This window comes from Stenella coeruleoalba (assembly GCF_951394435.1).
Source record: "Stenella coeruleoalba genome assembly, chromosome: 3".
NCBI classification, from domain to species: domain Eukaryota; kingdom Metazoa; phylum Chordata; class Mammalia; order Artiodactyla; family Delphinidae; genus Stenella; species Stenella coeruleoalba.
The window spans coordinates 56612419-56756597 of NC_137148.1; the positions used below are offsets into that span (position 1 = coordinate 56612419).

The 144179-nt window shown below is 39.6% G+C and overlaps 1 long non-coding RNA gene across 1 annotated transcript; it reads right to left on the bottom strand.

The window, feature by feature from the left end:
* Nucleotides 1-4110: 4110 nt before the first annotated feature.
* On the bottom strand, nt 4111-112103 carry LOC307184095. The gene is made up of 4 exons (XR_013827655.1): nt 111907-112103; nt 47996-48174; nt 17788-17900; nt 4111-4370 (listed from the first exon to the last, which is right to left on the bottom strand). It is a non-coding gene; the product is annotated as an uncharacterized lncRNA (long non-coding RNA).
* Between the last annotated feature and the right edge of the window lie 32076 nt (nt 112104-144179).

The window sequence follows — 144179 nt, forward strand, 5'->3', positions numbered from 1 at the left end:
TCGCCACTTCTTTTTCTTTAATTGTTAAGAGCAACCGTCCTGGTCAGGACTCCAGTGGTAGAATCCAACATTGAGGAAGATGGAACATGGCTGTTTGTGAATACTGATCTACATGTACATATGATTTTGGAGATTGGGAACAGACTTTTGAGACGAAGTCATACAAAGAATAGGTGATTTGGCAGAAGAAATAGCATATAGAGGAACTGATGTTGCATAATAAATTAAGAGGAAATTCTACCGCGTGCACAAGCACTTCAACCAGGAAAAAATTAAGCTCTGTCTGACTCCCTCCTGAGGGATCATGTTCTCAAGCCAGGCAGTACCTGCTGCAATCTGATCAAGCATACCTTCCATCCCTTTTGAGCAAGACAGCGATGACTTTACTGATAGTGTATTTTCTGCATGAATTCTCTACCCTAAATTTCAGGGCTTTTGTGTTCATGGTTCAATCAGCTTACTATGCCATGAATTCCACACACCCCCCATCCCCACATAGAGAAAGTACATTATTCAGTTACAAAATCTGAATAAGTCTGCATAAAGCTAGCTATATCCTAAATCATAGTCAAATCTTCATAAGCAAGTCCCATAGTCAATAGCATTTCTCAGGATCTAATGTTCATGGACAACCAAATCATCCCCACTGTGGGCAACGCAACTAAACTCAAAGACAGTCATTGTGCACAGCAAGTTACCATTGGATGATGTTGTCTGACCTTCTGAGTTTCCATATTTTTAACTGTAAGTTGGCAAGTGTGAAAAAAAAACTGGAAAAAAAAAAAGCCATGCTAGCTTCTAACAATCAGGTCAATTCTAATTTGATTGTAAAAATATTAGGTACAAATTATGACACATAATCTGGAGACAGCTCTGGGATGGAAGTCTGATTTTGCCCTCAAATTTCAGGGTTATGCATATTTTTCCAGGTAGCCTGAGGAATTCAACTGAATGGAATTTTCAGAGCAAACCCAATAAGTGCTTGTCCAAGAAACATCGACATCCACAGTCCCTCCAGTTTTTCTACATAGAGACATGTGGATGTCCCCTGAAAATATACACAGTGATACCATTAAAGGGGCAGGGATGGGAAAGGAGTATAATGAATGATTTCCGTAAATCAGACTCACTACCAACATTGTCTTCTCTCTAAGTGTGAATTTATGATTTCTGGTTAGCCTAATGCAATATATATTTACAGAGTGACTGCCTGTTGAATAATAGTTTTAATGGTTAGTTTTGAATGACTGGACTCTCCCAGAGAGTGCTGAACACAGAACAAGTTTGCATGTCAATGAAAATGCAGGACAAGAGGGCACAGAAGGACTAGTTAGGAGAAGCGCTTAGAATTAGCATCACTCAGGATGCCGGCAGGAAACAGAAGTGCGCTACATGAGGATGATCCAAGGAAGGACTATTTATGGGAGCAGACAGGACACAGGAAACCATAAGGGGTAGTGCGGAACCCCTGGGCAAGGAATAGTGGAGCTGCTACCACTCCTAGAGCTGAAGGAGAGAGGGGAAGGAGCAATTACTGGAACCCAAAATGAGAAGTGCTGAGGAGAAGCATAATGTAAGAGAAGTGACTTTTAGTCCAGAGAAACAGCCAGCCTGAGGTGACCCCATAGGGAGAAGACAGGGAGTAATACCCCAATCTCCATCTCCTTCCTCTCCCTAATCTACTCTCTCCCTCTCTCATTGGAAATGAGACCAAATGAAGCCCCCTTATGTGGTCCAAGGAGGTCAGCCTACTGGCTAGAGAGCAGGTAGAATAAGAAATCCTGAAGGGGCAAAGGAGGATACACCCCATTCCAAAAAATGGAAGATACCCACGATACAATGCATCAAGACTTGAGCGTGAGCATCTTTTTTTTTTCCCCTTTCATTCTAACCTCTGTTAAAAATTTTAAAAGCATGGGATAAAATAAATTGAGAAAATCTTCGTGGAAGTAAGTCTTAAGCTACATTTTAAGAAAGAAGGGGGCATGGCTAGAGGATATTCAAGAAAATCATAGGAAGAGATTATTGATGGAAGAGATTATTGGTGTTGCTATCATCTTCATCTGCCCTATCAAATACAGCACAAATACATCACCTGCTATATCAAACAGAGTAAAAACTATGTGCTATCATCTTCCACGTGGGTTTTGCTGTATTTGAAAGCAAGCACCCCAATGACAGTGAGGCCAAAAAGAAGAGATGAGGTAGATCCACATTTCAGGGAGTTGCTTTTCCTGAGCTCTAATAATGCTGTGTCCAGAACCATGGCTATCTGAAAGCAATCTGTTGATCTTCTAGAGAACAGAGGATGGGAAAATGCTGCTTCACCACTTGTAGGACCAACCATTTTCCTAAAGTCCTGGCTCTAGAATCACATGGATCTAGCTGGGTCTGCATCCTGGCCCTGCCACCTAATAGCTGGGTGATCTTGGGTCAAATTCTATAATCTCGCTAAGCCTTAATGTCCTTATTTGATCATTGGCGATACGCTATCTCCTCCTAGTGTTGTAGTGAGAATGAAAGAAAATAACGTATCTGTATTAGGAAAAGTTCTTTCACTGCAAATATGATTCTGATTTACATCTGATTCTGGCTAGGAAGGAAGGAGGGAAGAAGAAAAAGAAAGAGAAAAAGAAGTAAAGTATTGAAATAGTGGGGTACCTCGGTGTTCAAGGAAGAAGGGAAGACAGAGTGGGTTAAAACACTCATATCACATACGGACCTCCCCATAGTTCTTATGGTTTCGAGCTTGGTAAATCTCTGACAGAGGAAGAACTAGTACCATTCCGGGATCCCAGCAGCAGCAGTGGTGCCCATTCTTTCTGGAACATGTGGATATGCGGCTCAGTTTCAACGGTTACAGTCCCTGGCCTCTTCATTGCCCATGTAAATTCCAGGGAGAGAGAATTTCATTGGGTCAGCTTGGATCAAGTCAATCAGCTGGGTAAACCAACCATGGGACGAGGAGAGGCCCCAACAGTCATGCAGGGCACATGACACTGCAAGTCCACCTTTGTGTATCTAGAGGGAGGTCCTGGGGAAGGAGGAATCTGGATGAACCGTGCAGTGTCCTCTATATATAGAAAAGCCATAGTATATGGGGTCCATCACATAGAAGTCCTCATGAGGTATTAGCTATTTTTATTTCAATGATTATGATAGAGGTAGCATTTAGAAATTTAAATTTCTCTTCCCTGTAGATCTGTGGCACACCATTAGCTGTTACTGTTAATATCTATAATTTTAAAATTTTGGATGTATCCTATATCTCTTATTAGATTATAAATCCACGGAGAGAAGAGACCATTATATTTCCCACTTTCTCTCTATATCCTTATTATTTAATGCTTTAAAAACAGTAGATGCCCAAATAAATGTGACCTACTCCCTAAAGCTCACTAACCTATATTGATATTAGAACTACTGTAAGCAAAATATGCCCCCATTTGCCTTTCTTTAAAACCTAAGACATAAAAGCAATGTCCACTCAATGAACTGGAAGTTTAGAGTACAATACTTAAAGAAAACTCAAAGAAAAAATCAACTTATAATATTCAACTCTGCCCAACATTTTCAGTTATTGAAAGTGGCTTGCAATAAATATATGTCTGCTGCCAATTCTGATCCAGTGGCAGGAACTGCCTGGCATTGTGCTGAAAAGGTATATGAGAAAGAGCCTGAGACAGAGAAAATGCCATAATCAACTATTAATGTCTGGCATGGACGCAGGATTGTGCAGTGGTGGCATGTATGTTAAGTATTTGGCATTCCTGGACCATATTCAGAAATCGAAGTAAATATGAAAATTCAGAATTTACATAGAGAAAACTAAGACCAATTTGAAGCAGGAATGAGATACAGTACTGTAAGTTTGTCCTCAATTTTTAGATAACTTGAGGTTTAAGGTAGATTATGTCAAGGCAAGATTTATTTACATAAATATTATCTTACTATTAGACATTATCATCATCATTGTGATTATTTAAATGATCCTAGAACAAGAGATGATTATCAAGAGTACAGTTAAGTAATTTGTTACTTACCCTTTAAAGTCCTGACTTCCAAATCTAGCATGTAAGTGGTGATTGTGTATAGTTACATTGTATATAATTTAGGCTTGGGTTCAACTATACAAACAGAAAACTCAACTCAAGAAAATTTGAATGAGATAGAGACTTACTGAATTTTTCTCGCCCATAGACGTCCCAAGCCAGGCAATCCAAGGCTGATATGGAGCCTCCATAGTCATCAGTAACCTGGTTGTCTTCTATCTTTGTGTTCTACCTTCCTTAGCAAAAGCTCCCATTCTCAAAGCTGCCTCATTGGCCAAGATAGCTGCTGGATCTCCAACCATCATATCTGTGTTCTAACTGGGAAGAAAAAGGAAGAAGAAAATTGCAAATGGAAGTGTTTTCCAACAGAGCCAGCCCCGTTTTAAGCAGATTTCCCAGAAGCCTAACTCAATGACTTTCAATTACATTGCAGTGACCATCTCAAGCAGTAAGGGAATATGGGAACTTCCATCTTTTCAGCAGAACAAATTCCCATCTGGGAGATGGGGAGAATGGATATTTTGGTAGGCAACTAATGATCTCTGACACAATTTGCTTATTAGAAACACGCTGTCCTAAGTACCTAGTGATTCCACTAGACCATACACTCCATAGGAGCAGGGACTTGGTCTATTTAGTTCACTATAGACCCCCATCCCACTCTACCCCACCCCCCAGTGCCCAGAACATTGCATGAAATATCGAGTTATTAATTGGCCCACAGTTAATCAATGAATAAGAGGCCGAGTCAGAATTAGAACCCTTACCTGCCCCCAAAGCCCAAACTCCCCCCAAAACGTCCATGTTTTGAGGCCTGTACAAAGAGGTAAATGGTAGAGCTTTGAGAGAAGCTAGAGAGGTAGATTAAAGGCTAAGTAGTGACAGTCCTGAATGCCTTTTCACTAGAGCTTTTAAACACAGATCCCACAGGGGACCAGGGACCATGTAAAGAGAGCAAGAAATGTAAGAGACTCAGTAGAATAGTGCACAAATCCAGGTTAATGCTGCTTGGCCTGAACGAAGACTTTGTCGGTAGAAACAGAGGACTGGGATGTATTTGAGAGACAGCTTTCAGGAGCCACAGGACAATGGCTGTAGGGAAAGGAGGTAGAAGGGATCATAGGCTTCTAATTTATGAGGCAGTGTGGATTAAAATTACATCCAGAGTAACTGATAGGAGATGCTGTCGATTTCTAAATGCAGATGCTAAGAGTATTTTTGCACAGAAAAACCACGAAACGATAGCCAAGGAGCCCAGTAAAATAAGCTAATTCAGCCAACGGACTGGAGGAATGAGATTGTTTTTAACCTCTTGTAGTTACCATGTGCATAATCCTCAGTTGGTTTGGAAAGGTTTTCATTTTTTGTTTTCTGTTGTTGTTGTTTTCTAACAGGTGAGCTACTAGAAAAGAAGAATTCGTGTGAACAAACCACGGAGGACAAGCTCACTGTTCTCTGAATTCCCACTAAAGGGGGAGCCAGCCAGCATTAGCAGCAGCTCTGTAACTATTACAGGCTGAGGGATCGCCCTAGAACATGTCTTCTTTGAAAATGAAAGTCAATATAACACTTCTAAACGTGGCTTTTTAAAACCTGAGAGCTTAAAAGTTTCTACTTCTCCCTTCCGGTCATGATTATCAGGTTTTTTCCCTGGAGCGCAACAAAGCTGCAGAGAAGCACTGCACAGTCAGCCCTCTGCATCCATGGGCTCCACATCTGCGGATATGCAGGGCTGACCCTCCGACACCATTTTATATAAGGGACTTGAGCGTCGGCGAACGTTGTTATCCATGGGGGATCCTGGAACCAGTACCCCACAGACACCAAGAGACAACTGTACTTAGGATAGAACATGCTGGTTGTCTACTTAATCCAGAAGTCGTGCAAAGTTAAAGATGGGCAAAGCATTTGGAAATATTATAGGTCTGAATTGTTCCACTTAAATCTGATGTCCTTGTGGCCAAAGCACTGCCTCCCAGCTCTCTGGAATTATCTGATCAATTTGACATTCACTAGATTTCATTTTGCTAACAATGTTTTGGCCAGCATTTTCTTTCCAATTATTGCTTTATAGACGTTTTGCAAGGTTCTTGAAATAGGAACAAATTTGATTTATGTAGTGGAACGTAACATCAGCAGTTGATTTAATTATGGGGCAGAAATGCATATGGAAATGTTTAAAAGAAATTTCCATTGTCAATTAGCTTTTGAAAACAAAGAAAATTCAAATTTTTAAATATAAAAAGATTCACAGTAAACTATGAAAGGTATTTTAGGACCAACAATATGTAATTTATTTCTTTGTTTACTGGTACTCCCTCCCACACCCCCTAATAAAACATTGTTATTAAAATATGTCAAAAATATTTTATTGTCTATTTATTTCCCAAATTGAATTATAACCTGATGGATTAGTTTCATTAAAAAGTTACAAAGAATCGAGAAAAAATCCAATAATATTGGAAAAAAATATACAGACCCAAATAAAATAATAAAAAAGTGAAAAAGGAAGCAAAATACCCAGAATACCATAATTTACTTTCCTCTTAATGTCCCTAATTTGAGTGATTCATAACCAATTGCTAGAATAGTGTTTGTATCTTCAATTAACTCATTACAAACTAACTTTTGGTTTCTTTTAGTTTCCTTAGAATTGATGGGTCAAATGTTCAAACATAGCAATTCCTGGTTTCTGTCTTTGCAGTTTAAGATACCAATACTTAGCATTGTTTTCTCTAAAGAAGTCTTAAAGACTTGATAATATAATTGTCTGTACTTTAATTAATTTCCTAATGAGGAAAGTATTATTCTAAATATATTGAGGTTTCTAGGTACTTTTTTGTTTAAGCAGTTCCAATTATGCCCATTCCCAACCCAACCTCCAGGGCATGAGAATTCTGGCAGAAATGGTTTTAGATGCCATTATTAATATTTGTCAGGTCATGCAATCCATGCATTTTAGAGTTTGAAGGAAACTGATAGGTTTGAAGATCTATTTGGTATTCTGAGATCTCTAGTCTGATTCTCTTTGATGTTTCTCTGGGTGTCACGGAATACTTAATCCTATTCATTGCCTGGACCATATCATCTCATAAACTTTCCAAATGAATAATCTCTGATCTACCCAATGTGACATTTTACTTCACCTTTTGAAAGGTGGATTTATGAGAGAGAAATATACACTGTTTTAGAAAATTTGGTCCAAATTTCCCACCACACTTTTAAGCACTTCAAGGTTATGGTCCAAATATGACCAAACGCCTTTTTTTCCCCATGAAACCCTAGAAGCATCCAAAACTCCATTGCTACACTAACGAACTACCTTTAGCATTCACCCAGGAAACCAAATCTAGATCATCATAATTTCCTAGGCTGACAGAAAATGACATTTAAGTCAATATTACTCTAAAGAATTTCTGCTCTCTTACTGCTTATGAACATATTTTCGAAACATAGGAGTAAGTTATAACCTACTGTGAGCTCCCGCTGAAGGCATAGATATAATTTTCAGCAAACCTCTCACTTAGACTGAAAGCCAGATTTGTCACAATAGTGCTATTCTAATTCAAACCACAAATCCTTCTCTAAAATAAAATCTTATATCTTATATCTGCAGGAGAAGAAAGTGCATTCTGTACAGGTTTAAAACCCATTGATTTCTGAGCATCTGCCAGCTCTATTCGCTTTCAAACACCTACCAAAACCCCAGCCCCTCCACAAATGCTCCCATATCTTGGCAGCAGTGAGGTCCAAGTCCATGGCCACCAATCCAGAGAGGCCAACACCACACTGCACATAATAACCCACTGAAAGGAAAAACTATTGTTTTGCATGCTTAATTATTTATCTTATTTTTGTTCCGTGAGAACTTACCTTGACTCTGTAGCACACAGCATATAAAGATACTGTTTTTATTTTACTTTCTTTAGACTGGGTTCTGTGTTCCTCACTAATGACAGCAGTTCGAATTCTTAAAGGACCCAAAGCATTACTTTATGAGGTTTCTCACATAGAAGGGTATTTTAAAAGACTGAATTTTAATCTCCTCATTCTTTAACTTGGGAAAATCAAAGCAAATTGATAAATGTCCACAAATAAGCACCGCTGATTAGCTTACAACTCCTTGGCCCTCTACAATTCTCTAGATGAATCAAACATAACTGACAGGGAAGGATCAGGGCCCTTAATGAGAGTGGACTGTTGCTTATAGATTATTTCAATAATCTGTGATCAAGAAATAAAAGAATATGACATACATGCTCCACTGGAAGGATATATTTACTTATTTAATTTGGCAAGGAATCTTGATGACTGTGTCTCTAGTACCTGGCAAAGAGCTCAGGTTCTCGAGTCTAACTGTCTGAACTCAGATCTTAGCTCCACCCCTTCCATGAGGGATATTTATCTTCTCTGACCTGGGTTTTCTGATTGGTGAAATTGGTACCATCATAATAACATAACTTGTGGGGGCTATAGTTAGGATAAATGAGAGAAGATGACAGTTTGGGCAGGGGAGGTGGAAGAAGGGGGTGGGCAGAGACCTCTCTCCAGTTGCTTCCTTTGTTCACGCTCTGGCTCCTGAGTATCTCTCGTTCGTGTTGTTTTCCTGCTGCTCTCTTAATTCAGGGACTAACTGCAAACATCACGGAGCAGAGAATTGCTCGGTAGTATGAACATTGACTCCATGTACAGTCAGAGGGCCATGCGGTGAACTCATGTGATTTGGCAAGTCCCATTTATTTCATCCGAAGCTTGAAATTTTTTTGTAAAATATAGGGTTCCACATGGGCCTGGGCTCTCACTGGATGAGGCCTTCCAAGCCTCCATGTTTGAGTCTCACCTAGTTTTATATTTCTAGCTCAAGGTTGTTGACAATCATATTCACGCCCACAACTTTACAGAAAACTTAGAATTCTGGCTACCATTACTAGGGGCCTACTATGTGCCAGACACTCCATTTGTCACTTACCTTACATTATACGACAGTATGGGCATCTGTTTCACTTCTTTTTAACTTAGTGGGGAACTGAGACTTGGGAACTTAAGTAACTTGCCCAAGACAACACAGCTAGGAATGGGCCAAGCTGAGTCTGAGTACAAAGAGCCTACTATTCTCACGATGCCAGAGAAGGCGGGTAGATTCCAATTCACGTGCCCAGTGTGATGCACTGGTGGTGGGTGAGTGCTGTGTTAAGAAGCATTTTGGGGCTGGGCCTAGGCTCAGGGAAGAGAGTGCTGTTGACAACGGATAACTGAGCCAGCACCTCTGGTGGGGAAAAAGACAGAGGGTGGTAGGTGCCATGCTGCCTCCTGAATATCAGGCAACACAACTGCCTGGTTTCTACACACCAGAGGAAAGGCGTTAATTTGCCTCCTTGGAACACCTTCCAGTGCTTTTCTGTCCCTTTTCATCAAAGGAAAACATCTCCTTTTTGAAGCTTTTAAGCCCCACAAAATAGTCTTTCCAGCAACTCCCTTTGTTTAGTGCAGATTTTTCATCTCCTGGGCTGCAGGGAGACCAGGAGCAGCTTGATTTCACAATCTCTTCTCAACCACCGTACCTTCCCTCCCCCCTGAGCATTTTGCTGTCTAATTTCTGACGAGCCTACTTCTGATTGCTTAATCTCTCTGCAATGTAGTTTCCTTACGTATCTTTTTAAAAAGTGTGTGTGTGTGTGCATGTGTGTGGTGGTGCGGGGGGGGGGGGATGGGTACAGGACGTGCACAGTGATTCTCAGCCCTACTTGCACGTTAGAGTTACCTGAGCAGTTTTATAAACATGCCCATGCCTGGACCCCAGTCCAGATCGGTTGCGTCATCTCTGGAGCTGGGGCCCAGAGATCAGTTTATTAAAAGCTGCCAATTGATTCTAATATGCATCCATCCAGGGTAGAGAATCACTCAACTACTACTAAATACTAATATGCATGGTATCAAATAATATCATTTGTTAAATAAACTGGCTAGGTTTAGGTTCACTTTTATGCCTCTTGTAGAAGCTAACTAGCCCCTTTAAACACTTACCTGCAAATTTTTGAAAACACACATTTCAGACAACTTTTAAATATCTTGCCTTTCTTATGGAACTGTTATATAACTATATTGTTGGATTTATTAGTCTTCCTCCTTTGCAATGTGTAGTGCTCTAATTTGATTTATAACTTACTGTGTTTGCTAAATCAAGTGTTTCTCAAAGTGCAGTCTGTGGACCATCTATATCAGAACCACCTGATGTGATTCTTTAAGAAAAATGATGAGACCCAGAGCTACAGGCTCTGCTCTGGAGGTGATGCCTGGGAGTCAGTGTTTTTAAGAAGCACCTGCAGCAATTGGTTAGCATGCTAAAGTGTAAGAGAAGGACTCCCTTCACCTTAGACTGATGTGTATGACAGGTACCATAGCACCACAGTACTAGACACACATGGGAGTTTAATAAACACTGTCTGATAATTATTGTGAAGCATACAAAATACTGACTGTAGCATTTACACATAGGCCTTATGCTGCCATTTTTTTTTAAAAAAAGTGTACTCTTCCACTTATACTTAAGTCTCTGCTAAGCAAACTACTCTTTAGTTGAGGATAGCTGCTAGGTTTGTGTTTTTATTTGGTTTTGAATATTCCCCTCCTTTCTTTTTTTTAATTTTTATTTATTTGTTTATTTGGCTGCATTGGGTCCCAGATGCAGGTGCAGTCTTCCCTCTAGTTGCGGCATGCAGGTGTGTGGGGTCCAGAGCACGCGGGCTCAGCAGCTGTGGCACACAGGCTCACTAGTTGCGGCAGGTGGGCTTAGTTGCCCCAAGGCATGTGGGATCTTAGTTCCCTGACCAGAGATCGAACCTGTGTCCCCTGCATTGGAAGGTGGATTCTTAACCACTGGAGCACCAGGGAAGTCCCTCTTCTCCTCCTTTTTAATCATCTCTGCTGAATTCATATAGACCTTGAAATCAGGAACAACAGTTGTTCTTTGTTGAGCTTCTTTGTAAACAGGTTTAACCTCAAGGACTTCTTCCCTGCTGCAGAAACCAATTACCTAGGTATTGGGTGGGAAAATCATGAGGCCCCAGAAACCAGGTTTGAAAACAGAAGTCTCAATCTGATGCGCAACTCTCCACTGATGTACTCAGAGCCTAGCCCTGGTCCCTGGATTCCTTGGTGCTTATTTTTTCTTCGAAAAATCATCTAGTACCTGGTTCATAAAGCCCAGTCATCATTAATGAGTCAATGGATATAAAATCTTTTTAATATCTGATGTAAAAGCCCCATTTCATGTACAAAACAACCCTCTTATTGCATTAGTACTTGAGTGATTTGTTTTGGTAAATCTAGAATTCAATTATGATGTTTTCTAACAGATAGATTTCACTTTAGAGGCTTTTAAGAAATGGAAATGCATGTGTAGCTGAACTAAGTGGTGAGCAGACATAGTTTTCATAAAGCATGTTTCCTTCAAGGAGGAAAGTTTTCCTCCTTGAGTTTTATGGTCATTCTAAATTAGGTAGGGTTTGTAATGATGTCAAAGGCTGGCTTTCTCTAGAAGATGACTAGCCACCCCTAGCTGACTCCATAAAGTTGTATTTTTCTGTTCCTAGTGATTCCCGGGATGATTCTGAGTCACTTTTGTAGCCTTGAACAAAACATAATTTTCTGAATTACCATTTTTACTTTATATTATGTAAAGCAAAGAGACTATATCTTTAACATTATGGTCTACATGTACATCCAAACACACTACCATTAGACGCCAGATTCACCTACTCAGAGCCCCCTTGGTTTCAGTTCATGTGCACTTGAGACAAATAGAATCTGGTTTAGGACAAAATGAGCTCATTCCCCTGGACAGAGGAAAAACTCAGCATGCCAGTTTTGACTCTAATTTCACTCGTGTACTGTTATGATTCTTCAGCACAACCATGAAATCTTGATTGATCTACTTTAGAATTCAAATGTAACTCTGGAATGCTAATTTCATAGTCATCCTTCCTAGAAAAAGCTGGTGAGACCATCCGTCATCTGTAATGCAAACAATAGCAAACATTTTGTGGCACTCTGTACCAGGCATTTTGTAAGTGCTTCATGTGCATTATTTCATTCCAGTCCCTACAGCAAGTCCTAGAGTCAGTACTCTTTGTGATCCCATTTTATAGAAGAAACTGAAGCACACAGGTGTGCCACACGTAGCCACAGTCAGAGGTGCAGTTTAAAAAGGTCTGTCTGATGCCACAGCCTGTGCTCTTACTACAAGATGGGTTACCATTGTTTCTGTGGTAAAATAATAGCACTGTAACAACTAATATTAATTGATTGCTAGCTATGTGCCAGATGAGTTAGATGCACTTTACATGTAATTGTTCATTTTTTCAGGTAACTATTATTATCACCAGGGCTTCCCTGGTGGTGCAGTGGTTGAGAGTCCGCTTGCCGATACAGGGGACACGGACGGGTTCGTGCCCCGGTCCGGGAAGATCCCACATGCCGCGGAGCGGCTGGGCCCGTGAGCCATGGCCACTGAGCCTGCGCGTCCGGAGCCTGTGCTCCGCCGCAGGAGAGGCCACAACAGTGAGAGGCCCGTGTATCACAAACAAAAAAAAAACCAAAAAAACCAAAAAAACTATTATTATCACAATTTTGCAGATGAGGAAACTGAAGCTGAGAGAGGTTAAGTAAATTGACCAAAGTCTCAAAATCAGGAGGTGGCAGAACTAGGTTCATAGGGTGGGCCTGCGTTGACCGGTCAGTGTCCATTTGCACCAAAGCTGCAGTGCAGGGACCTGAGGAATGGGCAAAGGGTCAAATGTAAGGGTGGATGCAACAAAGAATTGTGGGAACAATGGACAGACTCAAAGTGGTTGGGCAGAGAGGAACCACGGGATCCAAGGCAAAAGAACTTCAACTGAGCAGCATTAACAGAAGAGGCAGTTTGGGAAGACAGCCATAGGTGCGACCCTGAGGCCTGGGAGAGTGGCAGCAGAATCCACACATGATTTGGAGGAAGGTGGTCAGAAAGCCAGTGGAATGAGGGGGAGGGATGAAATCCTGCCAGTGACCTCAGCAGAGTCCTGATAAACTGAGTTAACTCATCCTTAACTAAATAAAAATCACGATGACCATGGACTTTATTTGTAATGTCTTCCCTATAGAGATCAACAAAGAAGTCTCTCGTCCTCCCTCACAGAGCTTGCTAACATTCCCCTTTCCCATTTACCCAATTTACTTTGACTAGAACAGCCATCCACTGAATTCATTAAACGTTTTTGTTGTGAAAGTGTCTTGACTCTGGATAGTGTCTTCAATAAAACATGTCTCACTTTGTTCTCTCTCAGTCAGTCTCCCTGGACACCCCACATAATCATCCTTTTGTAAACAATGCAGGCTTTGAAGCCACTAGGAGCTCTGCAAGGCTGAGAGAGATGAGAATGAGCTACAGGCTCCCTGGTGGAAACCAGAGACTGGAAATCTTTCGTAACCTTCACTGTTTTTCCTGATTATGAAAGTGGTGAGTGTTCATTATAGAAAATACATGAAAGCACCAAGAAAAAACTATTATCCAATGGAGATAAGCAAACATAACATCTGGTTTAGAGTATTTTGGTTTTAGAGATTATATATATATGTAAAATGTTTTTAGTTTTTAAGCATTAAATTATGTGGAAATTTTATTTCCTTTTTTTTCTTTCACTTGATGCAGATCAAAAGTATCTCCCCATGTCAAATCAATATTCAGCGTACGGATTTTTAGTGACAACATATTAGCCCATCCTATTGAATTTCTGGTACTTTATAGTTCAGGATTCCTTTTTTGCCTTTTCATATTAGGCTGTTATGTTTGCTCTGTGGTTATATATTCAAATCCTGCCTTATTTGTTTCCTCTTCATGCTTTCTGAAATTTAAGACACTGGTTCTGAAACCCAGAAAACCCTGCTAAATAAGCATTGGAAAATAGAAATTCTGTTCTGTCTTGAGTTCTGCCATCAATTCCCTAAACAGCTGTGGCCAAATCCCTCTTCTCTGTGTGTCATATTCCACATCTGTCATGTTGCACTGTCTAATTTAAACATACTGTACTTTGGTAAATGAGAGGATTCCACCTGGCCAGCCATGGCACTGAGCTACAGAAGAGTTGGCGTTTCCTACAGAGAAACGATCATAATGGCGTGGGCCAGACATTGTGCTAAGCACAGCACACACCTTATTCATTTGATTCTCCCAACATCCCAGTGAGGTAAGAACTATTATTCACATGCGGTAGAAGAAGAAAATGAGGCTCAAGGAGGTTAGGTAACTTGGCAGACACCTAGCAAGTAACAAGTTGGGGTTCAAGCCCAGCTTTCACTCGTAGCCCCTGGCAATGGCTATTGCTTTTAATGGAGTAAAGCACTCCTCTGGAAAGATTCCAAACTCTGTAACCACGTCCTGTGAGGGAGCATAATGACCAATTGCTTTTCAAACACGTCTGCATCTTTTAGAAGCCAGTGGGCGACTGTACATGAGACAGATTTTCTTAAATGTTCAAATGAAGTAGGAAGTACTGAAAACAGATGTGTGATACAGGAAAGAAAAATGGCTCTTCAGACACAACTCTGGAAAATTGAGACAACTCTAGGATCCAATTTAAAAGAGAGTCCCAGATCCTGACATTTCCGAGGGCCCTGGTCTTCATTATCCTTCCTGAGTATTTTAATCACAGAAGTATGTAGCTCTTTAATATCTCCTTCGTCCTGCTCCTCCCTTGCACAAGGAAATGGTATTTTGAGTTTTTGAAACCAGCCCACAGATACAGGTCTATTTTTGTGAATCCAGACACATCCCTCCATATTCCCTCACCATCCCATCCTCCACTGTGTCTGTCCCTCCCTCCCTCCCACCCTCACACGCACAAAGGCCCTCAAGGAGACCTCAGAATAGAGAGGACCTCGCCCACCATGCCTGCCAGCCTCCCTGCCCCATGATGACTCACACATTTCACAGAGCCACCAAGACAGAAGAGAACTGATCACAGAACAAGCCATTGCCACCCTTCAGTCTGAGCTTTCTGCAGCTAAGCCTCCGCCTGCCGGCTCTGGTACTATCTCAGTGCAGCATCCAAGTGACACCCACATTTTTCTGGAAGAGGAAGAAAATGGGGAAGAGACGGAGGACAGCTTTGGCCTGCTAGGACTAAAGCTATGCTGTCCAGTTCAGCAGCCGCTAGTCTCATGTGGCTAGTGAGTACTTGAAATGTGGCTAGTCCAAAGTGAGACGTGCTGCAACTGTAAAATACACACCAGATTTCAAAGATAATATACGAAGAAAAGAACGTAGACTATCTCAGTAATGACTTTTTAATTGACTATGTGTTGAAATGATACGTTGGGTAGATTGGAGTAAATAAAATATATTATTAAAATCAACTTCAGGGAATTCCCTGGCAGTCCAGTGGTTAAGACTTCACCTTTCAATGCAGGGGGTGCAGGTTGGATCCCTGGTGGGGGAGCTAAGATCCCACATGCCTCGCAGCCAAAAAACCAAAACATAAAACAGAAGTAACATCGTAACAGATTCAATAAAGACTTTAAAAACCACATCAAAAACATCTTTAAAAAAAAAATCAAAAAAAATCAAGTTCACCTCTTTTCTTTTTACTTTTGTAATCTGGCTACTAGAAAAATTTTAAATTGCATATATGACTCATATTCCATCTCCACTGTATTTCTATCGGGCTGCACTGGAGTTGTAGCATTTCTGCTGGCTCAGGTAGGTAAGACAGGACTTGAGTTTGCTGCCTCTGCCTTGGCAGCCATGGAACTGATCAGATCTCACCTCAACTCAGCTCCTGTCACAGTGGGTCTGTTCTTAGGTTCATCTGGATGTGTTTGAAAGGAGCCTACCCCAGCATGTGGCAAATCCAGGGCATGGGTCTTTTTCAAATGTCTTAGAAATCCAAACCCTCTCTGCCCTCCGCTGAAGGTGAGCGGTTAGAAGACGAAGGTCACTAGCTCCCCTTTCAGAAACTTCCTTCTTCAGGAAGGACAAATCACTCCCATATGGCCCAACCTATCCCTGGCTCCTTCCGCTGCACTCCCTTTCTCTCTTTTCCTCCCAAGATAGAAGGCCACCTCCCAGGGAAGGATCTGTAGCAGAAAGAGGCCTGCCCTGAAGAGACCTGGAGGAAAAGCCTTTATGTGACAGCTTTGGGTACCCTACACAGGCATCCTTCAGCCAAGTCTCATCATCTTCTGGTCTTCAGGAAGAGCCGAGAGGATGGTAATACCCGGGAAATTATTGCAGAGCAAACTTCCCTCTGGCCATATTCTGCAAACTCCTCAAAGAAGCCTATCTCCAGAGGCATACTGCTTCAGGAGCTTCAGCAGTGGCTTGAGAAATTTAATGGTCATCGAGTACACAGTGCAATAGCCAACATCAGCTTTCTTAGAAATGCAGGTACACGGGCTCTGCTGCAAATTTTCTGAGCTAGTATCTTCAAATGCGTGCCCCAGGAATCGATGTCTAAGAAGATTCCCAGGTGACTTGTATGCACGGTAGAATCTGAGTGATACTGCTAGAATTCACAACTGCTGTTTTTGCCTGATCAGCACCCACTTACTCTTCTTTCAATTACACCCCCTGATGTGCCTTAAGAAACCCCTTCTCCCGGTCTCAGGATGTACAGCAGGGACTAGACTGTTCCTTTAATTCCAAAAAGTACATGAGAATTAGGCCTGGCCAGTTAGAGCCTTGGGAGCACCTGGAATCTGCTGCAGGTCACCCCTGGGGTGGACTGAGGGGATATATTCAGGTAGCCCACTAGCACCTGCTACAGCCTCCCTGTAAGACTCTGGATAGTTCCTTCTGCTAAAGACACATTTGAAAATCACAGGTCTCAGTGATCTCCAAGGTCTCTTCCAGCCCTGCGGCTCCATGGTCCAGTGCCTCACAAGCTTCCTCATGGACACACCTCTGAGGGAGCAGGCATAGGAGGTGCTGCTGTGTCCTTGGAAAGGCAGAGAGGGCATCACTCTCTGAGAGAATGCGGTGTTCTCTTCAAACTACTCTCTGTCTAGTGGGGGAAGATTTCTGATGTGGGTAGATTTACCTCAGCTCTAATCCCTTTAGATGTGACATGGTGAACAGGCAGCTGAGATAACCCCTTCCATGATTGTTCCTCCTGAAGTCCAGTACTCAAAATACAGCTTCAAATAATACCAAAGGGCTAACTGATGCCCAGTTTCTGGGGCTCCCTTTATAAACAATGTGAATCCTGGGGTCTTGCGTGTTATGGCTGACCACCCCCCCAAGCATCTCACCAGTGCTGGGGCATGGCGGGGTTGACGGTGGGTAGGGGGAAGACACTTCACAAAAGACCCGCAGGGACTGGCGATAGGTGAGCAATCCGGAGGGTCTGGGCTGCTTGTGGGAGGTTTTACGTTTCCTGACCTGGCTTCTCTCAGGACAGGTCAGACATGTCCAGGTCCAGAAAAGCCAATCAAGGAGAAAATGGAAGACATATCCACAAAGAGAAAAGATCATTTAGGTTTACAGATTTGAGGTCTCAGAAGAGAACTATTACCTGGGGGACCAGCAGAGAGGATGTTTGCTCAGCTCAAGAGACTAGCTAAATGGAACCTAATAATATGAATTTTCTCTGTGAAGGGGGAATCTTTTAAGAACTTAATTAACTGCAGAGATTTTAAGAAGAGTCATCTCTTAAACTGACCAAAGCCTCATTTTCCATTTCCTGCATGCACCTGTTATTACCTGCTTGCATGGTGTAGGTCCTTACGATGGCCTCATTCAGACTGAAGCTTGTGTTTATCATGCTGGAGACAACTCGCCTGAGACTGTCTGTATTCCTAACTTCAGAGGAGGCTCTGTAGGACAGAGGAAAGAAACTTTGAGGTTACACTGCTGGATCTGCTCTTTCTTAATGCTGTGGCCTAGGGCAAGTCATTCACATGTCTAGCTTGATTAAAACTTCAATACAATGGCTTGAACCAGATGATCTCTAGGGCCCCTTCCAGCTCTAACAGGATTCTAAATATAAACCCTGAGGAGGGGCTAGTCTGTGCAGCCATAGGGAGTCCTCGCCATCCCAACCCAAAGAACACAGCCTCCGGGATGCACACCTCTGGGACCAGGCCTGTTTCACTTAGCCCATAGGGGAGTGACAGCTAGAAACTCCCTGACTGCAGAGTGGAGACAAAAAGCACCAGGGCTTCCCTTGTGGGCTCTCTGCACAAAAATATTGGACCCTGAGCTGGCTTCCACTGCCTTCTGCTGCACCCTCATCTCCCTGGAGCCAGTCGCAGCCTGGCACTTGCAGCTCAGAGCCTTAGAGGGGACAGCCCCTGCCAGAGAGATGAGGCATCATCACCTTGTGCTGAGAGCTACCTTTCTGCCCCCAGGACTAGGCCCCTTTAAGGGACATGGAAACATCCTACAGCCCTCCACCCTCTCCCAGAAGAGGGAGGGGAACATATGGTCTCTGTAAAGGACATCTGCCATGCATCTAGCCCTAAACAGCACGGCTGGAGCAAGTCACACTTCTATCCAGCTTGCCCTGAGAGCTCAGATGGTGTGCATTTGGGCTGTGGTGACAGGCTGAGCCTTTCTTTCCACAGCTAAGGAGACAGGAAAATCTCTTTCAAGACTCTTGATTCCTGTCTGGGGTCTTTGGAGCAGAGCTGGAAGTAGTTGGCTGTTATGGCTTGGATCTAGAACTTCCCATCCAGACTCATGTCTTTATGAGAGCAAATTCCAAATACTGTCCAGCTGAACGCAAGACCTAAGACAAGGACCCAACAGTGGTGCCACTGAAGAGTTCATGAGGGATTTAGACATGGCAGCTCCAGATTCTTTTCTAGCCCCACAAGGATTGCCTGCTGCCCCACATTTGGGGCTTAGAAATTGCTTTGGGAACTGCTTAGTATGGATGCAGATTCCTTTCCTCCCTCGGCTCGGCTGTTACACTGCCTTTACGGCTTTTTTAAGAGGTCATCTGTGAAGTTTTACTTTTGTGTGTGTGTGTGTAGTTTTTTCCTTCTTTTCCCTCTACTGTGGTCACTGGACATAAGAAACAATGGCCTATACACCCAAAAGAATTGAAAGCAGGATCTCAAAGAGATATTTACACACCTATGTTCATAACCACATTTTTCACAGTAGCCAAGAGTTAGAAGGAACCCGAGTGTTCATGTACAGATGAATGGATAAACAAAATGTGGTGTGTGCATACAATGGAATACTATTCACCCTTAAAAAGAAAGGAAATTCTGACAAATGCTACCACATGGATGAACCTTGAGGACATTATGCTAAGTGAAGTAAGCCCATCAGGAGAAGATAAATATTGTATGATTCCATTTATCTGAGGTTTCTAAAGCAGTCAAAGTCATAGAGACAGAAAATAGAATGGTGGTTGCCAGGGGCTGGGGGAATCAAGAATAAGGAATAGTGTAATGGGTATAGAGTTTCAGTTTTGCAAAATGAAGCGGGTTCTGGAGATTGGTTACACAACAATATGAATGTACTTAACACTGCTAAACTCTAGACTTAAAATGGCTAAGGTGGTCAATTTTATTTTATACGTATTTTACAACAATTAAAAATTTTTAAAAGAAAGAAACAACAAGTGGCAGTAGATGAGGCACATGGGAAAGCAAGGCCCGTGTGGATTCCATATTCTTGTGTCCCAACTACTCTGGTGGCAAGGCCACGGTACAACAAGAGTACTTGACACTCAGTGTGTCTCAAGCTGAGCCCTTATAAAGACAGGGCCCAGTTCTGCTCTACAGCCCAGTGCTGCACTCAGTGTTGGTCAGAAAAATTTAGCCTACCTCCCTCTTAGAATTCACCTGGGTCACTGAAGCCTTCTCTGCACAAGAAACCTGAGCACACACCTGAAGGACCCATTGCCACACAAGATGTGAATGCCTAGTGGTGTGTTACACACTGAATTGACAGAAAAGAGATAGCTCCTGCTTCCACTCTGACTGTTTCAGACCTATAGTCTGAAACACACTACCAAGGAAGCAGCGGATGGACTCTCAAAGCCATGATCGTTGCAGAAAACTTTTTTTTCTAACTACCCTCCATACTGGCCCCCAAGAAATAGCATAGCTGTAGAGCAGTTCAAAATGTCTGCTAAAGGGATAGCAGTTTGCCTGAATCTGACCTTGGCTCTGCCTTTTTCTCATTGTTTTGATATGAGCATATTATTTAACTTTTCTAACTTTCATCTTTAAAATAAGGATAATGATATAGGTGCTTGTTTGGGTTTGGGAGGGTTAAATGAATGCTGCTTGGGGAGCCCTTACCCCAGAGCCTGCACACAGTAAGTACTTGATAAGTGAGGACTTGTTACTATTTTCTCCATCCAGCCAAATCCTACCCATGTTCCAAGAACCAGCTCAAGCCCCTTTTCTTCCAGAAAGTACTCCAAGAGCCCACCATGAACCAAAAGCCCACTCTGAACTCTCCCATAACACATTATTTGAACGCTTCATCTTTGTGGCAACTCTGAAGGGATCAGGGCTCATCAGGTCTCTCCACAAGGCAGGGTGGAGAGGGTTAAGAGGTGTCATTCTTAGAACTCCCAAATGTATAGGAATTGTAAGCGATACCCCATGGATTGCACATAATAACTGATAAAACAAGAATTCAAAACGTGGCCCTGTTCATTCTTGCAGCTGGGACTAACCTTATTTGTATTCTATGATTTGAGACGTACCAGAAAAGACTGTCACCCTCAAATCTCTCCACACCAGTGCAGAGGGCCTTTTTTGGGTTCAATTGTCTCCCTACCCCTCTTCTTTCAAGTGTAAAATATTTGTTAAGAGGGATTTTACACCCATCTTACCTGTGTGAGTTCCTTGATTTTTCTGATACTGTATTTTTAGTTATAAATTTACAATGTTTGGGGGCAAGGATTCAGAAACAAGAGAGATGGATCCTAGAGAAAACCTGATCTACTTTATAATTAAGCCACCTGTTCATTCTGCCCATTTCCACACTCATTCAGTAAATATTTCCTGAACAGCCACCATATGGCAGGCACTGTTTGCCCCTGCAAGGGTGACTCTGCTGGGAAAGCCCTCTTCAAGACTCTGAGAAGGGAATTCTCCAGTCTTTCCAATGCTGTTTTCACAGTCAGTGTATTCAATATCTCCGCTTGGTGATATGGGAAACATAAAGCCATTCAATGGAACAACTTTAGTTCTAGCGCAGTGACTTAATTATCTCTTATCCTGAGTACCTCATATGTTTCCAGGCATATAGGTTAGTAAGGTTGGATGGATGAATGGATGAATGGATGGATGGATGGACAGATGGATGGATGACAGATGTTGTAGATAACATGAGACTCAGTCTGAGTTCCCTAGCAGATACCAACACAAAGATTTGAATGCAAGTCATTTACTTGGGAGATAATCCCAGGGAGCTGATAAGGAAGAAGGGAAGTGAGACAAGTAAGAGAAGGAAGCCAATAAATGGTGTGTTATAAAGCAGGTTACCGCTCTGACAAGCATCTGGTTACTTACCAGGCATTGAATACTGAATGTCTCCCCTGCCTTCCCACCCTACCTAACTGAATGGTTATGGAATGCAGATGTTCTAAATGAGAATGTGAATGCACAAATATTTTATGTGATGTTACTTGCCTTCAAGTAACATCAAGTTACTTCAAGTTCTTTTTACCATCCCTTAAGACCAGGGGCTTCCTAGAGATTGCCCAAGATCTTGGGTGAATTCAGTATGTCCTTGGGCAAACTTAAGTAAAGTTTCTAGAAAATATACTTCCTTTTTGATATGTAAGGAAATAGCTTTGTTTAAAGTCACTCATCTATCTCAGGACACGATAGTTTACTTTTAAGACTAGCTGAGTTTATATCCCCTCATCACTTCTTAGCTATGTGACCTTGGGCAGGCTACTTAAACTCCCTTTCCCCATCTGCAAAATGGCGATAATAATAGCATCTATCTTGTAGGAATGCTGAGGTTATTAAATGAGACTGTTGGTTAAGCGTTTATCAGTGACTGACAAAGAGTAAGTACTCAATAAATACAAGGTATTCTTATTATTGCCTGGAATGAGTAAAAATGTGTGCTAGATGAATTTAAAAATTCTAGTTCCACTAACGTTATTAAAAGTACAACCATAATTGTGGTATGCAGATAGATAAAACAATCTGGACTTCTCATAAAAGTTTGGAGCTTTTGTGAATACTCTACTAAGAAAAAAAGATGAATTGGGCTTACCATCTAATACCAACAAAGATGAAATAAAACGCTTAGGGGACTTCCCTGGTGGTCCAGTGGTTCAGACTTTGCACTCCCAATGCAGGGGGCCCAGGTTCGATCCTAGTCAGGGAACTAGATCCCACATGCCGCAACTAAGAGTTTGCATGCCGTAACTAAAGGTCCAACATGCCACAACTAAAGGTCCCGCATGCCACAACTAAAGTTCCCACATGCTGCAACTAAAAGATCCTGCATGCGGCAACAAAGGTCCCATGTACCGCAACTAAGACCTAGTGCAGCCAAATAGATAAATTAATTAATTAAAAAAAAATCCTTAGTTCTGTGAATTTAATTCTCTGATGTCAAATCTTAGAGGGACCAGGATTTAAGGGTACAGGTAACCTCCACTTTTCCAAAGTTCACTTTATGCTAATTCGCTTTCACAAAAGAACTATATTAGTACCTGTTTTCACTAACTGAAAGAAATCCGAAGAGGATTTTAGCTTTTACAAAGAAAGGCTGAAAATGAAAATAGTTTTCAACATTTGTTTTGCAGGAGTCATGGAGACAGTGCACACCCCAAGCAGAGAAGTGACAGTGGCACCACCAAGCTCGTTCCCCAGGATCTACACTTAGCATCTCAGCATCAAGCCGCCATAGCTCTGAAAAACATCTGCGAGCATATGTGCTTTATCTCGATTTATTTTGTGCATCCGTTAGCAACATATGTCCTAACTGCTTCTTCGATTGATGCCATTTCAGCTTAGGAAACGTTTCTCTACTTTCAGATTGCGGGGGAAACCTGTATATCGAGCATCATTCTTATGGAGGACATAGGAGGAGAAGGCAGGCCTAGTCAGCTTCTCTTGTTATATACGGGGAAAGACTGACTGTCTTGTGTTTAAATATTAAGCTCTTATTTGTTAGATTTCTATGACCTTCACTCTTGACGTTTAGGGGAAAACATTAGATCTGTTTCTGCACTGTGCTCCACATCTGTTAGATAGATCAACCAGAAATTGTATTTGGCGGCTAGTAACTGAGACTTAAAATATTGACTTAAATCCGGCAGAGATTTCTTTTTCCCTTATGAAATAAGAATTCTAGAGTCTGGTGACTCCAAAATGTCATGAGGGACCTAGGCTCCTTCCAGCTCTAGGTTTCACCATCCCTAGGCTATAGCCCTTGTCCTCATGCTGTCAGGGGACAGCCTCATGTAACAGCAGGTGAAGGCACTGAGCCCACTGAGGGCCTCCATCAAAGGGAAATGACCCAGTCTTCACCAGGAAGGAGCAGAGCAGCCACAGCACAAGCAGGTCAGCCGGGCAGCATCCTGCCCTCCTCACCTCTCAGCCAGCACCACCTGCCCCAGACTGCAGGCCCCAGCCAGCAAAGCCAGTGCCACTGCCCTGCTGGGCACAAGGGAATGATCTAGATGGATTATCTAATTCCTTCCTATTTTACAGGTAAAGACAATGTGTTCCCACAGAAGTTTAATGTCTTGCCCAAGGTCACATAGCTCAAAGAAAGGAAAGTGGAGATAAGAATCAGATGTATCAACTTCAAATCTGGTGTTAAATAGGACCCCAAGTTCCCACCAGCACCAACCTTTCAAGAAATCAGCCCAGAAGCATGATTAAGACAAACTGTGAGCTGCTCAAGATACTCTTCCACCAACCGGGCCAACATGTTCCACGTCCTTGGCGCTCAGGCTAGCATTTCTGGTTGGGGGTGCACAGTCGGGTTGCAAGCAGATTCCGTAGCACTGAGGGGAGGGGAGGCATTCATAACAAGCGTGGGAGCAGGGGAAAGGCATCCCCTAAACTGCAGCCCCTCCATGCAGTAGCTCTAGGAGCAAACAGCTTAGCTCCAGCCCCACGAATGGCAGATGCGAGCAGTAGTAGGTGAGCAACCATCCTGGTTTACCCAGGACTTTCCTGCTTTAGCAAGGAAAGTCCTGCAACCTGAGAAATCGCTCAAACTCTGGCAAAGAAGGGCAGTTGGCCACCATGGCATAGTTCTGTTGTCTCTTGTGGGCCATATGTATAAAGACTTTCAGTGGAAACTGGGAGAAGTGGGGAAGAGGACAGAATGAAAGGTGGCTGGTCCACCACTTTGGACCCAACCCAGCAGAGTCATTTGTTGAGTGCCAAACTGATGAGCGGCACGGTGCCAGGTCATGCCTGGACATGCACAATCATGGTTAATGTTTCCTGGGCACTCATCAGTGCCAGGCAGCAGGGCTTCTTGTAGATGAATGCAGTAGTCCTCACAACACCCCTAGAAGGCAGATCCTATCGCTCTGCCACTCACAGAGAGGAATATGAGGCACAGGATGGTTAAGGAATGTGCCCGAAGTTAAACAGCAGGATGGCGGGAGAGGCAGGGTTGGACCAGGCAGAGGGACTCCAGAGCCCATGTGCTCCCTTCTTCACCGCACTGCCTCGCAGAGGAGAGATGGAGGCTGCTCCTCACTCAGGAAGCTGATAGGCTGACATGCAGGACAAGGTGAAGGCTCAAATCTCTGAGGAGTAACAACAGGGACACCTTGGCTCGCCATGGGCCCAGCCTCTGCTCAGCCTCTAGGTAAAATGTCTAATTTAAATCCTCATCACCATGAGTGTGGTACTACTATCTCCATTTTACAGAGGATCAGAGCGTGGCTGAGAGAAGTCAAGAATCTTAACCAAAGTCACCCTGGGGGGTGGGGCTGGGATGCAGATGCAGGAATCTCATTCCGAGACAGGGCAGAACTGTGCAGTGGTCAGGAGCTGGGGCTGTTACCCAGGGGCAGGCTAGGTAAGGGCCGGACAATACTATGGGGTTGGCCAAAGAGGTCGTTTGCGCTTTGCCGTAACATCCTACGGAATGGAAAACCCGAACGGACTTTTTGGCCGAGCCCATACAAACCGGGCGCCCTGGGCACTTCGCCATCCCTGCGTGTTTGTTTCCTCGTGCTGAGTACAGGACTCCAGTCCTGAGCCCTGGGCTGTGTGCAGCCAGCAGCGCCGGAGCTGGTGGTGGCTGCCGCTGTCCTGCAAGAGCCACCCTGGGAGCGTCGCAGAGCAGCACGAAACCTTCAATCCTGCCACCCCGGCCTTTTCGTTAAGGATAAGCGCCACAGCATGGCGCTATTCTGGGAAGCGGCTTTCCACACGCACCCCCATGCTGCCCCTCAGTTGTAGCCGTTTGCTTCCTGCTCCAGAGAAGGGCCGAAGACACCTTATCTCCCTACACACAACTGCGGCAGGGAGGAGGCCCCGTCAGGCCCCGTCCTGTCGCGGAGCTGCAGGCTCGGGGTATAATCACCGCATAACCAAAAGGCATTATTAGTATAGACGTGTTCCAGAAGAGACTTGTTTAACCATCATTCAAGGGGGCAAATGTTTGAAAGACGTGCTGCCGTTAGGCTCACAGAGCCCTCTTTGGCAGCAGCAAGTCCTGGGCGCTCTGACCTCCCATTGGAGAAACGCACGCGGGCCTGCAGGGCACAGGAAAGCTTTCTGAGAGAATCCCTACTACTTTAACATCTGTACTGAGTGAGAGCATAGTGGAGGCTCCTAGACAGTGGAGTTACCTGTAAGAGGGGCCACACCATCCGGCTGACAAGATGGGACAAGACTGGGGGTGATGAGTGGGCTCTTTAGAAAATACAACAAACCCTACTGCTTCTCCCACAATCGAAAGGGAAAGTGAGCCCCAGAACAGAGAGGGAGAGTCACCTCTCCACAAAGAAATAAAGCCACCTTCCTAGGTGCTAAGGCCAGGAAGGACCCTAAACTAGTGTGTATTGGAGCTAGACAATCTGGTGGAAAATCAGCGATAACGGCCCTAATCAAGCCACAGACCCTGGGGCTCATGTGTAATGATGATAATGATTAAAAACAATAATCATCATTATTTACCATATGCCAGCACTGATCTAATCACTTCATACACGGGCTCAACATCTGTGACAACTCTATGGGGTAAGGAGTATTATCATCTCTGTTTTACAGATATGGAAAGCAAGGCGTAGAGAGGTTAAGTTGCTTACCCTGGATCGCAAAGTTGGAAAACGGCAGAGCTAGGATTTCAGTGCAGGACGTCCAGGGAAGACCATGGGGAGCGTGTGTATGGGATGGCATTAGGGGTGACTACTCTGAAGCTATGAAGTGCTGTGCGGTTCTGGGTGCTTACTTGCCTATTGCAGAATATGAACGTTGATTTTCCTTTCTTGTAACAAAGCTGTCTTCTGGGTCCTGTATGCAGGTGCCCGCAGGCCCAAAGGACAGCTCAGTGGAGAGAATTCCGCAGGTTTCTAGCTAGGAACTGGAACAACAAAAGTGTGTCGTCTCTAACGTAAAAACGTCTGACACCAGCTCACCTGTAAACGCACTATGTCACCCCGCTTCGTGAGCTGGATCAAACAACTCTCTTTTATGTCCCCAAACCAAAGGGTTTCTTCAGCTGTGAGAAGGAGGTGAAAGAGCATGAGTCACCTGACGAGGCTGAATTTGAAGAGTCCTAACTGCAGCCCTCAAAAGGATCCGTTTTTTTCTGTTTGTTTCTCCTATGACCCTGTACCTTCTCCTCACCGGCCACTGCCCAAATCAGGTCCAGATTTGCCTGGGCACTTCTTCAGAGACTGGCTAGTTATTTCCTGGATGGTCAACCTGAATTACATCCCCTGCCTAGTAAGAGGTCCATTTGCCTGAAGAAAAAACCCCCAAATCAGAAGCAATGTTCATGATATATCGCTAAATTTAAAAACCAGGTTACAAAATAATATGGAAGTTATGATAGTATTTTGGGGAGAAAAGAATAGCGATAATAATAATAATAGCTAATGTTTGTTGAGTGCCCACTGTGTGCCAGGCACTGTGCTATCTCTTTCATTAATCCTCAGAGCGATAGAATGGGGTAGGTATGAGCACCCCGAGACTGAAAAGATTAAAGAAATCACCCAAGGTATAAGTGGTGGAGTCAGGAATTAAACCCAGGCTGACTGATCACATACCCTGTTCACATCACCACCCACCTTCCGGCCTCTATATACACCAAGATGTTAGCTGTGGGAACCTCTGGGGTCAGATTCTTCTTTTTACTTGTCTGTATTTCCCAAATTTTACTCGCTAAGCATCACTGTTTTTGTGTTTAGTGGGTAAATGTTAAGGGTGTGTCCAACCCCCTCCCCACCACCACTGAGATCTTCACAGCCTTAGGAAGCCTCTCCTCCTGCCCATTTTTGGCCTGCCCTCCTCACTCCTCACGACCAGCGTAGACTTCTGCAGCTCCACAGCCCCTTGGGGAGCAAGCCCCCCCAATCAGACTGGAGAAGCAAGCCCATCTTTGCCCCCTTTAAAGAAGATCCCAGCTGAGTCCTCCAGGATGTGGGTGCCTATTAATAGGACCAGTGTGAACAGATTTTCCAGGTGGTCATATTTTGGAAAGAGTTTGTCTGGACTTTGGGCCAGAATACTAGAAAGTAACCTGAAATCATCTTGAAAATGCTAACACTTCACAATTGTCAGCCCTGAGGAGACCTAGTAGAGTTGCCTTCTGAACTCTGAAGAAAAAGCAATCCTTCAATTCCTACACTGTCCTTAGCATTGTCAATCAACTCTGTGCTCTTCTGTGAGAGATATATACACACGCAGGGAATTTACAGGCCAGCTGAAGAGGCAAGACAGGCATCAGGTAGGTAGAAAGGAGCATGCCTCTTTCAGCACCGCCTATATAGCACATTTATCTCAAATAGTTTCCATTAATTCACTCTGGTGCTGAATTGTGCGTTAGTATGTAATTCTGCCACAGCTAGCCAGTCCGTGCAGTGAACAGCATGCTACTGTGTGTTCTCAGTGCTGGGAGACAATTTTCTGTGGGTTTCCCATGTTTGCACATGTCCTACAAGTCAGGCACTGACTGCCCTTTGTTCCTGACCATCTTTTCAAGAATGTTTGTGTAATGAAACACCTTGGAAGATAGAGCTAGTGTCTCCCTCCAGAGCAAAGGGTAGCCTTGCTGACTGCCCATTGCAAAAGATCTGGTTCTTTAAACCCACGGCTCTCTGTAATGCAACACTCTACCTGTGCAGGCATCATCTGGCCCTAGTAGTATCATACTATGAGAACTGGGGCTCAGGGAACCCACTCAATATTGCTAATACTCTAGAGCTCTGAGTTATAAACTGTTCTTTATCTCTAACCTAGGAGTCCCATGTCCTCTATCAGCATCCATGAAACTGTGGCAGGCTAACTTGTTACGTAGCAAGGAGGGTAAAATTTCAGACCCTTCACAGTTTGTGACACATAGCTGGTGGGTTCTAACATGATGTAATCTAATGTTCTCAAACTGAGGGGCACCATCTACTCCATTCACTCAGATGACGTCTGTCCTCCAGCCATTATTTTCTTTTCTGTGGATAGTTTTGATGACTAATTACTGAAGAAACGGTATACAAGTGACCACGCTTGATCTGCTGAAAATAAATGAAGGGACAATCACACTGGCCATAAAATGTAGGAATAATGGTAGCTCAAGTCTCCTTCAAGAAAATGGTTTGAAAATCAAGGGTATAGATCAACAGGAAATAAGGGATTGATTGAAATTCTTTGATACCAAAAGAGCATTAAAACACCACTGTAGTTAGGGAGGGTTGATCAACAGTTGCAGAAAGAACTGAAGAGAATGGAAGAACAATGACCTACATATGCCACTGAGAATGCATCCTCTCTGGGATGTGCCAGGAAGACCAAATAGCACTGATTTCCTTTCTATCCCCAGGAAAGCATTTTCTAAGTAGGATAAGCCTTAATTCCATCATATGGCACAGATGAGTATCACAGAAATTTGTAAACTAAGTCCATTTCTGATTCTAGCCCTGCCATAGGATAAGAGAGCATGTATAAATGTGGCCATATTGAGATTTTTGTCCTAAAACACTACTGGAGAAAAAGTTAATTATTAGGTTTAGTAGAAAACATTTCACACAATTATTCCCTTTAATTTTGTTTTCAGCTATGGGAAGTCATGACCATGTCACGAATAATAAGCTCTTAAAGTATAGCATTCAAGGAAAGAATTTAGTCATCAAAATGCACGATAAAATCAATCTGACTCAGATTTTCCAGTATAAACAATCATTGTGCTACCTGGTAACCAGGCATAAACAAATCATGTAAATGAATATAATTAGTATTACTTTGATACAAAATCCAAGCATTTGCAAATCTTTCCTTTTTTCTTATTGTCAGGATCCTTTACTCTAACCTCATGCATCAAGGACACTGAAGGACACACAGTGGGGCACCCATATTACAGGGCCAAGCTTTTAACGACTAGGAAAAGGAGACACAAATTAAAGTTCCTTCTTTCAGCTGCTTCCCTTTGTAATGGAGAACTGGGAGCATACTTCTGAAGCCCGCATTTTGCCCTCAAGGAGTAAGACTGTTAGAAGGAGCACAATCCTGGGATTGAGGAACAGTGAGGCTCATATATGTTCAGCTCAATTTAGCAAAGTAGAGGAACAGAAGCCAAAACTGGGAATAAAGAGTCTGCATGACGATTGTTCTTGATGCTCATAGAGGAACTCTCAGCAGAGGCAGATACTTGAAAGATAGAAGTCCAGGGTAGGAGAGGTGAGAGACTCTTAGTCCTGGTTTGATCAGGACTAATAATTTTCCCACTTACCATTTTTACGCAGTCAAATTATCTACCTACTTTCCTCCTCCCTTTCTTCCTCTTCCTCCTCCTTCCCTCCTCCGCCTCTTCCTCTTCTTCTGCCTACTCTCCTCCCCATTACACATTCCTACTTTCATTCTTATTAAAACACATAGGCCCGGAATCTATCTCTGGCCCCAATCTCCATGCACATACATTTCATGACTGTCAATATCTGCTTCAGAAGGTCAGTAAACACTTTTCAAGGGGACCATCTATTTTACACAGTCCACTCAGTTCCCTGAGAACTCAGAAAGAAGCTTTGCCTCACTAGATTGAAACACACATGTAGGGAACTCCCTGGCGGTCCAGTGGTTAGGACCTGGGTTCAATCCCTGGTTGGGGAACTAAGATCCCACAAACTGTGCAACCAAAACAAACAAACAAAACAAAAAACACATCTCCATTCGTCCTATTTAAAGATTGCCCACCTGGCCATCTCATTTTTAGAGGCTTATAATTCACGTACCAAACAGTTCACCCATTAAAGGTACAATTAAGTGTTTTTTGGATTATTTAAAGAGTTGTGCAACCATCACTACAATCAATTTTAGAACATTTTAATCACCCTAAAAAGGAACCTTTAGCAGTCACTCCCAATTCTCCTCCAAATCTCCACCCACTCCCCGCCCCCATCACAGCTCTTGGCAACCATCAATCTACTTTCTATCTCTATGGATTTGCCTATTCTGTACATTTGCATAAATGAAATCAAACAATACGTGATGTTTTATAAACTAGTTCCTTTCACTTAGCATAATATTTTCAGGGTCCATCCATATTGTTGCATATATCAGTACTTCATTACTTTTTGTTGATGAGTAATGTTCCATTGTACGGATATACCACATTTTTTTATCTACTCATCAGTTGACGAACATTTGGGTTGTTTCCACTTTTTGGCTATTATGAACAATGCTGCTATGAATATTCATGTACAAGTTTTTGTGAGGACGTATGTTTTCATTTCTCATGGGTATACCTAGGAGTGTAACTACTGGGTCATATGGTAAGTCTATGTTTAACCTTTTAAGAAACTGTCAGCCTGTTCTTCCAAGTAGCCATACTATTTTACATTCTTAGCAGCAATGTCTGAGGGCTCCAGTTTCTCCACATCCTTGTCAATATCTGTTACTATTTTTTTTATTATACCTATTCTAATGAATGTGAAGTGGTATCTCAATGTGATTTTGATTTGCATTTCCCTGACAACTAATGATGTTGAACATCTTGTCACGTACTCATTCACCATTTTTTTTAATCTTCTTTGGAGATACGTCTATTAAGATATTTGCCCATTTTTTAATCAGGTTTTTTTAATTAAGTTGTAAGAGTTCTTTATATATTCCAGATACAAATCCTTCATCAGATACATGATTTGCAAATATTTTCTCTCCTTTTATGAGCTGTCTTTTCATTTTCTTGATAATGTGTCATTTGAAGCAAAAGAAAACTTACTAATTTTGATGAAGTTCAATTTACCTATTTTTTTCTGTTGTGACTTGTACTTTTAATATCATGTTGAAAAAAAAACGACAACATTGTCTTGTCCAAAGCCACAAAGATTTATGCCTGTCTTCTAAGAGTGTTATAGTTTTAGCTCTTACCTTTATGTCCTTGACCCATTTTAAATTAAGTTTGTGTACTGTGTGAAGTAAGGGTTTATATTCATTCTTTGCAAGTGGATATCTTTAGTTGTCCCAGCATTATCTGTTGAATGATTTTTGCTTTTTAATAAACTTCCCCCAAGAGATCGCTATGAATTTACTAGTACCTCAACTCTGTTTCCAAAGAAATTTGTTTTAGGGTGGCTTCTTCTGGTGATGGAGCTGGTGTTACATATGGCAGTTGGGAGGAGTTTGCCAGTGTCTATCCACATTCCAGATTACTCCCCATTTCACCCCATATCTTCTTTAGTGGGTTTCTTCAGCTTAACCAAAGTGGCATCACTGAAATCAAGTCCTTTGTAAAGCATGGGAGTAGATGTGCTACCTGGATTTTCAGGTAACCAAAGTTACTCATGAAATTGAAACCTTTTTAATTTGGGAAAAAAGATTATGAGGATGGAATGTAGGAGGCTTATGACTACAGCACTTTCTCTTTATAAAGAAGATTACAGTAGATATCACTGGGCTGGGCCCGGGGATAACTATTTTCCTGCTGGGTATTTGCCACTTCCCTGAGATCTGGCTTCTCCATCAGCAGCCTGTATGCAAAGCTGGTGTTCAAGGAGGCCAGGACCGAGCCATAGACAGAAGCAGTACAGCAAGCTGGAAAGGGGCTCTTGACTTCAGAAGTCCAGAAAGATCTTCTATTTTTCCAGGTATCATTTTCAAGTTAGATGATAAGGATATTCCACTGGATAGAGAAGTTGTTACCCAAATGAGTTTCCTGGGTTCCTTTGCTTACCCTGGGATAAGCAGTTAGGACTGTTTTCAGTTATTTCCATAACCAATGCCTCTCTTTTAAACTTTACTTAGGATCAGAATCACCTGGGGTGCTTATTAATAATCTATCTTCCTTGGTCTCACTCCAGAATAGAAATTGCATTTTTAATGAGTAGCCCAGATGATTCTGATGTAGGCCATTCCTGGACCCACTTTGGCAACATGGCACTGAAGATTATCTAAGGACTCTGAGTTATATTTAGCTCTGCTCTTTAGTGTGGCTTTCTCATGACCATGGTGTCACCCAAGACTAGGGAGAGGGTGTGAGGGTACTAGAGGCTGGGGAAGGGAAGAGTAGAATGTCAGTACATGTGAGATTGGAAGAAAAAGTTTGGCAAAGAACAGCCTGGAAACCTTTTGAAGATGTTCAGACAGTTAAGACAGAAGGTGGAGAAAATGTGTCATATATGAATATCCCCCATATTATTATTATTTAACTAATATATTTTTCTTTATATCAATGCATCTGATATTGCCACCTCCTTAAGACTTGTCCTGAAAAATTGTATCCAAGTTAATTTTTTTGAAATTACAAAAAATATACACATTACAAAAAATATATAATTACTGTCATTTAAAAAAGTGTCTATGTACTACTTAAAGTCTCTACAGGACTACCAGCAACGAAAACACCGTCCTTGGGAAAACATCTCTTTACTATGTAAGCTTCCAGAGTGCAATTTGTTCCCTCCCTTGGCAATTCTTTGAGATGCTCTAGGATCAAGAAAGTTTTAAAAGATAAATCTGTTTTCTAGAGTCAAGATTAACCTCTTGTCTGCCTTCTAAATAGGTCATAACTTATGAGGTTGAGGGTTTTGAACAGTTTGATCTCCAGATTATGCACGTATTTGATTTCCACTGTAAAGTATAAATGCCTGCAATTTAAAAGTTAATGCAATCTTCCCAGAGGGTGTTAGAATTACTATTACTGCTGTACTCTTTATTTCTTTCCTTTAACAGTTCAGTCTTTTAGGAAAGGCTTTGGAATGTTATATATTCAGCTACATAAACTAAAAAATTTAAAGGAAGTTTCTTTGAAATGGAAAAAAAAAAGGTCAAATGTAATCTTCTTGCACATTTAAATTCTGTTAAACACATACAAAAGAATGTGTTCAGATGAATTTCAAATATATCTTTATCAGTGGCTATTTCCCCTCTTCCAACACTCCTGAATAAAGGAGGCTTTAAGGAAGCTGCCTGTATATGCAAGTCTCTATATGTAAGTTCATATGCCAGTCTGCTAGGAACATAATGCAATCATAGTTTGCAAATGCAAATTTAGGGTAGACACCAGACTCCGTAAATAGAGATCTATGAGATTGTCTCTTTAATATTTCTTAGAAACCCGGTATTGCACAAAAAGGGTGAAATGAAATTCTGTATAGCATTCTGAGCATCCTATTCATAATGAGATATGTAAATTTTGCAAATTGGGGAGAATATAATAATGTTTTACATACTAATAGGAAAGTTTAGTCCCGCTTATTATATATTTGGTTCATTTCGATGTGTGAGTGCTGAATTTATGCCAGTCACCATTTTGAAAGACATAAAATGGAAGCATAAATTTATGTTTCTTTTTCTGGTTTAATGTTTTCATCATGCCAACTGAGTAAACATCTGCAGAGAAGACGCATATGCTCTAGGCAGAGCAGAAATTTCGTATTTCCATCAAAGCACTAGACCCCTTTTGTTTGCATAGCCAAAAGAAGAAAAGTATCTCTATGTACTAAAAACACACTAGAGCGAAAAACCCAGAAGAGCGTGCTTTCTTTTCTTTCAAAGGGTTTTATTATGCTTTGCAATACATATGTGTCTCCCACCTTTAAGTGAATGCTGCAGGCTTGGACTGGGATTATTGCATGGCCAGTTGATGGGATAAAGACCTGAAGCCTTTCCCCAAGTTTCCTAGATGTCTTAAATCCCCAAATTTCATTATCCCCTAGATTTTGCAAGCCCCATGGACAGCACACAGGCTACCCAAAAATTACATTTGTATTCCTTGACCCAAATAACTATTTGTCCAAGCTAAAAGTAATTTGATTTTTTTAAAAAAGTGACATGACATTTCTTGTGCCCAAGTGTTATGACACAAATTCGTATCTGTTACATTGGTTTAATATCTATGTCTTTCACTAGATTGTAAGACTCTGAAAGGTTAGGACCATATCTGTTTTGTTCACCACTGTATTCCACACCACACTTTATATGCTCAATAAATATTTGTGGAAAGAAGGGAACAAGGGAGAAGTAGATGAGGGGAAAGGAGGAGAAGAAGAGAGAATGGGAATGTGAGAAAATATAGGTTGGTCTCTGCCCCCAGTTCCTGGCACAGAGTTCCTGAAACCCTTGTAATTTCCTAAGTGATAAGAACACTACAAGTATCTTTTGTTCTAATATCTGTCTTTGACCGCATTCCTGACACAAGGCTCCTAAACAATTGTAACTTCCTAAGTGATAAGAGCACTAGGAGCACCTTTTGTTCTAAGGAGGTGATTCTTGGTGGGCTCCTGGATGGGGGCTGGTCACCAGAAAGATCAAGCCATGATTAGAAGCTTGGAATGTTCAGCCCTACCCTTTATCCTTCAGAGAGGGAAGAGGAGCTAGAAACGGAGTTAAAAACTAACCATGCCTACACAACGAAGCTGCCATAAAATCCCAATAGTAGAGGGTTCAGAGGGCTTCCAGGTTGGTGGACACATCTTCTATACCAGGAGGGCGACACACCCCAACTCCACAGGGACAGAAGCTCCTGTACTGGGGACCCCCCCAGACCTCACCCTATGTACCTCTTCATCTGGCTATTATCTGTATCCTTTATCATATTCTTTAATACACTGGTAAAGGTAAGTAAGTGAAACAGGAGGAAAGGGGGCAGGGCACAACCTTTGAAAGAATGACACAGCCCAAGGACATGACGTAAACTGATTAGAACCAAATGGGTCCAAGATGGCGGACAAATCGACTTCCACTAGACCTTGAGCCTCAGTATACGCTCAGCTCACTGTAACACATCAGCAAGCTAAATGACACACCCACAGGCGCCACGACAGTTCCAAGACCGACCAGAAGGATCAAAAAGCGGGCAGTGGCCCAATTCCTGGAAATCCCCTCCCCTTCCTAAAATAGCTGGAATACTCCGCCCACTCATTAGCTTATGAAATTACCCACCCCTATAAAAACGGACAACCCCTTTCCCTGGTGCCTTTCTCACCTTCTGAGATGGCCCACACTCTGTCTGTGGAGTGTGTTTCTCTCTAAACAAATCCACTTCTTACCTATCACTTTGTCTCTCACTGAACTCTTTCTGTGATGAGACATCAAGAACCCGAGCTTCATTAAATCCTGAAACCGGGTGTGTGATCTCAGTTCGAAGACCGTGGGTTTTGGCCGGGTTCCAATCCCGGCCGTGTGGGTTCATGTCCCAATCCGGGTTTTGGTCGGGTTTGAGTCCTGGCAAATGGGTTCCAATCCCAATCTGAGGTGCACTGTTTCATTAGTGTTTCTCTGAGTTCTGTGTGCTGCTCTAGCAAATTAATCAAATCTGTGGAGGGGGTCATTGGAGCCTCCAAACTATACAGCCTCTCAGTCAGAAGCACAGATTATGACCTGAGCTTGTGACTGGTTTTTGAAGGCGGGGGGTGGGGATGTGTGCAGATTTGTGGGACTGAGCCCTTACCTGTGAGATCTGACAATCTCCAGGTAGACAGCGTCAGAATTGAGTTAAATTGTAGGACATCTAGCTGTGTGAGAGACTTGCTTGCTGTGGTGAGAACACACACACATTTGACCAGAAGTGTCAGAAGTCAAGTGTTCTGTGTGAGTAGTACAGGACACTCACAGGAGAGAAACAGTAGCAAAGAACTGGGGTTTTCCCTACATAGGAAAGAGGAAACTGAGTTTTTCCTTTACAGGGAGGAAGGAAGGGAAAATGTTAAAACAGCAGTGTGAAAACAAAGTCCTCCTCACTAGTGTGCCTCCCTGTCCAACCCCCAACGCTCCACATTGTCTTTCTCTAATACGTCACAGGCTCAGACAGGCTCAGCAACATCTCCAAGGCTAGGCAAGGCACCAAGACAGGCCTACACAAGAGTCGTGGCTAATCAAGCTAAAATAAATTTCTGTGTTTAAAAATACTCAGAAGGACAAATAGTGTGCTAAACCATTAATCAAGAGCTGACAGCCACAGGGGCCAGGCTCATGAAGGAATTCGTGCTCTGTATCAAATGTCAAGGCTAGAAGGAGGCTGTGAGATCTCTAGAGCAACACTGTGTGTTTCTTCTAGATCAGAAAAACTGAGGTGCAGGGAGGTTAATAGGTCTCAACTGGCACAGCCAGGATGACAGCTGATGACTTTTGACACATAATATCATCACTTTGAACCAGTGCTTCACTCTTCTCACTAAATGAAGTTGTGATGGGTTTCTACAGAAAAATGGGAGAAAGAAAAAGGCTAGGAGAAAGGATTTTAGGCACGGCAAATACAATAGAATACAAAAACTGACTGGAGGGCCTATGGCAGAATGGAGATCCTGAAACCACAATTAAATATAAATAAAGCATATATAGATGGTAGATAGACAGACAGGTACATTTAATTGAATATCTGAGGCTATGAAATGGTGAGAATATTCTGCCAAAGCCCAGAACATGAGTCTAGGAAAGCAAAGAAGCTTGGAAACCACTGGGTAACTGTGTCTATAGCATGGGGACACGAGGGGGCTACAAACAAAGCCTTGTGCCAGCACACAAAGTTTCGGACTTGTAAAAGGAAGTGATAATCTGAGATTCAGAAATGGACACACTGTCAGGGAAAGAGAGAAATAGGGAAAAATAAAAAAAGACCCACAGAAAATGTAAGAAAAACAAAGTATCTGTCTCTATCCTGGCTCTAGTAGTCAGGAATAAAAAGCCTCCTCGGGGAACCTGTATCTTCTGACTAGTCTTGAGTAGGTAAAGGACTAGTGTCCTTAATCAGTGCCCAAATCTGCATTACTTACACGATCCTTAAAAAACTATAATGTGGGCTTCCCTGGTGGCACAGTGGTTAAGAATCCACCTGCCAATGCAGGAAACATGGGTTTGAGCCCTGGTCCAGGAAGATCCCACATGCCACGGAGCAGCTAAGCCCATGGGTCACAACTACTGAGCTTGTGCTCTACAGCCCGCGAGCCACAACTACTGAGCCCGCATGCCACAACTACTGAAGCCTGTGCGCCTAGAGCCCATGCTCTGCAACAAGAGAAGCCACCGCAATGAGAAGCCCGCACACTGCAATGAAGAGTAGGCCCTGGGGCTTCCCCGGGTGGCGCAGTGGTTGAGAGACCGCCTGCCGATGCAGGGGACACGGGTTCGTGCCCCGGTCCGGGAAGATCCCACATGCCGCGGAGCGGCTGGGCCCGTGAGCCATGGCCTTTGAGCCTGCGCGTCTGGAGCCTGTGCTCCGCAACGGGAGAGGCCACAGCAGTGAGAGGCCCGCGTACCGCAAAAAAAAAAAAAAAAAAAAAGAGTAGGCTCTGATTGCCACAACTAGAGAAATACCTCATGCAGCAACGAAGACCCAATGCAGCCAAAAATAAAAATAAAATTAAATAATTGAAAAAAAAAACTATAATGTAAGAACTGTGGTTAGTGATCCCAAGTCTGTGGTACCTTCAAACAGCTGAATAAAGCAGACATGGATCTTCCTTGGAGAAGCACTCTGACAACCCAGGACTCTTAAGAATTTCAAGCAAAATTTCCATCACAGAGACACACACACATTTACAAAGCACACAAGCCAGGACTTCCCTGGTGGTGCAATGGTTAAGAATCTGCCTGCCAATGCAGGGGACACGGGCTCAATCCCTGGTCTGGGAAGATCCCACATGCTGTGAAGCAACTAAGCCCGTGCACCACAACTACTGAACCTGCGCTCTACAGCCTGTGAGCTGCAACTACTAAGCCCATGTGCTGCAACTACTGAAGTCCGCATGCCTAAAGCCCGTGCTCTGCAACAAGAGAAGCCACCACAATGTGAAGCCCTCGCACCGCAATGAAGAGCAGCCCCCACTCACTGCAACTAGAGAAAGCCTGTGCACAGCAATGAAGACCCAACGCAGCAAAAAAAAAAGGAAAAAAAAGCACACAAGCCACCATGAATTCAAATCACAAGAAGAATATATAACAGAACCAGATCTGCAAACACTTGAGATATTTTAATATTTTAGATATTAAAATGACAAGATACAGAATTTGAGATAAGTATTATAATTTGATCAAAGAGATAAAAAGAAAAAACTGAAAAAATAAATAACAAGCAATAAACTATCAAGATTTGAGGTAAAACCAAATAGAACTTTTAGAAATAAAAAATAAAACAGCTGAAATTTAAAACTCAATGGAACAGGTTTAGGAAGAAGGAGAGATGAATAGGTGAAGCACAAGGAATTTTTAGATCAGTGAAACTATTCTGTATGCTACTATAAAGGTGGATACATGTCATTACACATTTGTCAAAACCCACAGAATATACAACACAAAAAGTGAACTCTAATATAAACTATAGACTGTGGTTGATAATAATATGTCAGTGTTGGTTCATTGATTGTTTAACAAATATACCACACTGGTGTGGGGCATTGATGGTGGGAGAGGCTGTGGGTGTGTATGGTGAGAGGGTGTATGTGTACTTTTCACTCAGTTTTACTGTGAACCTAAAACTTCTCTAAAAAATAAAGTCTGTTAATTTTTTAAAAAGAGGAACCATGAAAAAAACTCAATGGATGTATTAAACAACAGATTAGACATAGATGAAGAGAGAATTATTAAACCAGAAAGAAATTATATGCGATGCAGCATACAAAGAACAACACACACACACACACACACACACACACACACTTCATATATAGAAATGAAGTTTAGAGGTACAGAGGATATAATGAGAAAGACCCACATATGTCTACTTGGAGTTTCAGAAGGAACAGAGGAGATTATAGAAGTAATAAAGGAAAGGCAACATTTGAAGAGATTGTGGGAAAAATATTCCATGCATTCTCAAATCAAGAATCACAATGAATCCCAAACAGGATAAATAAGTGTAAGGGCACACCTAAAACACATCATAGTAAAGTAGAAGACAACCTAGGATAGCGAGACTATTTTAAGAGCAGCTACGGCACTATAAATTATCTTCAAAGGAGAGGCAGGTAAACTCATAGCTGACTTTTCAACAACAGTGGAAGCCACTGTGGAATAGTTTCTTCAATGTGCTGAGAAAAAAATAAGTAAAACTGACCTACAATTTCATCAAAAACAAACAAACAAACAAGAAAAACCTTCCATTCAATAATTAATAAAGGTAAAATAAAAATATTTTCAGAAGAACAAAATCTGAGATACTCAACGAAGAATTTCTGAAGCATGTACTCAAGAAGAAGGAAAATTTTCCAGAAGGAGGTCTGCGATACTAACAGAAATGTTGACCAAAATTAAAAATATGATAATGATATAGGCAACTCTAAATGAACATTGACAAATTAAAACAATATCAAACAATATTATGTAATTTGTGGACTAAAAAAGATGGAGGTAAAATACCAATAAAAGAAAAGAAATGATTCAATTCAGAAAGGAAGGATGATTGTGGCTTTCAAATTTTTAAGGTCCTTTTATTGTTCTGGAGGAGGAAAAACATATTCACTAACATATAGGTTATTTTATTAAAATTTCAAGGGTAAATACTAAAATTTATAGAGGCTCACCAAAGCCAGAGTTGTTCTTTAAAAGCTTCAAGCAGGAAATTATTAAAAAATAAAAATAAAAACAATATTAGGAATAAACTCTAAATTTTAAAAAGATTTAAAAGATAGTAAGAACAATAACACTTTTATAACAATAAATTTGAAAACATGCACAAAATGAAAAACTCCCTCTTAAAAATAAAACAAAACTTACCAAAATATAAAACGCTACTAGTCTTCTAACACTAAAGAAGTCAAATCAGTAATTAAAATCTTCCCCCAGAGAAAATATTAGACCCACATGATATTTTCAGACAAATATTCAAGGGTCATATCTTTCAAATTTTATGCAAAATATTCCAGAGAAGGGGGAAAATGGAAATAGTCATCAAGTCTTTCTAAAAGACTAGTATAATCTTAATACAAAACCTAGATAAGGCTGGTATAAGGAAAGAAAATTATAGATCGATAGCATTTCTAAATATAGATACAAAAATCCTGAACAAAATATTAACAAATCAAATCCAGAGTGAATAATAAATATAATCTATATAACACTAGAAAATCTATTAATGTAATTCACCACATTAACAGATTAAAGTAGAAAAATTATATAAACATCACAACAGATGCAGAGAAGTACTTGATAAAAATACTACATTTATTTTCCTAAAAACTTTTAAGCAAACTTGGCATGGAAACTAAATTCCTTAATAAAGGACAACTACTGAAAATCCTGCAGCAAACATTATACTCCACAGTGAACAATTCCTTTAACAGAGGAATACAGCAACGTAATTAAGACCAGTTCCTTACACAGAAGACAAGGACCACATCTATGACCCTCCCTATTCTCCAGGGAAATTTAATCATATCTCTCTGTGTGCTACCATTATGCATGCTTCTATTGTGGTGGCGGCAACCATTCTTTCTAACCTAAAAGCACAGACATAACATTTCTCAACCCTGGCACTACTGACATTTTGGACCACATAATTCTTTGTTGTAGGGGACTATCCTGTGCGTGGTAGGACATTTAGCCTCTACTAAACATCTCTGGCCTCTACTCACTAGAGTCTAGTAGCACCTGCAGGCACACACCAGTTGTGACCATCATAGATGTCTCCAAACATTGCCAAATATCCCCTGCAGGAAAAAATCATCCCCCACAGGTTAAGTGTACAATGTGACAATGGAGTACATTTCTCGCGGACTTTTCTCCCTCGTTCATCTGTTTTTCCACTGGACTTTCATCAATCAATCACCAAATGAAACAACCTAGATGCAAAGAATTAGGAATGAGAATTGTATCAGATGATTCAATAATAACATGGGAAGCCAGAACACAAGACAAGAATGCCTTTACAATTACAAGGGAAAGTGTTTTCCCAGCTGCCTTTCATTTAGGCGCTCCATGTAACTGAGTTTTAACCAATGGAACGCGAGTGGAAGTGAAACCTACTTCGAGGCCAGACCTCTAAAATCTTCCTCATGGTCCTTTAGAGTCTCTTTCCTTGTCATGTGGAAGGATGCAGAAGACCTAGAGGAAGACTCCAAGATCCCGGTAAAGCCTCCAGATGGACAAAACCTTCGGCCTTAAAACACCATGTGGAAAGCTACCCACCAAACAACTGCACGTAAAATGCACTGAGCAAAACTTTTCTTTGTGTTAAGACACTGAGATATGAGGGTTGTTTGGTACAACAGTTAGCCCATTCTGACTAATGCAGCACTGTCAAATTCGGTACCAATTCAAACCATCCATTAAATGGCCAAAGAGGAAAAAAATCCAGTTTTCAAAAATTTACCTCCTCTGCATCTTTTCTTGAAAAAGCAAGTAGAGGATGAACTCTATCCAAATAAGGGAGTAAAACAAAGAAAGTAGTTGTAAAATCCAGGCAGCTAGGAATCTGATATATGAGTCAGATGAAGGGAATTCTCAGAATGGTGGTAAAAAATCTCAGGAGAATGGCTAAGCAGCAGGCTTAGAAAGCAACCAAAAAAGATCAGAGCAGAGGTCAGAGGTTTCAGAAGGGCCTTCAAGAAAAAAGCAGAATCAGTAGAGTATCTGAAGTCTTTGGTTATACCAAACGGTTTTATACCAGAGAGTCTGGAGTTACATTCGTGATAAAACACAAAAACTGAGGCAATCAACTCCGGGGCGGGGGTGGGGGGGAGTTGAACAAGAAATCATAATACACTTTGAGATTTAGCTGTTACAGTATTTATATAGTAGTAACAATGTGTATCCTGAATACTGACTTATCCCAAAATTATTATACATCTGTATCCGGAGAATGCAAGAAGGAAAAGTATGGGGGGAGGTATGAGGAGATGGTAGTTGAAAATATGTAAGACAGGAAATTCTTATCTTCTATAGTAGGAAGATAAATTCCTATCTTCCATAGTAGAAAGTCTATGGATAATATCTACAATTGAAAAATCAAGAAGTAGCAGTGTAAGCATATTATTTAGAAACACTGAGACAAATTTCTCCCTCCCCCCAAAAGAAATGACAGCTAAAAGAAATGGAAATGGTTTTATGAGGAGAGGACTCAGGGGTAGAAAAATTGGAGAAGGGCAGCTGTTCTTTGTTATTAACCATTTTACTATCTGACTTTTAAATAGTACACATCAAAATTACTTTATTTCAAAATGAAATTTAATATTTAGGAAAGGAAGGGAGGGAGGGAGGGAGGAAGGGAGGGAGGGAGGGAGGGAGGAAGGGAGGAAGGAAGGAAGGGAGGAAGGAAGGAAGGGAGGGAGGAAGGAAGGGAGGGAGGAAGGAGGAAGGAAGGAAAGGGAGGGGAAAGGAAATTGGGTAATTCATAAAGGAAGCTCAGTAATGATATGAAAAATTACTTTCAAATCAAAGAAATAGAAAATAAGGTATAATTTATCTTAACCCAAAAACTAGAAACTTTTTTTTTTTTTAAAGAACGATAATATTCAATGTTGGGTGTGGGAAAAACACCCCTCCTGCCATATAAACTTGGATAACTTCTCAGGAGGTCAATTTGGCTCATGCATTCTACTGCTCTGCCAAGCCCATTCTAAATGCGCGCTGCAGATATTGCTTATAAATCATAACTCTCTTTCCAGCTGAGATCAGAATAGAGCTTTAGAATCTTTCCCAATACAATCCTCACAATAGCCACAACCAATACACTGGTTCGAACTGGGTTCAATATAAGTATGATCTCATGTTTGCACAACTTTAAGAAGTCTATGTATAATATAGATTATCAGAATTAATGTGTAAGATTAAACAGACCTATTTGCCATCCTGGGATAAAAATACAAAAATAGTATTAGCCAAAATTATCTCCTAGAACATGAGGCTAAGCTTTCGTGCTAATGCTTTATTGGAGCTACAATCTTAGAGAAGCATTAGGGAAGGAAAAGGGAAGTGGTCAGGGAAAGAGGGAGAGCAAATACATTGTGGCATGTTATTAAGCAATACAGCTGGCTGCTCAAACAAAGTGTCCCCAGAGAGGTGACATGTAACACTGCTCCTCAGAACAATCCACTGAGTGGAGAAAGGATGAACAATTTCTCTGCTGGTCCCTTCCTATCTTCCTCTCACTGGTCAAAGTCAAAGGCATTAGCCCTTTCCCCCTTTCTAGATTGTGTCACTTAGCCTCTCCAGACAGCCAATGGTAATATCACAGCCTCTGCAGTTCCAGTCCAGCCAGAGGACAGGCACAGCATCCCTCCTTTCAGTTGGCAAGGACAGTAGTGGCAGGTGAGACTTGCCAGGGCAGCTCCATCAGGGGAGCAAGGCAAAACAGGGCCAAACAGCTTCAGGCTGTGCCTAATTTGGGTTTGATCCCATTTTTTGCACAACTTTTAAAAGCCTATGTATAATATATGAATTTACATAAATATATGTATTTGCATAGGAAAGTTTAGAGGACTATACACAAAAACAGTTACCAAGCTAACATCTAAGTGATTTTTTTCTTTTTTGCTTATCTAAATTTTATAGGTTTGCTATAATAAACTTTTATTTCCTGTATAAAATAAAGAATGAGAGATAAATGCTGGTAATTAAAAATCAATTTTAGGGACTTCCTTGGTGGCGCAGTGGTTAAGACTCCACGTTCCCAATGCAGGAGGCTCAGGTTCAATCCCTGGTTAGGGAAATGAGGATCCCACATGCATGCCACAAATAAGAGTTCCCATGCCACAACTAAGGAACAGAGAGCCTCAACTAAGACCTGGGGCAATCAAATAAATAAATAAATAAATAAAATATTTAAAAAGAAAAAAAATCAATTTTAAAGTATAATATTATCTAACAAATAAATCACAACAAAATTAAAACAGTGATAACCCTTTAACAGAATTTAAAAGTAAAAATGACTTTAAAAAAAATTTTTATAATATGTGACAAAAGGTATACATGCCCACATATGTACCAAATAATGAATACCAAATTTAAAAATGGACAAACGGAATAAATAGGAAACCCATAAAACAAAAATACATACATGTATGAAAAATTATTACAATTAGAACCACAAAAAGCCATTATTTTAGCACATCAAACATTTTCAAATAGTAATACCCAGTATTGGCAAGGATACAGGGTACACAGGGATACAGGGGAAAACTCTTTATGAACTGATGGTAGGCACATAAACTTTACATGCCTCTGGAGAATTTTTTTTTTTTTTTTTTTGCAGTATGCGGGCCTCTCACTGCTGTGGCCTCTCCCGCTGCAGAGCACAGGCTCCGGACACGCAGGCTCAGCAGCCATGGCTCACGGGCCCAGCCGCTCCGCGGCATGTGGGATCCTCCCGGACCGGGGCACGAACCCACGTCCCCCGCACCGGCAGGTGAACCCTCAACCACTGCGCCACCAGGGAAGCCCTGGAGAATATTTTGAAACACAGAGTGCTATGGGCTGAATTGTGTCCCCCTCAACACCCCCCCAAAAAATCCATATGTTGAAGCCCTAACCACCAATGTGACTGTGCCTTTAAGCAGGTTAAAGTCTTATTAAGGTTAAATGAGGACATAAGGGTGGGGCCCTAATCCAATAGGATTAGTGTACTTATAAGAAGAGGAAGAGAGAGACTAGAACTCAGCTCTCCATGCGTGGCTGCGTGCACAGAGAAAGGACCATGTGACAACACAGCAAGATGGTGGTTGCTGAAAGCTAGGAAGAGAGACCTCACCAGAAACCCAACCTCTGCCACAACCTTGATCTTGGACTTTAAGCCTCCAGAACTGTGAGAACATAAATTTCTGTTGTTGAAGCCACTCAATCTGTAGTAATTTGTGTATGACTTTGGGCAAGTTCCTAATGGCTTAGTGCCTCAGTTTCTCCATCTGTAAAGAGGAAATGATACTATCTACCTCACAGGACTACTATGAAGATTCAGATAATGAGGTCATAATTAACGGCTACTATGGTGGCAGCAGAGTGGGTACTCTGGATTCAAAGAGTCAAAGGATTTCAGATGTGGGTTCAGCCTACCTCAACTGTGTGCCCTGGGGTGAGTCCTTTCACCTCTCCTAGCTTCAGGTTCTTCATTTTAAAATGAGGACTCTGGGGCTTCCCTAGTGGCGCAGTGGTTGGGAGTCCGCCTGCCGATACAGGGGACACGGGTTCATGCCCCAGTTCGGGAAGATCCCACATGCCACGGAGCAGCTAGGCCCGTGAGCCATGGCCACTGAGCCTGCGCATGAGGAGCCTGTGCTCCGCAATGGGAGAGGCCACAACAGTGAGAGGCCCGCATACCACAAAAAAAAAAAAAAAAAAAAAATGAGGACTCTGACTAGCTGATCTCTGAGGATCCCTGTGGCTCAATCCTCATAGGAGAAAAATCTGCATCATATCAATAATGGGAGATATTGTGACTTTCAGCAGTATGTTAAGCAGTATGAAAAAGAATGTAATAAACTATCTTCTGATGTCCTGTTCCTCTGGAGGTAAGTAGTCATTCCCAGCATTTCTGTGTAACAGGAGATTTGCACGTTAAAAAATGCCATTCTCCATATGATCACGGCAGTAGTTTTCATAACCACTGGTTACAAACATATATCATGGCAAAATGCTACTAAGCATTTGGTATTGCTCTTAAATTAATTTTTATTTTAATTAAGTCCAATAGCAACCTCATTTACTTGAAAAATAGTAACACTTTCATGGGAGACACTTCATTTATCTCATTCACAGGCCATGCTTAGGACCCATTAACTTCTTGCAGACCCCTCTAGATCACTCCAAGACCACTCAGAGGGCAATTTGGGAACCAGTAACAAAGGAGACATCTTCTCAAGACTTCCCCAGGGAAGTGAAGGAGAAAGATCTTTTCTTTCCAATCCTGTCTCCAGTTTGAAACTGAGCCAAAAGGTGCAGGGTGCTTGTAGACTCTGGGAAAATTGCTCCTGGTCAGAGTGTCAAGCAGTGTTTAGACACATGTGTAAACCCTGGGCTTCCTTGGGGACTGCCTGTGTGGTAAATAATCTTCCCTGGGACCAAAAGGCATTCCCCTCAGTAGAGCCAGAGCATGAAAAGGTGGCAGATTGGCTGCTTTCCTCTTTGGGTAACATTTATCATCAAAGAGAGACATTACCCTTGATGCATGAAAGGATAATCCCTTAAACTGAAATCACTGTTCATTATGATTGTTGAGTATGCAAGGCAACAGATTTGGTTACGGGAAACATTGGAACCTGTGCTTGAAAGATGTAGTTTTCAGTCACTCTCTTAGTCTCAGTTTGCTCATCTAAGATATGAGAGTGAGGGACTTCCTTGGTGGCTCAGTGGTTAAGAATCTGCCTGTCAGTGCAGGGGACACGGGTTTGAGCCCTGGTCGGGGAAGATCCCACATGCCGCGGAGCAACTAAGCCCATGCACCACAACTACTGAGCCTGCGGTCTAGAGCCCACGAGCCACAACTACTGAGACTGTGGGCCACAACTACTGAAGCCCGCGTGCCTAGAGCCATGCTCCGCAACAAGAGAAGCCACTGCAGTGCCCACGCACTGCAACGAAGAGTAGCCCTCACTCACCACAACTAGAGAAAGCCCATGCACAGCAACCAAGACCCAGTGCAGCCAAAAATAAATATATGAATTAATTTTAAAAAGATATGAGAGTGAAAATAATGCCATATTCAATGAGTTGTTGTTAATAAGATAATTAAAAGCTCTTGATAAACTCCAAAGCACTATGAAGATAATTGTTAGTTATTAATTCTAGTATTATCATGGAATTTTTCAAGTTAAAAAATACTTGTTTCTTTTTCTCCGTGGAAATCTGGCAACCCAGATAGAAAACCTTTTAACAGCATACAAAAATAACCAACTTAATCCCCCAGAAAAACCTGTGTGTGATTGTCAGCCTGTCAAAGATGACTTCTGTGCATAAGAATGATCCATAGAAGCCCGAAGGTTGATTATAAAACCTCAAGTGTCTTCTTGCCTCGAGCCATTTTAGATGAACTATTCAGAACACATCCAAGTAATCAGTTTGCTCTGATAGAGAGGAGTAACAAGGAGGAGGGCTTGATTTCCCCTGCTGGAGAGGAGGCACATCCATTATTGTCTACCTTTCCACAGATCACCTAGCTAGCTCTTTGTTCTTACTTAACAATATGGCTTCAGGCTTGAGATTTGTGACCAAATTTATATGCTAGGGAAGACCATGTTAGTTACTTTACAAGAAGGTCCAAAAATTCACAGACAGAAACAAAACCAATTAGGCCAGTTGGTATGCAGTATTTTCTAAAATTTAAGGGTATATTTATACTTTGGGAGGGGAATAATTATTTTATATTGTATGTTTGACATTAGGTTCTTAAAAGTAGAATCTTATTAAATGTATCATCAAATACTTACTTCAGTCTTGCCTTCTCTGTCTTGATAACACTTCCAATCCAAATTATTAATTAATATCCAATTAAAATCCCAAAGCATCTTCTTGGACACTGATGGGGCACAGGATTCAGACCTAGACTGATAGCATGTTACGTCGATTTGAGGAAGTCTTGTCATTTCTCTGCGCTTTCTTTCCTCATCTATAAAATACAAATAAAAGTGCTTCCTAATAAAATGAAATGAGAAAATAATAAAATGAGATTGAAAAAGCTATAATCGTTATATAAATGTTAGTGATTGTTGTTGCTATTACTGGAAAGGTATTAGAATAAGAAATGTACAGTTATTCTCCGTGACCCAAATGCAATGACTGATACCAACATTATTGTCACTTCCTTTACCATCTCATTGCAGTAGGAACACCCCTAGGAAAAAGATGTATGTATTCTGAAATACAGATGAATTGATATGGTGCCTGAGACTTGCTTCACAAATAAAAAAGCAAGTTGTAAAATAATACAAGCTATATGTTTCCTTGTAGATAGGTATAGATCTGGAAATATGGATAAAGATATAGACTTAAATGGAGAGCAACAGAGACACAGATGCAGAGATGGATATAGGTATAAGGTCTCATAATACCAAAGTGAGGGCAGAGATCAAGATGGCAGAATAGAAGAATGTGGAGCTTACCTCCTCCCACAAATACATCAAAAATACGTCTACATGTGGAACAATTCTCACACAATGCCTATTGAATGCCGGGTGGGAGATCTCGTACAAACAAAATTGCAAGAAAAATCATCATGTAACCGTGTAGGATAAAAGAAAAAAAAAAAAGAATTGGGACAGGACCTGCACTCCTGGAAGGGAGCTGTGAAAGAGGAAAGGTTCCCTCACCCTGGGAACACATTTCACTGCTTGGGAGATCAGCTGGGACAGAAAGGGAGCTTCAAAGCCTCAGAGGAGAGTGCAGCAGCTGGGCTGCAGCAGGCAGAACAGAGAGAAACCAGCACAGAGGGTCCTGGCCACCTCCCTGCACTCTCCAGGCCAAGATACAGATATGCTGGTGTGCATGGGGGCTGGGTGCTGAAACTCGGTCTTCAGCGGACAGACCCGGAGAGAGGAGGGGGGTTGGCTGCACGGAGACAGCCTGAAGGGGCTGGAGTGTGGTCCGAGCTGTAATCAGGTACACAGAACTGAGCCTGGGTCTGCCATAGGAGTCACACTGTTACTGTGCACAAAGGGAGAGGCAGGGCCCTGCCACAGCAGCCTCATTTTCAGCGTGCCTACAGCAGGCACAGCTCCACCTTGACGAGTTCTGGGAGTGTGCAAGCACCAGTGGCTTATCCACTTGCAGAGGTGGGGCTTAAATCTGAGCCCATTCCCAGGGGCCATGCAACTTCGGAAGCAGGGCTAAAATCTGAGCCATCTCCCAGCGCTGTGTTACCCGTGGATTTATGTGCCGCCAATGGCTTTGAAAGCTCAGTGCCTGTGGGACATCTGAGCAGATTACTGGTGCTCCCATGGCTGGGGTGGGTCCAGCATCAACAGCTGCGGGCTTTGAGGGCACAAGTTCATGCAGAAGCAGGGTCAGGGTATGGGCTAATGTCATAACTCCCACAGCAGATCCAGGTGCATGACTATAGCAGCCTTGGTGCCTGACTTCAGCAAATCTGTGCCAATGAGTCTGTGCTGGTGGCTTTGTGAGCACAGCACCTGAGGGACACCTGGGCTGATTGCCTGCATTCCCATGGTTGTGGTGGGGCTGGGGGCAGTGCCAACAACAGTATACTTTGTGAGCCCACACAACAGGTGGTAGGCGACACCACAGAGTGCACCTCTCAGTAGACAGCTCCTGTGGAGGAATACACAGCAGCTCCTCTCTTAGCAGAAGTGTTCCAGTCCCGCCTACCTCACACCACAGCTCAGAAATGGATCTGGGGGCTTCTACTCCAACAACTGGGGAGCAGCCCCTGTCCCAGACAGGGTCTGTCAGGGCTCTGACAACCACAGAGCAAAGAGGAGGCTCTGCTCAATATACAATGCAGGCTCTGGTCATCACAATACCAATCACACCCCCTATCAAGGGGATAACAGCCAGCACACACTGAGGAAAGACATGGAAGGCATCTATACTAAAAACAACCCTCACGCCAAAAATATTAGATTCGCACAATCTACACAGGGATGCTTCCACATAAAAACAGCCCTTCAAGACCACAGTAGGTAACAGTTTCTTCTAACCTCATAGAGTCAGAGAAATATAAGTAAAATGAAGAAGCAGAGGAACCACTCCCAACTAAAAGATCGAGAGAATTCCTCTGAAAGTACAAACAATGAAAAAGCCCTCTCTAGTCTACCAGATCCTGAGTTCAAAAAGGAGGTAATAAAAATACTGAAGGAATTAAGAAAGGTTATCAATAGAAATGCAGATTACTGTAAAATAAAACTAGAAACTATAAAGAAGAGCCAACTAAAATTAGAAAACTCATTTGCCAAGACAAAAGCTAAGCTAAAGGCAATAAATAGCAAACTGAATAATGCAGAAGAACGAATAAGTGATCTGGAAGATAGAATAATGGAAATCACACAGTTAGAACAGCAGACAGAAAGACAAATGAAAAAATTGAAAGCAATATATGAGACCTATGGAATAATATAAACTGTGCCAATCTACACATAAAAGGGATCCCAGAAGGAGAAGAGAAAGAAAGGGGATCAAAAGTGTATTTAAAGACATTATGGCTAAAAACTTCCCAAACCTAAAGAAGGAAACAGATATCCAGGTACAGGAAGCACAGAGAGTCCCAAACAAGATGAACACAAACAGACCCACACCAAGACATATTTTAATTAAAATGGCAAGCGTTAAACGTGGGGCTTCCCTGGTGGCACAGTGGTTGAGAATCTGCCTGCCGATGCAGGGGCATGGGTTTGAGCCCTGGTCCAGGAAGATCCCACATGCTGCAGAGCAACCAAGCCCGTACACCACAACTACTGAGCCCACGTGCTGCAACTACTGAAGCCCACGCGCCTAGAGCCCATGCTCCGCAGCAAGAGAAGACACTGCAATGAGAAGCCCGCACACCACAATGAAAAGTAGCCCCCACTTGCCACAACTAGAGAAAGCCCACGCGCAGCAATGAAGACCCAACACATCCAAAAATGAATAAATAAATTTATTTTTAAAAAAGAGTTAAAGGTAAAGAGAGGATTCTAAAGGCAGCAAGAGAAAAACAAAGAGATAGTTACAAGGGAACCCTCATAAGGCTATCAGCTGATTTCTCTACAGAAACATTACAGGTCAGAAGGGAGTAGCAAGATATATTCAAAGTCCTGAAAGGGAAAAATCTGCAACCTATGATACTCTACCCAACAAAATTATCATTTAGAATAAAGGGAGAGATAAATAATTTCTCAGACAGGCAAAAACAAAAAGAATACAGCAAAAACTAAAAGAATACCTATTCTAAAAGAAATACTGAAAGGACTTCTCTAAATAGAAAAGAAGCAAAAATCTATAGAAAAGAGAAAATCACAGTTGGAAAGTAAACCACTTAAATAAGCCAGTACACAGATTAAAAAAAAAATTCTGGTGAAAGTGATGATAACTACAATGAACAGAAAAAGGATAAACATGAAACTGTAGAAAAGAACATCAAAATCATAAAACATGTGGGGAGTAAAAAAAATGTAGAATTTTTTTTCTGAACATGCTTTAGCCTACATGATTACCAGTCTAAAGAAAGTAGATATAGTAATGAGTTAACATACTTGAAAAACAGGGTAACCACAAATCAAAAACATACAATAGATTCACAAAAACCAAAAAGAAAAGAACAAAAGCACAGTACAAAAGATAATCATCAAATCACAAAAGGAAAAACATAAAGAAATGAGCAAAGAAGAAATACAAAATCAACTGGAAAATAAGGTTTAAAATGGCAATAAATACATATCTATCAATAATTACCTTATATGTCAATGGACAAAATGCTCCAATCGAAATACATGGAGTGACAGACTGGATAATAAAACAAGAGCCTACAATATGCTGCCTACAAGAGACCCACTTTAGGGCAAAGGACACACATAGATTGAAAGTGAGGGGATGGAAAAAGATATTTCATGAAAATAGAAATGACAAGAAAGTGGGGGTAACAACACTCATATCAGAAAAAATAGACTTTAAAACAAAGGATAAAGGACACTACATAATGATAAAAGGATCAATACAAGGAGAGAATATTACATTCATTAACATATATGCACCCAATATTGCAGCACCTAAATACATAAAACAAATATTAACTGACATAAAGGGAGAAATTGATGGGAATACAATAATAGTAGGAGTCTTTAACACCCCACTGACATCAATGGACAGATCTTCCAGACAGAAAATCAATAAGGCAACAGAGATCCTAAATGACACAATTGAACAGTTAGACTTAATTGACATTTTCAGGACATTACATCCAAAAAAAAAGCAGAATACACATTCTTTTCAAATGTACATGGAACACTCTCTAGAATAGACCAAATACTAGGGCACAAAACAAGCTTCAACAAATTTAAGAGGATAGAAATTATTCCAAGCATCTTTTCTGACTACAACAGCATCAAACTGGAAATCAACCACAGAAAGAGAAATGAGAAAAAAAGATTACATGGAGACTAAACAACATGCTACTTAAAAACCAATGGGTCAATGAGGAAATCAAAGAGGAAATTTAAAAAATACCTTGAGACATATGACAATGAAAACACAACCATACAAAATCTATGGGGTGCAGCAAAAGCAGTCCTTAGAGGGAAGTTCATAGTGATACAAGCCTTTCTCAAAAAAAAAAAAAAAGAAAGAAAGAAAAGAAAAATCCCAAATAAACAACCTAACCTACCACCTAAAAGAATTAGAAAAAGAAGAACAAACAAAACCTAAAGTCAGCAGAAGGAAGGAACTAATAAAGATCAGAGAGGAAGTAAATAAGAGATTTTAAAAATAGAAAAAATCAATAAAACCAAGAGCTGGGTCTTTGAAAGGGTAAAAAAATATTGACAAACCTCTGGCCAGGCTCACCAAGAAGAAAAGAGAGGACTCAAATTAAAAAACTTTAAAAAAAGAAAGGATGGTGGAGAAATAACAACAAATACCACAGAAATACAAAAAAAGACATAAGAGAATACTATGAACAATTATATGCCAACAAATTGGACAACCTAGAAGAAATGAACAAGTTTCTAGAAACATACAGCCTACCAAAACTGAATCAAGAAGAAATAATTTGAACAGACTGATCTCTAGAAGTGAAATAGAACCTGTAATTTAAAAAACTCCCTGCAAAAAAAAGTCCAGGACCAGCTGACTTCACTGGGGAATTCTACCAAACCAAGAAGAACTTATACCACCCTTCTCAAACTCTTCCAAAAGACTGAAGAAGAGGAAACATTCCCAAAGTCATTCTATGAAGCCACCATCACCCTGATACCAAAATCAGACAGAGATAACACCAAAAAGGAAAATTACAGGCCACTGTCTTTGAAGAATATAGATGTAAAACTTCTCAACAAAATATTAGCAGACCAAATCCAACAACACATAAAAAAGATTATACACCACAACCAAGTAGGATTCATCCCAGGGTCATAAGGATGGTTCAACATATGAAAATCAAACAATGTGATACACCACAACAAAAAAAGAAAAGATAAAAGCCACATGACCATCTCAATAGATGCAGAAAAATACTTGCTAAAATTTAACATCCATTCATGACAAGAAAACAAAAACAAAAAGACCAAAATAAAAAAAAACTCTTACCCTTACCAAAGTAAGGGTTATAGAGGGAACCGACATAACTCACAGCCTACATAATACTCAAAAGTGCAAAGCTAAAACCCTTCCTGCTAAAATCTGGAACAAGACAGGGATGCCCACTCTCAGCATCTCTATTCAACATGGTGTTGGGAGTCCTAGCCACAGCAATCAGACAAGAAAAAGAAATAAAATGTATCCAGATTGGAAGGGAAGAGGTTAAATTGTCATTATATGCGGATTACATGATACTTTATATAGAAAACCCTAAAGATTCCACACAGAAACTACTAGATCTGATAAACGAACTCAGCAAAGTAGCAGGATACAAAATTAATATACAGAAATTGGTTGCATTTCTTTACACTAACAATGAAATATGAGAAAGGGAAAGTTTAAAAATCCCTTTTAAAATTGCATCAAAAAATAAAATACTTAGGAATAAACTGACCAAGGAGGTGAAAGATTTCTATAGCTGAGAATGATAAGACATTGATAAAGGAAACTGAAGATGATACAAAAATGGAAAGATATCCCATGCTTTTAGATTGGAAGAATTAATATTGTTAAAATGGCCATACTACCCAAAGTGATCTACAGATTTAATGCGATCCCTATCAAATTACCCATGATATTTTTCACAGAACTAGAACAAGTAATTCTAAAATTTATGTGGAACCATAAAAGACCCAAAATTGCCAAAGCAATCCTGAGGAAAAAGAACAAAGCTGGAAGCATAACCCTCCCAGACTTCAGACAATACTACAAAGCTACAGTAATCAAAACAGTGTGGTATTGGCACAAAAACAGACATGTGGATTGATGGAACAGAATAGAGAGCTCAGAAATAAACCCACATGCCTACAGTCAATTAATCTTTGACAAAAGAGGCAAGAATATACAATGGAGAAAAATCAGTCTCTTCAGCAAGTGGTGTTGGGAAAGCTGGAGAGCTGCATGTAAATCAATGAAGTTAGAACACTCCCTCACACCATATGCAAAAATAAACTCTAAATGGCTTAAACTTAAATATAATACATGACACCATAAAACTCCTAGAAGAGAACATAGGCAAAATATTCTCTGACATAAATCATAGCAATGTTTTCTTAGGTCAGTCTCCCAAGGCAATAGCAATAAAAGGGAAAATAAACAAATGGGACCTAATCAAACTTACAAGTTTTTGCACAACAAAGGAAACTAAAAATAAAACAAAAAGACAACTTACAGACTAGAAGGAAATATTTGCAAACAAAGCCACCGACAAGGGATTAATTTCCAAAACTACGAACAGCTCATACAACTCAATAACAAAAAAACAAACATCCCAATCAAAAAATGGGCAGAAGGGCTTCCCTGTGGTGCAGTGGTTAAGAATTCGCCTGCTAATGCAGAGGACACAGGTTCAAGTGCTGGTCTGGGAAGATCCCACATGCCGCGGAGCAACTAAGCCCATGTGTCACAACTACTGAGCCTGTGCTCTAGAGCCCACGAGCCACAACTACTGAGCTCATGTGCCACAACTCCTGAAGCCCGCGCACCTAGAGCCCGTGATCCACAACAAGAGAAGCCACAGTGATGAGAAGCCCACAGGCCACAACTAGAGAAAGCCTGCACGCAGCAACGAAGACCCAATGCAGCCATAAATAAATAAATAAATAAATTCAAAGAACTTTTCAAGGCAATGCTTACTTTTAAATTCTAGAGCTAAAACAGACATTTAAATCAAACCTTCTTTTGCAGATGGGAAAACTGAAAGCAGAGAAATCACACAGCCAGGAGCCTTGGTCCCCACCTGCCAGGCCAGCACCTTCTCAACTGTCTGCCTCTGACTCTAGTGTGACAGTGATATAACCCTGGCTCTCACAGTCCGATAGACCTAGAGGTTCTTCTTCCTTCTAGCACAAGGAGTCTGTAAGTAAATGAATAGACTCCCTTTTCCAACGCTCTTCTTATAGGTTGTTTATTACATAAAACACAGATTCACACCTAGTTTGGCACTAGCATTCCTTGTATTGTAGAGCTATCTCAAATCCCAAACCAATACGCAACTCACTTTCTTCCTTCGACTTCTCTCATGAACTTGCCTCAGAGCCAGGTCTGGCATTCAATAATTATATTTAAATATATGTTTTAAATGCATGTAATAATAATTACACTTATTGAGTGCTTACTCTATGCCAGGCACTATTTTAAACATTTCACATGTTGTGAACAACATACGGCCACAACAAGCCTATGAGAAAGGTGATACTGTGCCCATTATAAATGTGTAAACTGAGACATAGAGAGCTTTAAGTAACCTGCTTAATTAGCAAGCAGTGGAGCTAGACTTGGACTCAGACAATCTGACTCCAGAAAACGCATTCATAACATCTCATGAGGTTTTTTGTTGTTGTCGCGAGGGTGGGGGGTGTTTTGTTTTGTTTGAATAAGATAGATGTTTGTTTCTGTGTTGTGCATTATAGCACAGAGACGCAGGATCCAGGACTGCGGGGAAGAATCTGCTTTCCTCAACGTGTGGCTTTTATCTCTATAGGCAAGGCTGTCACTGGGCTAGTTGCCACTTCCTGTCACTGGGAAGGTGGGAAGAGGCAGAGGAGCAAAAGCAGCTTCCCTCTCTCCCAGCAACTTTTCGCTTTGAAAAATTTCAAACCTACATCAAAAATTAGATTTCTAAAAAATAGAAACCAAGAACATTTCACCTAGATGTATTGATTGTGGACATTTTGCAGCATTTGTCTCATCTCTCTTTATGTAACTAGGAAAATGCTGAAATTTACACAAAGGAATATTTCGTACGATATGTAGGGAAGATCAGCAAGCCAGTTAGAAACATTACAAATGATAACAGTTGACTTGATGACATGAAATATTGTGGATGGTTTTTTTTTATTCCCTCTATTATTAGAAAGTTTGTCCCACAAACAAACAAAGCAAACAAAAAAAGCAGAAGTTTTTTTAAAAAAAATATCAGAGCCACAACAACACAAACATTGCCAGTTTAGCCTCTCCATACAATAGAGAGAATAAGAAGATCGGCATCTGGTTGGGTGGAAACAGAATGGACTTCAGAACCTGCATACAAACTCCAGCTGAGGTTGTGCTGGACTTTGTGATGATTGGGCAAGTTTTAGCCTTCTGAATCTGTTTCCTCATATGTAAAATATGTGAGGACTCACTAAAAATCTACATTTTCAATGATTCCTGGGTAAAACTTTGAAGTCTGCCTCTTAAACAAGTCCAATGTAAGTGGTTCACAGAACATATTCTGAGAAACACTGCGTAGGAAGGGAGATAACTAAAGAATTTGTGAGATGGAGGAAGAGGTCCCAAACCCTTTACACTGTCTCCTCAGCTCCCGAATTCCCCATCACTGCTGCCTGTACCCTTACCCTCTCACACATTAGAAGATGCCCCAAAATTTGCCTCTCTGACTCCAGTTTGGTCTCTCCAAGTGAAGTCCTCCTATACCCTGTACCCTACCCCCAATCTGTTACCGACCAGCGTTCTTGGCTGCCTTAATCAACAGAAATTGATCAGAAGCCAGACAAGAAATTCAGGCAAGGCTTTATTGGGGCCCCTGCTGCAATAGGGGGGGAGCAGGAACAAACAGCAGGCTCCCTTGCTTGCTCGCTCCCCGACACGGGGGCAAGTTTGTCCCTTATATGGGGTGAGGGTAGGGGTGTGTCCAGGGGTCAGGCCAGAAGGGTGGCTTAGGTGGTTTGCCCACCCCTTAGGTGGTGTTGTGTGCAGGGGCATGCGCACTACCCTGCTTTTGCTCCCAACCCCCTGTTTTTGCTCCAGGCTCTTCAAAAGTGGTAGCTGGGTTTTTGGTCTCTTTGTATCTTTTGTCCAGAATTTGCCCTAACTGCGCATGCATGCAGTTATTTTTAGTCCCATACAGTTTCTTTGTATTTTGTCGCTGGAGGAGAAGTGTGTCCAGGTGCAAGTATTGTAGCACTGCAGCAAAGGGTCCCAGGTCCCAGCCTGTCTCAAATCCATCCAAGTTTTCCCACCAATCTCCAACATAAAGCTTCTGCTTCAGACAGCCCAGTCTGCCTGGACACCACTATGACCTACACCACCTCCCACCTGGCCTCACTCTCTGCCTCCTGTTCAGAGCCCTGCTTAGATCTTGTTCTTCAAAGAAACCCTCTATTGCAGCCACCCTGAGTTCTCCCCTCCTTAAACGATTAGCATGTAATTCTACCTTGCAATATTCTCTACCTAGCTCACTTGTTTTATTCTGGTCATCTTTATTGTTTTTTGTTCGTTTGGTTTGGTTCGGTTTGGTTTTCGGCCGTGCGGCATGTGGGATCTTAGTTCCCCGACCAGGGGAACATTTCAATACCCTCAACTTCTACTAATCTAAGTGACCACCAGTCTGAATTGTGTCATGGACTACCCCACCTACCAGATACTTAGCAAAAGTCTCAGTTCATTCGATTGTCCAACTACAGAGATCGGAGCTTCTCAAACTTGAGTGTATTCACAAATTACCCAGGAATCTGAATAAAATGCAGACTCTGGCTCAGTAGGTCTGGGTGGGGCCTGAGGGCCTGCATTTCTAACAAGCTCCCAGGTGATGCTGATGTTACTGATGCATATACATTGGGCATAGATCACCTTAATCACATTCTCTAAAATTTCCAACTGAAAATATAAACACAATTACCAGGGATCAAACCTGTGCTGCATTGGGAGCATGGAGTCAACCACTGGACCACCAGGGAAGTCCCTATATTCTGGGCATCTCTAAATTTCCTCTGAGCTCCTTGAAAATAGAAGCAGTGTGTCTCCTTCCTCATATTCTTTGTGACACTTAGCACAGTGCTAGACATATAAGGTGAACACCTCAGCCTATACCGATTGGCTGAGTACTCAGCTGACTTATTGAGGGAAACGAGATGAGATTAAGGAAGCGACTTTATAAGGATGAGCACAAGTGTGGAGCTTGTTGTAAGCTGATGAACCCACTTAGGGCCCTTGAGTATGGCTGAACCAATCTTCAAGCGTGTTTTAAATAATGAGCTATAAGTGGCAGAATAAAAGTAGAGTTCAAGATAAAATCTCAAGTAATGAAGAGCAATGGGCATACAGCTGCTGTCACATGCTCTGTTGTGTTTTTGATGAGTTTCCATTAAAAACAGCCCTAATACATAAAAGAAAAAACCTGGTGAATTCCCTTTATTGTCTCTTTAATGTGTTACTAAGGAGTTATCGGTATCATTTCATGACTCCAGCACAAATGCCTCTAGGATTTATTGCTGGGTTCACATCTCTGCTCTTTTATGGATTTCTTCCAACAGGGGCTTGAATACAGGGCTCCCATTAAATGTCCCTTGTGGTAGGTTGGCTACAGCAAGCTACATCAGCAGTGGCAATAAAGCTCACCAAGGCAACGACTGTTACCCACCAGTGTAGGTTGATTTAGAGCAGAATGTTTCCAGATGGGTTCTGATGTAACCCTTTTTCTTCCATCTCTCAACACCACTGAAATTGAAAAATCAATTACAGCACCCAGGTTTTATATGTTGCTGAGTTTTGCTGGGTATGGGGCAGGGGCAGTAAAAAAAAAAAAAAAATATATATATATATATATATATATATATATATATACACACACATATAGATATGTATGTGTGTGTATATACACACACACACACACACACACACACACACACACACACACAAGCACATTTTGTAAATAACTAAAAAACAATGAGAGAGCTTCCAGGAATGTGGTAGGTGTGTTTAATCAAGACAACCTAGACAATAGTAAAATAAGTACTGTTAGAAAAGGTCTTATTTATTTAAGGGCTGAGAAAAGCTTAAATCACAAACTCTAGTTTGTTATGTCAACAGGCTATCAATAAAAATCTGTTTACTGGGGTCAATAGAGTCACTAGTGCGTTCAGCAGTCCTGCTTCTTTAACCAGAGGCAGTCATCAAACCTCATTAGCTTGCTCTGTCTCCAGGAGAAGGGAGATCAACTATCAGTTACCCTTAGTTCGTGACAAACCATATATGAAAAAGAGCTTTAAATCCCCTGGTGCTCTAGCCAAGGAAGGAAAGGATAAATATCCTTGTATATCAGCTTTAACAGAAAAAGAGTCTGCAGAAGATAACAGGATTGTATGTGGGTTGGGCTTTGTGGTTGTTCTATTTTAAATTAGCCAATGACTGCAGACTTCATACAGGAGACCTGACTTGCTCTTTCTGGATGTTTCCTAATCTCACTCTCCATAAGGGACTGAAACACGAATGCTGTAAAATTAGCGCAAGTTTAGTGACACTGTAATTAGATAACTTTGTCCCATGAAAATTGAACTCCTGAATCACTAACCAGATGTGATGGGCTGTCCAGTGTGCATCTGGCTATAAAAGCAGACAATGGATACAATACGTTTCTAATTATGTAAATGACAGGACAGGAAGGAGCATGATACACAATGATCAGACTGCCTTTCTTCATTTCAATATCCTCAGGTGACCTTTTTTTTATAAAAGTCAAGATGCCATTTAAGCAACATTTTTTTCCACCTTATCCAACTGCTACTAATCTAAGTGACCACCAGTCTGAATTGTGTCACGGACTACCCCACCTACCAGATACTTAGCAAAAGTCTCAGTTCATTCGATTGTCCAACTACAGAGATCAGAGCTTCTCAAACTTGAGTGTATTCACAAATTACCCAGGAATCTGAATAAAATGCAGACTCTGGCTCAGTAGGTCTGGGTGGGGCCCGAGGGCCTGCATTTCTAACAAGCTCCCAGGTGATGCTGATGTTACTGATGCATCGTACATTGGGCATAGCTCACCTGATGAGATTCATACATTGGGCATAGATCACCTTAATCACATTCTCTAAAATTTCCAACAGAAAATAGAAACACAATTACATAATTTCATGTGATTTGTTTCCTGAAAGATAAGAATGATTATGTTTAAAGAGAAGTCAATTTTAGACATGAATTTTAAAATACAATTGTAGTCTTCCTAAATGTTATCTCCATGGATAGACATCTTTTTAGAGCTGAAAGAGGTCCTTTAAGGTTGATGAATATTGACTTCAGGAAGTGATCCAAAACAGAACACAAACAGATTCATTTAAAGCAAAGCTTAAATCCAATACTTTCCCCCAGCTGTACTATTGATGACTGCTTGGCTTTTTCTTTGCAGTAAATGTACACAAACAAATCGAAATGCACTCCCCTTATGTTCAAAAACGTCTTCATGAGACTAGGATCCAAGTTCATGTGCTCATCTGCTGTGCAAAGTTTATTTAAATATGACATACTTAAATAAATTTATGTTATTCAAATTAATTCCTTTGAAGTTGATTAGCCTAATACAGATTTGACTGTGGAGATAAATGTCAAAGGTCAGAATATTCTAGTTCACCTTTAATGATATTAAGGCCCTGTATTTATTTATTTTTTAACATCTTTATTGGCGTATAATTGCTTTACAATGGTGTGTCAGTTTCTGCTTTATAACAAAGTGAATCAGTTATACATATACATATGTTCCCCTATCTCTTCCCTCTTGTGTCTCCCTCCCTCCCACCCTCCCTATCCCACCCCTCTAGATGGTTACAAAGCACCGAGCTGATCTCCCTGTGCTATGCGGCTCCTTCCCACTAGCTATCTAGTTTATGTTTGGTAGTGTATATATGTCCATGCCACTCTCTCACTTTGTCACAGCTTACCCTTCCCCCTCCCCATATCCTCAAGTCCATTCTCTAGTAGGTCTGTGTCTTTATTCCCATCTTGCCCCTAGGTTCTTCATGACCATTTTTTTCCCTTAGATTCCATATATATGTGTTAGCATACAGTATTTGTTTTTCTCTTTCTGACTTACCTCACTCTGTATGACAGACTTTAGGTCCATCCACCTCATTACAAATAACTCAATTTCGTCTCTTTTTATGGCTGAGTAATATTCTATTGTATATATGTGCCACATTTTCTTTATCCATTAATCTGTTGATGGACACTTAGGTTGCTTCCATGTCCTGGCTACTGTAAATAGAGCTGCAGTGAACATTTTGGAAAAAACCCAATCCAAAAATGGGCAGAAGACCTAAACAGACATTTCTCCAAAGAAGATATACAGATTGCCAACAAACACATGAAAGAATGCTCGACATCATTAATCATTAGAGAAATGCAAATCAAAACTACAATGAGATATCATCTCACACCAGTCAGAATGGCCATCAAAAAATCTAGAAACAATAAATGTTGGAGAGGGTGTGGAGAAAAGGGAACACTCTTGCACTGTTGGTGGGAATGTAAATTGATACAGCCACTGTGGAGAACAGTATGGAGGTTCCTTAAAGAACTAAAAATAGAACTACCATACGACCCAGCAATCCCACTACTGGGCATATACCCTGAGAAAATCCTAATTCAAAAAGAGTCATGCACCAAAATGTTTAAGGCCCTGCATTTAATAACTGCTTTATTCTGGGGAGCTTGTAACACTCATATTCATCTTCCCATTAATCTTTTCCGAATTTGGTAAAGAAATAGGTTCTCTTTATAGATCTGGATTTGCAAGACTAATATGAAAAACTATTTAATTTTTCTGTAATTTGAGTAAGTAGATACTAAGTATAACATAGCAACACCTTGGATGTGATTCTCTTGAGTATAACTTCACTTTCCATAAGCATGGTTAATGGATTCACAGATACTAGCATAATTTCCTATGCACAAAAGGAACATTATAATAAAACAGCTAAATATATTCATTCCACAGATATTTATTTAGCATCTATAATAATACTACTACTAATACAATATATTATATAATAAAATAACTGATACTAATGACAATAATAATAATAACTAATGCTTATAATAAACCAGGGACTATTCTAAGCATTTTACAAAAAAGTCATTATTCTTTACAATTTTATACTGCAAATACAACTATTGGCCCTATTGCACAGACAAAGTGAAATACTGAGAAGCTAAATAATTTACCTAAGGTTATACAACTTGTATGTGACTGCTATGGTCTGAACGTTTGTGTCCCCCCAAATTCATATGTTGAAATCCTAATCCCAAAGATGGTGGTATTAGGTACAGCCTTTGGGAGGTACATAGGTCATATGGGTGGATCTCATGAGTGAGATTATGGCCTTATAAAAGAGACCCCAGAGAGCTCCCTACCCCTTTCCACCATATGAGGACACATGAGAAGACTCCAGCGACAAACCAGGAAGAGGGCTCTCACCAGAACTCAACCATGCTGGCACCTTGATCTTGGACCTCTCGGCCTCCAGAACTGTGAGAAATAAATTTCTGTTGTATATAAGCCACCCGGTGTGTGATATTTTGTTATAGCATCCCAAACAGACTAACTCTATGGCAGAGCCAGGACTAAAACTCAAACAGCCTAGCTTCTTTATCCAAGCTCTGTCATATGCCAGACACCACCCCAGGTAACGATGATCACGACAAAACGTGCTTGTGTGGATAGGCAAGTATGTTGCATTCATAATACCTCCATCCCACTTCTAACCATCAGTAGTTATTATAACCTTCTTTCCAACTGGATTCAAATTTAGGCTCAGAACCCTTCCTAACCCAGTGTTCCAGGCAGCTATTATCAATCAATTGGAGCTGACACATGAATCAAAATTTATTTGCCATTCCTGACTGAGTGCATAAAACACAATCACTTGTCCTTAAATACTTTAAACGGTTATTAAGTTGGTATAGCTTGCAAATGCTTATGTAAAGCAGGTATATTTCTTATTAATATTGATCTCAACTTCTGTTTAGTAAACTTTGATTCGGTCATGGATCCCATGCTTTGGCTCCTGCCTTCAAAGTATTTCCACGTTGAAATCCTTTACACATTCCCTACATAGGCTTTAATATTTCTTTAGCCTAAGAATTTGGGAAGGATCCATAAACTCCCTGAAATAGTATGTTATTTTATGTTATATAACTAGTTACTTTAATAACTATAGGAGAAATTAAACTTAGATTCCTACCTCCCACAACCTAAGTACATTCAGATTTAAATTTTTTTTTATTAAAAATATCATACTGGGAAAAATGTTAAATTACAGTTTTACAATCGTAGAGAAGGGAAAACTTTCTCAAGCATAACAAAAGTCCATAAGCAATAAAGACAGACAGGTTTCATTGCATAAGATTGCAAAACTTCTGTACTGCAAGGGTACTTACTATAAGCAAAGTTAAAAGACAAACGACATCATTTCTGGAGAGCTGAGGTATTTGTGGCCACCTAAATCTGAATCTCTACACACATCCTCCAAAAAACTATACAGGTCAGCAAGAAGAAAAAATGCACATACAGGACTTCCCTGGTGGCGCAGTGATTAACAATCCACCTGCTAATGCAGGGGACACGGGTTTGAGCCCTGGTCCAGGAAGATCCCACATGCCACAGAGCAACTAAGCCCATGCGCCACAACTACTGAGCCTGCGCTCTAGAGCCCGCGAGCCACAACTTCTGAGCCCACGTGCCACAACAGTATACTGAAGCCCGTGTGCCTAGAGCCCGTGCTCTGCAACAAGAGAAGCCACCGCAATGAGAAGCCCGTGCACCACAATGAAGAGTAGCCCCCGCTCACCGCAAGTAGAGAAAGCCCACATGCAGCATCGAAGACTCAATGCAGCCAAAAATAAAATATAAATAAATAAATAAATCTATTTAAAAAATGCACATACATAAATCCCACAACTCATCATAACTAAAAAACCAATAATACTACAAACTTTAAATTATCTGTAATTAAGGAAAAAACACATCAATTTACAGCAGCACTATATCTAGATCTTCCACTACAAGTCTTTGCAGAGACCTAAGGGAGGGTTTCCAGAAAATCTTCATGGAAGAGAAAAGGGAATTAAGCTAAAATAGCTCCCAGAAAGAGAAAGTCCATCTTAAGTATCAAAATATTGAAAATGTTCTGGTCATAAGAGTACTGACTAAAGGGAAGACACTGAAAAGTGATGAGATTCAAAGAGGCAGTTCTGGAAAGACTGGGGAAGAAAAGGATAAAAAGAAAATCAGAAGCAATCTTTGGATACTACATAAGGAAGGCAAAAAGAAACACCAGAGAAAGATTCAGGGTCCTGCAAGGCAAGAGAAAACCAAAAACTCAAAGGACACACAAACATTATTTGGGCCAAATTATTCTGGGGCCCTATTCTGTGCACTGTAGAATGTTTGACAATACACTTGGCCTCTACCTACCAGATGTCACGAGCACACCACCCCCTAGTTATGACAACCAAAAATGCCTCCAGACATTGCAAAATGTCCCCTGGGGTACAAAATCACATCCAGGTGGAACCACTGACCTAGAGCAATAATTTGTTGAATTGCTGATTGATTTGTTTGTTATTTGAAGACTCTTCTTTAAATGTTTGCCTTTTTGTGGTAAACCATTAAGAGGAAAAATAAAGAAAATTAAGGAAGGAAAAGAAGCTGTACTCCCTCATTCATTTATTCATTCATCAAATTTCTATTGGATGCCTGCTAAGTAATAGGCATTGTTTAAAAGATGAATAGGTAAGACGTAGTCACAACCCAAATTTTAAGCTTTCCATATCACTAATTTAATTTAATATTATCATGGTTTGATTAACTTCTATATTTCCAAGAAATTGATGACATGATTGTTTCGAACCTAGGATCTTAACACACAATCAAAACATTATGTATGTGTCATTTTACTACAAATATTTAGAAAACTCACCGAGGATAACTATATTTGGTGTTGGCATTGAAATTTTCTGTATCTGTGGATATATCAGTCAGCTGTTGCTTCAATAACGTGTATAACAAATAAACATAAAATCTCAGTGGCGTATAAAAATAGGCATTTATTTAACTTGCACATCTATGATCAGCTGATCTAGGCTGGGCTCAGTTTAAATGGCTCTACCCCATGTGTCCCTCATCCTCTTCCTTCTATCACCAGACTAGGCATGTTCTTCTCATGGCAATCGCAGAGGCACAAGAGAAGTGGAATCGTGTAAGACCTAGGTTCAGAACTGGCACACCATCACATCTTCTCCATTCTCTTCAAACACAATATCATAGGGCAGATAAAATATACCGCACCCATGGAGGTGAGAAGAACTACAAATTCACATAGCAGAGGACATGGACACAGGGAGGGTTGAAGAATTATGGCCAATGCTGTAATTTACCACAGTGGAGAAAAAAACTTAGTCTCGTTTTATTATCTCAAAGTTAAGATTTCTGAACACAGATTCTGAAGTTAAATTAATGATGACTACAAAAGCAGAATAATAATTTTCAACAATGCAAAGAAGATTAAATAAACCATCAACCTCACAGGGGTTATTATTTAGCATATTTTTATTATAACAGCAGCAATACCAAATTCATCTACATTAAAGCAATTCATTTCTAAAGACCAATATTTCAATGATAAATGCCAATAAATGAATTTTAGTATCATATACGTTACACATTTTGTAGCTATTTTCAGCAAGAAACTTTTCTGATGTCCTTATCTATATTCTATATTTGTTCTTAAAAGGAATTTTCCTGAAACATAACACTTCTTAAAATCAACTACTGATCCAATAGATTTAAATTTCTACATTCTGTTATACTACAGGGGAAAAATAATTGGATTTTGCTTTCTCATTCATGACTATTTAAATATTCAGTTTCTGAGGTTACATTTTAGTGCGTTTTTATGTTTTATTCAGGACACAATGTTCCAGCAAATATCACAAGCCCAAATCAATGGCTTATACTGACATTAAATATGCCATTAACATGCTTGTTCCCAGAAAAGTTCAATGAAAAGCTGTCAACAAACCTGCAGAGAAAGCCTTGTTGCATTCAAAATAAATGATTAAAAGAGGCACTGGAAATAACTTAAAACCTTTAGAATGATGAAGAGAAGAAAAAGTAATATGAAAATATCTAGCTCTCTGCTTGGCAAACAAAATTTATACCAATTTACATATGCCTAGAGCTGACAACAAAACCAAGTTCATGCCATTTTCCACAGTATTCACGAGGTTGTTCCTTTCATCTCTGTGACTTAGATGCTTACAATGTAATGTGACTAACATCTTAGAGCCCTGGTCTTTGATGTCCCATCACCATGAGCAACAGTGAGATCCCACAGAGCAGCACTCTTTAGAAAAACAGCATTGAAAGATCAGCAACTCAAATAGAGGCACAAAAAAGAAGATAGCATATTTCAGGTAACAGAATTATTTAATTATTTTTCATTCATTCATTTACTAAGCAAAGACTGCTTACTGGCCAAGACTTGGAAAGGTAATAGATGTCCCACCAGCTGGGATAGATCTTGAAAGTGCAGAAGGAGAGAAGGCTGGGCGTAGCCCAAGGAAGTGGAGTGAGTGAGAACTTCTTAGTATTGGGAAGTAAAGAATGAGAGCATCTGCTGCTATGGCCCGTGAGCTTTACTCTGTAGAAAGTTTGGTAACACACTTGAGGCCAATAGCGCATGAAATAAACTTTCAGGTTAGAGGAGGACATGCTGTTGGCAGGAGGTCATGAAGGCAACAGCAGAGAGAGGTGCCAGAAGAACTTGAAGACCAGACCAAATCCAAGGTATAGGCTGAATCACTTATATTTGTCTGAGGCTGTCTAATAATAATTCATATTAATAATGATGACCCCAGAGTTCCTCAGAAAATCTCTATATAATATACTGTGATAAAGAAGGAATTGGGTTGGAGAAAACTTAACACAGAATCATAGGTTGCATATAGATGGATGTATATGCTCATTTGGCTCTTTTAAGAAATGCAAGAAAAAGGAAATTCCTTTTCAAATTCCTTTCTGAAAGATTTTCATGAAAAAAATTGTTGCATATTTTTAACAACTTTATTGAGGTATAATTTATTTTTTAATATTTATTTATTTACACAATGGGAGATTTGCTTTATTTCTTTTTTAAAAATTTTTATTGGAGTATAGTTGCTTTACAATATTATGTTAGTTTCTACTGTACAGCGAAGTGAATCAGCTATATGTATACATATATCCCCTCTTTTTTGGATTTCCTTCCCATTTAGGTCACCGCAGAGCATTGAGTAGAGTTCCCTGTGCTATACAGTAGGTTATAATTTATATACAGTAAAAGGCATACACTTAAAGTGTACACTTTGGGGAGTTTTGATATACACAAACATCTGCGAAACAATCACCACAATTAAGATAATAAATATACTCAATACCTCTGAAAGATTACTCATGCCTCTTTGGAATGCCTCCCTCCTACCGCTCTGCTCCCATGACCAATTCTTTGGCAAATATAGATCTGCTTTCTATCACTTTAGATTATTTTGCATTTTCTACAATTTTATATAAATGGATCATACATTATGCACTCTTTTTTGTTTGGCTTCTTTTACTCAGCATAATTATTTTGAAGTTCATCTGTATTGTTTTGTGTATCAGTAGTTCATTCTTTTAAAGTTGCTGAATAGAATTCCATTATATGAATATATAAATAACTTCTGTCTGTTTACCTGTTGATAGATATTTGAGTTATTTCTAGTTTGGGGCTATTAAAAATAAAGATCTTAAGACCGTTTATGTATGTCTTTATATGGACATATGCTTTCACTTCTTTTGGATTAATACCTAGTATTGGAATGATCAGGCAGTACGTACATGCTTAACATTTTAAGAAAATGCCAAGCTGTTTTCCAAAGCTATTGTACCATTTTACAGTTCTGCTAGCAGCGTATGAGAGTTCCAGTTGCTCCACAACCATACCCTCACATAGTAGGGCCAATCATTTTCAATTTAGGATGTAATTGTATCTCAATGTACTTTTAATTCGGATTTTCCTAATAACTAATGATGTTGAGCATATTTACTATGTGCTTATTTGCCATCCACATATATTTTTTGGCAAGATGTTCGTCCAAATCTTTTATCTAGTTTTAATTGGGTTGTTTGTTTTCTTATTATTAAGTTTTTCTTACTATTAAATCTGGAGAGTTCACTAATATTTTCTTCTGTAATATCTAATCTGTATTAATACAATCTAGTATGTTTTTCACCCCCAGAATTTCAGTTTGCGTCTTTTTTATATCTCCCCTGTCTCTACTTAACACGTTCAACCTTTCCTTTAGTTTCTTGAATAGATAGCATATTGTTATTGTTTTAATGTTCTTGTCTACTAATTCTATCATTTGTGTCATTTTTTGTCAGCTTCTATTAACAAACTTTTTAATCTTATTATGGGTTTTTAATCTTATTATGGGTTGTACTTCCCTGTTTTTTGCTGGTAACTTCCTAGTGGATGCCAGATATTTACTATACTGCTGAGCTTTGTTCTGACACATGGTCAAGTTACTTGGAAACTTCAGGTCTTGCTTTTAAGCTTTGTTAGGCATGACAGAGCAGCATTTAGAATAAAACTAATTTTGTTCTTCTACTAAGAGAAAATGCTTCTGAATACTTCACCTGATGCCCCATGAATTATGACATTTTCCATCTCTGCTGGTGGGAACAGGAATTATGCCCTGTGCTGTGTGAGCCAGAGAGACTGCTCACTCTAAGAGTTTTGAGTGGTTTTTCCCTCCAACGCGGTTGACTTGTACCTATATGCCTGAGCTGATCAGCACTCAGTTGACAAGTGCTCAAAGGGAGGCTATGCTGGTCTCTGAAATTCTCTCTATGTGCATCTCTCTCCTTTCTACTCTGCCTTGTGAACTCTTGACCATTTGACCTACCTGAACTTCCAGCTTCAGCCCCTTAAACTTGGGGAGCCCTAATTTCCCCTCCCTATACCACAGCCTATAGAAACTGTCTCAAGACAGTAAATTGGGGCAACTGTAAGACTCACGGGATTTGTTTTTCACTGTTTTTCATTATCTGGTGTCCAGTATCTTGAGAACCATTGTTTCATATATTTTGCCCTGCTTTTCACTTATTTCGGGCAAGAGGGTAAATCTAAACATTATTACTCCACCATGTCCAGAAGTGAAGCTCCAAAAAATAGTTAAATATTTTAATCTCAGCAAAATAGGTTCTTTTTAGTATAAGGGTATTTAAAAATAAATTTACATTACATTAAAGTCTACCTTCTCCTTTGATGGCAGATAAACCAGGTTTTACTATATGTTGTCATTCATAATGAAGCTGTCCAGCTGTAAACACCAGGAAATAATGAACTCTGAACTAAAAGTTTTATAGCTCCAGATGCACATTTGCAAGGAGCAACAAGAAGAGATAAACAGTTAACTAATTTGAGGAGTCAACACTTTAGATGTTACCAAACTGTTGAACTTTGAATGTCTTTGCTAGAGTAGTGCCTAACAAAGACTAAGGAAGCCTCTGCATGTGGGCACACACCCCTTTCGGGGAGCCTTTCTCAGTTTAATTCACCCATTCAGCAAACATTTATTAAGCTCCTATCTGCCAGTGACTATTTAAAACTCTAGAGATACAGCAGGGAACAAAGCAAAGGTCTCAACCTTCATGGAACTGAGTGGGTACAACAGACCGTAAGCCAACATAAAATAATTCTGTTGAGAAAAACTGAATCAGAATAAGGGGATCGAGAACTTCAAGGGGTAATATTTTAGATGGATTTGTCTGGGAAGGCCTCTCTGAGGAGGCTGGTTACATTGGATTTGAATGAAGTGAAGGAAGAAACTATGCAAAACTCTAGAGAAGAACCTTCTGGAAAAAAGGAACATGTACAAGTACCCTGAGGCGTAAATGAGGAGAGCTGATTTAAGGATTCCAGTAGGAACCTAGCCTAAAATCAGCAAAAACTAGAAACCACTTTGTTTTGTTTACCTACATTCATTCATTCATTTATTCATATAATAAACTACATATCAAGCAATCACTGTATGTGTGAATGCAAAGACAAATTGCCTAAAAAATATCACAAGCACAATTTAATGGAAGAGGATCCAATATATAAATAACAAGCAATGGTCATAATAATGAGGGTAATGGGTCTTCAAGTTTAAGGGTCTAAGGGTGTGTTAATTCTAAGAGATCTGACCCACTTGGCCATGTGTGACTGGCCTACTGGGCTCTATTTGCATGAACGGCAAAGGAGTGTGCTGCTAAGGGACGGAAGATTTGAGGGACAACATGATTTATGTAAAGATGAGTAGTAGCTCTTGAAAAAGAAGAGCACTTCTGAGCACAGTAAAGGGCATACTAGTTAAGTCCTCTGGCTCTGCCTCTCTGGGTTTATGCCCAAGTTCTTTAGAAGAGAGATAAAGAGCTTTACTGTTGAAATCTCTATAAGAAACCAGAGCACCAGGCAATGCTGCTTGGGAAATAGTTCATACTGGGCCCTCCTTCACTGGAGTGACTGCTGGAGCACACGGTAACAAGGCACAGTAACGATGTCAGGGATGAAGTAGCCAGAGCCACCATGAACAGAAACCCATACCAGCCAAGGCCAAGAGTCAGAGTAGCCCCATGGGGTCACTACCTGAGAGAGGAAGAAATGCTACTGTAGCCAGTAGGACTGTGCTTATTGAGCACAAGAGGACATCCCTGGGGACTCCTTAAATTAACCCCTGAATTTTTCCCACCGGAAATATGTGACTTTGGAATAATACATACTTTGGTTATAATCTTACACCAGCCACTTACTAGATGTGTTAGCATGGGCAAAGTACTAGTCCTCGTTGGACCTCATTTTTTCATCTGCTAAACAGGGATAATAATATCACTGTTAGATGTTAGGTTTACTGTGAGGTTTAAACAGCATGTGGTAAGTGCTTAAACAATGGTGGCTGTGTTTTTATTATAATTACTATTATCATTATTATTATTATCATTGAATTTTAGGAGATCTGAAATTCCCAAAAGTTGGTGTGTAAAGATTAATAATGCTTATAAAATGTTATTAGGATTCAGTTCTACCCTCAATCTCTTATGCCCCGGGAAGCCTGGAATAACATTAAAACCAAGTACATGACTTTGGGTAATTTAAGTTCCTTGAGCCTTAGTTTCATCATCTATTCAACAGAGTATTAATGATATCATCTCTTTGCTCCTCCCTGGGTTGTTACGAGGTCCCCTTCCAACGATGGGCATGGAAAGTACTTTATAGAGTGCTGTTCAAAAATCAGTGATGTCCAGCTGTCGTGTCTCTCACCAGCTCTGCTTTATGCAACTCTTGGGACTGAGAAAACTCACCTTCAGGCTATTTTCAGGTCTGTAAGATGCAGCTGCTCAGAGTCAGTTGTTACATGGCTAGAAGGCTCTACAAACCACCTGTTAAGGGTGCCCCATGCAGAAACCCTGGGACAATCTTTCTCTAGCTCCTGACTCATGTCGCTAAAGGGACCAAAGGTAAATATCTTTTTCCTACTGTTCTGCTGTATTTACTTCCTGTTGCCTAACTACCTGCCTCCAGCATCAGCAATAGCCTCTGAGCCCTCGGGTATATTTATTTTCCATCTGCTCCTTCCCTGCTAGTAACAGCATTAATGAGCCCCCAAAGATCCAGTTCCTGGAAATCATTCAGTGTAGTAGAGGGATCATTTTCTCCCTTGGATTTTCACACATTGGAGTGTGACTCCAGTCCTCATGATCCAGCAAAGCATCATTTAAACCAGTGGGCTCCCTTACCTTGCCCAGGTGCATATGTGCAAAAGGGACAATACTGACTCCCTGAGAAGGAAAATTAAATCCAACTAAAAGGTACAAAGACTTAGGCTTTAAATAAAATTAAAATTTAGGACTTTTAGAAGGAAAATTTGAAGTAAAAAAATGCAAGAAGAGGGGCTTCCCTGGTGGCGCAGTGGTTGAGAGTCCGCCTGCCGATTCAGGGGACACGGGTTCGTGCCCCGGTCCGGGAGGATCCCACATGCGGTGGAGCGGCTGGGCCCGTGATCCATGGCCGCTGAGCCTGCGCGTCCGGAGCCTGTGCTCCGCAACGGGAGAGGCCACAACAGTGAGAGGCCCGCGTACTGCAAAAAAAAAAAATCTGTCTTTCTTGTTTCTTTATGTGTAAACAGCTTAAAAGGACATCACAGGACAATTGAAGAAGCGATGTGGTTTAAAACCTTATTAGGATTCTCTAAGTATAGGCTCCCTTCCTTAAACCCTTTTTTCCCAATTTAGAATCAATCATCCTTTCCCCCTAGGTAAAGGTGTTTTCTTTTTTTTTCCTCTCTGACCTGTCTAGAATGTAAAGCTATATGATGGCTGTCAGAATCTTCTCCCTTGTTGAGGAAAGTAATGATTCCTCCTTTATATATATCACAGCTTTAGGGACTTTACTGCATGTAAAGTGAGAAAAGCAACTTCCGGTGCCTAAAATCAGATTTTTCACTCTAAATTCTAAAATCACATCCTTTCCATTGTTCCAACTGTACTTTGGTTAATGAATTTTCCCTTTCCCCCCCACAGTAATCTCTATAGAGCATGAGGCTTTGGCCAGAGCATTGGAGGTGGAGTTAGAAGATCGGGGTTTAAGTCTTGGTCCTTCCACTTACTTGTTGGCAACAGCCAAATTTACAGCTGTGAGATGGGAAGTACTACTGGTCCCACCTACTTGTCGAGACTCTTGTGAAGATGAAATAACATGCGATAGTCAAACACTTGCAGCATGTAGAGCACCATACACATTACAGATTACAAGAGAAATGGGATGTCTGAGGGTGAAGATGAGGGGGTCTGCAGCCAGATGCTTGAGTTTGAATCCCAGCTCTGCTACTAACCAACTGTGTGATCTGAGGCAAGTTATGTAACTATTCTGTGTCTCAGTCTCCTCATCTGTGCAAAAAAGATGCTGATGATGGAAGTACCTATATCATAGACTTGCTGTGAACACTAATTGAGCTAATACCTGGGAAGTACTTAGAACAGTGTCTAGACACATAGTCAGTACTCAGTAAAGGTTAGTGTTATATTAGACTCTTCCTTCTCCTTTGCCACGAATAGTAAATCAATCATCAAATCTTACCAATTCTCCCAAAGACAGTTCATTGTTCCCATCCTCACTACACCCTGTTCAGACCTCTATTGTCCCTCTCTTGGGCCACCAAACAATGACACTGCTGGGCTCTGTTCTTGTTTCTTCTTCTATTTGTTCCTGTACCTGGCACCAAATCCATTCTCTCAAAACATCACTTGGAGCCAGTCACATACATACTTAAACTTCTTGGTGACTCACAAATACTTACAGAATAATTTTAACTCCTAGACTACAATTTAAAACATTTTATAAACTACGCCCACCATACCTTTCCATCTCTCTCAGATATAATCCCTCTACTCTAGCAAAGCACTTTTCTCTCGTTCTTGAAAATAACTTGTGATTTTTGTGCCTCCCTGTTGTTAGTCATTCCTTTCCTCCTGCTTGGAACGTCCTCCCATCTTGGCCAGCAAATGAGAAGCAGTGTGCCCAGTGGTTAAGAGTTCCAACTTGGATGTCTCACAGGCCTCCATTATCTCCTGGTTCCACAACTTCCTGGACAGGTGACCTTGGGCAACTTTTACTCCTACTCTATGTGCTTAGCAAGAGCACTCTTATTATAGTTAGAGGAAAATCCATTTTACAATGATAATCTATTGATTTGGGGGGCAGTTACTTTTTAGTTAATAGATGTTTTCCTGTAATATGTGAATCAGAAGTGAAAACAAAATTAAAATTTTTCTTTGCTCTGTTGTCCCAATACATTTTCTGTTTTCTGCTAAAGAACATCAGACTCATCAGGAACTTCAATTGACAACCTTCTACTTATTTTCAAGGCTAATTCCTTTATAATGTTCTTACTCTGCACAAAGCTAATCTAATTACTCTCTTTCAGGTCATCCAAGAATAATGACCTGGCTTTCAGATTAGCCAAAGCAGGACACAGGTGACTCTGAAATGGGAGGGAGTGGGCGTTGTACTGGTGAGGTCAGGAATGTCAGCCTCAGGAATCCAGCAAAAGAAGATAGAATAAAAGTCAAAGAGGAATGACTTACACCAGAGAATTGTCAACAAATCAGGAAAAAGGAACATGGAAAGTCTGTTTGTTTGTTTTACTCACCCTCAAACATGGAAATATAAAACAGTAAGGATCCACAGCAAAGTGAGCCCCAGCCTGGCTCCACCCTCCTCTGTTATCCCTCCTCAGCTCTCCTAGATCTGTTCTTTGCCAAGCACTGAAAAACCTTTTCAGCAAAATTAGCCTTATTTAAATGCACAGAAACAAAAGAAAAGGGGTGGGGGGGTGGGAATTCCCTGGCGGTTCAGGGCTTAGGACTCTGTGCTCTCACTGCCAAGGTCCCGGGTTCAATCCCTGGTCAAGGAACTAAGTTCCCACAAGCTGCACAGCATGGCCAAAAATAGACAGATAGGTGCACAGAAACAAATTTACTCCAAAGTCTGCATTTCTTCACGTCTCTGAACCTGGGGACCTGTGACCAGAGAACACAGGAGCCACTTTTCCTGTCATCAGTCCTCTCGTCTACTCACTTTACCACTCCACCTTCCTCCTCCTAACTCCCCTTCTTATTTCTCCCTGCCTCTTAACTCTTTCCCTTACAACTCCCATTCCAGTGTCTACAAAGAACACTCCAACACCTTCAAATATTTTGCTCTGTTTTAGCTCAACCAGTGACTCTCAACCCTGACTACACATTAAAAGAAGTTAAAAGAAAAAATGCCTGAGCCTCACCCCTGCAGAACCTGATTCAGTTAGTCTGGGGTCTAGCCCTGGCATGGGCTTGTTTGTTTAATCTCCCTAGTGGACTTCAATGTACATCCAAGCTTGAGAACCACAGCCTAAACAAAAACGGGATTCTCCCCTGGCAAACCAGCTCTTTTACCTCTTTCTGGAGACTACACATTCTCCCACACCTGAATACCACCAGACAAGAAAGGGCAATCAAACTCAGGCTCTTCCAGACCATAGGTCTTCCATTCTCATGCAAAACCAAAAGCAAACAGCAACAAAAATTTGTCTTTCTTGGAGGTTATTTACACAACTCGGTCTATCTGTCTGAATAACTTCTATATCCATTAAGATTCAACTAAAACATCATGTCCTCCGTCCCCGAGAAGCCTGCTCTGGCAGGCTGAGTGATCTAGGGACCACCCCGTCTTCTTGTTACGCCCAGTGGATGCCCTGTCATAGCCTTTAGGTCCCTGTTCATAGGGATCTATTACTTCCCTGTCTGTCCACCTCAATAAGCTATGAGTTCCTTGAGAGTAGGAATTATACCTTCTTCATCTCTGCGTCCGTACATGTAACATATGCAGTGCCTGGCACATGGTTGGCATTCAATAAATACTTGTGAGAGAGCAAGTAGGAGAAAAGAGATAGAGAAGGAAATTTGAGGATGAGGAGGAATAAAGAAAAAATATCTCTCTTCTACTGTCATCCTCTGGCCTTCCAAGGATAAAATTGATTTTACTTAGCATATTTTTGGAACCATAATGTAGAGACAGAGCATAGAAAGTAGAAATCAAAAACGACTCTTCATTTTTAGAAAAAATAAGCAAATTACAAGAAAGTTAGCCTATATATAGAAAGTATTTTTAGAATATATTTCTAGTCATCTATTGGGTTGGCCAAAAAGTTCGTTCGGGTTTTCCCATAAGATCTTATGGAAAAGATCTCATGGCCAACCCAATACTAAGGACAGTATTGTTCACCTCCCACTTCTATACCATTGGTGACCCAGGCCTTCCCTGACAATCTCATTCTGTTTACAGTGGCCATGGTGGGAAGAATAATGCCCTGCAAAGATGTCCATATCCCAAATCCCTGAATGTGTGAATATTAACTCCCATGGCAAAATGTAATCTGCAGATGTGATTAAGGATTTTGAGATGTGGAGATTATCTGGGTGGACCCAGTGTAATCGTAAGGGTCCTCTTAAGTGAAAGAGGGAGGCAGGAGACTCAGTGTCAGGATGATGCAGTGTGGGAAAGACTCAACCATCCATGACTGGCTTTGAAGATGGAGGAAAAGCCAAGGAATGCAGGCAGCCTCTAGAAGCTAGAAAAGGCAAGGAAACAGGTTCCTCCTTAGAGCCTCCAGAAAGAACACAGCTTTGTTGACACTTTGATTTTAGCCCAGTGAAACCCATTTGGACTTCTGACCACTAGAAATGTAAAATAATAAATTTGTGTGGTTTTAAGTCACTAAATTTGTGGGTTTTTTTTTTTTTACAGCAGCAATAGGAAACTAATATAGTGGCTGTTTAAATGTTCACTGGCTGCACTCACTCTTGTCAGAGCATGTTTTCTGCTTTGAATTGATGTCACTTATGCCCCAGTTATTGTGGAATTATCACTGAGAGTCTTGATGATGACCTTGAGTCATGACAAGACACTCAATAAAGGAGAGACTAAGCAGTTATAACCCCAGTAGTATACATACTCAATCAGGGAAGGGAGGCTACCATACAACCCATGCCCCAAATAGACATAGTATGTTCAAGCACCAAAAAAAAAAAGAAGTGCCTGGAAAAGTGCATGAAACAGTTCTTAACTTTGGACTCCAGCTATACTTGAATAGCTTCCAGAGCTCTGGTACACTGGTTATTAGTCCTTTCACTCTGTTATGTTCCCTACTTAAGGACATCAGGCTTTGTTCTAAGGCTAGGACCTTGAGGGTGGGGGCAGAGGAGAAAGGGAAAGAGGATAGGCAGCTTCACGGTGCCCATTCTTAGGTTATGGTAGATGGAAAATAATCAGGCTTGCTGCATTGCCCAAACTAATAATAACAGGCATCTCCTGAAGGACATTATGCTAAAGAGTATCTATTCCTTGCTCCAGACTGTCTGGAGGAGGAGGAAGGGAGAAGGAAAAGAAAAACCATACCAATGGTGAACTCATACATATTTTAGAATGATTCATTAAATTTTAAAAGAGAATTCAGGTTAACTCTAAAGTAGCCAGAAATTTTATGGAATCAGTATTCCTCATTATCTGAACTTTCTGATCAGTCAGTATTTTAGCATACAGCTTATCATGTTAGCTTTAGAGTCTTTTTCTTTTAATGACTGTAATATAGTGCACCCTTCCTTCTCCCCACCCAAGCACAGAACCAATTGAGAGAGTCACAGGAATCAGAAATATGGAAATCAAAACGTCAGCTTCATTACTGACAAACTAGAGAAGGGCCCTTAGGTGTGGGGCAACTACAGGCTTCCTACTATAGCGCCTCCAAATTAAGCAGAATGACCTACTCAGTTACTGGCAGCTGGCAAAAGTGATCCAGCCCCAGGAGCTTAGCTGCCCAGTTAAAGCCCAACAAGAGTCCAGAGGGGCTGAAATAGGCATGCCCATTGTCTCCCAACCTCCCATCCCAGGGAAGACTGTCCCAGGGAGGAGTAGGTGAGGAGGAGAGAAAGGCCAGGAGTGTTACACTAGTAAAAGTTCTCCAACATGGATACGTGAGGAACAGGGAATAAATGTTCTTCACCTGATAGCTGTTTCTAAATGATAGCAAATAAAGCTATGCTATAATTAAGCTAAGTTATTATATTTCAAGAAATCTGAAAGCAATATTAGCAAGATCTGACTAAAGTTCCATCACCCCGTACATGGAAGCAGCAGCCTCCATTCTCAGTGTGATGGGGGACAGTCTGAGGTGTGTTACTAGCAATAAAGCACGGACATTTACAAACGATGCCTGTTGGCTTCAGAAATTAGGGCTTGTTCAAAGTTGTCCCTATAATAACATTTCTCTTACTTGTCTTACTTCAGATTTACTGTCTTGAGTGGGAGAAAAAGGGAAGGGCTTATAGATAGCATTCCAGAAATTACACATAACCCAGTCTCCCTTATCTGTGAAGTGGCTCATAGTGAAGGACATTTCATGGTAGCATTAATAGTTATGGCAACTGCGAATTATTGAAATGCTTGTGAGTTGGGATTTTTATAGTTACTTCTGTTTCTTTTTTATTTTATCCAGGGATTAATTCAATTAAGAAAGCAAATGGAGATTTTTTTTAAAGCATGAATATCAACATGACACATGACCAAGAATGACCCTACAAACACTTTTGGTTAATAATGACAGAATAACTTCAATAGCTGGTAAAAAGCAGACCATGTAATAAAATTTGTGAAATTTTCAAGAACTATATTAATATCATTATAAAAAATTAATGAACACAGTTCATATATCATAATTTAAACAATAAAACAGGGGAGTTTTGTTTTATTCTCTAGTGGTATGGGGTTGCTCCTAAGGAGCTGTGGTTCAAAAAAATTAGAATTCTTTTTTAAAATAAGTCACAATTTAAAAAAGCAGATTAGGTATACATATTTATTTTTATTATAAAATCATATTGAGATTCTTAATGGTTTAATTGTTCATTTGCTTATAAAATGAATTTATAAACAGAGATTCCCCCCACAAAAGGTTTATGGCATTGTTTTCCTTTACTTTCCTGCAACCAACCTCCCAAGTTGATGAGGTTTGCCAATTCTGAAAATATTGTATATTATGCTCACAAACTGCTAAAAAATAAAGTATGAAAAATGAGTACTCTTCTGCCATAAAGTCCACCTCAATCCTTCTGCAGCACTATCCTCTTAGGAGAGTTTTAGGTTGGCCAAGAACAAGAGTTTCCCTTAACAACAAATCAGTGCCATTGCTAGGTGATTATGACATAGGAAGAGTAACCTCCAATCAAAGAGAAGCCCCAGCAGTCTGATTGTGACCTGCCAATATAAATATGAGAGCTCTCCCTACTCTTAGGCCCTTCTCCTCTCCACTTGATACTGATGAGGAGAACAACATCTACAATGGCCAGAACCAACACCAAAAAGAACAGGTGCTCCAGAGGACACTGAAACCCAATCTCCAGAGAAATCACAATTTCAGCACTGAATTTGGCCATAGAAATTATTCACTCTACATAAACAGGGTCCTAAAGGAAGTGGCTCCCCACAATGGCATATCATTTCGCACCTTGGACATGATGAACACCATGATCAGTGACATCTTTGAACGCATTTCTACGGAAGCCTGCAACCTGATGTATTTCAGAAATCGTCGTACCCTCACCCCTGAAGATGTCCAGAAGGCAGTGTATTTGCTGTTGCCTGGGAAACTAGCTAAGTATGCAGTGGCTTCTGGAAATGAAGCTGTTCAATAAACTCCATGTTCACTTCTAAACTCCATGTTCCAGCTTCATTAAATCCTGGGGAAAGGATTTAATGAACTAAATCCTAAACTCCATGTTCCAGCTTCATTAAATCCTGGGGAAAGTCAATTGAACTTACTACCCAGATGATCACTTGAATATTGAATTCATCCTTCTTTTTTATAACATAGTCGTATTTCCTGGTATTTTCCCTATTTGTCTTATCTCTAGAGAAGAATTACTCTCTTGCTACTTTACCTTTTAACAGTTTGACTACTATTTAGGTTTTCCTGACACCTGCTCCCCACCCAACTCCCATCCAGAACTCTTGTTTTTCCTACGAATATGTAAATCTCATTATATAAGTTCAATGCTTATTGTATTGTTAAGGTATTGTTAACTATGTGAAGGATGATTTAATCCAGCTCTTTTGACCCCCAGGTTGCACTGACTTTGAATTGATGAAGACAAACTTTTTAATCAGAAGTATACCAGTGCTACTAAATTTTCATCAAAAAACTATTTTCTAGAGCAAACTACATTCAAACACTTAGTTCTTTAATGAAGTCCCTTTAGAGCATGTTAACCATTTCCTTCAACAAGCTCAGCTCATATCCATGTAATTTTTATCTTTACATTTGCTGTTTTTCAGTATGGTAGTGTACATCTGTTAATCTTCTACTCCCAATTTATCCCTCCCCTTTCCCCTTTGGTAACCATAAGTCTGTTTTCTATGTCTGTGAGTCTGTTTCTGTTTTGTAAATAAGTTTATTGTCTTATTTTTTAGATTCCATGTATAAGTGATACCATATAATATTTGTCTTTCTCTGTTGGACTGACTTAGTATGATAATCTCTAGGTCCATCCATGTTACTGCAGATGGCATTATTTCATTCTTTTTTATGGCTGAGTAGTCTTCCATTGTATACATCTACCACATCTTCTTTACCCATTCATCTGTTGATGGACACTTGGGCTGCTTCCCATGTCTTAGCTATTGTAAATAGTGCTGCTATGAACATTGGGGTGCATGTATCTTTTCAAATTAGAGCTTTTGTCTTTTCCGGATATATGCCCAGGAGTGGGATTGCTGGATCATACGGTAACTCTATTTTTAGTTTTTTAAGGAACCCTCCATACTGTTTTCCATAGTGGCTGGGCCAATTTTTAAACTATCTTTAGATTTGGTTCACTGGAATTTATTGTTCTATATTTATAACATAAGACCACCCACCACCCAGGGATCTGCCACTCCATTTATAAACTTTGAACTTTACAAATGTCATTGGAGATATTTCCCAATCCCATCTCCCTGTCCATTATCCTGAGTTTTGTTTCCCATTACCTTGCTTTTCTTTGTACTTTTGCTACCTATGTATACATCTCTATATAACAGGTTTAATTTTCCTTATTTTGTAACATAGGGGCCACACTACCTAGGTCCTTCTGTGTCTGCCTTTTTCTTTTAACATTGTTTCTAAGATTTATACCTGTTGTCATATATATAAAGTTCTAGTTCATTCTTTTCACTCCTATACTACATAGTATTCCATAATGTGAATATACAAGTTTATTTATCCATCCTCTGTTGATGAAGATTTGTGTTGTTTTCACTTTTTTTTGCTTTTATGACCAATGCTGCTATAATGAGCTGTAACAATAGCTAACACTTATATAGCACTTGCTATGCGCCCTGCATTTTACATAAATTATTTAATAGGGATGACAACCTTGTGAGGATTAAATAATTTTTCCCTCCTACAGATGAGGAAAATGGGGCACAGAGAAATAAGTAGCCGTCTGAGGTCACAAACCTATGTAAGTGGCAGAGCTGGGATCTGACCAGGTTGACAGAGTCCACTGTGAACACATGCTACATGCTGTAAACATTCTTGTACATATATCTTCTGGTACAAATGCACAAAAATTTTTCTAGGTAAAATACCTAACAGTGGAATTGCTGGGTCATTGATATGCCTGTATTCAACTTTGCTAGATGTTAACAGACTCTCTTCCAAAGTGTTTGTACCAATTTACATTTGCAGGAAATGAGAGTAATTTAGATTCTTCTGGTTACAAGGAACATATCACTTAAGTTTCCTCAAGAAAAGGGGGTTTCCTGTATATACTGGGATTGGAACTGAGACTATTCTAGGTGTCTCTCACTTAGGACCTATTCTCTGTTTTTCCTGGGGTTGCTCACTTCTAAATGCTTCCTTCTCAGAGTTCCAGGAAACAGACATGACAAGCCTATTGAATTGCACTTATATGAAGTACCACAATAAAGTTTTTTTAATTTAAGCAGGTATTTTTATATGCATGCCTTTATATAACCAGACTCAAAACCATCCGATTTGAGTTAGGCCCTGACAGAGGTTGCTTGCCACCCTAAAGATTGGCTGACCATGGTTAGATGCCCACATCTGCCACTCTGCTGGGGGTTGGCATTAGAAGGGCTTCAAAGTTCTATCTGGGATCTGCAAATTACAGCCCTTGGGCCAAATCTGGAAGCAGCCCTTTTTTGTTTGACCCCCACATGCTACGAAAGGTTTTTACATTTTTATAGTGGTATTTAAAAGGAAAAAAAAAAGAATATTCAACAGGCATAATGTGACCCACAAAGCCTAAAATATTTACTATCTGGCTCTTTACAGAAAGTATCTGGTCTATACGATGCTGCTCTTTTTTTGCAGGGTCTGTGATACAGCAGGTTCTCTAAGGCTTTGCTTGGGACACCTCTATCTCTATAAAATAAAGTTCACAAGAATAAAAAGTTTATAGTTGGCTTTCAAAACACTGGACTAAAGAGAGTACATAATTGGGGCAATGGATTAATTATTCAGAAAAATGTTTTATTATAAATTGAGGTGTTAAAGTTGGCCTTACTTTAAGGAAACTAGGTGGTTCCCCATATATTATTCCCTCTTTGTGTATGTTTTGAAACATTTTAACAGAATCTCAAAATAAGATCAAGATTCTTGGCGAACGTTCTGGAATTGGTTTCAAGTCTGATTATATAAATGCATGTGTGTATAAGAATACACATTTTTAAAATTTTTAAATGATTTTTTAGTGTGGTAAAATATATATAACATAAAACTACCATTTTAATCATTTTTAAGTGTACAGTTCAGTTACATTAAGTACATTCACATTGTTATGCAACCATCACCACCATCCATCTTTAGAACTTATTCATCTTCTTTCATCTATCTTCTCTACGTACTTCCTATAAGTGGAATCCAACAACATTTGTCTTTTTGTGACAGGCGTATTTCACTTAGCATAATGTCTTCAAGATTCATCCATGTTGTAACATATGTCAGAATTTCCATTCTTTTCAAGGCTGAATAATATTCTGTTGTATATGTATAGCACATTTTATTTATACATTCATGCATTGATGGTCACTTGGGTTACTTACACCTTTTGGCTATTGAAAATAATGCCACTATGAACATGGGTATACAAATATCCCACATTAGGTATATGCCCAGAAGTGGAATTGTTAGATCACGTGGTAATTCTATTTTTAATTTTTTGAGGAACCACCATACCCTTTTCCACACAGCTGTTCCATTTTACATTTCCACCAGCAATGCACAAGGGTTCCAATTTCTCCACATCCTCATCAATCCTTATCTGGTTTTGATTTTTATATATAATAGCCATCCTAATGGATGTAAAGTGTTTTTATTTGCAGTTCCCTAATGATTCGTGATGTTGAGCATATTTTCATGTGCTTATTAGCCATTTGTACTTTGTCCATTTTTTAACTGTTTTGTTGTTGTTGAGTTGTAGAAACTCTTTTTATATATTCTGAATATTAATCCCCCTTCTCAGATATTTCTCCTATTCCATGGGTTGCCTCTTCACTTTGTTGATAGTGTCCTTTGATATACAAAGGTTATTACTCTTGATGATGTTCTATTTGACTATTTTTCTTTTTGTCGTCCATGCCTTTGGTGTAATATTTCACTTTATATTTGTATTGCTCCTTTATGAGAAAGTTATTTGCAACATTAATTATATATATATATATATATATTTTTTGCTTGTCTTTATGGAAATGAGGCTAGTCCTTATTTTATGGTTTTTGATTTTGGTTTTTTTTAATTTTATTTTTGGCTGTGTTGCCGTGTGCGGGCTTCCTAGTTGCGGCAAGTGGGGGCTACTCTTCGTTGCGGTGTACAGGCTTCTCATTGCAGTGGCTTCTCTCTTTTTTTTTTTTTTTTGGCAGTACACGGGCCTCTCACTGTTGTGGCCTCTCCCGTTGCGGAGCACAGGCTCTGGACGCGCAGGCTCAGCGGCCATGGCTCACGGGCCCAGCTGTTCCGCGGCATGTGGGATCCTCCCAGACCGGGACACGAACCCGTGTCCCCTGCATCAACAGGCAGACTCTCAACCACTGAGCCACCAGGGAAGCCCGCGGTGGCTTCTCGTGTTGTGGAGCAGGGCTCTAGGTGCACAGGCTTCTGTAGTTGCAGCACACGGGCTCAACAGTTGTGGCTCGCAGGCTCAGTAGTTGTGGCACATGAGCTTAGTTGCTCTGTGGCATGTGGGATCTTCCTGGACCAGGGCTCGAACCCATGTCCCCTGCATTGGCAGGTGTATTCTTAACCACTGCGCCACCAAGGAAGCCCTAATAATATATTTTTAAACTTGGAGTCAATTCATAAAATCAGCATACCTTCTAAAATTAGCTTCTATTTTTTATTTTTTAATGTGTCACACTAGCTAACACACTAAGAAAGGTCAGAATTATCTCAGTGTGTAATTTTGACATCAGCAGGTCCATTTTACCAACTTTCTTTTTTTTTCTTGGACCCTAGTAACCTGAGACAGTTAAAAGAAAGACAAAAAGTAGCACTCACCAGTAGTAGTCCTCTAATATGCATTTACCCCATCTTCTCAGAAATAGAACCCCCAATTTTTAGCTAAGCTCATAACCACCCAGGATAAAGACTACATTTTCCAAACCTTCCTTTGACTAGGTGTGTCCATGTGATCAAGTTCAGCTGAATAGTCAGGAACATGCAACGTCCAGGAATTATCCTTAAATAACACCAGAGTGCCTTTTCCCTCTTCCTCTTTTCCTGTCAGCTGGACTGAGAATGTGAAGGCTGGAGCTGGAGCAGCCATCTAAACTAGGAGTTGAAACCTATATATTAAGGATGGTAGAGCAGAAAAATAAAAAAGCTTTGGTCTCTCATGACTGAACTGCCATCCAACCCAGGACTGCCTATGTTTATATGACAGAGAAATTTCTAACTTGTTTAAGCCACTGTTATTTTGGGTTTCTATCATTCATAGTCAAAGTTAATTCTAATATAGACATCCAGGAGTTTTTTTTTTTTTTTTTTTTTGGCTGTGTTGGGTCTTAGTTGCTGTGCCCAGGCTCTTTCTCTAGTTGCGGTGAGCTGGGGCTACTCTTCCTTGCCGTGCACAGGCTCCTCACTGCTGTGGCTTCTCTTGTTGCGGAGCAAAGGCTCTAGGCCTGCAGGCTTCTGTAGTTGTGGCATGTGGGCTCAGTAGTTGTGGCTCATGGGCTCTAGAGCACAGGCTCAGTAGTTGTGGCACACAGGCTTAGTTGCTCCACAGCATGTGGGAACTTTCCGGACCAGGGATCGAACCCATGTCCCCTGCATTGGCAGGCGGATTCTTAACCACTGTGCCACCAGGGAAATCCCCCAGGAGATTATTGACTGCTAAACAATGCAGTTAGTCTCAAAATGATTCTACACTTACTAATAAAAACATATTGGAAATGGAGGATGACAAATGTCTTGTTTATCTACCAGAAGATGTTGCTGTAAAATGAAATCTCATGCTATTTAGCAACTCTTGGTCAGAGATGTGTAATGCACATGGCAAAAATCTGCTATTAGTCTATTGGACACATGATGTGATTTTGAAACATTACTTAAAATACAAAAATAATGAGAGTCAAAGAATTTAGGAAAGAGAATTTCCAACTTAGCCAGCAACATGACCAATGTGTGGATTCTGTGGTAATTTGAAGCTAGTGGCATACATTACAATAAAAGATTTCTCACACCAACAAGAAAGAATAGTGCTGATTTTGTAATACAAATCACCCAAACAATAAAATTCCAGCAAACTTAGATTATCCTTCTCTGAGCTTAGAAACCTTGTTTTGGAAATGACTAATGTAATCTCATATAAATATATGCTGTCACTTACTATAATTATTTAAAGACTTGCTATGCACACTGCTAGCTTGTTCCTATATGAACTAAATGTGTCAAAGCACTGGGAAATAGGAAAGTACCATAAAGTATAATACCTTATGTATGGTACTTAGAGTTCATTATGGATTCACAGAAATGCATTCTTTGTGATAGTTGCTGAGAAAACAAGTTCATCCCTTTAAAAGCTTAGAATCTTATGAAACAACAAACTGAAAATAAATTACTGTGAACAGTTGATATACAGAGAGTCTAGCCTCTGAGCTAGACATTATTCTAAGTACTCCATATATATCACCTCAATATAAAGCCCAAGACAACCACATGAGAAAAGCACTAATATCATTTACAGTCAGGGAAACTGTGGCATAAAAAAGGCTAAGAAACTTGCCAGAGGTCACACAGCTAGTAATAAAAGAACTGTGGTTAAACCCGCATACTCTGGCTCTAAAGCCCATCACTTAAAGCACGATACAGTAGCATCTCACATGGAGAGAGACAGGTAGAAGATACTGTGGAACCTGGAAGGGGCATCTAAGCCAGAACGAAAAGGTGTCTAATAGGAGATGAAACCTGACCTAGGTCTTGGAGATGAGTAGGAAATGCACATAGGTAGAAGAAATAATATTTGCAAAAGTATAGGACATTAATGTATAAATTTAAGATAATTGAAAGCTACGTAGCTGTAAACAGCACAGGAGGAGGGATGGGGAAATAAGGTCAGAGAGGTAGGCAAAAATCTGTGGGCTGAAGCAATCTTGAGAACGAAAAACAGAGCTGGAGGAATCAGGCTCCCTGACTTCAGACTATACTACAAAGCTACAGTAATCAAGACATTATGGTACTGGCACAAAAACAGAAATATAGATCAATGGAACAGGATAGAAAGCCCAGAGATAAACCCACACACATATGGTCACCTTATCTTTGACAAAGGAGGCAGGAATGTACAGTGGAGAAAGGACAGCCTCTTCAATAAGTGGTGCTGGGAAAACTGGACAGCTACATGTAAAAGTATGAGATTAGATCACTCCCTATACACAAAAATAAGCTAAAAATGGATTAAAGACCTAAATGTAAGGCCAGAAACTATCAAACTCTTAGAGGAAAACATAGGCAGAACACTCTATGACATAAATCACAGCAAGATCATTTTTGACCCACCTCTTAGAGAAATGGAAATAAAAACAAACAAATGGGACCTAATGAAACTTCAAAGCTTGTGCACAGCAAAGGAAACCATAAACAAGACCGAAAGACAACCCTCAGAATGGGAGAAAATATTTGCAAATGAAGCAACTGACAAAGGATTAATTTCCAAAATTTACAAGCAGCTCATGCAGCTCAATAACAAAAAAACAAACAACCCAATCCAAAAATGGGCAGAAGACCTAAACAGACATTTCTCCAAGGAAGATATACAGACTGCCAACAAACACATGAAAGAATGCTCAACATCATTAATCATTAGAGAAATGCAAATCAAAACTACAATGAGATATCATCTCACACCAGTCAGAATGGCCATCATCAAAAAATCTAGAAACAATAAATGCTGGAGAGGGTATGGAGAAAAGGGAACACTCTTGCACTGCTGGTGGGAATGTGAATTGGTTCAGCCACTATGGAGAAGAGTATGGAGGTTCCTTAAAAAACTACAAATAGAACTACCATATGACCCAGCAATCCCACTACTGGGCATATACCCTGAGAAAACCAAAATTCAAAAAGAGTCATGTACCAAAATGTTCATTGCAGCTCTATTTACAGTAGCCAGGAGATGGAAACAACCTAAGTGCCCATCATCGGATGAATGGATAAAGAAGATGTGGCACATATATACAATGGAATATTACTCAGCCATAAAAAGAAACGAAATTGACCTATTTGTAATGAGGTGGATAGACCTAGAGTCTGTCATACAGAGTGAAGTAAGTCAGAAAGAGAAAGGTAAACACCATATGCTAACACATATATATGGAATATAAGAAAAAAAAATGTCATGAAGAACCTAGCGGTAAGACAGGAATAAAGACACAGACCTACTGGAGAATGGACTTGAGGATATGGGGAGGGGGAAGGGTGAGCTATGACAAAGCATGGACATATATACACTAACAAACGTAAGGTAGATAGCTAGTGGGAAGCAGCCCATAGCACAGGGATATCAGCTCGGTGCTTTGTGACACCCTGGAGGGGTGGGATAGGGAGGGTGGGAGGGAGGGAGATGCAAGAGGGAAGAGATATGGGAACATATGTATATGTATAACTGATTCACTTTGTTATAGAGCAGAAACTAACACACCATTGTAAAGCAATTTACCCCAATAAAGATGTTAAAAAAAAAAAAATCTGTGAGCCGACTTATAACTTGAATTTGATCCCAATACCTTTGGGGAGAACCATGGGGGGACTTTAAGCAGGAGAAAGATGTGATTTCATCTGTATTTAGAAAGATTATTCCAGGAGCAGAAATGAGGAGAGTGAATTAAAGCAGAAAGAGACCAGTTTGCATATTACTGGAGTGATCCAGGAAAGCCATAATGAGGGCCTGAACCAAGTCATGGCAGTGGAAATAAAGGGGGAAGAGATAGATGTGGAAGACTCTTAGGAGGTAGAATCCCCAGGAGATATGTGCAATGTGTGCAGTAACCGAGAAGTAGCCAACGAGGGATTCCCAGGGCTCTGGGTCAGGAGACTTGATGGGTGGAGCCAAGCCACGAGGCTCAGCTTATTTACACTTCCACGTTAAATATCTTGACAGTATGCAAGAGACCATTGTAAACGGTGCCATATGTGGGGCATCATACGTGTGCTCAACAGGCAGAGGATCTGGCAAAAGTCAAACAACCTTGGGGCAGATGATTAGCACTTGTTTAAAGCTTGAACAGAAGAGGACGGCTTGAATTTTTAATACTCGAGATCAGTTTTCATCACAACCTTGTTCTGTGCTACATATCATGTGTTGACAGATTTTGTTAGCTCTGACAGCTGATTGTTTTGGGAGACATTTGGCAGTATGCGGAGACACCAGCAGACTACATAAATACATGGGAGAAAGTAGCAGCCTGTAAATATAAGTCAAGGTGAAAGGTTAGTCAGTTACATTCAAGATGAAGAGAGTCATGAAAAATAAAACTGCTGCTTGTCCTTTTTGTGTTCCCGGTGGAGAGTTACTCAGAGGCAAAAAGGGCTTCTTTTTATGAAAAACTGTGTGCTGGTCTGGGCACAGGCAGTGCAGCTTCATTCAGGGCCCTGGCAAGGAAGTGGGACACAAAAGTTGAGGAAAAGGCTGTTTTCCCTTCTCTGCCCTAGGACCAGAATCCCAAAGTAGAGGCTACAGATAGGGACTCCTATCTGAAGCTGGTAGAAAAGAGGAAGAACAAAGTAATGTCCTATGATGTTCCCAATGGGCTGATTTGTGGGCACATGGGAAGCCAGACACCTCTGGGATAATCACAGAAATTCCTGTGGGGAACTTTGCCAGGAGGGTGAAGTACAGGAAATTTGAGTTACTAAGGTTTCAACTGAAAAGAAGAGAAGATTTTACCCTACCTTCATAAGTTCTTCCAATGGGCATCTCTTTTTTGGTCCTCACTTGCTCTTGTGGATTCTCCAGCAAAGGAGACAGAAAAATCACCTAACATCAAATTAATCTCTACAGGGTTGCATGCAGATCCCCAGTCAAGTCAGCCTTTTAGAATATTATTATCAAACAAACTATCTCTCATTTTAGTCTGATATATTTGCATTTGGGTTACCCCGCAGTAAAAAAAGGTTTTCAAGAACAACAAACAGTACTATTTAGTGGGGTAGTCAGTCTCCAAGATGGCTCCCTAATGATTTTCTTATCCTAGCATTCATGTCTTTGTGTGGTTCCCTCCCACAATATATCAGGGTTGGTCTGTGTAACCAATAGAATACACTGGAAGTGACGGTGTGTGACTTTCAAGGCTATGTCAAAAAAACACTGCCCCTTCCTCCTTGGAAGGAGGTTTCTCTTGGATTACTCACTCTGGAGAAACCAGTCACTCTGTCTTGGGAACATCAAAGTGGCCTATGGAAAGATTCAAATGTTGAGGAACTCAGGTCTCCTGCCAACAGCCAGAATTAACTTGCCAGCCATATGAGTGAACCACCCTAGAAGTGGATCTTCCAGCCCTAGTCATGCCTTCTGAAGACGGAAGCCTTGGCCAACATCTTAACTGCAAACTCACAAGAGACTCCAAGCCAGAACCACCCCGCTCAGCTGCTCTTGAATTCCTGACCCTCAGAAATGTCAGGAAACAATAAATCAGTATTATCGTTACAAGTTTGGAAATAATTTGTTAGGCAGCAATATTTAATTTACATACTTAATTTATATCCACATGAACAAGATGACTCACCAAAGTAATCCTCCCAAAACAAAGAGATTGCCCCCACAATGAGTTTTATCTTCCACCTTTGGTCAAAGCAAATTTCTGACACTAAAGCAAATTTCCGGCACTTTTCAAATTCAGGCACATTTTTGTCTCCCCTTAGAGATGATAATGTTCAGAAATATTAAAATCTAAGTCCAAAATATCCATTTACTCTATAGTACCATACAGGTAGCTAGCTAGGCTGCAAAGTCTGATAAATTAAGTTTTTAAAGCAGGCAAAAAATTAGTCTAGACAATCTCTATGGATAAACAACATCATTGAATTCAATGATCTGACTCAACAGAGAAGGCAAAAAAAAAATCTGATAGTAATTTGATTTTAGGAAAAGAAAACTATAATAAACTGCTACTATTAAGAAAAAATATGTATTTTCCAAAGCAAAATACCTACAGCAACACAAACACGTTCAAAATATCTTATCGAAACTCCAAGGAAAATGCTGGCCTCTACACAAGGGGAGGAGCTTACATAAATCTCAGAGGACTATCTGCAATGTTATAAGCAAATCAAGATGTTTCCATTATCACACACACAAAATAATAACCAGAACTAGAGACAACTACCCACATTTTGGAGGATCCCAAGGAGGAGACTGTGAGTTGTCATCATGCTTAACTGTGTGTTGTGGATCATGCTTCATATATCCATCTCTTGGCCTAAACTGTAAGCTCCTAGAAAGTAGGAACCCAGTACCTAGCTCAATTCACTGCGCATAGCTAGTAAGTTAGTCTGAGTTCCTCAGAAAAAAAGTGACTCTGAAGCAAGGCTTTATTGGCAGGTGCAATCCCAGGGCAGCAAAAATGAAGGAAAAGGCAACTGAGTCAGAGAAGGATGGGAAGAAAATGCAAGATAATGCACTGAGCACACTGGCTACTAGTCTATAACAAGCAATCGCTTGACTGGTGTTCTCACTTGGCCATGCAGGGCATGTCTGGACAGATTATATGGAAAAACCATGACTCAGAACAGTCTATTGTAGAAAAAATGGAGAGGAAATTTGTCTGCTAGCTCCATCCCGACTTCTATTTCCCACTGATCAAAGTTTGTTCTATGAGGATTTTATTCCCCTAAACACCCAGGCTGTGGCCTCTTCAGCAACCACTAGGGAAAATATATCATACTTCATACAAATCTGGAATTGGTAAAAGGGGCCAGAGATTTGGGGCATTGGTCTCAAGTAGCATAAATGCATGACCCCCACATAGCCCTTTACCACAGTAGCTATTGCAAAGCCATGAAAACCCAAGGCTTTAGGGATCAGGTGAGGCTAAAAGAATGCATTCAATACAGCCAGTGTGGGTAGATATCTGTGGATAGGACCTTCTTGTAGTCTGAATGACAAACAGGAGAATAACAAGTATCCAGCATACCTACAAAGTCCAGTTTTATCCAACTTATACATAAATCTAACTTATCTAGTTAGCTGCAGCCCTTTTTCCCTGACACAAGCAAAGTACCATTGTCTCAGAGACATGGGTAAAAGATGAAAGAGTTTTACTGTCAGCACTCTTTCAAGGCTGATCTTTTTAGGAACAATCATCAGGTTTTGGTTCAACTGCTCTTCTCATGTCTTCCCAATGATTCAAGCTGGCCTCAGAATCTCTAAAATGCAGCTTTCTCCTGCGTAGGAGCCCAGATTAATTCATTTGCTTCCATTTTATGCAAATCTTAAGTACATGAATTTGAAATATAAGTAGTAAAGGCACATCTTGTGCATAAAATTTGAAATAGTTCAAATTCATTAATTTTTTTAACATTTTTATTGGAGTATAATTGCTTTACAATGGTGTGTTAGTTTCTGCTAAATTCACTAATTTTTAAGAAATTGTCAATAATTGCAAAATTTTGAAGCTGGTGAACTATGCTTATACTACTGTTACTTATTAGGACTACTTTAGATGGTAACAAGCAAGCCCATTATCATTTTTCAGAGTGAGTCATGAATTATACATCTTTAAGAACATATGTTCACAAAATGCATCTGCCTCCTATTCTTGCTAGTGTTATCATTTTGCGGATGAGGAAACGGAGTCATCACGTGATGGAATTTTGGGACTCAAAGCCAAGTCTTCAGTCATCAATGTCTGTGTCCTTTTTATTATATCATGCTCATGGTTCCATCATCTCGATTTTGTGTTATCATCAAACTTTACCTTCATGCATAGCATCAATGAAAATATTGGCTGAGCCTGCAGTATTCTACCTAACATGTACCTTTAGGCAGACATAAAGCTATTAATGGATACTCTTTTTACAGTATGATTCAACAACGCAGCCACTTAGCTACTTTGTGTCAATATGCCATAGTTTGCCATTAATCTTCAAGAAAATAAAAATGACAGTAACAATCACAAGAATATTACTATCTATCATTTGGGGGGGCAGCAGGTACTGTCTTAGAGTCTTCACATACATTATTGCATTTAACACTCACAACAGCCCTGTAAGGCAATACTAATATTTTTCTCATTTTACTGCTAAGAAGAGGCTCAAAGACATTAACTAATTTGGCCAAAATTACCCTGCTAGCAAGCATACACTAAGTGCTGAACACAGATTTTTTTCCACTGACCCAAACTGCCTTATATTTGCAAAGTACAGTAGAGTTAACAAAAGCATGTTTATTTTTACATGTGTATTAGCTCTTTTTAATCTTTATCACAAGTTATTTTATAGATAAAGAAATTGAGGCTCAAGAAGTTTAGGTATTTTTTCCAAATTCTTATAGCTAATAAGTGCCAGAGCTGGGAGTCAAAGCTTAGTTGGATTTCTTTCTAGTCACTGCTTCTCACTGGATACTATCAGTTGAAATCAAGACTGCCTGTGTTCAACTCAGTGTTTGCTAATCTATCATCTCAGAAACAGTATCTAAAAATCAGTTTCTACAAAAAATCACTTAGAACAATTGTTTCCAAAGTTCCTACCTTCCGAAATAATGAGAAACCTCTAAGTTCATTGATGTAACTACAATTTTATGCTGGAAACTCCCAGGGATTTTGGAGAAGAGAGAGATGAGAACTGAGGAAATCATAAGACCCTTATAGAGATGTTGAAAATAGGGGTACAATGATAAGGGTCCTCAAAACAGCTGACATCTTAATGGGAAGCCTAAAAGATTTTTGAAGGAAGGAAGATAGGACTAAGAAGCTAGAGATGAACAGAAACAAAACACCACACAATGGAAGTACTTTAATACACTGATAGAAAGAAAATTTCTCTTGAAAAGTTTGTTACTTCCTCAGAATACACATTAGGATTAGGTTTGGCTGAATATAACAGAGAGATCCAAAATGACGGTGGAAATAAGAAAGTTTGTACCTCTTCCGTATAGTGGCTAGAAATTGGCAGTTCTCAGCCAGTGTGGAGTCTCCACGGTGTTAGAGAGCCGGGATCTTTCTTTGTTGTTGCTTTGCCATTCTTGGCTACCATTCGAAAAGTCACCTCCTGGCTCAAGCAAGTTGCTGGAGCTCCAACCGTTATATTCACATTTCAGGGAATAAGAAGAAGGAAGAAGAAAAGAAGAGACTACTCTTTCCTTAAAAGGAGATTTTCCAGATATAACTCACAACACTTCCACTTATATATCACTGAACAGAATTTCATACCATAATCACATTCACACCTGGTTGCAAGGGAGGCTAAGTCCTTCAGCTGGATATATTGTCCCCATATAAATACAGGATTATATTACTGAGGAGGAAAGAGAACAGATACTGGGTGTGCAACAAGCAGGTTCTGCCACAAATGGGTAAAGGGTAAAAAAATAACAACAACAACAATAATAATATAATTCATTCAATCTACCTACCTCTTCAAAGACATCCACACCAGGATATTTCAACGTCATAAGTAAATTGGCACCATGGTACAACATTCTATTTACAAAATTTTTAAAGTGCAATTAATTTAGATACTTTTGTAACAAGAATAAAGGGAACGGATTGACTACGAAGCCAAAACTGAGAAAATTTGAGTTTTATGTTATACTAAAATCACAATAATCTTCTAACCTGACAGTTGGCTTTTGTCCTCAGGCTGTGGTGCCTGGAAGCATGTGATAAGAAACTCTTTCACGTGTAACGCCCTCCGTATTCTCACGTTGTGCTGCAGATGACTTAAGCTGAACTTGCCGTAGCCCTCTTTTCTACTTAACTACATTCACACTTCAAGCAAACACAACTCAAATGTCAACTCTATCAAAAATGATATTTAACTTCTATATATTCAAAATACTGCATAGAAACTAAAAGTCCACTTCTCTCTAAAAGTGTATAGAAATACGCAATTAAAGAAAATTTTGAAAAAAATAAGGTATATGACACATTCCTACAGAAAACCACTGTTCTTTTAAATGTATTTTTATTTCCAAAAATTATAATAATTTCTAACATTTATTAAGTGATTATTATGTGCCAAGAGCTTCAGTGTGTGATTTTGCTCCATAGGCTCTGTCATCCTTTCCATGAACATCTGCCAAACATGCATTATGTACCTAGCACTAAGCTACTAGATAGGGATACACAGATAAAAAACAGCTACTATCCTAAGGAAACTGATAGTATTTTTTTAAGTGAACAAACAGAGAAATAAAATGAGTACTTTCTAATTCCTGTGCGCATGAGTTCTGGGATGAACTGGGGTTCAAATTCTGACTCCATGAATGCCTAGCTGTGAGACATGAGGCAAACCACATAATTTCTCCATATTTCAGTTTCCTCATCTGAAAAGTGTGGATAACAAAGTACTGAATGAGAAAAGTCATGTAAAGCATTTAACTCACTGTTTGGCACAACGTAAGCATTCAATAAATGTTGTTATTATTGTTTGCATTAATAATAGAACCCAGGGTGCTAAAGGAACACTAAAAAAGATGCTGAACCCAGACACCAGGCTGAGAAGGCTTTAAGAAGATATCTGAGTTGATTGTTGAAGGCTGTACAACTCAAATATTCCTCTAAGTTCTGCAGCTTTCAGGGGTCAACCTTCTTTTTCATGCCCAAATAACCCTGACTCACAACCCTGCAAAAGCAGAAAGTCTCATCTTTCATTGGGTTATCCTCTCAAGGACAGCAGTGAAAACTTGAAGAATGATGACATGTTCCACAAACCCTTGGGCTCCCCCAGCCAGTTGCTGTCTCTGGATTATTGCTCTACTTTGTGCACAGCATGTCTGCTCACACCTAACCAGCTGTTCCAGGCTGTTTCTGCTTTCCCAGTTACACTTCAGCCTCAAGATGGACACAGAACCCTCTACCGATGCCCCGAGGCAATCTAAGAAGGAGCTGTCCCTTTAAATAAGGCTTCACTGAAAGATTGGGAGAACAGAAATACATCAAGAAGGTAGTCCACGGCTATGACTCAAGATGGTTACTCTGAGGGTCACAACCCAAACACAAGTTAACTGTCTCCTCGTAGCTCTCACAGGTCCTTTCCTGATGGGGGTAGGAGCCAGCTGCACCCCATGCACAGGAATTCTTAGACACCTCACATTCCAGAGTCCAAGTTCAATTCCCTCTTTGCCCCCAAGGAAGAAGGAAAACCTTTTCTCCACAGTCTAAGACCCTTCTCCTTTCCACCTCAGGATGGCAGGTGCATGAACACCCGTTTCCTTCATGGTAACACTGCCCTCATCTCAAAGACACCTAGGAGTCTCACCATGTGAGTCCTCAAATATTGCCCCAAATCAGGGTTATTCTATCTTAACTCCTGTGTAGGACACCAATGGCCTAATCCATCTGGTGCTGCTTCAAGCTTGTCTATATCTATATCACAGACCTCCCTCCCTTGGCCTTGAGGTAAAAGGAAGTCCAGGCCTGTGTGACCTTCCTTCTGTGGTTCCCAGATTTTTATGGACACTTCTTGGAAAAAAATACACCGGACTGGACTTCCCTGGTGGCAGAGTGGTTAAGAATCCGCCTACCAATGCAGGGGACACGGGTTTGAGCCCTGGTCTGGGAAGATCCCACATGCCGCAGAGCAACTAAGCCCGTGTGCCACAACTACTGAGCCTGCATGTAACTACTGAAGCTCGTGGTCCGCAACAAGACAAGCCACCGGAATAAGAAGCCTGCACACAGCAACAAAGAGTAGCCCCCATTCACTGCAACTAGAGAAAGCCCACGCGCAGCAATGAAGACCCAATGCAGTCAAAAATAAATAAATAAAATAAATTTTTAAAAAAAGAAAGAGAGAGAGAGAGAGAGGGAAGCGGAGAGAGAGAGAGGGGGAGAGGGAGGGGAAGAAAGCAAGAGACAGGGAGAAAGAGAGAGACAGAAAAAAAAAAAAATACACCTGACTCCACTGACACATCATTTTCAGGCAAAGGGCAGTCTAAATCCAGATATACGGGAATTTTTTTTCATTAGCTTGTTAATATACTGCATTTACTTTATCAAACAGAACACTTAATATGTTATTCTGAAGCTTTTGCATTTGGAGCTATTACGCTACTTTATGGGCTTCCTTGAGAAAAATGGGTAAATGTTTGCCTTACAAATACATTATTAAAAGGATTCATCCAAGTGATCCACCCTCAAACCAAGAGAAGTCTCACCTCAAAGACAAATGTTTCCCTGTCAAGTATCTCATTTCCTCAGAGTTCTGCTCTTAACCAGATTATATGTTAGGTATACTTTGCTTTTCCCTAAGTGTATGCTTCAGTTGTTTAGAATGGAAATAGCCAAGAGCATTTTAAAAACAAGAACTGTCTTATTAAAAGGTATTTTCGAGACCTTCAAGATGGCAGAAGAGTTAAGACGTGGAGATCACCTTCCTCCCCATAAGTACATCAGAAATATATCTACATGTGGAACAACTCCTACAGAACACCTACTGAACGCTGGCAGAAGACCTCAGACCTCCCAAAAGGCAAGAAACTCCCCACGTACCTGGGTAGGGCAAAAGAAAAAAGAAAAAACAGAGACAAAGAATAGGGACGGGACCTGCACCAGTGGGAGCGAGCCGTGAAGGATGAAAGGTTTCCACACACTAGGAAGCCCCTTGGCAGGCAGAGACTGCGGGTGGCGGAGGGGGGAAGCTTCGGAGCTGCGAAGGTGAGCGCAGCCACAGGGGTGCGGAGGGCAAAGCGGAGAGATTCCCGGACAGAGGATCTGTGCCGACCAGCACTCACCAGCCCGAGAGGCTTGTCTGCTCACCCGCCGGGACGGGAGGGGGCTGGGAGCTGAGGCTCGGGCTTTGGAGGTCAGATCCCAGGGAGAGGACTGGGGTTGGCTGCGTGAACACAGCCTGAAGGGAGCTAGTGCGTCACGGCTAGCTGGGAGGGAGTCCGGGAAAAAGTCTGGACCTGCCTAAGAGGCAAGAGACCATTGTGTCAGGGGGCTCAAGGAGAGGGGATGCAGAGCACCGCCTAAACCAGCTCCAGAGACGGCCCGAGCCGCGGCTATCAGCGCGGACCCCAGAGATGGGCATGAGATGCTAAGGCTGCTGCCGCCGCCACCAAAAAGCCTGTGTGCAAGCACAGATCACTATCCACACCTCCCTTCCGGGGAGACTGTGGAGCCCGCCACTACCAGGGTCCCGAGATTCAGAGACAACTTCCCCGGGAGAACGCACGGCGCGCCTCAGGATGCTGCAACGTCATGCTGGCCTCTGCAGCCGCAGGCTCGCCCCGCATCCATACCCCTCCCTCCCCCCGGCCTGAGTGAGCCAGAGCTCCCGAATCAGCTGCTCCTTTAACCCCGTCCTGTCTGAGTGAAGAACAGAGGCCCTCAGGTGACCTACACGCAGAGGCGGGGCCAAATCCAAAGCTGAAGCCTAGGAGCTGTGTGAACAAAGAAGAGAAAGGGAAATCTCTCCCAGCAGCCTCAGGAGCAGTGGATTAAATCTCCACAATCAACTTCATGTACCCTGCATCTGTGGAATACCTGAATAGACAATGAATCATCCAAAAATGAGGCAGTGGACTTTGGGAGCAACGATATACTTTTTTTCCTTTTTCTCTTTTTGTGAGTGTGTATGTGCATGTTTCTATGTGTAATTTTGATTGTATAGCTTTGCTTTTACCATTTGTCCTAGAGTTCTGTCTGCCCTTTTTTTTTTTTTTTAGTATAGTTTTTAGAGCTTCTTATCATTGGTGGATTTGTTTTTGGGTTTGGTTGCTCTCTTATTTCTTTCTTTTTTAAATTACTTTTTAATTTTTTTATTTTTAATAATTTTTTTATTTTAATAAATTTTTATTTATTTATTTATTTTTATTTATTTTTTTCTCCCTTTTATTCTGAGCCGTGTAGATGACAGGATCTTGGTGCTCTGGCCAGTGTCAGGCCTGTGCCTCTGAAGTGGGAGAGCCGAGTTCAGGATATTGGTCCACCAGAGACCTCCCAGCTCCACGTAATATAAAATGGCAAAAATCTCCCAGAGATCTCCATCTCAATGCTAAGACCCAGCTCCACTCAATGACCAGCAAGCTACAGTGCTGGACACCCTATGCCAAACAACTAGCAAGACAGGAACACAACCCCACCCATTAGCAGAGAGGCTGCCTAAAATCATCATAAGGTCACAGACACCTGCAAAACACACCACCGGATGCGGACCTGCCCACCAGAAATACAAGGCCCAGCCTCATCCACCGGAACACAGGCACTAGACCCCTCCACCAGGAAACCTACAAAACCCACTGAACCAACCTTAGCCACTGGGGGCAGACACCAAAAACAACGGGAACGACGAACATGCAGCCTGCGAAAAGGAGACCCCAAACACAGTAAGTTAAGCAAAATGAGAAGATAGAGAAACACACAGCAGATGAAGGAGCATGGTAAAAACCCACCAGACCAAACAAATAAAGAGGAAATAGGCAGTCTACCTGAAAAAGAATTGAGAGTAATGATACTAAAGATGACCCAAAATCTTGGAAATCAAATGGAGAAAATTCAAGAAACATTTAACAAGGACCTAGAAAAACTAAAGAGCAAACAAACAATGATGAACAAGACAATAAATGAAATTAAGAATTCTCTAGAAGGAATCAATAGCAGAATAACTAAGGCAGAGGAACACATAGGTGACCTGGAAGATAAAAGAGTGGGAATAACTACTGCAGAGCAGAATAAATAAAAGAGAATGAAAAGAATTGAGGACAGTCTCAGAGACCTCTGGGACAACATTAAATGCACCAACCTTTGAATTATAGGGGTCTCAGAAGAAGAAGAGAAAAAGAAAGGGACTGAGAAAATATTTGAAGAGATTATAGTTGGAAACTTCCTTAATATGGGAAAGGAAATAGTTAATCAAGCCCAGGAAGCACAGAGAGTCCCATACAGGATAAATCCAAGGAGAAACACACAAAGACACATATTAATCAAACTATCAAAAATTAAATACAAAGAAAAAATATTAAAAGCAGCAAGGGAAAAACAACAAATAACATAAAAGGGAATCTGCATAAGGTTAACAGCTGATCTTTTGGCAGAAACTCTGCAAGCCAGAAGGGAGTGGCAGGACATACTTAAAGTGATATAAGGGAAAAACCTACAACCAACATTACTCTACCCAGCAAGGATCTTACTGAGATTCGATGGAAAATTCGATGGAAAAATTAAAACCTTTACAGACAAGCAAAAGCTAAGAGAATTCAGCACCACCAAACCAGCTTTACAACAAATGCTAAAGGAACTTCTCTAGGCAGGAAACACAAGAGAAGGAAAAGACCTACAATAACAAGCTCCAAACAATTAAGAAAATGGTAATAGGAACATACATTTTGATAACTACCTTAAATGTAAATGGAGTAAATGCTCCAACAAAAAGACATAGACTGGCTGAATGGATACATAAACAAGACCCATATATATGCTGTATACAAGAGACCCACTTCAGACCTAGGGACACATACAGACTGAAAGTGAGGGGATGGAAAAAGATATTTCATGCAAATGGAAATCAAAAGAAAGCTGAAGTAGCAATACTCATATCAGATAAAATAGACTTTAAGATAAAGACTATTACAAGAGACAAAGAAGAACACTACATAATGATCAATCAATCCAAGAAGAAGATATAATAATTGTAAATATTTATGCACCCAACATAGGAGCACCTCAATACACAAGGCAAATGGCTAACAGCCATAAAAGGGGAAATCGACAGTAACACAATCATAGTAGGGGAACTTAACACCCCACTGTCACCAATGCACAGATCATCCAAAATGAAAATAAATAAGGAAACACAAGCTTTAAATGACACATTAAACAAGATGGACTTAATTGATACTTATAGGACATTCCATCAAAAACAACAGAATACACTTTCTTTTCAAGAAGTGCTCATGGAACATTCTCCAGGACAGATCATATCTTGGGTCACAAATCAAGCCTTGGTAAATTTAAGAAAATTGAAATCATATCAAGTATCTGTTCTGACAACAACGTTATGAGACTAGATATGTATTACAGGAAAAAATCTGTAAAACATACAAACACATGGAGGCTAAACAATACACTATTTAATAACCGAGAGATCACTGAAGAAATCAAAGAGGAAATCAAAAAATACCTAGAAACAAATGACAATGAAAACACAATGACTCAAAATCTATGGGATGCAGCAAAATAGTTCTTAGAGGGAAGTTTATAGCAATACAATCCTACCTTAAGAAACAGCAAACAGGAAAACAGGATGGTGAGGAACCAAGATGGCGGAGTAGAAGGACGTGCTCTCACTCCCTCTTGGGCGAACACCAGAATCACAACTAGCTGCTGGACAATCACTGACAGGAAGACACTGGAACTCACCAAAAAAGATACCCCACATCCAAAGACAAAGGAGAAGCCACAATGAGAAGGTAGGAGGGGGGCAATCACAATAAAATCAAATGCCATAACTGGTAGGTGGGTGACTCACAGACTGGCGAACACTAATACCACAGAAGTCCACCCACTGGAGTGAAGGTTCTGAACCCCACATCTGGCTTCCCAACCTTGGGGTACGGCACGGGAGGAGGAATTCCTAGAGAATCAGACTTTGAAGGCTAGTGGGAACTGATTGCAGGACTTCAACAGGACTGGGGGAAACAGAGACTCCACTCTTGGAGAGCACACACAAAGTAGTGTGCGCATCGGGACCCAGGGGAAGGAGCAGTGACCCCAGGGGAGACTGAACCAGACCTACCTGCTAGTGTTGGAGGGTCTCCTGCAGAGGCAGGGGGTGGCTCTGTTTCACCATGTGGACAAGGACACTGGCAGCAGAAGTTCTGGGAAGTACTCCTTGGCGTGAGCCCTCCCAGAGTCTGTCGGTAGCCCCAAAAAAGAGCCCAGGTAGACACCAGTGTTGGGTTGCCTCAGGCCAAACAACCAATAGAGAGGGAACCCAGCCCTACCCATCAACAGTCAAGTGGATTAAAGTTTTGCTGAGTTCCACCCACCAGAGCAACAGTCAGCTCTACATACCACCAGTCCCTCCCATCAAGCCTCTTAGATAGCCTCATCCACCAGAGGCAGACAGCAGAAGCAAGAAGAACTACAATCCTGCAGCCTGTGGAACAAAAACCACATTCACAAAAAGATAGACAAGATGAAAAGTCAGAGGGCTATATACCAGATGAAGGAACAAGATAAAACTCCAGAAAAACAACTAAAGGAAGTGGAGATAGGCAACCTTCCAGAAAAAGAATCCAGAATAATGACAGTGAACATGATCCAGGACCTCGGAAAAACAATGGAGGCAAAGATCGAGAAGATGCAAGCAATGTTTAAAAAAGATCTAGAAGAATTAAAGAACAAACAGAGATGAACAATGCAATAACTGAAATGAAAACTACACTAGAAGGAATCAATAGGAGAATAACTGAGGCAGAAGAACGGATAAGTGACCTGGAAGACAGAATGGTGGAATTCATTGCTGCAGAACAGACTAAAGAAAAAAGAATGAAAAGAAATGAAGACAGCTTAAGAGACCTTTGGGACAACATTAAACACAACAACATTCGCATTACAGGGGTCCCAGAAGGAGAAAAGAGAGAGAAAGGACCAGAGAAAATGTTTGAAGAAGTTATAGTTGAAAACTTCCCTAACATGGGAAAGGAAATAGCCACCCAAGTCCAGGAAGCGCAGCAAGTCCCATACAGGATAAACCCAAGGAGAAACATGCCAAGACACATAGTAATCAAATTGGCAAAAATTAAAGACAAAGAAAAATTATTTAAAGCAGCAAGGGAAAAATGACAAATAACATACAAGGGAATCCCCATAAGATTAACAGCTGATTTCTCAGCAGAAACTCTACAAGCCAGAAGGGAGTGCCATGATATACTTAAAGTGATGAAAGGGAAGAACCTACAGCCAAGATTACTCTACCTGGCAATGATCTCATTCAGATTCAATGGAGAAATCAAAAGCTTTACAGAAAAGCAAAAGCTAAGAGAATTCAGCATCATCAAAGCAGCTCTACAACAAATGCTAAAGGAATTTCTCTAAGTGAGAAACACAAGAGAAGAAAAGGACCTACAAAAACAAACCCAAAACAATTAAGAAAATGGTCATAGGAACATACATGTCGATAATTACCTTAAACTTGAATGGATTAAATGCTCCAACCAAAAGACACAGGTTGCTGAATGGGTACAAAAACAAAACCCATATATATGCTGTCTACAAGAGACCCACTTCAGACCTAGGGACACATACAGACTGAAAGTGAGGGGATGGAAAAAGATACTCCATGCAACTGGAAATCTAAAGAAAGCTGGAGAAGCAATACTCATATCAGATAAAATAGACTTTAAAATAAAGAAGGTTACAAGAGACAAGGAAGGACACTACATAATGATCAAGGGATCAATCCAAGAAGAAGATATAACAATTATAAATATATATGCACCCAAGATAGGAGCACCTCAAGACATAAGGCAACTGCTAACAGCTATAAAAGAGGAAATCCACAGTAACACAATAATAGTAGGGGACTTTAACATCTCACTTACACCAACGGACAGATCATCCAACATTAAAATACATAAGGAAACAGAAGCTTTAAATGACACAATAGACAAGATAGATTTAATTGATATTTATAGGCCATTCCATCCAAACACAGCAAATTAAAATTTCTTCTCAAGTGCACACAGAACATTCTCCAGGATAGAACACATCTTGGGTCACAAAGCAAGCCTCAGTAAACTTAAGAAAATTGAAATCATATCAAGCATCTTTTCTGACCACAATGCTATGAGATTAGAAGTGAATTACAGGGAAAAAAATGTAAAAAACACACACACATGGAGGCTAAACAATGCGTTACTAAATAACCAAGAGATCACTGAAGAAATCAAAGAGGAAATCAAAAAATACCTAGAAACAAATGACAATGAAAACATGACAATCCAAAACCTATGGGATGTGGCAAAAGCAGTCCTAGGAGGGAAGTTTATAGCTATACAAGCCTACCTCAAGAAACAAGAAAAATCTTAAATAAACAATCTAACCTTACACCTAAAGGACCTAGAGAAAGAAGAACAAACAAAACCCAAAGTTAGCAAAAGGAAAGAAATCATAAAGATCAGAGCAGAAATAAATGAAATAGAAACAAAGAAAACAATAGCAAAGATCAATAAAACTAAAAGCTTATTCTTTGAGAAGATAAAATTGATAAACCATTAGCCAGACTCACCAAGAAAAAGAGAGAGAGGAATCAAATCAATAAAATTAGAAATGAAAGAGAAGTTCCAACAGACACTGCAGAAATACAAAGCAACCTCAGAGACTACTAGAAGCAACTGTATGCCAATAAAATGGACAACCTGGAAGAAATGGACACATTCTTAGAAAGGTATAACCTTCCAAGACTGAACCAGGAAGAAACAGAAAATATGAACAGAACAATCACAAGTAATGAAATTGAAACTGTGATTAAAAATCTTCCAATAAACAAAAGTCCAGGATCAGATGGCTTCACAGGTGAATTCTATCAAACATTTAGAGAAGAGCTAACACCCATCCTCTCAAAGTCTTCCAAACAACTGCAGAGGAAGGAACACTCCCAAACTCATTCTACGAGGCCACCATCACCCTGATACCAATACCAGACAAAGATACTACAAAAAAAGTAAATTACAGACCAATATCACTGATGAATATAGATGCAAAAATCCTCAACAAAATACTAGCAAACAGAATCCAACAACACATTAAAAGTGTCATACACCACAATCAAGTGGGATTTATCACAGGGATGCAAGGATTCTTCAATATATGCAAAACAATCAATGTGACACACCATATTAACAAATTGAAGAAGAAAAACCATATGATCATCTCAATAGATGTAGAAAAAGCTTTTGACAAAATTCAACACCCATTTATGATAAAAACTCTCAAGAAAGTGGGCATGGAGGGAACCTACCTCAACATAATAAAGGCCATATACGACAAACCCACAGCAAACATCATTCTCAATGGTGAAAAACTGAAAGCATTTCATCGAAGATCAGGAATGAGACAAGGATGTCCACTCTCACCACTATTATTCAACATAGTTTAGGAAGTCCTAGCCATGGCAATCAGAGAAGAAAAAGAAATAAAAGGAATACAAATTGATAAAGAAGAAGTAAAACTGTCACTGTTTGCAGGTGACATGATACTATACATAGAGAATCCTAAAAATGCCACCAGAAATTCATTGATTACTAGAGCTAATCAATGAATTTGATAAAGTAGCAGGACACAAAATTAATGCACAGATATCTCTTGCATTCCTATACACTAATGATGAAATATCTGAAAGAGAAATTATGGAAACACTCCCATTTACCATTGCAACAAAAAGAATAAAATACCTAGGAATAAACTTACCTAGGGAGACAAAAGGCCTTTATGTAGAAAACTGTAAGACACTGATGAAAGAAATTAAAGATGATACCAACAGATGGAGAGATATACCATGTTCTTGGATTGGAAGAATGAATATTGTGAAAATGACTATACTACCTAAAGCAATCTACAGATTCAATGCAACCCCTATGAAATTACCAATAGCATTTTTTACGGAACTACAACAAATCATCTTAAAATTTGTATGGAGACACAAAAGACCCCAAATAGCCAAAGGAATCTTGAGGGAAAAAAACGGAGCTGAAGGAATCAGACTGCCTGACTTCAGACTATATTACAAAGCTACAGTAATCAAGACAATATGGTACTGGCACAAAAACAGAAACATAGATCAATGGAACAAGATAGAAAGCCCAGAGATAAACCCATGGACCTATGGTCAAGTAATCTATGACAAAGGAGGCAAAGATATACAATGGAGAAAAGACAGCCTCTTCAATAAGTGGTGTTGGAAAAACTGGACAGCTACATGTAAAAGAATGAAATTAGAACACTCCCTAACACCACACAGAAAAATAAACTCAAAATGGGTTCGAGACCTAAATTTAAGACTGGACACTATAAAACTCTTAGAGGAAAACATAGGAAGAACACTCTTTGACATAAATCACAGCAAGATCTTTTTTGATCCACCTCCTAGAGTAATGGAAATAAAAACAAAAATAAACAAATGGCACCTAATGAAACTTCAAAGCTTTGGCACAGCAAAGGAAACCATAAACAAGATGAAAAAACAACCCTCAGAATGGGAGAAAATATTTGCAAATGAATCAACAGACAAAGGATTAATCTCCAAAATATATAAACAGCTCATGCAGCTCAATATTAAAGAAACAAACAACCCAATCCAAAAATGGGCAGAAGACCTAAAGAGACATTTCTCCAAATAAGACATACAGATGGCCAAGAAGCACATGATAAGCTGCTCAACATCACTAATTATTAGAGAAATGCAAATCAAAACTACAATGAGGTATCACCTCACACCAGTTAGAATGGGCATCATCAGAAAATCTACAAACAACCAATGCTGGAGAGGGTGTGGAGAAAAGGGAACCCTCTTGCACTGTTGGTGGGAATGTAAATTGATACAGCCACTATGGAGAACAGTATGGAGGTTCCTTAAAAAACTAAAAGTAGAATTTCCATATGACCCAGCAATCCCACTACTGGGCATATACCCTGAGAAAACCATAATTCAAAAAGACACATGCACCCCAATGTTCATTGCAGCACTATTTACAATAGCCAGGTCATGGAAGCAACCTAAATGCCCATTGACAGACGAACAGATAAAGATGTTGTGGTACATATATACAATGAAATATTACTCAGCCATAAAAAGGAATGAATTTGAGTCATTTGTTGAGACGTGGATGGATCTAGAGACTGTCATACAGAGTGAAGTATGTCTGAAAGAGGAAAACAAATATCGTATATTAATGCATGTATGTGGAACCTAGAAAAATGGTACAGATGAACCGGTTTGCAGGGCAGAAGTTGAGACACAGATGTAGAGAACAAACGTATGGACACCAAGGGGGGAAAACCACGGTGGGGTGGGGATGGTGGTTTGCTGAATTGGGCAATTGGGATCGACATGTATACACTGATGTGTATAAAATTGATGACTAATAAGAACCTGCAGTATAAAAAAACAAACCAAAAAAAAACAACTAATACTAAACTTTCTTTGGGTTATTTGTATGGAAATATGTTAATATAAATGTTTCAAACATTACATGAAATGTCTAAAAATCTTATATGTTCTGGTATAATATTATAAGTCATAATTCTAGTTATTACTTTAAAATGTATATCTCAGAAATAGCAAAATTTCCTTGTCAATTGCATTATTATGAACTTTCATCAAATCTTTAACCGTGGTCATTTTTAAGCCTTTTGTCATTTACAGACAGTTCTGAGTGTACTCTGATGCTTTTGCAAATATGTTCCTATAAAAGGGTTTCATCCTCAAGCAATTCATGGAAAAGACTCTGACAAGTACAGGTTTCTGGTAAATGACTATACTGCTGAACTGAATGAATAAGCATTTTCAGAACTCTAATGGAAAACTGATGAATTCATAAAAGGGCTAACAAAAGATCAAGATGAAAAAAATTAATTACATGGGACTGAGTGAACTCATGAGGATGATTATAATTTTTGTGACTTTCTGTTTGAATAAAAAAAAAGTCCCACAAGGACTCAGAGGCAAAAAATATACAAATCAATTCTCACTGCAAAGTTAAGGAGCTGTTACAGTGGAGGATTACTGGACTGAATGTCAATATTATGACATAGTATGAGTGTGTTTTGTGTTTGGTAATTGCAATTATTGTTGCTTTTGTTGTGGTCATCCATTAACAATGCTTGGTGTCAGTTTATTTATCTGTTGTAAAAATAAAATACAGTGTGTGTGTGTGTGAAAAAAAGAAAAAAGAAACAGGAAACATCTCAAATAAAGAACCTAACCTTAAACCTAAAGCAATTCAAGAAAGAAGAACCAAAAAAACCCAAAGTTAGGAGAAGGAAAGAAATCATAAAGATCAGAGCAGAAATAAATGAAAAAGAAATGAAGGAAACAATAGCAAAGATCAATAAAACTAAAAGCTGGTACTTTGAGAAGATAAACAAAATTGATAATCAATTAGCCAGACTCATCAAGAAAAAAAGGGAGAAGACTCAAATCAATAGAATTAGAAATGAAAAAGGAGAAGTAACAACGGATACTGCAGAAATATAAAGGATAATGAGAAATTCCTACAAGCAACTATATGCCAATAAAATGGACAACCTGGAAGACATGGACAAACTCTTAGAAAAACACAACCTTCTGAGACTGAACCAGGAAGAAACAGAAAATATAAACAGACCAATCACAAGCAGTGAAATCGAGACTGATTAAAAATCTTCCAACAAACCCTCTTGGTGGGAATGTAAATTGATACAGCCACTATGGAGAACAGTATGGAGGTTCCTTAAAAAACTAAAGATAAAACTACCACACAACCCAGCAATCCCACTACTGGACATATACCATGAGAAAACCATAATTCAAAAAGAGTCATGTACCACAATGTTCATTGAAGCCCTATTTACAATAGCCAGGACATGGAAGCAACCTAAGTGTCCATCGACAGATGAATGGATAAAGAAGATGTGGCATATATATACAATGGAATATTACTCAGCCATAAAAAGAAATGAAATTGAGTTATTTGTAGTGAGATGGATGAACGTAGAGTCTGTCATATAGAGTGAAGTAAGTCAGAAAGAGAAAAACAAATACCGTATGCTAACACACATATATGGAATTAAAAAAAAAAAGGTCATGAAGAACCTAGGGGCAAGACAGGAATAAAGACACAGACCTACTAGAGAATGTACTTGAGGACACGGGGAGGGGGAAGCGTAAGCTGGGACAAAGTGAGAGAGTGGCATGGACATACATACCCTACCAAATGTAAAATAGATAGCTAGTGGGAAGCAGCTGCATAGCACAGGGAGATCAGCTCAGTGCTTTGTGACCACCTAGAGGGGTGGGATGGAGAGGGTGTGAGGGAGGGAGACGCAAGAGGGAAAAGATATGGGGATATATGTACATGTATAGCTGATTTACTTTGTTAAAAAGCAGAAACTAACACATCATTGTAAAGCAATTATACTCCAATAAACATGTTAAAAAAAAAAAAAAGACCCAAGAACGAAGACCCGATGCAGCCAAAAATAAATAAATTCATTAAAAAAAAAAGGTATTTTAGCATTCTATTACTATTGAACACAGTAATACCCCTTGGCCAGAAACTTTTTCAGGGATGTTAGACATATAAGCTAAAGACCCTATCTAAAAACCAAGAGAACCACTTTTTGGATAGTCAAGAACCATTTGGCATTCAAATGTGTACCCCAGAAGATTTTTATTTATATTACTCAAGCATTAATTTAAAGCTCAGTGACTTATATTCATAGTATCATAATACTCAGAGTAGAATTCAAACTATCTTCAATCATCTATTCACCAACCTCTCTCCTCTGTTTTAGACAAGCAATATTAAACAAGTTTAGACTTTCCTATCAATATATCAAGTTTTTTCTTTCCTCTGAAATAGGGAATTTTAAAAAATATTTTTGTTACTATTAAATGTTACTATTTAACTGAAATTTTCAAAGATAATATTTTGCTAGCTACTTCAATGGATTGTTGGAAAAATCATGTGAGATAATAGAGTAATGAACAGAACAACTTTTAGGAAACTGTGTAAAAATTATTAACATTATTGCCTTGTTAAGGTGGTAGAAGGGTAGATAACTGTACAAATGGCATTTAATACATGACCCAGGAGAGCGAAAGGAAGAGGAATTAACGTGTATTGAAACCAACTTTGCAGTCAGTATTTCTTAATCCTTACAACCAATGTATGAATTAGATATTTCTATTTTACAATACTAAAGTCAACTGAAGATAACAGAGGTTAAGTGACTTGTTTTACAGCCACAAAACTAATTAAGAGCCTGAGTGGGACTTAGACACAAAAGACAGGGCTCTTTTGTGAGAGGAAGAGAGGAAGCATAAGCAGAAAAGTAGCAAGATCAGGACTATCCAACCTACATCCCACTGTTGCCTGTCTAGCTTCACCTGGTTCTCTCCTAAGTGAAGAATGTGAGGGCCTTCCTTCCCCAGCCCTTCCAGTTCAGCCTCAGCCCCTGAGACCACCCAAGCAGTCCAACCCTGGCCATTCAACAGTGAGAATGAGAGCTGGTACATGGAGTTGGTATGCTGTTGCAGGTCAAGTGTCTGGTGAACCTGCTCTCAGGCCCTGAGGATCCACAGACCCACTGAGCTATAGTATATAATATATGTATTCTGCTTCTACCATTCTGACCGGGTGATAAAACTGAGGTTCTAACTGGGTTTTCCCATCTGACTTAGGGCGGCATGAGTCTTTGCCTCACTGTGAAGGTCCTATAAGGGTTTGCCATAAATGAAAAGTGCCCAAGCTGAAAACAGGCCACATGCTGCAAATACCCAAGAGTGTCACAATTTATGAAGGCATAGCTTGACTAGAGAGTCACAGATTAAGAACAGAAGTTTGAGAAGAGGAAGGTATGATGAACTTGTTTCAGTTGCTAACTTTGTGATCTTTAGCTTCTCTGGGCTTCACTTTCCTCATCTGTAAAATGGGGGCAAGGAATACCCCATGTGACTAGGTTTTTATAAGAATTAATTGAGATAATGTTTATCAAGATCAGGAACAGAACCTGGTATATAAAAGGCACTCAATAAATGCCATGTATCATAGATTCAAAAATGCACATTCATTTTCACATTTTAACATCTCGGAAATTGGAATGAATTTTATATCGTGTTACAGTTTAGTCAACAGGTTTTTTCCCCTTTCTTAATGGTACATATTGGTACAGTCAATGGCATCTAGAGTTTGATCAAATGCAGAAATATCTTTCTCTTACCACAGTATTCAAGAACATATTTTATTCCTTCCCAAACCTGACAAGTCACATAGCAAAAATAAAAACAGCACACTATAATGGATGGTGACTTACAATCATTTAGAACAATTGAGAACAATTTTTCCCCATCTTATGCCACAATTCCACTTTTAGGGCTGTGAAAATAGCAACTGAGATTTTTGTGAAATAGCAAGAGCTTTAAAGAGGGCTCCCTTGCCTTTTTCACAGACAGCCTTGGTTTAGAAAAAAATAATTGCTAACTCTATATAATGCAGTTCTTTGAGAGGAAATATGTTCTTGTTTAAGAATGTTCCACTTAGACCATACTGGTTGGTTCTGCAAAATCATCAAACATTTCTAAACAGGATGAATTGTTTTGGTCCAAATCCTGGTTTTAAAACTGATTCATATGAGAATAGTTATGGGCAAATGAGTCATACAAACATACCTACACTCTCACTGGTCACTCTGTCCCTTTGTTTCCCTTTGTTTCTGCCCTTTCTCCTTCCCTCTCCATCTATTGAATTCTTATCCCAAAGCCATCTAATGAAACAAGATAGACAAATGTAAATAATAGCTATAACTATTTTATAATGTTAATAATTATCATTAAATCTGAGGTGAAATAATGGTACCTAATCCTTTAAAGGTACATGTTGAAATTTTTGCAGATAAAATTATATGATGTCTGGGATTTGTTTCAAAATAATCTATAACTGAGGAAAGTGGGTGGGGGTACAGATAAAACTCAGTCATGAAATTACTGAAGCTGGGTAATGGGTACATAAGAAGGGGCTCATTATACTATGCTCTCTAGTTTTGTATATATTTGAAATTTTACATAACAAAAAGTTTTTTAATATACCACTGTGTGAAATACAACATATTTCACACCTAAGATGAATGAATCAGATGAATGAATCTTGTAGAATCTTCAAGATGGCATGCGTGCATATAAATAAACTCCCATTCTTTCAAAGTGATCAAATATTTCAAGATAAAGAACACCATAGTCTGGAAGAAGTACAAATTTAGGTCAACACAAACTTACTTACCTCTACTTTTCATCCAAAAATGCATCTTTGGATAGATTTGGCTCCAAACACACCAATCTTCATGCATCATTACTTCTGGAAGATTATCAGTCACCTATAATATTAATTATGTCATTAGAACATATTGGAAACAATCGTGCTTATTCCCATGGATCCCCTAGCATTGCTAAGGTTTTCCATTGGCACCTGTAGCCCTGTGTCTGGACCCCATGATTTTAGACTTACTGGTGCTAGCAAGTAATTTTATAAAGACTTGCATCCCAGGCTCCTCTTCTGCAGCATATTGGCTTAACTTTTCAAGGCCTCTGGCATATAAAAGTACTAAATTTTCCTGAACAAGGCTGCCAGGCCAGGACCTAGGCCCAAACTGGCAGCAGCGATGGCAGTTGCAGCGATGGCAACTGCAGTGCAAAAGCAGCGGCCATGGCAGCAGTGGCCAGAGCCATGTGAGAAAGGAAGGTTTCTGCACACACACACTGCTGGGACCCATGGTGGGAGGCTCTTGCCCATCAGTCCCTAGAGCCTGACTGTGGCATCTGCACAAATACTAACTCTGGCCTGAGGATGGGACAGGAACCGCCGGCACACAGGCAGTAAATTTTGTCAGTAAATTATTACAAAATAAAACTGTACACATGAATACTGCAAGAAAGCATGTCAGGGAGTCATTATAATCTTTTTTCTTTTCACATCTTTATTGGAGTGTAAATGCCCCACAACGTTGTGCTGGCCTCCGCTGCACAACAAAGTGAATCAGCCACAAGTACACACATATCCCCACATCCCCCACCCCCCACCCAAACCCTCCAGGTCATCACAAAGCACCAAGCTGATCTCCCTGTGCTACGCAGCAGCTTCCCGCTAGCCGTTCATTTTACATTTGGTAGTGTATGCATGTCAATGCTACTCTCCCACTTCACCCCAGCTTCCCCTTCCTCGTCTGCGCCCTCAAGTCCATCCTCTACATCTGGGTCTCTATTCCTGCCCTGCCACTAGGTTCATCTGTATGCTTTTTTAGATTCAATATATATGTGTTAGCATACGGTATTTGTTTTTCTCTTTCTGACTTACTTCACTCTGTATGACTCTAGGCCCATCCACCTCACTACAAATAACTCAATTTCGTTCCTTTTTATGGCTGAGTAATATTCCATTGTATATATGTGCCACATCTGCTTTATCCATTCCTCTGTTGATGGACATTTAGGTTGCTTCCATGTCCTGGCTATTGTAAATAGGGCTGCAATGAACATTGGGGTGCATGTGTTTTTGAATTATGGTTTTTCTCAGGGTGTATGTCCAATAGTGGGATAGCTGGGTCGTAGGGTAGTTCTAGTTTTAGTTTTTTAAGGAACCTCCATACTGTTCTCCATAGTGGCTGTATCAGTTTACATTCCCACCAACAGTGCAGGAGGGTTCCCTTTGAATCTCAAGTTTTGAAAACTGCTTCAACATTGCAAAGCACATATCCACAGGCATTTTTTTTGATGTGGACCATTTTTTTTCAGTTTTTATTGAATTTGTTACAATATTGCTTCTGTTTCTTTATGTTTGGTTTTTTGGTCTCGAGGCATGTGGGATCTTAGCTTCCCCACCAGGGATGGAAACCGCACCCCCTTCATTGGAAGGTGAAGTCTTAACCACTGGACCACCAGGGAAGTCCCCATATCCACAGACTAAGAAATAGAAAATAAATTGAAAGATCAGGGCATTTGACAGGAAGATACACTACCTACTATGAAGCTTCAGATGAACCAATTATTAATGAAGAGGATAATTAAAATTTTTTTTCTTCCTTGCAGTTGAAGATGCATCAATAGAATGCATAAACCAGCACTTTGAATTTTATACAAATCATGAAGTCACATTTGGTTCTTGTACAACCTCCATAAATTACAGGAAATGTCAGAGCAAATATTAAAATGCCATTGTATAAGTTTACATTTTAAATTAAATTTCAGCTTACACAAAACTGATTTGTATGAAGAATGAAATATTTTTAGAAAAATTATTCTGTGGGACTCATTAGCTCTACATGCACTAAAACTTTTATTTCAAAATAATTTACCAGAAATTCATCCCAAATATTGTCACAACCTATAAAATACTCATAACAGCTCCAATAATTGCATCAGCAGAAAGATCCTTGTCAAAATTTAAAAGTATCAAAAATTATTTGCAATCTTTCATTTTCCAAGAGCAGTTAAGGTCTCTTACAATTGTATCAATTGAAAATAAAATTGCTAAAGGTATATATTTTAATGACTTTTAAAATGAATTTGCATAAAAGAAAGCCACAAAATTATGATTAATCAAGATATGACATTGATAAAGTACTATAATTTATTGTATTATATAAAATTATGGCACCAAAAGTATTTTTTGCACTTTGTAAGTTATATTGTTACTCATATACCACTAGTACCTCTGTTGTATCTCATAAGTAACAAAATGTTTTTAAAGGAAAAAGTTTTATTTGTAATACTTTTAATGGCACTTTTTTCCTGCTTTTTCAATAAGAGCCTGCATTTTCCTTTTGCACTGGGCCCCTCAAATTATCTAGCTTGCCCTATTCACGGAAAAGGGTATTTTTATGTCTCACCTGATTAAGAGAACAGCCATATTTCTAGATATAATCAAGGCCTTTAAAGCTGGTTCTAGCACTGTTTTATGGGAGAAGGGAAAAGCTATAACTCATAAATGTTCAACCAATTCTTGCAAGTCCAGCATTATAGAAGATTCTAGTTGGGTGGGATGGCGGGGGGAGCCTTAAAGATGAACTATTTTCTTACATAGATAGCAAAACTGAGGCACCAAATTGTGATTGTTTCAAGGTCACAAGTAATTTAGAGGCAGACTTGGGACTAAATCTCAAGTCTCTCAAATCTACCCGGTACAATTTCTACTACCAGTTCTTTCTGATTGTATCAATAAAGGTCCAGAAAACCAGAAAGTGCTCTAGGTATTTCAGACATAATAATGTGAGTGATGACCACAAAGGAAAGCCCATTCAAAGGGGCTGGAGCAACCGAAGGAAACACAGCTATTGCTGGAGGAGAGATACCCCTGCCTTCTTCCTCCCTTCCTGCCTTTCATCTTTCGCTCCAGATTCCCATTAGCAGAACTGACCTTAAAGCCAGCTGACAGAAGAGCCTGGAAAACTCAGTCTGTAGGAGTCAGCCCTCTGTGATATTGAGCAGAACAGGGAAAGGGTGAGCAGTGCATTGAAAGCAAACAAGCAAATGACTGGCGCACTGAACAAGCCAGGGCTAATAACTTCTTCAAGTCTGAGTGCTACCTGAAAATCTAAAAAGTGCTGGCAACCAGATATTACTGGCAGGCCTCAATTATTGAGATAACGTATGTAAAGCCCTTAGCATGGTATATAGTTAAGTGGAGCTTATATCATCCTCATCATTGTCATTACTATCGCTATTACTACTATTAAATGGGAAGAGGTTTAAAGAATTATAAAGGAATCAGGAGAGTTTGCAAAGGATGTTGAGACCACCACTCAGTATGTGAAATAACAAGACAAAGCTGAATGGTCAGGCACAGTCTCTCCAAGCAGAGCAAACTGTTGATCTTACAAAGGGTCTTTGTTTGGCGGGAGCATTGAAGTACTAGGAATTGTCAGATTTTCAGAGGTGTAAGTGGGTTGACATCAACTGTAGTCCGTGGTTACTCAGGTGAGACTGTTGTAGATTAGTTGGCACTCAGAGGTATGTTTATTAGAGTGAGTCTGTCCCTGATAGGCTGATTTCATGAGGGGCTTATTCTTAACCAAATGAATGGGTTTAAAACTGGTTTTTATGGCTATTTGTTACCTTTGCTATAGCAAAAATCAGTCTTTTTCTAAGTTTATAGGAACTTCTTTATTCTCAGTCCTTCCTTTTGGTTGTCATTCAGTTAAGGCTTCAGGAGAGACCTTCAAGGATTGTGTAGGTCTTTACTACTGTTGTTGATTTTCCTTGAAGGTGAGGTTTCATCAGTGGAAATTTTATTTTCAGTTTACATGTCTATCAATGTGATTTTATTCTGTTTGTTTTGTCTTTAAATCACTTCTTGAATCATCTGTAAGGACAGTGGTTGCACTAAAGTGTTTAAGACTCTGGAAAATACACATTTAACAACAGTGAGCCCAGCAATCCCACTACTGGGCATATACCCTGAGAAAACCATAATTCAAAAAGACACATGCACCCCAATGTTCATTGCAGCACCATTTACAATAGTCAGGTCATGGAAGCAACCTAAATGCCCATAGACAGACGAATGGATAAAGGAGATGTGGTACATATATACAATGGAATATTACTCAGCCATAAAAAGGAACAAAATTGGGTCATTTGTAGAGACGTGGATGGACCTAGAGACTGTCATACAGAGTGAAGTAAGTCAGAAAGAGAAAAATATCATATATTAATGCATATATGTGGAATCTAGAAAAATGGTACAGATGAACCAGTTTGCAAGGCAGAAATAGAGACACAGGTGTAGAGAACAAACGTATGGACACCAAGGGGGGAAAACAAGGGGGACAGGGGTGGGATGAATTGGGAGATTGGGATTGACATATATACACTAATATGTATAAAATAGATAACTAATAAGAAGCTGCTGTATAAAAAAAATAAATAAAATTCAAAAAAATAAGCAGTGAGACAAGTATAACTGGAAGAGACTGGAAGATATTTCAAAACCATGATGCCAAATTTCCCAGACCTGATCATGAAAGAAGTCTCAAAGATTCTCGAGTCTATTTTAGATAGCTAGGTTACCTTTCCTTTAGTTTAGATATGGATTATTCCAATTCACTTGTAGTATTTAGGTATAACATATAGTGTTAGCAGTGGTTCAGAATCTTCCCTAGTTGGCCAAAAGAAAATCCAAGGCCATTCTATTATCTATAACTACTTGGTTTAAAGATTTTAAACTGGTTTGTTGTGCCCCTGAGTTTGGGCTGTACTACTTACTATGTCAGCCAAAGTAATGGAATATATTTTTGATAAATGCCTTTAGTAGTTTAACTCCTCTGGATAGGATCATTATTCTCAGGATTCTCGCACCATTAAAAGTTTTATACTTTTGTACTCTTTGAAAGGAGATCTAGTCCATTTAGGATGTTGGGGAATTATATTAGTTATCTATCATTCTGTAACAAATTATCTCAAACTTGGCAGCTTAAAAACAAGAATATTTAGTATCTCACACTGTTTCTGAGGGTCAAGAATCTGGGAGCAGCGTATCCGGACGATTCTGGTTCAGGATTACTCTTGAGGTTGCAGTCAAGATGTCAGCCAAAGCTACAGTTTGCTGAAGGTTTGAATAGAGGTGTAGGATCTGCTCCCAAGAAGACTCACTCACATGGCTGTTGACTGGAGGCCTTGGTTTCTCACTGTCCATTGGTAGGGTGTCTCAGTTCTATGCCACATGGGCCTCTCTCTCTGTAGGGTTGCTCACAACATGGTAGCTAACTTTCCCTACAGTGAATGCTATTAGAGAGAACAAGGCAGAAATTACAACATCTTTTATAACCTAACTTTGGAAGTGACATACCCTCACTATTGCCATATTCTATTCGTCACACAGAACAACCCTGATACAATGCAGGAGGGGTACAATGTACAAGGGATGTACAAGGAAATGAATACCAAGAAGTGAGAATTATTAGGGACCATCTTGGACACTGGCTACCAAAAGAATCATATCTTTGGAATTGCCTAACTAATAATTCAACAGAATAACTACCTTTGTCCTGGACTGGCATTGAAGAACCTGATTTTTTTTAAAAAAAGAAGAGCAAAAAGCCATTCATGAGATAATTTGACTTTGATGGAGCTACAAATATATTATCTCTAAGTATGGTATGACAAAAAGTTATTGTTTTCATTTTGCAATTTCCTTGGTGCAAGGACATTTTCCTTCATTTATGTATTGTATGCAGAGTATCATTACTGGTAAAGTTAGAGCAATATACCCTTACATCATTCATTAAAATGGCTGAATTAAAAATAGCTTGGAAGAGCTGAATTATAAAGTTATGATGATAATTATTGAGGCCAAAGGTCAGCAAACTTCCTCTGTAAAAAGCTAAATGTTAAATATTTTCGGCTTTGTGAGCCATACATTCTTTGTCACAGCCAATCAACTCTGCTGTTGCAGTGCAAAAGCAGCCATAGACAATATGTTAAGAAAAATGAGTGTGGCTGTTTTCCAATAACTTTATTTTGCAAAATTCCACTTTATTTACAAAAATAGGGGGCAGGCCAGACTGGGTCTGCAAGCCATTCTTTACGAACCGTGGTCTAGACTTATGTGAGTCATTATTACTAGGAAGGGGAATAGGAGAGGCTAAATCAGAAGTGGAATACCTTAAACCAGTAAAGGAGAAAGTGTTACAATATGGAAAATTTATCCCAACTGTGATGGATTGGTTCATGGAGAATTTTGGCAAATGTCAATTTGAGGTTTCCTCTGGTGCTGTAAGATCTGTTTTTGCTAGATCTTCCTCTCACAGATCTCACAGCAGATCATTCCTAGTGTTTAAGAATTTGGGGGTCCAGATTTTATACATTCATTGTGGAATTCTTGAACTTCCCCATGAACTTATTATTATTCTGTTGTTGTTGTTGTTTCTATGAAGTCCTTGTATGAGGACTCAGTCAGTTTATCTAGTATACGATTCTGTTAAAATATTTTAATAGTACTTCTAAAGTATTTCTATACTATCTACTGAATGGTGTACTAGCTCCTATAATACTTCTTTTACTGTGAGTCTCGACTTTTATTACAGCAATTATTTTAGCTATCATGAAGGTGTCTAGTTAGTAATGTATTTGTTATTTTTAAAGAGTACCTAAGATTTTAAAACTTCTTTTTTTGTATAGCAGTTTCTAAAAGTGAATTATTTTGAAAGAATACTAGCTATTAATTTATGTATTTGTTATTTTATTTTAGTAATTTGAAATGCCCTAGAGAAGGCCACAGTTCGGTCATTTGAACAATTTGATCAATTTGGCAAGGAATTAGATTTTTTTAAAAATAAATTTATTTATTTATTTATTTATTATTTTTGGCTGCGTTGGGTCTTCGTTGCTGTACCTGGGCTTCCTCTAGTTGTGGCGAGCAGGAGCTACTCTTCATTGCAGTGCGCGGGCTTCTCATTGCGGTGGCTTCTCTTGTTGCAGAGCATGGGCTCTAGGCAGGTGGGCTTCAGTAGTTGTGGCATGAGGGCTCTGCAGTTGTGGCTCGCAGGCTCTAGAGCACAGGCTCAGCAGTTGTGGTGCACGGGCTCAGTTGCTCCGCGGCACGTGGAATCTTCCCAGACCAGGGCTCGAACCCGTGTCCCCTGCATTGGCAGGCGGATTCCCAACCACTGCACCACCAGTGAAGTCCCAGGAATTAGATTTTATATGAGAAAATGGTCTTATTGTAAAACAAGACTTTTTTTGTATGGTAAAAAATACATAACATATAATTTGCCATCTTAATCATATTTTTTAAAGCAGCTTTATTGAGATACACGCCATATAATTAAACAATTTAAATTGTACAATTCAATGGTTTTTGGTATCTTCACAGAGTTGTGAATCCATTGTCGCAATTTTTTTTTTTTTTTTTTTTGGCTGCACCATGTGGCATGCAGCCTCTTCCTAACCAGGGATCAAACCCGTGCCCCCTGTATTGGGAGCTCAGAGTCTTAACCATTGGACTGCCAGGGAAGTCACTACCATCTTAATCATTTTTAACAGTTAAGTAATGTTATGTATATTCACAGATCTCCAGAAATTTTTCATCTTGCATTTGCATTAAAACAACAAATTCCCTTTTCCCTTTTCTCCCCAGCCTCTAGTAACCAGCATTCTACTTTCTGTTTGTATGAATTTGACTACTTTAGATCTCATATACATGTAATCATACAGTATTTGCCATTTTGTGGCTGGCTTATTTCATTTAGCATAATGTCCTCAAAGTTCATCTGTGTTGTAGCATGTGATAGGATTTTCTTCCTTTTTAAGGCTGAATAATATTCCATTGTATGTATATAGCTCATTTTGTTTATCCATTTATCTGTTGATGGGCACTGGGTTGTTTCCACCTTTTGGCTATTGTGAATAATGATGTTATGAAATGGGTGTGCAAATAACACTTTGAGATCCTGCTTGCAATTCTCTTGGGATTGCTGTGTCATATGATGGTTCTATTTTTAACTTTTGAGGAATCTCCATACTGTTTTCCTTAGCAGCTGTACCATTCTACAATTCTGCCGATGATCCATTGGGTTTCAATTTCTCCACATTTTCACCAACACTTGATATTTTCTGCTTTTTAAAATTTACATTTGCCATCATAATGGATGTGAGGTGATATCTCATTGTGGTTTTGATTTGCATTTCTCTGTAATGATCCTAATTAGTGATACCAAGCATCTTTTCATATGCTTGTTGGGCATTTGTATATCATCTTTGGAGAAATGTTTATTCAAGTCCTTTGTCCATTTTTTAATCAGGTTATTTGATTTTTTTGTTGTTTAGTTGTAGGGGTTCTTTATATATTCTGGATATTAATTCTTTATCAGATATATGTTCTGCAAACACTTTCCCCCTTTTCACTATGCTGATTGTGTTCTTTGGTACACACAAGTTTTTAAGCTTGATATAGTCCCATTTGTCTATTTTTCCTTTTATTGCCTGTGTTTTTGTTGTGTCATATCCAAGAAACCACTGCCAAGTCCAATGTCATGAAGCTTTTCCCCTATGCTTTATTCTAGAAGTTTTAGTTTTTGGTCTTACATTAGTTCATTAATCCATTTTGTGTTAATTTTTGTAGATGATGTAATGTTAGGGCCTAACTTCACTCTTTTGCACATGGATATCCAGTTGTCCCAGCACTGTTGAAGAGACTGTCCTTTCCCTGTTGAGTGGTCTTGACACCCTTGTTGAAGATCATTTGACCATATATGTGAGTTTATTTCTGGAATCTCTATTTTAGTCCATTGGTCTGTTTGCTGATCTACTTTTTTAGATACAAAACCCCTCAACAAATAATACTGTTGGCATTTAGTACTGGAGCAACAAAGAATATTACATTAGCAGTTGGTACTGAAGTGTCCAAAAATTCTGTTTTGGCCATCAAATTTCAGAAACACAATCAGACAATTCTCTATTGGGTAAGGGTTGTAGAGTTGCTGGAATAAGAGTATTTCACCAATGGATAATAATATGAGGTGAAGGAAATATTGGTACTTATAACTCATTAATTGACCAGTATAAATATGATGAATGTTTTTCATTAGCAACAAGAAGTTGCTGTACGATAATATCAGGTTTAAAGGTAATCGCAGTACAGGATCTGAAGATGTTTTAACATATTTAGTTGAGGTCTGTAACTGTTCTGAGGCAACTAAGCTAAGCATTGGCTACTTTAAGGGACTGGCTGTATAATAGGCAATAGGTCTTAAGTGTGTGCCCTGTTGGTGAGTTAAGACCTATAGACCATGGTCTAGCTTTCTCATGTTTGTACAAAAAAAGAAAAGTTTATATAATCTAGGAAGACTTTTAAGGCCTCTGTTTTAATTAATCAGCCTGTGCCCATGGAATCTTTTGCCTGTTGGGATCCTGAGACCATAGTTATTTCTTTTTTTTTTTTTTTTTTTTTTTGTGGTACGCGGGCCTCTCACTGTTACGGCCTCTCCCGTTGTGGAGTACAGGCTCCGGACGCGCAGGCTCAACAGCCATGGCTCACGGGCCCAGCCACTCCGCAGCATGTGGGATATTCCCGGACCGGGGCACAAACCCGTGTCCCCTGCATCGGCAGGCGGACTCTCAACCACTGCGCCACCAGGGAAGCCCCATAGCTCTTTCTTCAGTGATTTCTTAAATCATACATAGTGTAGGTATATTATTACCATATCAGCTAAAATTTTATTGTGTGTGAGAAATTTTCTGGGATTTTAAAAAGTAATCCTTTTGCAGTACATTTTATCTGATAGTTCCATTTGCAAAGTACATACCTACCTATTAAATTTGTAGGAATTGTGCCATAGAGAAGAAGGCAATGCCCTTCTGACAATGATTCCAAAGTACCAATTACAGGTTGGGACTTAGGAAAGGACTTAGGATTCTTAGAAATTTTCATTCTTTTAGTGCTTCCAGTAAACCAAGGCAGATAAACCTTGTTTTTACTCATGCCTTCCACAATTTACTATATACCCTCAAATTTGTCTTTAATTATCTTCTTTCACCATCTGGTACAGTCAGTCATTTTTACTTTAAGTTAAAATTTCTCTTTTTTTTCTTATTTTAAGTCTTTCTTAGATTTCAAACAACTTTAAAATTTTATTCTCCGGGATCTGATGCTCCATAGTAAGGAGATTAATGGTAGATACAGTGGCTCCATAGCAACAAAAAAAGCTATATTAGTCCTTTTGAGAGTTTAGAAAAAGGGAAGGGGGCTTCCCTGGTGGCACAGTGGTTGAGAGTCCGCCTGCCGATGCAGGGGACACGGGTTCGTGCCCCGGTCCGGGAAGATCCCACATGCCGCGGAGCGGTTGGGCCCGTGAGCCATGGCCGCTGAGCCTGCGCGTCCGGAGCCTGTGCTCCACAACGGGAGAGGCCACAGCAGTGAGAGGCCCGCGTACCGCAAAAAAAAAAAAAAAAAAAAAAAAAGGAAAGGGAAGAACTGGGGCTTAATGTTACCCTCGGAGCAGCATCAATGGACAAATTTTGGATAATTGTCCTTCTATTTCTTAGCCATTATGGAACACTGATTCTTTCAATTACCATTGTATTTTCAATATCTACAGGTATTCCTATCCACAGGCTCCCAATTTTTAGGGAACAGAGGCTTTTTTAGTTATTTTATAGCTAGTGAGCCAAACAGCATTGAGTTTCAGCTTATTTACTTTCTAAGGCTCTGGCAATATCTAGCCACACACTGAATATTTTCTAGACTGGCAATTTTACATTTCACTTTCTTTTTTATTATTAAATTCTTATTTCAAATTTGATTTCATTTATGACAAGATAAGACATATCTCTCTACTTTAGTTGTGGGTTTATTCCAGCTTCTAGACTACTTCCTGAAGTATATTTTTCATTTTTCTTTTGTTTACAATTTGAACCTTTTTATAATTTTTTCCTCTGCTCTGTATTTTTTTAATTTTTAAATTTAATTTTATTTATTTTTTTATACAGCAGGTTCTTATTAGTCATCCATTTTATGCACATCAGTGTATACATGTCAATCCCAATCTCCCAATTCATCACACCACCACCTCTACTCCCCGCGGCTTTCCCCCCTTGGTGCCCATATGTTTGTTCTCTACATCTGCGTCTCAATTTCTGCCCTGAAAACTGGTTCATCTGTACCATTTTCTGGGTTCCACATATACGTGTTAATATATGATATTTGTTTTTCTCTTTCTGACTTACTTCACTCTGTGTGACAATCTCTAGATCCATCCACGTCTCTACAAATAACCCAATTTTGTTCCTTTTTATGGGTGAGTAGTATTCCATCATATATACGTACCATATCTTCTTTATCCATTTGTCTGTTGATGGGCATTTAGGTTTCTTCCATAACCTGGCTATTGTAAACAGTGCTGCAATGAACATTGGGGTGCATGTCTCTTTTTGATTTATAGTTTTCTCTGGGTATATGCCCATAGTGGGATTGCTGGGTCATATGGTAATTCTATTTTTCATTTTTTAAGGAACCTCCATACTGTTCTCCATAGTGGCTGTATCAATTTACATTCCCACCAACAGTGCAAGAGGGTTCCCTTTTCTCCACACCCTCTCCAGCATTGGTTGTTTGTAGATTTTCTGATGATGCCCATTCTAACTGATGTGAGGTGATACCTCATTGTAGTTTTGATTTGCATTTCTCTAATAATTAGTGATGTTGAGCAGCTTATCATGTGCTTCTCGGCAATCTGTATGTCTTATTTGGAGAAATGTCTATTTAGGTCTTCTGCCCATTTTTGGATTGGGTTGTTTCTTTAATATTGAGCTGCATGAGCTGTTTATATATTTTGGAGATTAATCCTTTGTCTGTTGATTCATTTGCAGATATTTTCTTCCATTCTGATGGTTGTCTTTTCATCTTCTTTATGGTCTCCTTTGCTGTGCCAAAGCTTTGAAGTTTCACTAGGTCCCATTTGTTTATTTTCGTTTTTATTTCCATTACTCTAGGAGGTGGATCAAAAAAGATCTTGCTGTGATTTATGTCAAAGAGTGTTCTTCCTATGTTTTCCTCTAAGAGTTTTATAGTGTCCAGTCTTACATTTAGGCCTCAAACCCATTTAGAGTTTATTTTTGTGTATGGTGTTAGGGACTGTTCTAATTTCATTCTTTTACATGTAGCTGTCCAGTTTTTCCAGCACCACTTACTGAAGAGACTGTCTTTTCTCCATTGTATATCCTTGCCTCCTTTGTGAGGGATTAGTTGACCATAGGTGTGTGGGTTTATCTCTGGGCTTTCTATCCTGTTCCATTGATCTATATTTCTGTTTTTCTACCACTACCATATTGTCTTGATTACTGTAGCTTTGTAATATAGTCTGAAGTCAGGCAGTCTGATTCCTCCAACTCCGTGTCTTTCCCTCAAGATCACTCTAGCTTTTTGGGGTCTTTTCTGTCTTCATACAAATTTTAAGATGATTTGTTGTAGTTCTGCAAAAAATGCCATTGGTAATTTGATAGGAATTGCATTGAATCTGTAGATTGCTTTGGGTAGTATAGTCATTTTCACAATATTGATTCTTCCAATCCAAGAACATGGTATATCTCTCCACCTGTTGGTATCATCTTTAATTTCTTTCATCAGTGTCTTACAGTTTTCTGAATACAGATTTTTGTCTCCCTAGGTACGTTTATTCCTAGGTATTTTATTCTTTTTGTTGCAATGGTAAATGGGAGTGTTTCCTTAGTTTCTTTTTCAGATATTTCATCATTAGTGTATAGGAATGAAAGATATTTCTGTGCATTAATTTTGTATCCTGCTACTTTACCAAATTCATTGATTAGCTCTAGTAGTTTTCTGGTGGCATCTTTAGGATTCTCTATGTATAGTATCATGTCATCTGCAAACAGTGACAGTGATTAGCTCTAGTAGTATTCTGGTGGCATCTTTAGGATTCTCTATGTATAGTATCATGTCATCTGCAAAAAGTGACAGTTTTACTTCTTCTTTATCAATTTGTATTCCTTTTATTTCTTTTTCTTCTCTGATTGCCATGGCTAGGACTTCCTAAACTATGTTGAATAATAGTGGTGAGAGTGGACATCCTTGTCTCGTTCCTGATCTTAGATGAAATGCTTTCAGTTTTTCACCATTGAGAATGATGTTTGCTGTGGGTTTGTCTTATATGGCCTTTATTATGTTGGGATAAGTTCCCTCTATGCCTACTTTTTGGAGGGTTTTTATTATAAATGGGTGTTGAATTTTGTCAAAAGCTTTTTCTGCATCTATTGAGAAGATCATATGGTTTTTGTTCTTCAAATTGTTAATATGGTGTATCACATTGATTGATTTGCGTATATTGAAGAATCCTTGCATCTCTGGGATAAATCCCACCTGATCATGGTGTATGATTCTTATAATATGTTGTTGGATTCTGTTTGCTAGTATTTTGTTGAGGATTTTTGCATCTATATTCATGCGCGACATTGGTCTGTAATTTTCTTTTTTTGTAGTATCTTTGTCTGGTTTTGGTATCAGGGTGATGGTGGCCTCATAGAATGAGTTTGGGAGTGTTCCTTCCTCTGCAATGTTTTGGAACACGTTGAGAAGGATGGATGTTAGCTCTTCTCTAAATGTTCGATAGAATTCACCTGTGAAGCCATCTGGTCCTGTACTTTTGTTTGTTGGAAGATTTTTAATCACAGTTTCAATTTCATTACTTGTGATTGGTCGTTCATATTTTGTATTTCTTCCTGGTTCAGTCTTGGAAGGTTATACCTTTCTGAGAATGTGTCCATTTCTTCCAGGTTGTCCATTTTATTGGCATACAGTTGCTTGTAGTCGTATCTTAGGATGCTTTGTATTTCTGCAGTGTCTATTGTCACTTCTCCTTTTTCATTTCTAATTTTTTTTAGTATATGTGCTGCCGAAGCGAGCACCATTTCTAATTTTATTGATTTGAGTCCTCTCCCTCTTTTTCTTGATGAGTTTTGCTAATGGTTTATCAATTTTGTTTATCTTCTCAAAGAATAAGCTTTTAGTTTTATTGATCTTTGCTATTGTTTTCTATGTTTCTATTTCATTTATTTCTGCTCTGATCTTTATGATTTCTTTCCTTCTGCTAAATTTGGGTTTTGTTTGTTCTTCTTTCTCTAGTTTCTTTAGGTGTAAGGTTAGATTGTTTGAGATTTTTCTTGTTTCTTGAGGTAGGCTTGTAGAGGTATAAATTTCTCTCTTAGAATTGTTTTTGCCACATCCCATAGGTTTTGGATTGTCGTGTTTTCACTGTAATTTGTCTCTAGCTATTTTTTGATTTCCTCTTTGATTTCTTCAGTGATCTCTTGGTTATTTAGTAACATATTGTGTAGCCTCCATGTGTTTGTGCTTTTTACAGTTTTTTTCCCTGTAATTCATTTCGAATTTCATAGTGTGTGGTCGGAAAAGATGCTTGATATGATTTTAATTTTCTTCAATTTACTGAGGCTTGATTTGTGACCCAAGATGTGATCTATCCTGGAGAATGTTCCGTGCGCACTTGAGAAGAAAGTTTATTTTGCTGTTTTTGGGTGGAATGTTCTATAAATATCAATTAAGTCTATCTGGTCTATTGTGTCATTTAAAGCTTCTGTTTCCTTATTTATTTTCATTTTGGATGATCTATCCATTGGTGTAAGTGAGGTGTTAAAGTCCTCTACTATTATTGTGTTACTGGCGATTTCCTCTTTTATAGCTGTTAGCAGTTGCCTTATGTCTTGAGGTGCTCCTATCTTGGGTGCATATATATTTATAATTGTTATAACTTCTTCTTGGATTGATCCCTTGATCATTATGTAGTGTCCTTCCTTGTCTCTTGTAACATTCTTTATTTTAAAGTCTATTTTATCTGATATGAGTATTGCTTCTCCAGCTTTCTTTTGATTTCCGGTTGCATGGAGTATCTTTTTCCATCCCCTCACTTTCAGTCTGTATGTGTCCCTAGGTCTGAAGTGGGTCTGTTGTAGACAGCATATATATGGGTCTTGTTTTCGTATCCATTCAGCAAGCCTGTGTCTTTTGGTTGGACCATTTAATACATTCACGTTTAAGGTAATTATCAATATGTATGTTCCTATGACCATTTTCTTAATTGCTTTGGGTTTGTTTTTGTAGGTCCTTTTCTTCTCTTGTGTTTCTCACTTAGAGAAGTTTCTTCAGCATTTGTTGTAGAGGTGGTTTGGTGGTGCTGAATTCTCTTAGCTTTTGCTTGTCTGTGAAGCGTTTGATTTCTCCATCAAATCTGAATGAGATCCTTGCTGGGTAGAGTAATCTTGGTTATAGGTTCTTCCCTTTCATCACTTTAACTATATCATGGCACTCCCTTCTGGCTTGTAGAGTTTCTGCTGAGAAATCAACTGTTAACCTTATGGGAGTTCCCTTGTATGTTATTTGTCATTCTTCCCTTGCTGCTTTCAATAATTTCTCTTTGTTTTTAATTTTTGCCAATTTGATTACTATGTGTCTTGGCATGTTTCTCCTTGGGTTTATCCTGTATGTGACTCTCTGTGCTTCCTGGACTTGTGTGGCTATTTCCTTTTCCACGTTAGAGAAGTTTCAGACTCTAATCTCTTCAAATATTTTCCCTGGTCCTTTCTCTCTCTCTTCTCCTTCTGGGACCCCTATAATGCGAATGTTGTTGTGTTTAATGTTGTCCCAGAAGTCTCTTAGTCTGTCTTCATTTCTTTTCATTCTTTTTTCTTTATTCTGTTCCACAGCAGTGAATTCCACCATTCTGTCTTCCAGGTCACTTATCCATTCTTCTGCCTCAGTTATTCTGCTATTGATTCCTTCTAGTGTAGTTTTCATTTCACTTATTGTATTGTTCATTTCTGTTTGTTCTTTAATTCTTCTAGGTCTTTTTTAGACATTTCTTGCATTTTCTCAATCTTTGCCTCCATTCTTTTTCTGAGGTCCTGGATCATCATTATTCTGAATTCTTTTTCTGGAAGGTTGCCTATCTCTCCTTCATTTAGTTGTTTTTCTGGGGTCTTATCTTGTTCCTTCATCTGGTACATAGCCCTCTGCCTTTTCATCTTGTCTATCTTTCTGTGAATGTGGTTTTTGTTCCACAGGCTGCAGGATTTTAGTTCTTCTTGCCTCTGCTGTCTGCCCTCTGCCTTTTTTACAATTTTTCCCTTAAAATAATTGTTTCTGAAATTGTCTTATTGCAGTCAATTTTAAAATTTGCATTGCTCTCTTAAGACAATATTTTTAAGTTTATATAACTGGGTGATTTAAATGTTTTCTTTTCTATATTTCAGCTTATTAAGCATTTTCCTTGGTACAGATATGCAAGGAATCAAATATTCCTGACATGTCTGCATAACAAAATATTAAACTCTAACAAATTTCTGCCTGTATTCCAAAGTTTAGGAAAATCCTTAATTACGTCCCTTAACTTGGCTCTAGATAAGAATTTTAACTCAACCTTATGGTCTAGAAATTTTACAATATAATTGTTCTTTCCCTGAGGAAACCCTGAAAGAAGAATAGCTCATTTAGAAAGTCAAGTAAAACTGAGTAGAAAATAAAAGAGAAATGCAAAGTGAATAGGTTTGAAAAGGTTACAAAGTTTCTGAGAGAAACTGTCTTGAGTTAGAAATTTTTTGAGGTCTTAACATGATAACTTTTTTTTTTAACATCTTTATTGGAGTATAATTGCTTTACAATGGTGTGTTAGTTTCTGCTTTATAACAAAGTGAATCAGTTATACATATACATATATCCCCATATCTCCTCCCTCTTACATCTCCCTCCCACCCTCCCCATCCCACCCCTCTAGGTAGTCACAAAGCACCGAGTTGATCTCCCTGTGCTATGCAGCTGCTTCCCACTAGCTATCTATTTTACATTTGGTAGTGTATATAAGTCCATGCCACTCTCTCACTTCCTCCCAGCTTACCCTTCCCCTCCTCGTGTCCTCAAGTCCATTCTCTACGTCTGTGTCTTTATTCCTGTCCTGCCCCTAGGTTCTTCAGAACCTTTTTTTTTTTTTTTTTGTAGATTCCATATATATGTGTTAGCATACGGTGTTTTTCTCTTTCTGACTTACTTCACTCTGTATGACAGACTCTAGGTCCATCCACCTCACTACAAATAACTCAATTTCGTTTCCTTTTATGGCTGAGTAATATTCCATTGTATATATGTGCCACATCTTCTTTATCCATTCATCTGTCGATGGACACTTAGGTTGCTTCCATGTCCTGGCTATTGCAAACAGAGCTGCAATGAACATTGTGGTACATGACTCTTTTTGAATTATGGTTTCCTCAGGGGATATGCCCAGTAGTGGGATTGCTGAGTCCTATGGTGGTTCTATTTTTAGTTTTTTAAAGAACCTGAGTTTATTTTTGTGTATGGTGTTAGGGAGTGTTCTAATTTCATTCTTTTACATGCAGCTGTCCAGTTTTCCCAGCACCACTTATTGAAGAGGCTGTCTTTTCTCCATTGTATATTCTTGCCTCCTTTATCAAAAATAAGGTGACCATATGTGCGTGGGTTTATCTCTGGGCTTTCTATCCTGTTCCATAGATCTATATTTCTGTTTTTGTGCCAGTACCAAACTGTCTTGATTACTGTAGCTTTCTCATATAATCTGAAGTCCAGGAGCCTGATTCCTCCAGCTCTGTTTTTCTTTCTCAAGATTGCTTTGGCTATTTGGGGTCTTTTGTGTTTCCATACAAATTTTGAAATTTTTTGTTCTAGTTCTGTGAAAAATGCCATTGGTAGTTTGATAGGGATTGCATTGAATCTGTAGATTGCTTTGGGTAGTAGAGTCATTTTCACAATGTTGATTCTTCCAATGCAAAAACATGGTATATCTCTCCATCTGTTTGTATCATCTTTAATTTCTTTCATCAGTGTCTTATAGTTTTCTGCATTAGCATGATAATTAAACAAGTTGACTAGATTATATATTTTGTCTCCTAATATTTTTTAAGTTCTTCTTAATGATATTAATTTAATGATTTGGACATGTCAAACATGACATTATTATTTTAAGTCAAAAATATTTTTTGCTGTTTACCAAGAAAAGTGTGAAATTAGATTACAGTGCTTCTTAAAGGAAACAGAAGCTCTTCCAAGGGGACGGATGAGATTTTGGCATAGACAAACCCATAACACACAAGAAAGACAGGCCACTAGAGTCAGTTATAGTGTGGGTTTTTGAAGGGTATTTGGGTTGCCGAACCTAGCAGAGACTAAGAAAGGGCCATTCAGTCAACAACCTGACAATCCTTGACGCTTGAGTGTGGGCAAAACAAAGTGAACAGATTAACAAGAAAGAGGGTACCTTCATGAAGGTTTTATAGGGGACCCTATATAAAGTTTGACAAACTCTTTTTTTCACAAATTGATTGCTGGTCCAACAGATCTCCAATTAGCCCTCAACTCTGGCTTGCATTGAATTGAAAACTCATCAGGCTTATGCTCCCAGCTGTTCCCTATGGAACACTCCCTTATACCTTCAAAAGCAACAAAACACAAAATAGCAATTGAGTCACAGCTGTAGAAAACAAACTTATGGTTACCAAGCGGTAAAGTGGGGGAGGGGTAAATTGGGAGATTGGGATTGACATAGACACACTACTACATATAAAATAGATAACTAATAAGAACCTACTGTATAGTACAGGGAACTCTATTCAATACTCTGTAATGACCTACATGGGAATAGAATCTTAAAAAGAGTGAATATATGTATATGTATAACTGACGCACTTTGCTGTACAGCAGAAACTAACACAACATTGTAAATCAACTATACTCCAATAAAAAATTAAGAACAAAAGGAAAAGAAAAAAGAAACAAAACAACCTAGGTCAAAGCAAAAGCACAGGAAATAAGACTTTGTACATATAAACAAACAGCAGCAAAAGCAAGGCAAGCGGCAGGAGAATAAGTAGGTTAATGGCAAAAAAACATTTCTCAAATGGCATGCCTCCAAAATAAAAGGTATAATGATCTTATACAAAGACCTAGGTTTAATTATTTTAGTAAATGGTGCATCTCTAAATCAAGAGATCTAATTGCTCTATACAAAAATCTAGGCCTAAACAAAGACATATTTGGTTACAAATCCTAGAATAACAAAATAAAATCAGCAACATGAACTCAGTGAAACTAGTCAGAGATCAGATTATTGTTGAAACTGACTCAGCACATCTGAAAAGTAAATAGAATTTTGGCACAATGTGCCCAGCGAGTGTACCTGTTGGCCTCAGGCTTCCCTGGAATGCTGCTAAATGAGGGTCTTCAATCTCGGTGGAACCTCCAAAACTGTCCAATGAGACCATCACTCAACATCTGAAATAAAAAGACAAAGCTAACTTATTGCTTATTATAGTAAGAGATGCGAGTCAGACAATCTTTTCAATCAGAATACATCGTCGATCTTATTATATAAGGATTTAGGGAAGCATGAAGTTCAGGAACTGGTGAACTCTCAGAGGTGTAATGGGTTGACATCATTTGTAGAAGCATAGTTACTCAGGTGAGACTATTGTTGGTTGCGTACCACTCAGAGGCATGCTATTGGAGTGAGTCTGTCCTTGATAGGCTGACTTTCAGAAGTGAGAGACTGACAAGAGTGGTTGGCTTGTAAAAGTGCGTTTACCAAGGTGAGTCATATGACAGAACAGGCTTTAAATTAATTAAGGTGGCTACTTGTTTCATGGCTTTGTTATCAAACGCAAGTCCACGCGCCCGACACACAGTGAGGCCAAACAATACCAAAATGTTGGAATTTGGAGCACAGAAAGGTTTATTGCAGGGCCATGCAAGGAGACGGGTGGCTCATGCCTTAAAAACCCTGAACTCCCCTAAAGCTTTCAGCAAAGCCTTTTTATAGGAAAGGTAAGGGAGGTGCGTGGTTAATGGTCGCAAAGTTCTTGGTGTCAGATCCTTGTTCTTGAGGTCAGGTCACGGTCAGGTCATGATGTTCCTATAAACCTCCACCAAAACAAATGTTATTCTCTGTTCTGGCAAGAAAGGGCAAGGTCCCAAGGCTCAACTTTCACCCCCCAAGGTCTAAGTCCTGACTAAGGAGGGCGTCCTTGTGCCAGCCAGTTACCCTTACCGGGAGCGTTCGTCCAGCACCTAGTCTGGGTCCTCCTACCAGTGCCCAGGCCTGGCTGAAGAGGCAGATCTCAGTGGGTGGCACCCTCAGGGCCAGGTCCCCAGACCCTGCCCTGCTGTCATCACTAAGGGAGCAAGGCGCCCAGGACCCAGCTGCCCTCAGGCTCCTAAGGCCGCCCAAAGCGGGCCAGGTCCCACGGACTGCGACCCATGGAGCCCACCACTGCCATTTGGTCTCAGAGATAGAGATGGGGCAGAGGTTTGCTGCTGCTTCAAGGCCTGGGCCCGGTCAGTGGGCTGCCGTGGTGAGGGCTCTGGAGCTCTATGGGACACAGCCTTCAGCCTGTCTCCAGGTCCCCCAGCACACTCACCAGTCCCGAGGCCCGAGCGCCTGCAGGGCCCAGGGAGGAGGCCGCGCTCCACCTCTCACCGCACTCTCTGCCCCTCGGAGCACTGCCCTTGGAGGTTGGTGGAGCTGCCTGTTGGCGGAGCGGGACTTCTTACTGCCGTGCTAATGGTCAGGCTGTGCGCAGGCTCCACCCCTGTTACAGCTTCAGAATAATCAGTCTTTTCCTACATTCGTAAGTTTTTTTTTTTTTCTCAAGTTCAAAAATAAGATAAAGAAGGAAAAAGTAAGAGAACTATTGGAAGCTACTCATGGTGTCAAAATGGTAAAATTGGCCACTCTGAAACACGTGCCAGCCTTTGAGTTAGATGACAAAGTCTTTGGTATGAGTGAGATTTCTGTGTGTACAGTTGTACTTTATATGGTTGAGCCAGCAGAGGAAGGAAAAAAAGGATACTTCTGGAAGAGGGTTGAAGTTGAACTCAGTACATATTTAGATAATTTCAAATTTTCATTCCCTACTGGCATTAACATTTATTGTACACAATATTCCTTTTTAGTAAACATATTTGTAAAACATATATGTAAGTTTCCATATTCCACTTTACATTCCTTTACTTGGTTTTTCTTCTTTATTTCATCATACAGCAAGGTTCTCTTCAAAGAACTTCATAATTTTGCCTTTTTTTCATATTCAATATTGTAAGTCACATCTAGTTTTAATTTATGATACCCTCTTCATTTCCTAGGCAACTGGTTATAATGTTATTTGTAACCACAGAATTAGAACTTTATCATGGAACTAAACATTAGAGAAAGTAAATCTAAATTTATTTTTGGAAAAGAAGAGGAAGAAAAGATAGTATCAGTATGATTCAAGCTGGGATGAATCACAGCTTGATTTCTGGATTCAGACAGATCTGGGTTTAAGTCCTGGTTCTTCCACTTATAAACTGTGTGACGTGGGGCAAGTTATTCAACTTCTCCAGCTTCTGTGTTCTCATCTGTGATATGGTAATAATGAATAATACCTACTTTTATGGCTATTCAGAAGATTAAAAGCAATAAATTATGTAGTAAGATTAGCATAGTTCCTGGAACATTGTAGATTTCTAATAAACGGGATGTATTATTTTTGTAATTAATAGGAAAAATATGAAGAGACGTGCTAAAATACATACTTTTCTTTCTCGTTTTTTCTTTTACTACTGTGAATAAAATTATTTTAAATATTTTGAAACTCTTTTACTAACATTTCCAACACAAAATCCTACTTAGATCTTCACAGCCTGTTAATGTAAGAAATGTGTTGATAACTATGTTAATATATATATTTACGGTAAAAAACAGCTTTACTTGGGTGAGGTAACAAGGGTGAGAATATGAGGTCAAAGAAATGTATGAGTTCATTAAATGTGTCTAAAGTATCCAGGGAAGATGGTAATTTATACTCCTAAGGAACTTTCACTCAGCCACACTCCGTCCAACTAGTGACATAATATATGGAGCCATGGGCTGCTGCAGCAGAAAATAATAGAGTGTCCAATTGGGATAGAACCTCCTGATCTTTATGAATGGCTCAAAGATACAGAGACACAGAGAAGGCTTGCAAAAGGACAGGTAATACTTTTGTGAAGTTGGTGTCCTATACCAAGAAAAGTTCTGAACAACTCTGGTTGAATAATTATCTATTGAATGAATGTACTATATTTAACCATTGCCCTTGTGGAACGTCGTTTTCTCCCCATTTTTTTTTACATAATAAATGATAATGCTATAAGCATCTTTGTATACAGAACTTTTTTCTTTCATCGAAACATCATGACGTAGTGATTATGAGTCCAGTCCCAGGAGCTTCAAATCTCAGCTCTGCCATGTGATCTGAAGCAATTTATTTAATCTTGGTGTCCCTCAGTTTCCTCATCTGTAAAATGGGGATAATAAAAGTACCTACTTCATATGACTGCAATGAAGATTAAATGCATCAAGCACTTAGAAAAGTGCCTGGCATGGAGTAAGCATTCTAGGTGGCGATTACTATTAAAAGTGAAATCTTGGGCTTCCCTGGTGGTGCAGTGGTTGGGAGTCCGCCTGCCGATGCAGGGGATACGGGTTTGTGCCCCGGTCCGGGAGGGTCCCGCATGCCGCGGAGCGGCTGGGCCGCTGAGCCATGGCCGCTGAGCCTGCGCGTCCGGAGCCTGTGCTCCGCGACGGGAGAGGCCCCAATGGTGAGGCCCGTGTACCGCAAAAAAAAAAAAAAAAAAAAAAAGTGAAATCTTGTCTTAGGATGAATCTTCAGTTGTAAAAGGGCATTTATATTTTTATGCTCTCAATGTTTAATGCTAAGTCACTTTTTAAGAATTAAATTGAGAATTTAAGATTTAAGAATTAATTAATTAATTAATTAATTATTAATTAATTAATACCAACAACAGCAATGTCTAGGTGCTTATTTTTCCATAGCCTCTTTCAAAGTTTTCTGCTGCTTCTTATACTTCTCTTACACACACTTTTAAATTTATTAAGTGTGAGATATTAGCTTATTGTTGTTTTAATGCAAATTTATTTAATTGCTATTGAAGGTATTTTTTAAAGTTTCCTCTTATTTGAATGCTGTTGGTGTCCTTTTGTTCTTTAGGGATTTGGTGTTAGGCTTTACCTTTGACTAAAGGCTGATGTATTTAAAATTCCATTAGCTCACTTGTCATATTTAGTACAAGTAATTCCCTAAGCCTGTTTCCTTTTTCAGCTTCCTTCATTGATTTTCATTTTATAGACACTTAAAATGTTTATACAGTAATATATATCCATCTTTTTTTTCCACTTCTCTGTTTCTGCTCTTATTTTCCTTGTTATTTTCTTACAATTTGATTTGTTAATATTTAACTTCAAGGAGTATTCTCCTAAAAGGCAGAGACTGTTAGTCATCATTGTAACTACATGCCTAACCCAGTCCCAGAACGTAGTAGGCAACCAATAAACATTTGTGGAATGTATGAGTAAGTAAAGGAACAACTGAATTGGCCTCAGTAGTCCACAGACCACACAAATCTGGGATAACATAATAAGGTCACATTTTCTTTAACAGCCAAATCACAAAAACCATGAAGCTACATTCCATAAGCTTTAAGAAACCCATTCTTCCTTGGGATTTCCTTCCCACAGACCTATTACACGTCCCCCTAAATCAGTTCTCCTGATCATTTAGCACCACTGTTGGAGTCTAGCAGGTCCCTCCTGCCACGTGATAACCAGTTTCTCCAGAGCAACACTCTGCCCAGCCAGTTTCTCTGCTAGCATGGACACAGATATCGCCCTTCCTTCTCCAGGCACAGCTAAGATAATAATAAAACAATTAACAAAATCTACTGCAGATTCAGGAATGAAATAACAATACAGTGTACTACTGCTAGAAGGAATTCCTGTTAGAACACCCAATGTGGCAATGGCTAGCTCACCCCCACCAAGAGAAAATCTCCAGGCATCTCTACACTCTGGAATACTGGCCCTAAGAATCCCTGTGGTGGAAGTATGAGTGGGAGTGTGAATGTGTTTGTGCTTGTGTCTGTGGGCATAGGCGCGCATGTGTGTGTGTGCATACATGCACACATAGAAGAGAGAGAGATAGAGAGAGAGAGAGAGAGAGAGAGCTTTCCTCTTCAAACCCATGCCCTGTCTCATATGGCTGTTATGAAGATTAAGTGAGTTAAATTAAATAACTGACAGTAGGAACACCCACCCAGAGAGTATAATCTGGCTCCCATGGCTCAAACAAGGCTATGATAAAGGTCAGCAGTGCATGTCCCAGGTCTGAGTTATTCTGTCTTAAATAACACTATGTGAAAGGCAGTAATGGTCCAATCCAAATATTAGTGTACCAAGTCCAGTCCTACTGATTCTCTTTCACACTTTTAATCTCCAGCATCAGGTCTACACAACCCTCTTGGCATAGTCCAGTATGACAATCTCCTGTAAACAATTAGATGGACAAAACATCCTTTCTTTCTTTCTTTCTTTCTTCTTTCTCTTTCTTTCTTTCTTTCTTTCTTTCTTTCTTTCTTTCTTTCTTTTTTTTTTTCTATTCTATTCTATGTTTTCCAAAATAAACACTATTTTGCAAGGACAGTTCAGCCTAAATCCATATTCCAGGGTACTATAGTTTGAATGTTTGAATCCCCCCAAAATTCATGTGTTGAAATCCTAATACTCAATGTGATGGTATGAGGAGGTGGGACCTACGGGAAGGTGCTTAAATTATGAAGGAAGAGCCCTCATGAATGGAATTAGTGCCTTATAGAAGAAGCTCTAGCGATATCCTTAGCCCTTTCCACTATATGAAGATACAATGAAGTCTGGCATGGCAGAAGAAGGTCCTCACCAGACCATGTTGGCACCATGATCTCAGACTTCCAGCCTCCAGAACTGTGAGAAATAAGTTTCTATTGTTTATAAGCTACTCAGTCTGGTACTTTGTTATAGCAGCCCAAACAGACTAAGACACAGAGATATATTTTTCCCCTCTGATTCCAAAAGGACATACGCCAGCCAAGAAACCCAAAGTTGTCAGCTTACGGGAGACTTCAATTTCCTCCAAAAGCAACAAGTGAGTGTTTGTTCTACATTTGTGTAAGTAAAAAGATCCATTCTTGTGATTTTCCCAAAACAAAGAAAGTCTTTTCCAAAGACGAATTGATGACTCCACCCCAGAAGAAGAAAATAGATGGCAACTTGTAAATGATTTAATGCCAGCTTTCAAAAACAGTAAAGTCCTGATGGGCAGCTTCTTGCAGAAGGGATAAAAATGTAGTATGAGGTCTAAGTTTATTTTTCTTCACATTAATATGTGGTTTCCTTGCCAGTTCTTAAATATGACTACTTTCTCCATCATTTGGGTAGACTGAGTTAATATATTAAACTTACATTATATGCAGACTAGGTTTTCTATTCCTTTCCATTACCCTTTACTCCATTTTTGAACTAATGCCATGTCATTTCCATACGTTTCCTCTGAAATTCTAGTACCTAGCAAAGATAGTTCCTCCTCATTGTTCTTTTTTTCCCCATAGTGTAATATTTGATAATTCTGCCAATTTGTTTTTCCAAAACAGTTTTGGAATCATTTTATTGAGCTCTATGAAGTATTCTTTGGTTTTTAATGGGCTTATGTTAAATCTATACATTAATTCAGGAAATATCATTTCTGCTATCCACAGTCATGCTATGTCTCTGCGTTCATTTGCTTTTCTGAATTCTTTCATTAAAGTTTTTTTATAGTTTATTTTATGTGCCTTGAGCATTTTATATTAACTTCTGCATATTTTATAATTCAGTGACTTTGTGAATATGATCTCTTTTTAGTTACCTTTCCTAGTTGGTTTTTACTGATATTTAGGAAAGATATACATGTTTACAGATTTATCTTGTATTTTCCCATTGCACTGAATGCTTTTAACATCGTAAATAGTTTTGTGGAGGATGGGAATGGCTTAATTTAGGTCTTCTATTTCTTAAAATAACATTTTTGTTTCCTCTCCCCCACCCCAATATTTAGTTTTCATTTCTTCTGGAGATTGTACTGGGATAAAAAAAAATTTCTAGCATTATAATGGAAAATAATAGTGAAAAACAGCACCTTTGTTTTGTTCATTTTTTAAAAGGGAATGTGGCTAGATTTGCTCTACCATTTACAAAATCAACTTTTATTTTCAAATTCTTAGTTTTTCCTTTTTTATATCAAGAAAGAACAACCCTATTTCTCACTTTCAAGGTGTTTAAGACTGGATATTGAATTTTATCAAATATCACTTGGGGCTTTTATTGATATGACTGTATGATGTTATTATTGAAGTTATTGATATGTGGTTTTAATTTTGATAGTTTTTCTTTCATTGAATTACTCATTAATTCAGAGAGAATTTCCCTGATGCCCTAATCTTGAGTAGCCTCTCATCAGTCTTTATCACATCCCCTATTCTATTCTCTTCATGGCAGTTATCACTGTCAGGAATTATCTCGTTTATTTGTTTACATGTTTATGTCTGTTCTTATGTATGGGGCCCTTACTGGTATTTCTGCTTTGAAACCCTTACTGATCAGATCATCACTGCCATATTAAATTGTGATATACCCTGATCTAACGTTATAGAACTATCTTAGAGCTGATGGAATCCAAATCTACTCCCTAAATCCTGGCTTTCCCTGCAGATCTATTTGCAAGTCATCTCTGGGCAGAAGTGGTCTTTCACTCAGGTGAGAGCACTGCATGGAATTGATATTCCTCAATTTCTGAGCTAAAGTTCTGACCTGCTGTTAAGTTTTGCTACCCACTGGACACAGTGAGACCAGGGATTTATATATACTTTTATTCAGAGATTGTGCAAAAAAGAACCCATCATCCTTAATTTTTTTTAGCAAAATATAAACTATTTCTAAGCAAATAAGATCAAAATATCAGCACTAGATAAGAAGTAACACTTGGATTTCAGCCTAGATATTTTCACTTAATGTACCATTGACCTTGGTCAAGTTATCTATCCTTTTAGATTCATCTTTCTAAAATGAGAGAACTGCATTAGATTTATCAATGCCTTCTAGCTGCAATTCCAAATGAACAATTTATTAGAGAAAATACATAAAATCAATATCAATAAACTATTCTTTTTATATCTAAGTAGTTACAATAAACCTTGGTAAACCTTCAGGCACTGCTCTTTTACCAGAATATGTTGGTAGCTTGGTGGGATTTTTGTGCCCTAGCAACAGATCATCTTTTCCAGTTAAATCCCATGAATCAAATGATTTAGAGACGTACTTCTCCAGTGGAGAACTCTAAGGTAGTCTCCCTAGCCCCTCTGCTTATTCTAGAAACTGCTCTTCCTTCTCTCTTATCCCCTCCCACTACAATGCAGCCACAGCAGGACAGCCCTACTGCAACATGACCCTTCCTTCTAGCCACAGTTAATTACTTGTGGTCCAAGTTGGGTTTCTCACTCAGTCAAGGCCAGTACGTCCCATCCCCAGGAATTTAAGTCTTAGATAGGAAAAAGATGGAGAGTTGGTCCCTAATGCTTGAAGCCATAAAATGTAAACCTTGGGTATACCGGGCAGCCATGTTCCCCATGGGAAAGATGTCTATATAAACAAAAGGCAAACAGAGAGTCTGACATTTCTGGTCCGTAGACAAGCTGTATTCCTATCACTAGAATAGGTTGTTCAACTCTTTTTTGAGAAATAATCCAGTATACTTTCAATAAGTTCTTTTTGCCTTAGGTGATCAAAATCTGGTTTGCTTGCCTTCCTCCCCAAGCCCCAAATCTAAAGTAACACAACTTCTATCCAAATAAATTGAACTCTCTCATCTTCAGATAATCTCCCGGCCAGGGATGATTGCTTCTTTCATAGCCCTGTCCATCTCTATGACTTCTATAATACTGCCTTGAGTCATCTGCTCACATTCCTCCATTCTTTTAAATTGAAAGATTTCCATTAGCTTAACTACTAAACGATATACTTTCTCCAGCTAAAATTGACCTGTATGACTTAGAGATATTTTTAGCTTGTTTATTTCACTTCTGAGCCTTTCTCCTTCAGATTCTGTTGCACAGGAGTACTATAGTTTCCTGTAAAAGAAAATTCTATAGACACAGTTCAGTAAAAACAAGTAAATATATATATATATATATATATATATATATATATATATATTCTGTTGCACCTGTAAGATGGATCTTAATTTCATCTACTCAGATCTTGAATTGAGAGGAAAAAAACGATGTGTGATACTTTACAAGAAATAATCCTTTGAACCAAACAACTTAAGATATACTAGAATCATGGTAAATCATCAAAATAGCAGTGTGATGGCATCCTGTCTCCTCAGCAATCCAAATTCCAGTATTACATCCATTTGTAACAATGTAAATATGCACTCCACATAGTATTGGAAAACCCTTCTGAGGAAGGAACACAAATACACAAATTATTTGAGCAAAAATGTTACTAACCAGCATAGAAAAAAAAGAGTTAATGAGAAAATGGGAAAGGTATTAAGGGATATGAATTAATAGCTTATCCACAACTATTACTGAAATAGTCCTTTGTTTTGATTTTTTTAGATGTCTTACTGGCTTATATGTTCTTCATAACAAAATTCCCTAATGGTTTTTCTTTCTAATTTTTGTGAATATCTATCCCCTCAGAAAAATCCAATTCCAAGATGAGAAATCTTCTGTTCAGTCCTTAGGGACCATGAAATATGTTTACCCCCATAGGCAACACAAGTCCTGTGCAATGCAGGCAGAGCTTTCATGCCTTAAAATTCATTTCTCTGACTGTACAATCATTACCAGTATAAGCAAAGCAAATCCAAATTACCACTTCCACTTCAGGCCAACTAGAGAAGAGACAGCCCTCATTTTAGAATTCTTTAAATCTTCCCCACCAGGAGGGCTAGAAAAAGCATAGCATACAGAATCACAAGTTGGTCTTTTGACAAACTGCCAACTAGTGACTCTTGAAAGAACAACAGTGAGCATTAAGGACAAAACAAAAGTAATAGCTGAGATGCAGTTGCAAACTGAACTAAAACTGCAGAGGGAGCAGGGGGAAAAGGAGCCAGTCCAGCATACATGTAACTTCAGAGCCCCAAGAGAAAATTTCATAAGGATACCTTTTATTGCTTTAAAATTTATGAATAAATATCTTTGTAGCAGAAAGTCCTCATGGTTTGGTGAAATTCTTTGGATGCTTGGATATTATGACCCCAAAATTTCTGGTGCAGAAATTAAAAGTTAGAAAAAGACTTTCCCGTTTTCTGTCTCAAGGGATGATTTATTTTCAAAGTTATGAATATACATTTATCTAGAAATTTTACTCTAATAATCTGTGTTTAAAAATATAAATCTTTCTGGACAGAATGTCTTTATTCTATTAAAGCTGCTAATCAATTTGTAACTTAATTTTGTGAAGAATTTTCATGACATACCAAACACGAAAAATTACATGGCAGTTTATTTGGATCAATTTCATGTAATTCCCTATGGGCTATAACAAAATCATAACACTGACTCCTAAAATATGACTGGAATTAAACCTAAATTTAATTTTAAAATACTTAATTCCCAGTTGCTAACCTACTGACTCAAAATGACATACATTGAAATACTCTCTTTCTTACTCAAAATTAAAAATGAAACCATGTCCAGTATAACATCTAACAGCTACTTTTTAAAAGTAGAATCAAAAATTCTAGTTTAACTTGTTACACATATTTTTTTGTTTTCTGAAATCCCCTGAAAATGACAGTAAAAGAAATTTTTTTTAAGGTATAAATTCACAAGCACAAAGACAGCTGGAAAGACACTATAGCAGACAAGAAATGTTAACAAATCTGGGGAGATGGAAAGCAGATGAAGAAGTGGAAACTGGCTTAAAAGAGAAGAGAAATCTGAAATCGAAGTGCCTAATGCCAAACTGAAGCAAGCTGAGTCTCTCCATAGAGCCCAGGAAGGGCTCAGGAATTGGAGGTACTAAAAAAGGCAGAGACGCAGAGTGGCCCTGACAACAGGAGAACTGGTTGAAGAGAACACTGGAACCCTCCCCTCCGCTATGAAGCCAGATGACTACTCTTTCTTGTCTCACCTTAAGAAAATGGTAATAAGTGAACCAAAGAGGCCCCAGACTTGAGGACTCCAGGCACAGTAGAACACAAGGATGGCACCAAAATGAAAATAAAGGACTAATCAGGGTTAGGCATAATGAACAATGAGACCTCCCACTTCCATCCTTAAAACCTGTTCCTGGTCACAGAACACCAGGAGCCAGGCTTATTTCCCCCAATCAAGACATCAGAAAAGTTGTTGACACAAAAGCTGTCTCAGTGCCCCATCGCACTATGGAGATATGCCCACCTGTCCACAAATTCCTCCATCACAACAGAGCCTACAATCTGCTTTTCAGTGCCTTACTCTTAAATACATTTGGATGGAGAGCCAAGTCTCACCAGACATTTGAGGAAAGCTCCAAAATGAAAGGCAGAGACAAAAATAAAAAGAAGAACTTGGGGGGTAGGGAGGGGCAGAATGCAGGCAATAGAAGAAAACTTTGTTTTGTAACTCTGATTAATATCCTCCAAGAGGTGAGAGGACTAACCCAGTCTTTTCCATCCATAAAAAAGCTGGATCTGAGATAACTTTAGGTAGCATTCGCACTAAGTTTTGCCACTATTTGCCGTTATTTCTGCCTTGCTGGGTTTAGACAATCTGCCCAATTCCTCTTTAGTAGAGTATAACACAAACACTCAAAACATTTATCAAAAAATAAACATTTTTAAAGAAAAAAGTTGACATTCCTCTATCATATTGCTAATAATGTTAGTATAATTAGCATTATTTTCAATTCACCTGGAAAAATTATTACCCTTTCCAAATAGCTGGCATTTATTGAGTGCTTACTTTGTAGTAGGTGCCATGACAAAACCTTTACAAGCATAGTCTCTTTTAATCCTCTCAACAACCCTAGTCAGTGGGTACAACTAATATATATATATATATATATATATATATATTTTTTTTTTTTTTTTTTTTTTTTTTTGCTCTAGCGGGCCTCTCACTGTTGTGGCCTCTCCCGTTGCGGAGCACAGGCTCCGGACGCGCAGGCTCAGCGGCCATGGCTCACGGGCCCAGCCGCTCCGTGGCATGTGGGATCTTCCCGGACCGGGGCACGAACCCGTGTCCCCTGCAACGGCAGGCGGACTCGCAACCACTGCACCACCAGGGAAGCCTGGTACAACTAATATTTTCATCACACAGATGAAGAAACCAAGGATTCCAAAGGTCAACTGACATCTCCAAGATGACAAAGCCAGGATTTGAATCTAGATATGCCTGGAACTAAAGGTTTGCCTTTAATCTCCCTGGTCACTACTTCTTAAAAAAATTTTAAAAGAAAATCAAAGTTGTATTATGAGGGTACAGGAGAGGGAGTAAATGGTAAACTGGTAATATGTGTCTCTTGATGGATGTGCTCCTCACAAGTTTTTTAAGTTGAAGATAAATACAGACCTAGAAATATTACAAAGGGAGCAGAGCTGTTCTCCTAGACAGAGCCTCACACAGGGCCCTTGACTTGATAGGGTATTGATAGGGTTACCACGGCCCAGTAGTGGGGGTCCTTAGTACTGTTCCAAAAGAAGGTGCATAGCAAGATAAGGGGTCATCTGGAAAGAGTCTAAACCCAAAGGCACATCTCCCTTTCAGGACCAAACTCTCGTTAACAAAATGTGGGGAGACACATGCATAAGAACCAGAGTATCAGTCCATGTCCAAATACGATTAGAATGTTGTTTCTCCAATCATCAAGTTTATGTGGGAAGTGAAGTTATAATCAGAAGGTTGCTTAGTAGCATGGAAACAAATCCAAGGAGTTAGGTTATCTTAATGTTTCACCAAGCTAGTCGTCCATTCATCCATTTATTTTTCCATTCACTAACTATTTATTGAGTACCTACTTTATGCCTGGCATTGTTCTTAATACTGAGAATGTGATTATTAGTAAGATAGACAAAGTTCCCACTCTAATGGAGTCTGCATTTTAGTGAAAGAGATGGACAACCTCAAACAAA